This window comes from Ochlerotatus camptorhynchus, unplaced genomic scaffold (genome assembly GCF_037179485.1).
Source record: "Ochlerotatus camptorhynchus isolate MF236.1 unplaced genomic scaffold, CSIRO-AGI_Acam_v1.1 ptg000444l, whole genome shotgun sequence".
NCBI lineage: Eukaryota > Metazoa > Arthropoda > Insecta > Diptera > Culicidae > Ochlerotatus > Ochlerotatus camptorhynchus.
In genome coordinates, this window is record NW_027040930.1 from 46,746 (window position 1) to 190,924 (window position 144,179).

Genomic DNA, 144,179 nt, shown 5'->3' on the forward strand with positions numbered 1-144,179 from the left:
AGTTGTTACGCACCCCCAGATGGACGTTAGAGCAGTTCCATGAGATGCTGCATGTGCTTACCGAAGAGCTGATTGGACGACGACCGGTAGTCATCGGAGGAGACTTCAATGCTTGGGCAGTGGAGTGGGGAAGCAGATGTTCCAATGCAAGAGGGCACAGTCTGTTGGAAGCTCTGGCAAAACTGGAAGTTATGCTGGCCAACGAAAGCACCAGCAGCACTTTTCGTAGAGATGGCCGGGAATCCATTATCGACGGTACTGTCTGCAGTCCGTCGCTGGTGGCAAACATGGATTGGAGAGTGTGCGAAGGATAAATCCATAGCGAACATCAGGCGATCCGATATGGCATCGGCCAACAGAATACTGTGGCAGTACGGATGACGAGAATTTGTGACCGGAAGTGGAAGACGAAGGCTTTTGACAAGGATCTTTTCATTAAGACACTCCGTGTTTACAGGAGCCCCGTGGTTCTGAATGTGGACGAGCTGACAGAAACGTTAGTGAGAGCATGTGACACGACCATGCCGAGGAAATTTTAGCCAAATAACAGACGGCGGCCAGTTTATTGGTGGAACAAGGCACTTAGCACCTTCCGCGCTAGTTGTCTCAGAGTCAGCAGACGTGTTCAGAGAGCATGAACAGAAGCAGGCAGAGAGGAACGAAGAGTAGTGTTTCGAGCGGCCAGAGCCGCAGTTAAACGAGAGATAAAGCAGAGCAAGTTAAACTGTTTTAAGAAGCTGTGTCGAGACGCTGATGCCCGCACCCCTGTCGATACTCGCTGAAATGTGTCCAGAGAAGCTGAAAGTCATCGTGGAAGGACTTTTCCCGACCCAACGACCTGGCCACTTACACCGTACGAAGAAGGAGAGGGAGATAACATCGAAGTCACCAACGAAGAACTCGTAGCAGTGGCGAAAGGATTGAAAGTGAAGAAAGCTCCCGATCCGGATGGATTCCCCAACGTAGCGTTGAAAGTGGCGATCCAGGCGTCCCCGGACATGTTCAGGATGGTGCTGCAGGGTCACTTCCCTGACAGATGGAAGATACAGAAGCTAGTGTTGCTGCCGAAACCAGGAAATCCACCGGGGGATCCAGCATCGTATAGGTCTATATGCGCTGGATACACTCGGAAAACTCTTCGAGAGGATCATCTTAAATAGGCTGACGAAATGCACGGAGAGTGAGCCCAGATTGTCGGAGAGGCAGTTCGGTCTCCGGAAGGGGATATCGACGGTGAATGCAATTCGGACAGTGCTCAAGAGAGCCGAGAAGGCGTCTAAATAGAAGTGGAAAGGAGATCGATATTGCGCCGTGATAACGATCAACGTCAAGAATGCTTTCAACAGCGCCAGCTGGTAGGCCATCGCCGAAGCGGGTCCCTGATTACCTGTGCAGGATCCTGCGGCGTTATTTCCAAAACTGGGTTCTGGTCTACGAGACAGACATGGGACAGAGATCGATTAGGATCATAGCGGGAGTTCCACAAGGATCCATCCTTGGTCCAATGCTCTGGAACGGGATATACAACGGCGTGCTAACGTTGAAGTTACCCAAAGGTGTTGAGATCGCTGGCTTTGCGGACGACGTCGTCTTGACGGTAACAGGCGAGACGCTGGAAGAGGTGGAAGTGTTGTCAACCAAGGCGATCAACATGGTTGGTAACTGGATGCCAGTAGTGAAGCTACAGATAGTCCACCACAAAACGGAAGTGTTATTGGTCAGCAACTGTAAAGCGGTACAGCGGGCAGACGTCGGGAAGCACGCCATAGTGTCGAAGCGTGTGTTAAAATACCTTGGAGTGATGATCGATGACCGGCTAAACTTCAACAGCCACATCGAATAGGCTTCGAAGGCCATCAACGCGATAGCTAGAATCATGTCGAACAACGCTGGTCCCAGCAGTAGCAAGAGGCGTCTTCTGGTCAGTGTATCGTCGTCGATACTGAAGTGTGGAGGTCCTGCCTGGGTTCCAGCGCCGGAAACGATGCAGAACCAAAGGAAACTGAGCAGTACGTTCCGGTAAATGGCCATGCGTGTCGTGAGTGCGTACAGAACCATCTCGTCGGAAGCAGTATGCATTATCGCCGGTATGATCCCTATCGACATCACCCTGGCAGAGGACAGCGAGTGCTACAGGCGGAGAGAAGCCGGAAGAGTACGGAAAGTTGTGAGAGCGGAATCGTTGGCTAAGTGGCAATAGGAGTGGAACACGGCGGAGAACGGTAGATGGACACATCGACTAATACCGATTCTTCCACCTAACGTAGTTCCTGTCTGGCCACGTCTGCTTCAGGAAATATCTGCATCGGTTCGGACACGCAGCGTCACCCCTCTGTCCGGAGTGTGGCAGAATACGGTCGCAAAAAGCCGTGCCCGGATGTTGTACGACCAGAAGGTAACGAAACCACACTGATGCGTAATGGATGACGAGACATATGTGAAGGCGGACTTCAACCAGATTCCAGGAAACCTGTATGTGACTGCCAAGGATAAGTGTGATGTTCTCGAGAACCTCCGGACACAGAAGATGACGAAGTTCGCCAAGAAGTTCTTAATGTGGCAAGCGATTTGTACTTGTGGAAAGCGGAGTACACCTTTCGTTACCGTTACTGGTTCTGTGTATTGCATGCCCCTCAGATTGCTGTCGAGTTGTAAATAAGTTTAGTTCCTATACGTAGCTGCGAATCCTATAGTCATGACTCTAAGACGATTAACCGTTGTCTGATTTTTCTTTCAACAATATTAAACAAAAGTTCTTGTGTAACGTTTTTAAACCGAATTCATATATTTATCGCTTTAATAAATAAAATAATCTCGTCTACACACATATCACTGGTTTGTCTCACGAAAATGTTCAATACTTATCACATTTAAAGACTATAATACTTCGCAAAAATCATACTCTAATGATGTTCACCACTTTTTACTTTGTATGTGGATTTCCATATCTCGAAAAGACAAATGGTCGAATGGAACCGATAAAAGATTGCTAACGGCATCGACACGTGTGTAATCACCGTCCATGCCCAGGTCCCGAAAAAGTCCAAATGAGTTGGCCTGAAACTAGCCCTTCCCTTAACCAGGGTATTGATGAACCACATGGCCATATTGGCCACTAGCAGGAAAGTGACTATCTCTCTTCCTGGCTTTGTTCGATTCTGTTGAGCACCGCGACACTTTCGCCAAACTGCATTGAGAATGAACAGTGTTTGCATGGAGGTTTGCACCAGACTGAATACTTCCGCGATCAGTCCTTCTCGAGCACCGTAGATGCCCTGCTTTATCGAGAAGTAGCTACCGACAATGCTGAACATACCGTAGACGTAGACCCCAGTCTGTGCCAGGACCAGCAGTGTACAATCAAGACTCACGGAGCTTGCATGTTTGTCGTTGTGTTTCTTGCAGTACTTGATGTCTCGCATTTTTAGCATAGCCAGGGCTACACCGGCTGCCGTAATCGCATACAATATAGTTTCGGCTATGGTGACCTCTTGAAGGGCGAAATACTCATAACCAGGTTCGTCGTGTAGTACAAAGTACATAATCAGACAGATAATGGTTAGAACGGTGATGATGATTCCGCCAAACATTCCGCGATGAGCTCGTGAACAGTCTACTGAGAAGTGATGAGCACTTTTTGTATTAACTGCAGTGTTAACCTTCTGGGAAGTTCTTCGAGTTCGATCAATTTCGGCTATAGTTTTAACCTTTTTCCACATTTCGTAAAGAATCACAGCGCAAATAAGCGAGTATTCGATGGTACAGGGAAACAGGAATGGAGAAGCGTTCTGCACCAGAGTTCCCATAATGTTAGTCCGTTGACAGTCGATGTATTCGGTAGCATCGCTAGTGGAAGCTCGCCTGGAGCGATTCTGGAAGGCTGCATCTAGTATAAAGTTTGTATTTTCCTCACTGCTGTCGTCGCTCGTCGCGGACGCTATCGTTGAAGTTGTCGTGTTGATGGTCACTGACACTGCAGAAATTGTACTTGGTTTAGTTGAACAGAGTAGATAAGATTGGAGAACTTACCGATGCTATTGTGATGGAGCGTGTGAGATAGATGGTGAATTTCGTGCTTTGTTTCCTCTACCAAGATGTACAACCACTCGCAGAGATTCGTTGCTATCATGTGCATGAGGCCAAAGCGGGCGAACACCTTGTGGCGGGCCATATCCAACTCCGTCGTGTTCAGAAAGATAAACTGCATCTGTACAATGGACAGGATCATCCGAGCAACCGGTGTAAGAGCTATGTAGATGCTTGAGCAGCCTGGAGACGCATGTAGTTCAAAGTATTGCCCAAATTCAAGTCCTGAATAGACCATTGTCCCTATGCCGAAGGCAATCGCTCCAACCCGCAAATAGAAACTGCCAAAGTGAGGGACACGTTTCTTGGTCGGGTAGGCATTGGTTTTCTCATCTGCGAAAAAATAATTAAATTTGAAATCATGGAAAGATACCAGATATTTGCAATTTCTTACGATAGCTCTTGATCAAGGTCATGACCGCCCTTCGTCGCATGTTTGATGCGTACACGAAAATCACAAACATAATGCTTACTGTGTAGAGATACAAGTAGAACCCTTGATAAACGTCCGCTGGTATCTGAGAGGACAAAATCTCCGTTACGGGCAGTGCAATCCCAAGAATTACAATAACCTTAGCGTATAGCGCTGAAAGAGCTGTACTCAAAGCGTCACTGAAAGCAAAAGCAAAAGTCAGTTGGTAAAATAATCAATTCACTTTCCATATGTGTTACCTACTCTCCAATTCGTCGATTCTTTCGTCGAGACTCAATGGCAAGTTCACTGTGGGCGCCAACCCCATGAGGAATCTGGCTGAGTGATGCCTTGCTACCCATGTTGGACTCAGCGTCTGGTCCATGGTGTGTACTTTTGCTTTTACCAGGTAGCCAAGCCAGCGAACCTCTTCGCAGGGCAGACATAATTGCTGATGGCCTGTGTGTAGATAGGATGTCCTGCATAACTATCGAAGGCCTTCGTGGTGTGGATCCGTTGGTGTGTGTTGTTGATGTAGTCTTCGCCGTAGGTTGTGTGTTCTCAGGAATCTGGTCTAGGATTGTTGCCGATCCATGGTGGGAATACTTAACAGGCATCGTGGCAATGGTGGCAGCTTTCGGGATCAACTGACTTGATTCTCCATCTGTCTGGGGTGCGACAAGATGCTGTTGCTTATCTTTGAATGCAGATCTATCGTCAGAATCGATGTCGACTTGCTCACTGTAGGACGGAAAATTGAATGAAACCGTTAGTCAATGTTTCTACCAGTTGCTTATCGCGTGACAGCTCATCACTTTTCGTAATAACCCGATTGGCTGGCGAAAGAGGACTGATTATCGTATGCCAAAACGGTGGCGTCACACTGTGGAACCATGACTATACAAGGTATACTGTTAATACGATAAGATAGGGAATGAGAGAGAACAATACAGTATGATCTACATTAAATTGCCGTCGATCAAAATGTTCGCGAGACATCTTTGCACTCTTTGCACGTGCTTGTTATGGCGTTGTCTCGTGAAAGCGATTGGTTTCTGCAAGGTCCATGGGGATAAGACAGATTGCATTTAATTGTCAAGTGACATGTAATCTGTCAGCAACTGTGTTTATGATCATTTGCTTCATTATCTGCGTTGGAAATTTCGTCTAGTCAGAATTGCGTAAAATTAAGTTGTCAGACGTACTGGATTCAGTCTGCTTGCGTCGTATTTCGATACATTTCGGAAAACGTTCCGATACTGGAATACAGAGTTACAAAAACATTGATATGGCAACTATCGTTTGCATTGAAAAAGTTTCCCACAGACAAACACTCATAACGCATTGAATATTTTACACTGTGAAACATCATCTTTAAAACACTACCGCCATCTGTTGAGTACACTGCCATTGGCAGTACGCTCAACAGATGGCGGTAGTGTGTAAACGTCAAACGCAAGGGAATTGACTTTACGTGTCACAAGCGGCAGTACTACCAACAATCAATACGAAACTAACGATTTTAAATTGGCTCACTACTTGACTGGCCTGTTGGTCCTAAGCAAATCGATTAACGTACCCCATTCTAGTATAAATTCCAGTACTACCTTATGTTTGTTTTGATGCGCTATGAAAGTTTGACAAATGAAATGAGGGGTTCGTGGATTTTCCAATGTTTCGAGGGATGCATCGATTAGCTTGGGTCCGATGATAGTACCAGAGCTGACCTTCTAGCCATAGAGTTACCTCTATGGTACTACCAACTAAGAGAAATTTAAATTGGTCGATAAATGTGTGTGCGATGAAAAATATGATAGTGTTATGTCTGTTTGTCTGTGCTTTTTCCATATATGTTTCCAGAGTGACTCGGGATGTTTCAAGCGGTCAACCTGCCACGCTTGGTACCAAAATCAACTGCACCTCTGTAGAGAATTTCAACCAGGTTCAAAAATACATCTGAAGAGGTGCGGGTATGAATATTACACGCACACCAAACCAAATGAAAAGGGTCTACCGGGATGTGCTTCGTGGTCTTCCGCTGGTTGAACCAAAAGAGCTCCTGGAACGTTTGAAGAAGGAACACAACCTCATCGGCCAGGTGGCTCAAGGAAGGGGGACTGTCCTCAAGACACCAACCTCAAGAAGCTGAGAGACGTGAAGCACGTCCGCAACAAGCGAAGCCTACCGCAACAAGCGAGCCGACGTAACACAGTGCATGATCTGCCTTTATCACGGCCATGGAACCCGAAACTGCCACCTGATGAGCAGATATAAGAACTGTGGCGAAACCCACGCCATAGAGAAGTGCTAGACAAAGAGTGCACCAGCGAAACGATGCGCCAACTGCGACGGTGCTCATCCGATTACAGATCGTAGCTGTCCCAAGCGTGCCAAATACATTCGGATTCGACATCAAGAAACAACCTCGAACCAGCCGGGTCGGAAGGAGGTTAGAAAAGGTTCAGCTGCACCTGCGCTCTCGTTGGAGGATTTTTATGCGTTACCGAATAGCTCGGTACCTGCCGGAGCATTAAATTTTGTGGACTCACAGTCCGCAGTCAACGCTGGGATCAACCAACATAAGCATGAACGTAGTATAGATCCTCGCACCAGAGCGGGTATACAATCCATCAGCGGGCTTATCTCCCGAGATAAGCGAAGAGGTGCTCTACAGTTCTGCCCAGCTGTGGTCCATCTTTACCGACTTCTGCAATCGTTCGGACCAGGTCAAGGTCCTAGGCTACATGGTCTGCCAATATGGGGTCAACTGAGCCCCACAGAATCCGAATTGCCAATTGGACGCTCGCTCTATAAGAAGATTGAGTAAGGTAACTTCCTTGCCCGACAAAGCGTCGACTTGGGAGTTATCACCGAGACACTCCTAGTTCACATCATGATCCGGCTAGATCGCCCCAAGTCAAGCGGTGGCGGTGTGGTTGTCATCATCAAGCATGACATTCGTTATGAAATCCTACCACATCCGAAAACAAGCATTATTGAAGCAATCGGCGTAAAAATACACGCTCTTCATGGAGACATCACGCTGTTTGCCGTCTACGTACCTCGGCAATACGTAGACAACAATGCCACATCCAAACTCCTCGCGGAAGCTCTCCAAAAGCTCACCGACAACAGAATCGGCACTTTCCAGACGAACCAACGTTCCTCTCCCCAGCTGGAATAACATCAACACTGGAAGTGTTCCTGTCCGACCTGGCACCTACCACGAACTGCGTTCCGAACACTGCCCGGTAGTGTGTGAACCAGATTTCATCCCTACAACAGCGCCGGTGATGATGAGACGAGATTACCATCGGGCCAACTGGGAGGCCGCCTTCCCGCATAAACGCGAACCATCACATGACCTTACCGATAATGGTTATAAATTGTTTATAATCCCTGCTAAACTTCAACTGAAATGGTTATAGAACCTTACATGAACGTTTGTGTGATAAAGTTTTAACCTTATGTGTTATTGTTTTTTTGAAGCGGACCTTACAAATAATGGGTTGTTAAGAACCATTACCATTCCAAATTCTTGTTTTCTCCATACATTTTCGGAAAGAGAACTATATTAGAACGTTTTTACTTATGGTTTGAGAACATTAATGGTTATGGTTATGGTAGTCAGTAAGGTCCATTAATGGTTTTGTATTATCACTCAACTTTACGTGAAATATATCGTGAATTGGTAATCAGTAATTTACAGGCAACCAATTCGCGATATATTCCACATAAAGTTGATCGATGTTACAAAACCATTCATGGACCTTACTGGTTACCATAACCATTACCATTAATGTGCTTAAACCATAAGTTAAAAGATTTTAGTAAAGTTTTCTTTCCGAAAATGTATGGAGAAAACAAGTATTTGGAATGGTAATGGTTCTTAACAACCCATTATTTGTAAGGTCCACTTCCAAAAAACTATAATACTTAAGATTAAAACTTTATCATTAAACGTTCATGTAAAGTTCCATAACCATTTCAGTTGAAGTTTAGCAGGGATTATAAACAATTTATAACCATTATCGGTAAGGTCAATTTATGGTTCGCGCTTATGCGGGTTGTGGACTCACGACTTCCCGAATATATGGATCTGCCATCCACCGAAGCCATCGATAGCAAACTGGATGTATTCGAGGAAATTGTGCACATTGCAGAAGAAGCTAGCATCCGCTGGGTACCGGTGACAATTCACCATGATTGATACCAGCTTATCCAGCAACGAAACATCGTTATGCGACAATTCCAGCGAACCGGATGCCTCTTAAAAAAATAAAAAAAAACAAGTCTCCCTCCTCAACTGCCTGATTAGGGACCGAATGATGTTGATTAGGAACCAACAGTTCTCGAACAGCATGTAACAACTGAGCGGCCACTCGAGGCCGTTCAGGAAGGTGAAAAAGAGTGTCTCCACAGAAAGACGACACTGGAGGCATATCGGTGTCCCCGTCGGAGAAGGCCAACGCTATCGCCAACAAACTCATCGTAGCACACAACATCGGAACAGGCATGGTGAGTCCCCACGAAGATGTAGTGCAACGAACAATCAACCAACTTGACGAACAAGCCGACGATGGCCCCCGGCAACGATGCTATTTTCAATCTGGTTCTGAAGATGCTCTCCAGCAAAGCATTCCGATTCCTGGCTGCAATCTTTAATAGATGCTTCCAGCTAAGCTACTTCCCGACCACATGAAAGACAGGGAAAGTCACTCCTATTCCTAAACCTGGAAAGGATCCAACTGCACCATCAAGCTACAGGCCCATCATGTTGCTATCAGCAGTCAGCTAACTATTCGGACGGCTTATTTTCCAGTATCTGATGGAACACGTCGAAGAACACACGTCATCATAGCGGTGCAATTCGGCTTTCGGAAGGGGCATTCTACAGTCCATCAACTAGTCCGAGTGGAGAACACCATTCAACGGAACAAGTCACTCTCTAACAAGTCTCTTTCTAACAGGTACTCCTGGATGTGGAAAAGGCCTTTGACAACGTCTGGCACGATCGACTTGTTCATAAGCTGGTGCAGGCGAACTTCCCAAACTACCTCACGAGAATGGTAAGCAATTATTTAAAAAATCGAACGTTTCGAGTACATCTTTCAGGTGCCACTTCAGAAATCCACGCGGTTCTAGCGGGTGTGTCTCAAGGCAGCCTCCTCGGCCCCTCCTATGCAACATTTACACCTCTGACGTTCCACAACTCCCTGCTGGCTGCGACCTGGCGTTGTACGCAGATAAAAATACCATCATGATCAACGGTCGGACTCCACTACCGGTGCCGGCTTCAACAAGATGTAACGGCGTACGTATCGTACCTGAACAGCTGGAAAATCAAAGTGAACGAAACCAAGAGTTAAGCCATCCTATGCCGACATCGACCATCCCAAGCAGCACAAAGCAGTGGCAAAAAGGTGCAACAATTTGATTGTGACTGAAATAAGTCACATACAAGTTACCTCAACTGTTTTGCACCAAGTTTGCTGCTAGGGGTCACCAAAGCTACTACCTCCAGCTGACTGTTTCATTCGAATGAACATCCACCCCGTTGACTGGTCAAATGAAGTCGACTGCTTTGGCGTTACGTATCGCACCGACAAGCTAAAAAACAGGTATATTGGGTCAGTCCGCATCGTGCTCTCTTGCCGTGCGGATCTATTTGCTTTTTGCTGAAGGAAGTGTTACTACTACCTAAAGCTACAACAAATTTAAACAGCACTTTTCAGTGCTCAACCTGTAAAAAATTTTCTACCTTGTTCAACTCTTATTCCTCTTCGATCCTTGTTTGGACCCTACCCGAGGTAATCCTTCTTGGATATCGATTTGGAAAATTCCTCTTCGATCCTTCAGATTCTGCTTGGAAGTCGATTTGGATAAAAATTTACTGCCGCCATGGCGCCTAAACGCAAAAGAAAGGGGCAAACTCTTGACCCCCCTTCTGATGAAATTAATTTGAGTAATCAATTTGATTTGCTCACGGATGATGAGAATGATCCATCATCCAAGAAAAATTCTAGTAAACTTTCCCGGCTTAATGCCAAGAAGGAAAAGATTCCCCCTATTGTGATAACCACTACCGATTTCCATGCTCTTCGCATGGAACTTTTGAATTTCGTGAAAGTTAAGTTTTCACTACAAATTGGACGTCGGGGTGAATGCCGTGTATTGGCTGAAACCTTGGACGGATTTAAATGTCTTCTCAAGTATCTTACTGAGAAGAAGCACACATTTTTTACTTACGACACCAAAACTGAACGTGTGTTCAAGGTTGTCATGAAAGGACTGCCCAGTGGTGAATCCCTGGATCAGATCAAAACAGAACTGGCAAAATTACTTGGAGTTGTGCCACTCCAAGTAATCAAAATGAAAATGAAATCCCGTCCTGGCGATTCACGCAACGGGATTTCTAATGATTTTTATTTAGTTCACTTCAAGTCTAGTGAACTAAACAACCTTAAGGCCTTAGAAAAAGCTAGCCTTATGCTCCATGTCCGAGTGAAGTGGGAACACTTCAGGAAGACTGGAGGAAATTTCCAAAACCTCACCCAGTGCCGTAAGTGCCAGGGATGGGGTCACGGAACTAAAAATTGCTACATGCCAGCTAAATGCATGAATTGTGGTGATTCCTCTCACGCAAAGGACGACTGTCCTGTGAAGGAAGATCCTAAGAAATTTAAATGTTCAAATTGTGGTGAAAACCACAAATCCAATTTTTGGGAATGTAAGACTCGCAAAGCGATCCTACAATCTCGTTCTAACCGTCAGGTAAGAAACGCTCCACGTTTCCGACCAGGTACAAATTCCTCTGCTGTTAACAACGGTCAGCGAGGAACAAATTCTACATTCGTACCCGTAGGTACAAATATCTCCCCTGCTTCAAATGTTTCATCTGTACCTACTCCCCTCGCTGCTAACAATGTTCAGCGAGTTAATGGAGCTACCTATGCTGCTATTGCAGCGGGTAGAAATCAAAATACTAACCAACGTTCTAACGGAAATTTTGACAATTTTGACTTAGTAAGCATTACTGCCCCCAAAATGGAATTTTTACAGAATTCATTAATTGACATGATTTCTGATATGCTTAAATCTAACTCCATGTTTGATGCTATTCAAACTGGAGTAAAATTTGCAAATAATATTGTCATGACTTTAAAATTCAGTAATGGATTTTAAAGCATTAAATATTGTAAATTGGAATGCTCGATCTCTTAAAGATAATGAAGACGAGCTATTTAATTTTTTGAGAGTACATAACGTGCATATTGCCGTTATAACTGAAACGTTCCTTAAACCTGGCCATAAGGTTAAGAAGGACGCAAATTACTTGATTTATAGAAATGATCGTCTTGATGGACCCTGTGGTGGCGTTGCCATCATTATTCATAGACGAATCAAACATAAAATTCTTTCTTCATTTGAAACCAAAGTTTTTGAAACTTTGGGGGTTTCTGTTGAAACAAAATTTGGACAACTTACGTTTATAGCTGCCTATTTGCCATTCCAATGCGTAGGCCAGCAAAAGAACTTTCTCAAGGGTGACCTTCAGAAACTTACCCGTCATAGGTCTAAATTCTTCATTATTGGTGATTTTAATGCAAAACACCGCTCATGGAATAATGCTCAAAGCAATTCCAATGGTAATATTCTGTTTGATGATTGTTCTGCAGGTTATTACACTATTCAATATCCAAACAGCCCAACATGCTTTTCTTCTGCAAGAAATCCCTCCACTATTGATTTGGTCTTAACTGATTCATGTCAACTTTGTAGCCAATTGGTTACCCATGCTGACTTCGGTTCTGATCACCTTCCAGTAACTTTTGAAATATCCCAAGAAATAATTTCTAATCCCAACAGCTCTACTTTCAATTACCATAGAGCTAATTGGGAGCGGTATCGAACATTTATGGAATATAACTTCGATCCAAACATTCCTTTGCAAACCAAAGATGAAATTAATTATGCTCTTGAATCTCTGACTACTTCTATAGTTGAAGCAAGAGCTGCCTCAGTACCAAAATGCGAGGTTAAATTCGATTCAATTATAATAGACGATGATCTTCAGCTCTTGATCCGTCTTAAAAATGTCCGTAGGAGACAATATCAAAGAACACGCGATCCTGCCATGAAAGTTATCTGGCGGGATTTGCAAAAACAAATTAAAAAGCGACTCTCTGCCCTGAGGAACAAAACTTTTGAAAATAATATTTCTAAATTAGACCCGAGTTCCAAACCCTTTTGGAAACTCACAAAAATTTTGAAAAAACCTCAAAAGCCTATTCCAGCGCTTAAAGAAGGTGGTAAAATTTTGATCACAAATTTGGAAAAAGCTCAGAAACTTGCTAAGCAATTCGAGAGTTCCGATAATTTCAGTTTGGGTCTTACTAGTCCTATTGAGAATCAGGTTGCTCGGGATTTTCTGAATATTTTCTCTCGGGAAAATATTTTTGATGATATTTTGATTTGGACGAAGTAAGGACTATAACTAAAAATTTTTAAAATATGAAAGCTCCAGGTGATGATGGAATTTTCTATATCCTCATCAAAAAATCCCAGAGAGTACCTTGTCTTTCTTGGTAAAATTATTTAACAGATGTTTCCATTTGGCATACTTTCCTGATAAATGGAAAAATGCAAAAGTTGTTCCAATTTTGAAGCCGGATAAAAATCCAGCTGAAGCTTCTAGCTACCGTCCAATAAGTTTGCTTTCTTCAATAAGTAAACTTTTTGAAAAGATAATTTTGAATAGAATGATGCTTCACATCAATACGAACTCAATTTTTGCAGATGAGCAGTTTGGATTTCGCCATGGGCATTCAACTACTCATCAACTCTTAAGAGTTAACAATTTAATTCGTTCAAACAAATCTGAAGGCCACTCAACTGGAGTTGCTCTTCTAGACATAGAAAAAGCATTCGACAGTGTTTGGCATGAAGGTTTGATTGCTAAATTGAAAAAGTTTAATTTTCCACTTTATATTATGAAATTAGTTCAAAATTATTTAACTGACAGAACTCTTCAAGTAAATTATCAAAATTCCAAATCTAATCGACTACCTGTTAGGGCAGGAGTTCCTCAGGGTAGCATTCTTGGGCCTATATTGTATAACATTTTCACTTCGGACCTCCCTGATTTGCCTCAGGGTTGCCACAAATCTTTGTTCGCTGATGACACAGGCATTTCCGCTAAAGGAAGAAGTCTTCGTGTTATTTGCAGCAGGCCAAGTTGCCTCCCTGGTACAGTACTACCGAAGTACATAGAATTTCGAATGTTGAGACTTTAGCACAAATGTCCAACAAAATAATTAATAATTTCAGGCAAAAATCGTTGCAATCCTCAATTGCAACGATTAATTCCCTTTATACTTAGATAAGATTTAGTTTTAGTTTTTAGTTTTAAGATATCAATTGTTATACTGACATGCAGGTTAAAAAACCTGTTTAAAATACTGAATTGCCAAGACATGAACAATGTAAAAACACTTAGATATATATCATAACAATTAAGGCTGGTACGTTACTGCAGTAACTGGAGCACCTAGGTTAAAATGAAATGTAATTTATTTTGAATTTGGAACAAATAAAGAGTTAAAAAAAAAGGTATATTGGGCTACTAAAATTGTTATACCCATTGATATCCGGACGGTCCCGGCTGTTGCAACGGAACAAATTGGCAGTATATAATGTGATTATCGCTCCGGTGGTAGTCAATTGTGTTATGCCAATGTGGAGTACGTGTGCCGATACCCACAAGAAGAGTGCAAGTGGTCCAAAACCGGCTGCGAGCTGCATCGCACCGCGGGGTCAAGACAATACAGGAGCGCATCGAAGACTCGATCGATAATTTCATCGAGAGTGCTACATTCACCGAGCACACGCTTATCAGAGCGCTGGTAAACTAGGTTATCAAATATTAGGTTATCAAATCAAACGATATTCAATTATCAAAAGAAAAGTACAAATAATTCTACATGAAACACAAACATATACATCATTGATGTAAAATGAATAGAAATAAGAGGATGCAAAAGGTTTACATCTATCACTTAAAAAAAAACTAACTTGTAATACTAGCAAAAAGATATGAATAAATAAATATTAAAATAATAAAATTCAGTTACAATCAAATCTTCATGCTATACACACCAAATTTCATAAATCTAGTTCGGTACTTTTTTTTTCTGGATTCGTTCTGTAAAATACAATATTAACGTTTTGTAAAAATATTGTTTTCCCAATTTTCCACAATCAAAATTGCTGAATTTCCGTAATTTACTGAAATTCACCATAAACTGTAGTTAAAAATACTGATTAACACTGTAAATGGCTGAAATTCAGCAATACTGTAAAAATTGTGACGAATGAACTGTAAACCCAATATTTTACAAAAACAAAAGTAACTGCTGTACGAGATTTTTGTAAAAATTACTGAACATTTGTAAACTTCATAATATCAAATGCTGCCATTTCTAAGATGAGTTTTCTTCTGTGCTCCGTTGTTAAACGTAAGTACTTTACTTTTTTACTAGAAACCATTCGCTGAAAGTATAATTCTTTTTCATTACTGGGCTTTCACGTGCCATGGCTCGACATTAAGCGACCTAATGTCCTCCTCAACAGGAAAAAAACGAGTTTGTGTGCGGTGTCCTGACACTGAGTATACGGTAAGAAAAAAGTACCCAAAATTGAGTTCCTTTCACTCATCACGTGGCTTCCGTGGGGCTAGGTAAAATTAAGTTAAAGAAGAAAACTCAATTTTGAGTAATCCTGGCGTTGACCAAGTTGACAAAAAAAATAATAAAACGGAGAAGACTGGAACCGAACCATGGACGTTGAGGTTACGGGGCCCGTGTGTTGACCACTCGTCTATCAACGCTGGTGAAAATGAAATGGTTAAAGGCGCATAAAAGCAACCTCAATGAAAATAAACTTATATTTGAGTTCATTTATTATAACTCAATAGTTGAGTAAATTTTAACCAACGCCGCTTTTCTGATTCACTCAACGGCGGACCTCAAATGATAGAACCCAGCGTTGAGTTTTTTTTTAACTTAATTTTGAGTATTTTTTCTTACCGTGAGAGAGAATTTTTTTTTTGAACGGACGCACGATGAAAATACAAAAAAAAAACAAAACTAAATGTTTATGAGTCAAATTAATCTTTTCGTTTATTTAGAGAACGAAATAATGAATTAACCAATTAAAATCATTTTTTTATCATTCATTCAGGAAAATAAAGTACAGTCATTTCGGTAAATATTATACTGAACGCTATTGCAAACTTTACCGATCATTCAGCAAAATTTACAGTCCAGGTCAGCAAATTTTGACAGCTCACAAAGGAAGAAAATTTACTGAACGAATTGTAAATAATGCTAAGGCATTGAAAACAAACCCGCAACAACATTTTTTTGAAGAGCAAATGTACAGCAAAATGAAAACAAAATTTGGTATCAAATTTGTCCATTGCGTAAACTGAAATCAAATTATGATTTCAGTTTAATGTTGATATAAAAACTTAACTTCAATTTGCTGTCATTTTGATCTGGACTTTGTTTGTTTGTTTGTTGACCTAGTTTTTCTCTGGTACCTACAAGATTTACAAATCCCTGTATTTTCTATCTAAGTAAACGAGAGCACGTCACATACTAAGATTATTTCACATAGGGGAAATTGATGTAATGTCGGCCTAAATGCTGCTAATTTGGGCCCATACATAAATTCAGCAATCGACTAAATTTTCAAAAGCGACCAAAACCATTCGTACCGTCCCAATGACGCGTTCATTTAGGTAAAATTGATAAATAGCAGATTTTTAGCGATGGGCCCAATCTTAGATCCATAGGCCAACATTAGAGCAATTTCCCCTATTTCTTTAAAATTTTACCAAAATCTCGTACGTTCAGTAATATATTCGAATTGCATTCGGCTATATTGACTGGTAACCCACATAAACGCGAACCGTAACTTGAGCTTACCGAAAATGGTTAAAAATTGTTATCGGACTTTACATGAACGTGTATGTGATAAAGTTTTAACGAAGACATTATATCAAAATGACTGGCAACTTTGCCAGAATCCAAGCGACAGATACAATAGCGCTGCGTTTGAGTGAAGGTGGAAGCAACGCATAGAAAAATGAGCAAATACCGAGGGGCACGCTTTAGTCTTTCAATACTACACAGCATGCTGACCAACTATTTAAAATCTTGCCATAACTGCATTAAATACTTTAAATCCACTCTTAATTTCAATAAATACTTTGATAACTCACAAAATGTTATGTATAAATTATTTTCAATATAGTTGAATTATTTGTCATTACATAAATTATCGTTAATTATTTGTTAATTACTTTCAATACCGCTTAAAGTATTTAAATTCAAATTATTACTGTCTTCAAAGAATTTAAATTACTATGATCTATTTTAAATATCACGCACTTATATCTGGAAGGGCGCGCCCCTCGGCAAATACACAAACCTTTCTTCTGAGGATGTAATCTTTGCTATCAAATTCGTTTGAAGCATTTACCTTTTGAGCGGCAGATGACGCGATTGTACCTGTCTCATAGCGTTTGTATGAGAAAATGGAAGAGTTGCCAGTCTTCTTGATTTTTTGTCTTCGGTTTTAACCTTATGTATTATGGTTTTTTGGAAGTGAACCTTACAAATAATGGGTTGTTAAGAACAATTACCATTCAAAATTCTTTCAGATGAATTGTCATGGATACCAAAATTAATTAAGTGGAATTAAATGGAAGATAACCTTTTTTGCTGTTTTATTAAAGCATTCCGCTAACAACCCAATTTCATTACTTCATTATGATGGCTACCAAGCCTTTGGGATTTTCCTTATTAGAGAGTTGAATAGATTTTTCTCCTTTAGCTTACTTAAATCTTTGGTTTTAATTAGTTAGGTAGGTTCCGATTCAACACATTGTAGTTTCATTTATATACCTGTGATCTTGACTTTTATACCTAGGGGATGAGTACTTAAGGGGGTTAGATTTTGATAAGTTCTTTAGAGGGAATGACACTGATGAAGACTGCACATTGTAGTCGAAATACGTATCTGTCATGGATACCAAAATTAATTAAGTGGAATTAAATGGAAGATAACCTTTTTTGCTGTTTTATTAAAGCATTCCGCTAACAACCCAATTTCATTACTTCATCAAAATTCTTGTTTTCTCCATACATTAGACATTTTTCGCGCGAATCGAAGTACGCCCATGCAAACCAACAACACCATCGGGTAGGGTGAATTCTCGATGAACATTTCAAATGGTCCTATCTGCTTTGATCGATTCTCTTCATCGACTTTCTCTTTCGTTAATAACTCAGCTGCAAAACCTTTCCCTGTTGTATTTGACGTTTTGGACGCTAGATAAGAACCTCCTTTATCAAACTATGTGGTAGAATTAGCGCGAAATATGTTTGCATAGCAGTGGTTACATGCTGGTCAATGCTGCATTTGGAAGTTGAGTGTATATACAATGGTTGCAATGATGAGTTTTCACCGTTTGCTCGCCAGTTTTCAAAAAGACGTCCAAGCAAGAGTAGCAGCGTGTCACTTTCGTACCCAAGGACCCCCCCTCCCCACGCACTGGAACTAAGGCCCATCGAAAAATACTGGGCTATTATGAAGCAGGCACTAAGGAAGCAAAGAGGTCAAATCTGAGGAAGACATGAAGAAAAAGTGGGTTTCCGTACAGAAGAAGCTGCATCCAGCTGTTGTACAGAACCTAATGAGTGGAATTAAGCGTAAGGTGTCTGACGGTTATATTATTGAAGTTGAATGAAATAAATATGCCAAACGCTTACTAATGGGTTATATTTTATTGTCTGAAAGTTTGAAAAGGATTGGTCAACTAGGTAATTTTCTACAGCGTTTTTTCCGCGATGCAATTTGATGTGGGACACCCTTTAATGTACCCAACAACCAAACGTTTGTGGTCAAATGCGTCAAGTATTGAAGTGGTACATACTAATTCTCGCAATGAACGAATACCACATGACCTTGAAAATTAACCAGAAACACTTCAAATTAAGGTAAGGTAATATTTCATTTCCGCACCGCTATCATCTCCAAGAACATCTAGGGAAAAAAATCCACAGCATTGTTCTAAACTGGCTCCCAAGCTTCCAACACATCGACTGATAAAAAAGTTAAGTAAAGAGTTCATTTAAGGGCTTGTATCCTAGACAAATCGGCCAGGACACCGACAGAGCACATCAAAAACAGAGCTCTCTAATTGTTTTCGAATTTTAACCGAACTTTTTCACTGATAACGAGTTAAGACATAAATTTAATATTTCCTTTACTTTACTTTTGCTGCTACATCAAAACTATCTTTCGTAATCCTATGTCAAATCTACGGTCGTGTCGTGGATACAACTTCTTACCTTTCTTTAAAATTCATTTTAGTGAACAAACTAACACTTCTTCCTTCTCTGGCACCTGTATATAAACCGTCTAGGGTTCTGGGCTTGGAGTCACTGTCAATGGTGTTTTTATCGGTGTAATAGAAAGAATACCTTTGATATGAACATCAGATACCTCGAAAATGTCTCTGATTCGATTCGATTAAAATGACGATTACAAAAAATGACAGACAATTCATAATCACTACGTTGATTATTTTGAAGAATGTCCAGTAAAATATCTATGATTACTTTGTGTACAGTAATTAATATTACTGACTTTTCGTACAATACAGACAATTTAGAACTTTCTAACTTTCTCAGTAGTTACACATTTTGTGTTCAGTATATTACAATAAACGTTACCGTAGTTCAGTTTGTATTTAGTTAATGCTTTCACTTTTTGTATTTAGTGAATATTTTCACTAATTTGCACTGAAATTTCAGTAAAAGATTTGTTTTACGGTTCAAGTCCAGTTGAATAGAATACCGAACAACTAAATGCTGGATTAGTGTGTACACAATGTTACCAGGTTGAAGAAACAAAATTGAGCGTGACGAGTGACACTTAAGCTCTTACAGGTATTTACAACACGCTTTGATAACGTTACTTCTACCAACCTCTGATGGGTAAAATCCGGATCCGACGAAGCACCCATAAACGCGAGTTTGAAATATCACACGCGATTTCTAATACTGTAATCTTATGGTTGGTTATCACACACCGATGAGAATTATCACGCGTAAGAAATGGGATCCAATCGTCACTGAAGTCGAACAAGAACTGAACTGGTTTTTGGTGTTATTCTCACGGTGGCTTACAGACATCGTCGCGGTCGCTAGTCGGTCACAGCAGTAAGTGGCTACCGTCACGTTTGTAATCTAAATAACCTACTATGACGGCGAGAGCATTCACCACATAGTGGGGTATTTTACTATTCTAGCTGGCCAAACTTGTCAAATAAACACTCTTTTAAAGAATTATAATTAGAGTGTTTTTTTTATAGAAAATATATAAAAAAAATAAAACTTCACTGCCCTAAAACCACTCGAGAAAAATGAAAATAATTAATAAATTGAAATTTCGCCCTAAAATCCACTGTCTGCTCCTGTATCTTTGATTTTGCTTAAGATAACTTTTCATGATTCCCTACAAGTTTGTGTTTGATCCCATGACGAGAAAATTACAAAAACTTTACTTTTTTCTCCTATACTAATATTTTTACATAGGGGAAATGGATGTAATGTCGACCTAAATGCCCCTAATTTGGGCCTATACATAAATTTAACAATCGACTAAATTTACAATAGCGACCAAAAATATTCATTAGTACCGTCCCAATGACGCGTTCATCTAGATAAAATTGATAAATAGCAGATTTTTAGCGATGGGCCCAATCTTAGATCCATAGGCCAACACTAGACCCATTTTCCCTATATATTTTTTCAGTGCATTTCTGTTATAATTGATAATTCAGTTTAAACAACATTTCACATTTTGGCCTTTAGCAGCAATCATTACAGAAAGTGGTTAACGAGATGCAAATTTTCCTAAATAAGATCTACCTCCTTCTCTTGAGCATGGCCCGCTATTTTTTGACCAAATTGTATATGCAAATCTTCATGACTAAAAATTCCATGCAAAGGTTGAGTTGCATAAAAGCATTTTGGTTCATTTTTGTGTAAGATTTATCTATTTTGATTCGATATCATCATGTTACAAGATCTCTAAAGATCGCAAGTTATCGCAGCAATTTTTTTCGCTAATATCTTCTGTACATACGTGTCATTAATGTTCAATAGAAGGCATCACATAATATTACAGAATATCTTAACTGTCTTACCATGATATATTGGAATCATAGTGGAAAAAACTCTGTTATGGATGAACAATTTGAACGAAGCCGAATTTTAGCAAAATCTACTGAAATCGAGGAATAAATATTTCAAACAGATTCAGCAGCAAACAGAGCCAAGAAAACTACAACAATCACATCGAGTGGACTTGGACGATACAAAATATGCCAAATTGAATTGATACCACTACGTTCCCAACACACATTGAATGTTGAATAAGAGATTATTCAGGCAAAAACAAGCTTCTTCAGCTAAAAAATAGCTTATTCAGCTGTTGATCAACATAACATGTTTGTTGGGTTGTTTGTTTTGAATAAGAAATTAAAAGACTAAACCATTGCTCTTCTTTCCTTTGAGTATACAATGCATCAATAGGGAATCTATTTTAGTTTATTTAAAAAATCTACTTTTGGCCAGTTAGACTGAGGAAATATCTCTCTGTGCGCCGTATCGCGACATCGCCAATTTTAGACTGGCAAGACGCAGCCAGCCCGCCTTCCACCCGTATCCTCAGACATTGTGGCTCATAAATGTGCTTGAATTGCTCTTATCTCAGAAGTGATTTACGGTACCGATGCATCGTGGTAGTACCTTAAATTTACAGTACTATTAAATGTGTGAATTTTGACACAATAACATCAACAGCAGTACAATATACTGTAAAGTTATTTCATCGTCAGACGTCACATCCAAAAATACATGTTTCTCCAAATGTTTATGAATTCGGCAGAAAAGATGGCAATTATCTGATTAAGTAGAGGCTTTTCAAGTTTTGTGTAGTTTTTTTTTTTTACAACAGGCGGAAATTAGTCTTGATTCTGAAAACGGTACGTAACCCTACTGATAATCTGTTAAAAAAGACTTTTGTTCCAGAAAAGCTGCTGATGCAAGATTTAACGGTAAATAGATTCGTATTTTGATTTTTATTTTGATAAACATTGAATGATGACGAGCGGATTCGTGAAGCGGTAATTGATCGGTAAATAGAGGGTCGATATCGAATGGGCTGTCTCGTGTGCCTTATCGGTTGTAAGGCATAAATTTGGCACATTTGCTCCTATCTATCTGATGGCACGAGCAATATTGTCCAGGTTCTAGTCCATCAGATTTGGCCAATGTCAATTGAAGACAAAAGTAAGAGCAAGAAAAGTTCAATTATTACGTCGTGATAACTAATCTTATTTGTTGTTTAAATATGAAAGCAAGGAACTGATGGATTTGAAAATGTGTCAATATGATTTAAGCGAACACAAATATTGTTATTTCACATAAATGTTTACGATTTTCAGTAACAGAAGGCGCGTGAATTGTCCCGCGTGCTTCAAAGGAACAATTATCATCCACGAGTGGCGATGCTTGTCAAGTTTGCAGTTTTTATGGAAATAGCCCACGGGACTGTGTCATCATAACAAATTATCGCGATTTGATCCTCTTTCGAGCTTCAGTTCCGTAACAAGTCGTGAACCATTTTTCGTTATTATAGGTATGTGATTCTTTTGTTTGTCGAACAATTAATTCGTTATGCATTTACCGAGATGGTTTCTGTGTATCCATGTCGATTTATTTTTTATCGAATAGTGATGCAGTAATTCGAAATGCACTACCCAAATTACCCAAGTAACCACCAATCCCGTTGATAGCCCGATAAGGACTCTTTTTGCAATATAGGCTATTTGGCTTTAAAATTTTATATTAGCCTTATATCAGCAAGCAACATATTGCACTTTTTGCATAGGTTCCGGGTCATTTAACCGAATGTCATTTGGCCGGATGGGTCGTTTGGCCGAATGCCGTTTGGCCAAATGCCGAATAACAAAACTCCAAAGAACTGCTCATGTTTGAAAGAAGGAAAAAGCTCATATTTTTTTTAAAATTCTGATATGTCTTAATTTTATGACAAGCTGCTGCGTTTACTGTGCACAAAATAATAAGATCATTAAAACTCCAAAGAACTGCTCAAGGATGGCTTGAAAAATACCAATTACATAACTAAAAGCTTATCCTTAAAAAATATAATGAATCCATCGACAATTCAAAATTTCAGTTTTCTACAATATACAATTTTACAAAAAATCTCATATTTGTAATGTCAAAAACCAGAATTGGTGAAAGTAAAATAAAAGTTCACAGGGCTGTCATTTAAGAATCTATTAGTGTTCAAAAATTGGAAATCTCTTTTCAAGTATTCGGTCAAACGGCATTCGGCCAAACAGCCGGACACATTTGCAGTAGTGTGCTTGACCGTTACTTGGGTAACCCGCGCCGTAACGTGGATATTTGTTTATTTGTTATGTTTGCATCAACAGACTAGAAATAGTCCCAATGATGCGCTGTAAAAAAAGTACAGGTTATACAGACTACATATACTACAGTTTCTACAGTTACAAACGAAAATAACTAGGAAAGCATTGTCAACTTACTAAAAATTTATTGGTTCAGCAGTCGCTTCCTCGTGCCGTACCAAGTTTTGATGGCAGATACGAGCAGTGGGAGAAATTTAAAATAATGTTCAGGGACGTGGTGGACAGGTCGAATGATCCACCTCGCATTAAGCTCTACCATTTAGAGAAGGCTCTGATTGGAAACGCAACCGGCATAATTGACGCAAAAACCATCTCGGATGGCAATTATGACCGTGCATGGGAAATTTTAGCAGAAAGGTTTGAAGATAAGCGACGAATGGTTGATCATCATATTTCTGGGCTGCTGAGCTTAAAGAAGTTGGCGCATGAATGTCACTCCGAGCTAAGGGAGTTGATCGATTCATGTACGGGTCTTGTTGAAAACTTGAAATTTTTGGGTCAAGAATTTATTGGGGTCTCCGAGGTGATTGTTACACATATCCTCGCGAACGCGCTCGATAATGAAACCAAAAAGCTCTGGGAAGCTACTGTTACTCATGGGGAGTTGCCTAAATACGATGACACTGTCAATTTCTTGAAAGGTCGCATTTCCGTACTAGAAAGATGTCAAACGTTGAGTGATAGCAAAGTTAAGCAAATGGCGCGTACACCAGGAAAAGTAGGTCAAGTGTCAAGCAAGCAGTCAAATGTGAAGGTGAATGTAGTGACATCGTCTAGCAGTTGTGAATTTTGTGAAGGAAATCATCTGGCATTCAAGTGCTCAACGTTCAATGGTATGTCAGTGGAAAATCGGCTGAAGCTAGTGCGTGAAAAACAGGTGTGTTTTAATTGTTTGAGACGTGGACATCGAGGAGCTGATTGCAAATCAACGAAGTCATGCTCGAAGTGTAAGAGGAGGCATCACACCTTACTTCATGCGGAAGGCAGCTACAACCAAGGTTCCAGTGCAAGCGATCCCAAGGCACCCGATCAGCAGCAGGTATCGCAATCTTCTACAGTAGTTCAAGCAATCGACGTCAAAGCAACGCCAAAGAAAGTTTCCACCACCGTAGCTTCGAACATGGTCGAGAAGTCAGCAGCGCAGGTATTTTTGCTCACTGCCTTGGTTAACGTTCTGGATAAGCAAGGAAACCCACATTCTTGTCGAGCCCTTCTAGACAGCGGATCGCAAGTTAACTTTATTTCGGAAGCAATGCTTGAAAATTTGCAGTTGGATCGAGAAGAGGTCAATATTCCTATTACCGGAGTGAACAGTCTCCGATCCAGCGTTCGACAGAAGGTCAAGGTTCAAATACTCGCAAAGCACAGCAATTTCAAACTGGAGTTGGATTGCTTGGTTTCCCAAAAGGTTACTGGAATTCTACCAACGTTGGCAATAGACGTTGCTTCGTGGAATATCCCATCGGGGATTCAACTGGCAGATCCAGTATTTTACCGTCCAGGTCAAGTGGATTTACTGATTGGTATGGAATGGTACGACAATATGCTAAAGCCAGGACGATTGAAGTTATCTAAAGATCTACCTACACTCCAGGATTCGCAGTTTGGATGGCTAGTTGGTGGTAAATGTGCAAGTGGAGAAAGCTTTCAATGTGGAGCAAGTGTATATTCGCTTGTTACAGTTTCTTCAAGTGACTTAAGTGAGCAAGCGCAAAGATTTTGGGAAATCGAAAGTGTACCAGGTGATCAATGTGTAATGCCGGAAGCCGAACAGTGTGAACAACATTTCCTGTCTACGTTTCGTCGGAACGATGAAGGTCGATACATTGTCCAGCTTCCTCTCAAAGAATCGGCGAGTCAGCTTGGAGATTCGAGACCAATGGCCCTACGAAGATTCTACGCACTGGAGTCTAAACTGCAGAAGAACTCAGAAGTTAAGAAGCAATATGATGAATTTATGGAAGAATATGAACAACTGGGACATTGCAAGGAGATAAAGGAGAAGGATGATCCCAAAGGTCTCCAGAAATGGTATCTGCCACATCACGCCGTGCTCAAACCTTCAAGTTCTACAACCAAATGTCGCGTAGTGTTCGATGCCTCAGCTAAGATTGGTGGAATGTCCCTAAACGATGTGATGATGATTGGGCCAACAATTCAACCCGATTTGTTGACGATTATCCTGAAGTTCTGCTTGTACCGGTACGTTCTGAGCGCCGATATTGCTAAAATGTATCGACAAGTTCTGAAGGACAAATGCCATACCCCGCTTCTACGCATTTTCTACAGGAAGAATCCAACTGATCCGTTGCGGGTGTTGGAATTGCAAACCGTTACCTACGGGACAGCATCGGCCCCATTTCTGGCCATTAGAGCACTGTACCAGTTGGCGATAGATGAGGAAGATTTGCATCCCTTGACGTCGGAGTTGGTGAAGAAGATGTTCTACGTAGACAACGTATTGTTCGGTGGTAATGACATAGAGGAGGTTATGAAGCTTCAGCAAGAATTAATTTCCTTGTTGAATCGTGGTGGATTTCATCTCCACAAATGGGCAGCAAATGATGAGCGACTTTTGAAATCGATTCCTACTGAAGATCGGGACAAATTGGTTAAAATCGAGGACACGAGTGCAAATGAATTTATCAAGGCTCTTGGGCTCATGTGGGACCCAATCAAGGATGAGTTCCTGTTTCTAGCACAATCGGACTGCAACAATCAGACACCAACGAAGCGTCAAGTGCTATCAGTAATTGCAAGGCTGTTTGATCCGCTTGGACTACTTTCGCCGGTGATTGTTCTGGCAAAGGCTTTGATGCAGAAGTTGTGGAAAAATAAGCTCAAGTGGGACGACCAATTGGATGACGAACTGTTGAAGGATTGGAGGAACTTCCTCACTGCAATGCCCTTCAATGAAAAATTTCGAGTCAGCCGACAGGTGGTGTCAAACGATGCAGTGCAGATTGAAATACACGGATTTGCTGATGCTTCTAATTTAGCTTATGGGGCATGCGTGTACATCCGTTCAATGGTGCAAGATGGTACAGCCCGCATGAAGTTAGTAACAAGCAAGTCAAAGGTATGTCCTATCGCTCCCCTTTCAATCCCGAGAAAGGAATTATTGGCAGCTTTGCTCCTATATCGCCTGGTGTCAAAGGTTATCCGTGCCATGGATTTGGGAAACATTCCAGTTATTCTTTGGTCCGACAGTCAAGTGGTATTGGCCTGGCTCAACAAGCCATTAGACAAGCTGCAAGTATTTGTTAGAAACCGAGTGTCTGAGATAGTGTCAGAAAGCAGCTTTGTGTGTAATTATGTCAGCTCCTTGAATAACCCAGCGGATATCGTGTCTCGAGGTATGTCAGCAAAGGCTCTTTCTACTAACAGCCTGTGGTGGAACGGACCATCTTTTCTGCACTCGACAACGTACGAAGAAGAAATCCCTATAGGACTACAAGATGAAGAAATCCCGGAATTAAGGTCTGAAATAGTAGTCAACATAGCAACTCTTTATGAAGAGTTTCCGATACTAACGAAGTTTGAATCATTCCGCAAGAGTCAGAGAATCGTCGCCTACGTCCTTCGGTTTATCTCAAATTGTCGTTTGAAGATTGGTGAACGAAGTTCTACATTGTCTCCAACAATTCCTGAATTAAGAGAAGCAACGAAACGAATTATTCAAGCGATTCAAAGGCATCAACTACAAGATGAGATCGAACGAGTTCAAGCTGGAGAACCGTGCAAGCGAATCGGCAATCTGAATCCATTTCTGGACGATGGGATACTACGCGTAGGAGGAAGAATTCGACACAGCAACCTACCTTACGAAGCGAAACACCAATGGATCGTTCCGGACAAGCACCCTGTTACAAGAAGATTAATTGCTGCAATCCACAAGGAAAACCTGCATGCTGGCCCCAGTAGTGTAATTTCTGCCCTCAGAGAACGCTATTGGATATTAAATGCAAAGTCAACTGTACGCAAGGTCACCAGAAGTTGTATCACGTGCTTTAAATCAAACCCAAGACTGGCTGGTCAATTCATGGGAGACCTGCCTTCTTATCGAGTCAACATGGCACCTATGTTCTTGAAAGTTGGGATCGATTTTGCTGGACCAATTTACATAAAGCAAACCGCTAGGAAGGCAGTTCCAGTGAAAGGCTACATCTGTGTATTTGTCTGTATGGTAACGAAGGCAATACATCTCGAAGCAGTGGAGAACTTGTCAACCGACGCATTTTTGGCCGCACTACAGCGATTCGTCTCCAGAAGAGGAGTTCCGGAAGAGGTGTATAGTGACAATGGAACCAATTTCATGGGCGCAAAATCGGAGCTTCGTGAGCTATACCAACTCTTCAAGTCGGACATCACTGACGGAAAGCTATCAGAATATTGCCAAGTTAAGGAGATAAAATTGACCACAATACCCCCGAGCGCACCTCATTTTGGAGGGTTATGGGAGGCCAGCGTTAAAAGCGTGAAAACTGTTCTGAAGAAAGTGTATCAGTCTGCCTCCTTGACAATAATGGAATTTGCGACTTTACTTTGCCAAATCGAGGCCATTCTGAACTCGAGACCTCTTTTTGCGCACTCCCCTGACCCCAATGACCCACAAGGGTGAAGGGTGAAATAGCGAGACCTTTCAATTAGAATCGATTCCTTGCGATGAAGGCAAGAATGACAACTGTATCAAATCTGAATACTTCATCATTTCTACTGATGGAGATAGATCAAATAACTGGTCGCAGTGGTGTTATGTCCCGAACAGTGGAAAAAAAAAACTACAAGAGACGGGGTTGTACGCAATGGTGACGTAGGACTACGTGGTCTTATATAATAAATCTTATTTGTTAACTGCAGCAGGAGCTTGTATTGTGTGTAGGAATAGGAATTTGAGCGGGGTTCTCTCTGTTTATACTCTTCAGTATGACGCGCTTGACATAGATGGCCCACAGCGACTCACGAAGAGCTAGCTACTGATTCCGATCAATAGCGGTGCGGCTTCTTCCTCATTCTATGAATGGTCATATTGGCTGCAGTTCGTTGCTTGCAGGCAGCCTTTCGTTGTGTACTGGAGAACACCACCACCACCGTTTGGTGAGACCGGATCAAATTCAACTTTGAAATCTGTGTTAGGAAAATAGCATTTCCCAGGCAATCGCTGATAATTTTAATTATCATAGGAACAGTTGCACATTTGTGCAATTTTCAATAGAGACATTTTGAAAAATGATAAATTAATTTTAACAGATTCGTAGAACAATTCCTATCGATTGGCGTATTGAGAATTAAAATCCATCATCTCTGGATCAAAATCAACCCTCTTTCATGCCGTGATCGGCTTTGGTTTTTGAAATTGTATCCCCTGTGTTGCCTGCAAGAACATGGTATGTTTGATTTAAACATATCTAGATAGGCGTAACAGCTTTTGTAAATAATGACTTCTCTCGATGATTTTTAGGAATTCACGGCACGTTCACACAAACCAACATTACCGTCGGGTAGGGAAAGTCTTACCCTACCTGATGGTGATGTTGATTTGCGTGGGCGAGCCTTGACTTTCAAGACATCACCGAAAGAAGTTAATGTTTACAAAAGCTGTTATGCCCTAATTCCAGCTCTATCTTGATATGGGAACTGACATCCGATTGATGATTTTGACAAATGTCCCAAAAATACTCTTTTACAAATTTATGGTGGTCCTGAAAAGGCCCGTTTTGTCGTGATGGTTGAGTAATGCTGAGCTATTAAGGTGTTAAACACAGATGAGCTGTATGTTGTTTGAAATGAGTGTGACGCGCTTGGCATAGTTGGCCAACAGCGACTCACGAAGAGCTACTGATTCCTCTTTCTATGGATGTTCATGTGGGCTGCAGCTCACTGCTTGCAGGCAGCCTTTTGTTGTGTGCTGAAGAACAATGTTCAACGCCACGTGCCGAAAGCACTGCTGCTGCTGCTGATTTCGACGACCGGACACCACCACACACGGTAATTGGAACTGAATCCGATCAGCGGTTGAGGACAGCCTTGATAGCTAGCTGCTTGCGGGGAGCCTTTCGTTGTGTACTGGAGAACACCACCACTCACCACGCGGTGATTGAATAAACATCGTTTGGTGAGACCGGATGGAATTCAACTTTGAAATCTCGATGTTCATTTTCGATTTTCACAAAGTGTACCCCCATATAGAAATCACAGACGTAGTCCTACGTCAAAATCAAGGCATACTTTGATCCCGAATTCGACAAAATCATTTTTACGGATCTTTCGTTGGGCCATTCGGTGACCACTCAGAGTCAAAGCACCAGTTGGTATATAAAAATCACAATTTTTCTGCGTTCCATACAGTTGCAGATACAAATCAAGGCTCAATTTTTCGACGCAATTAATATTACGGATGTTCCGGAACTTCCTGAGGACCATCCGAGTGACCAGCTGATATATAAAAAAGCAATTTTACTACATTCCATATAGTTGCAGACAAAATTAAATTTATACTATGAGCTAATACGGATGTTCCGGATCTTGCGGTGGGCCATCCCATGGACACTCATAATTTAAAACCAGGTTGTATGTTGTTGTTGTTGTTGTTGTTGTTGTTGTTGTTGTTAAAATAATCTTAAACAATCTTATTCCGGTGCACAAAAAGCACATTTGAAAGGTATTATCTGAAATTTAGCTTGTAAATAACTGATTTATGATATTTTGCAGTTTTTATACACTAAAACCATAGAGGTAACTCTAAGACTAGCAGGTCCCGAAGAAACGAGCTCAACTTTTTGGCTCAGCTCTGGTACTATCTTCGGTTTCAAGCTAATCGATTCAACCCTTCGAAACATAGGAAAATCCACTAACCCCTCATTTTATCTGTCAAACTTTCATAGCAAATCAAAACAAACATAGTCTAGTACTGGACTTTATACTAGAATGGGTTACGTTGGTCAATTTGTTTGGGCTAGTCAAGTAGTGAGCCAATTTAAAATCGTTAGTCTGATTTTCTCAGAATTGAGTTGGCCAAATTTTTAGATGAAAGTGGAAGTGACAAATCATACTGTGGGGTGACCTCAAACTTTTGATTGATGACTTGAATAACTATTGTGTTGATTTAAAGCATATTCTAAAATGTTCAACCAAACTTTTACAAACGCATCTCGATGGGTATAGAACAAGCGTTCTACTATCACGTTCATTTCATTTCACTACGAACTAAATTTCAGTTAATATCTTTCAAATGAGCTATAAAAATCGAACATCGGTCATAAAATGGCAGAGATAAGAGCAAAAAACATTTGTAAAGGGTGACCCCAAACTTATGATCGGGAGTGTAACTGTGAAAACTCTAGTCAATTCCATTGCAAAACTAAAAAAGTTATTCCCATGCAAACATTGTTGTTCCTATGCCTGGTTGAATAGAAAACCGTACATATCACGTTAGGCCCTCGCCATAGAGTGTACCCCATCAGGCATAAATACGTTAGGCATACGGACGTTAGGCATACGGACGCTAGGCATAATGGACGTTAGGCATAAAGTCATTAGGCATAATGGACGTTAGGCATAATATACGTTAGGCATAATGGACGTTAGGCATATAATACCTTGCTGCTGTGCAACTCTAGAAACCTGTTTCGAGCATGGTGAACAATGCTTAAATAAGGCTAAGCGTTGAATAAGAAATGATACAAGTTAAACAAGCATAGTTTCTTTAATAAGCACAGTATGGAATCCATTATTTATCATATCATAAGTGACGTAGCTACATATTTACTTAGATCCAAGATTAGTAGCGATAGCGGTTAAGTAATCTGGCAATGAAAACTCAGCATAGTTTTGAACTACAACTTGAAATCAATCGCATCTAGAAATAAAAAAAAATCACACATTTGATGTAATATATTCTTACACACATATTACAATTGTCAAAGAAGAAAAGATTTTCCTCAAAGAACAGCTCATGAAATGAAGAAAGGTGAATTCTGTGATTTTTCATTCAATAACAAAAAACAGCTAAGGTTGAATAAAATATGATGCAAAAGAACAGCTCATGAAATGAAGAATGGTGAATTCTGTGGTTTTTCATTCAATAACAAAAAAACATACCAGCTGCTGCTATACTTTTCGATACAACGGTTCTGTTTTTGTTGTCATCAGAATGAAAACTAGCGGAAACGTCTGCTGATGATGTGATGTGAGCGATACTTCCATGAACAATGACGAGTTGCCGAAACAAACAAGGAACTGTGGCAAACGTACCATCTGTAACCCTTTGCCTGCCCAAGACGTCGCAAGTTTTCGTGAGTTCCAAAAATTAAGGCTCTTTCATTATTGTCACCGAAGTCAGCAATCATAGACGGTCCCCATTATCATCCTTCTGGAATTCAACGGGTAGATTATGCCTAACGTCCATTATGCTTAACGTCCATTATGCCTAACGTCCATTATGCCTAACGTCCTTTATGCCTATCGTACATTATGCCTAACGTCCGTATGCCTAACGACCGTATGCCTAACGTCCCTATGCCTAACGACCGTATGCCTAACGTCGTTTACCCCTCGCTATAAGTAAGTTGTTCATTTTATTTTTCACACGAAGACAATCGAATATGATACCATGGATTAAGGTAATTCCTCGAAGAGTCCCGAAATGGCCGTCATGAATGCTTATATGTCCTGTCACTTAAATTTTCTGGAACACAAATCTCGGACACTGTTGTGCAGTGTTGCAAAATCTCGACAACACGGTGATATTGACAATTCTGCTTTTGGTCACTAATTTGAACTAACAGTCACAGTCAAGGCAAACCATGTCAATTGTAAATGACAATGCTGTCAGTGACGAACATGTGTAGATTTTTATATTAACTAAATTTTTAACGAAATTAAATGACTTGAGCAACACAATTACATGGAGCCGTCAATGTGAACAAGCATCTACGTCCTGAACTGCTTGAATAACATTAGTGTGACACAGAATGTACGATATTACACTTTTTGTTACCAGGTTAATCTTTGTCATTGACGAAAAAATGAATGAGATTTTGACGAAGGTTTTTTTGAGGATCAAGTCTGCAAGTCTCAAAATCAATTGAACATTTTTGATGAAAATGAGAAAACCAACCCGACACCAACCTGACTTCTACCAAACCCCAACCAAACATTGACCCGACATTGACCCAACATAAACCCAAACTTGACCCAAGAACACGACATTGGGTCGACATCGACCTTAAATTTGGTTGGGTTTCTTCCATACTCCACTGTCGTATATCAAATGATAGTGAGTGACTCAATTGACAGTGACGATGAGCTTCGAATGAGAAAGGGGCTCTTCAAATTATGGTCATGTGTGAATTCGTTTTCACAGAATTGATTGAATGGTTGCATTGGTTCCAGTCACAATGTTGTATGTTTTGTGAGGACTCATATTTGTGCTTTTGAAATTTCGAGGTGATAATGAAATAAATCGCAAAGAAGAATTACACAGCGATTCATGTTCTGTATTCATCTAGACTATCATTTGAAAAGGGCGTAGCTCAAAAATGACCATATCGAGAAAATCGCTTCCGACTTTTGATGACCTAAAATTAATTTTATAAGCTTGACATATAGTTAATAGTGTAATCTATCATCATGCATCACTAAAAACTCAAAAAAAGTTTTTCTTTGTCGTTAAATTGAGAATAAAACATCATGCGCCCTAATAATTTCTTACATGTTATTACCCCCCGGATCTTCCATCCTTTGAACTACCAACACTGGTGATACGCCGTGCAAATACACCCTCGAGATTTTTTGTTTGTTGTTCCGCCTTGGTTCTTGTTTCGCAAATTTTGTGAGAGTGGAATTACGCCCGGAGATGTTTTGGTCTTCTTTTTGTTCGTTGTTTACACGTGAAATGTAAATCGGCATTTCAAATGAATCGGGCGTGACTAGATACTACAGAATCAGTACGTTTGGCATATTAAAACAATATAATTCGTTGTTCTGGTGCAAGGCGCAACAACAAGATGCATCATAGAGTTGAAAGTTGGAAATACGCCATGTAAGAAGAAACGTTTTGATGATTTGAAGTGATATTCTCTTCTACTTCTTCGTGTTTATCGAGTAGTTTGTGAACTGTTCTCTCCATATGTGGCAAAATATGGTTTGTTTGCATTTAAGAGTTACGCCCTTTTCAAATGTTAGTCTAGTTTTCATGCTATTCCTTATGATTTTGTAAGGTATTTCTGAGATTCCCTGCCTCCCGTGTAAGAAAACATGAGAAAATTTATTTTTAAAATATTACGTAATAAGTGCATGATCTCTAGAGCCGAAAGAGCCATGATGGACACCTTCCCGTGGATCAAAGGGCTTCAAATTTTGAAGGGGTGTTTCTGACCCCCCGAACTACCATTCTAGGGTTAAGCGTTTGAAATTCCAGGATTGATATCTTTTGAGCACAGACCCTCGCCCCAAGTAATGCTATTCGGTAGATCCGGGGGGACAGGCTAGAGGCGAGTAAATGAGCGTTTGCTGGTTAAGGATTCTACACTGAGTGGATGTAGGCATGGTTGCAAAACCTCATTTCGCATAAAAACAAGTTTTTCGAATTACTTTCGAATTTTTACTTGTAAGCTAAAGTCTGAAACGCGCAAGATTTGGTCAACTTCAAGTGTATTTATGTTAGGTAGTTGAGTGTATATACAATGGTTGCTATGATAAGTTTTCACCGTTTGCTCTCCAGTTTTCAAAATGACATCCAAGCAAGAGGAGCAGCGTGTCAAAATTTTGCTCGCGCAGCAAGAGAATCCGACCTTCTCACACGCCATGTTGGCAAAATTGCTGGATGTAGCCAAATCGACCGTGACAAACGTTTTAAAAGTGTTCGGGGAGCGTCTGTCGACCGCCAGGAAGTGAACTATAAGCGGAATCCTAACCTCTCCATTCGGGACGCCGCTGGCAAGCTCAATGTCTCCCATACTACTGTGCAGCGGACCAAGAAACGAGCCGGGTTGTCGACGTTTAAATAAGAAGGTGAAGGTGGCGAACCGAGATTACAAACAAAACACGTCGGCAAAGCAGCGGTCCCGAAAGTTTTAAACGAAAAGCTTCCGGGACAGGAGTTTTATACCGCATCAGGAAAAGGGGAAGGTAGCTGAAATTTTCAAAACCATCAAACTATCGAAGTTCCCGAAAAAATATCTCTTCTGGCAGGCCATATGCACGTGTGGTCTAAAAAGCGGCTTTTTCATTACTACGGAAACCATCAATCAAGAGATCCACCCAAGAGTGCCTGAAAAAGCGGCTGCGACCATTCCTAAAGCAACATAATAGACCTGTGCTGTTCTGGCCGGACTTGGCGAGCTGCCACTATGGGGAAAAGGCAATCGAGTCGTACGATGCGAACAACGTGGTTGTGGTACCCAAAGACTACAACTCTCCCAACAGACCAGAAGTCCACCCTATCGACCGGTATTGGGCCTTGTTCAAATTGAACTTAAAAAAAACTTATAAATCCATGGAAAACGAGTAGCAGTTTAAATCTAACTGGCGTTCGGCGGCGAATAAGGTCGATGAGACCACTGGGCAAAACTTAATGGAAGGGATTAAGCGGAAGGCATGGCAGATCGGATTTGGCAAACCAAAAATATATTAATTGAACTACCAAAAGAAAAATAAGAAGATATTTGCGATATGAATATTGACTGAAAGAAACGATTTTTTTGTCAACCAATTTTTGCGCGTTCCAGTCTTTACAAGAAGAGGTTATTTGGCACATAAAACCTGTCAATATTGATTTCTAGGATTCACAATCAACGATTTTATGATCTCTTAGTGAGTGAGTAAGTCAATGAGTTAAAAATTGATAAAATCGCTGATTGCAACTCTCAGGAAGTGAATTTGACAGGTTTTATGAGCCGAACTCATAATTTGTAACAGTGTTGAAAAAATATAAAAACAAATCAAATCTCACAAATCCTAAAGATCACGCTTGATTTTCGTAGTCAAAAATCAATATGCAAGCAATTGTGGATGATATTATAAAGCTGTGACATCGTAGTTACGAATATCAAGCTAACAAAACTCACCCACTACAATTCTAACCAAACCGTGCTGAGTTTGAGTTTCATGAGTTTTGCTTTACATCCGGACGCGACCCGAAACTATCGTTACTACTGGCAGCAGTAGCTTCGTTTCTGCCATCAGTGAAGAGTAAAGAGAGATACTTTCTCTTTCTGAGAAAACAATGTCCCACGGAATCATTTTTGTGTCGAGTCAACTTTCAGCTTCATTTTTGCATTTTGTGAATAGTCTTGCAATATCAAAGGAGCTTGTAAAATCAATATCAAGCATGACATTTTGTTCCAATATCACGCGTGATATTGAGAGCGTATGAGAGCAGAAAAATATCATTTGAATGATGATTTTGTCAACACTGCTGTGTAACTATCTACTGATTTCATAATTCTGAGAAAAAAACATTTTTTTATCTGAAATGAATAGTTGCAATCTCGGATGTGGGTACCCATAGTTCGTAAAGTTTTTAAGGTTTCCCCCATATTAAAGAAAAACACACACAAATACGCATACAACACAAACACATTGCACACATTCGCTGCTTTTATCTTCTTTGAATTGTTACCGTTGTAACCACTGGTGAGTAATCTCATGTCTCGCGATAAATGTAAATCCCTGCATTTAATTACGTTAACCAAGCTTCAATCAACAATCAAGATTCACCATAATCACATTATCACCTCTTTAAGCCATCAACGCATTGATCCGCCGGATGTTCTGACCTAAGTTTTAACTGCATAAATGTATACATTTCACTTAACTTTAAGTATTTGCTCACGGCTTCATGGAGCAAAATCAATTAGCCAAGCACTAAATGCTTGCTGCTGCTGCTGTGCACTAGCGACTGCTGTCTTGGAAAAAAATAATAATTTCAGTCTGGTTCAGCACTTTTTCTCATGCCAGCGCGCTAATTGTCCATTTATCATCTCTCTAACGAATCGGCAAATCTATCGCGCCACCTATAGGGTGTTCTGAATAGAGCATACTAACTACATGGGCATGCTGCCGTAATCCTAGGAGGATTCAAAGCAGAAGCTGCAATTACCGTGAAATATTCGTATGCAGATGAGGATGATCACCGGCGTCGACGTCGCCTTCGTCTTCATCGTCGTCATCAGCACCAAGGGCCCACGTGACGACGGTTGGATCGGCTTGATGCGTTTTACATTGCATTGGTGTTATAATTATTGAACCGACAGCATTCGACGATTCACTCGAGAAGTCCGGCGCGGTCATCGTCTGCGACGAATGTTACTTTCATACTGGGAGAGAAAGAGAAGAAGCCAGTTGTTTTATATGGAGATTGTTGATGGAGCCAGAGCAGCGGTGTTTAGTTGGATCAGATTAGGACTTGAGGTGTTTTTTTTTTGCGTTGACAGGCACTTGCAGCGGTTAAAAACTGAAGAAGTGCACACAACCAAACGGTGCGAATTTCCCGATAAGGAACTGTTATCTTCTATCGTGGTTTGGCTGTCATCGATCGATAGAACCGTGATAAAGATACCGGTAGGGGCTGGTTCTTTATGGTGTACATTAGGGTGCTTCATTTTTGAAAAAAAAAGTTTTTGCAATCTATTTAGCTACCTTCCAGTATGATTCATAACCCCAAAATATGAGACTATGCCAAAAATGGTAAGAATTATGAAGGTACAGACAAACAGACATAACTCTCGCAAGTTGTTCATCGAACAAGCATTTAACGGTCATTTTAAAAGTATCGTAGATGGTAGTACCGCCACCTGTGGCACGCATAGTCATTTCCCTTGAGTTTGACGTTTACACACTACCGCCATCTGTTCAGCGTACTACCCACCACAATGTACTCAACAGATGGCGATAATGTTTTAGCGAAGATATTTTACAGTGGGAAATATTCATTGTGTTATGTCTGTTTGTCTGGGATGAAGGTTTAGTTGTCACACAAATTGTTTGAAGTTTGCATGAAGATTTTAGCGAATTAGCATGGGATTTTTTCAGTTTCACTACTATCGCTTTTTCTTTGGCTTAAGCTGTTAGAATTCAGAATTCTGTCAAAATTGAATATAGTTGCCATGGCAACGATAAACAAGGCCTGTCATTGTTGTGTTGAAATTGGCGTCGTAGTCAAGCACATATTCTACTATCAATTTACTAGGGATTCATCAAAGTCATCGAAGGTCATTTCGCCGAATGGGTCATTTCGCCGAAGAGCAAGCCATTTTCTACGGTTTTGAACTTTTCTCAAAGCCCAGTAAATTTTGAAATCAGTCTCGAAAAAAGATTCAACCTGACAAGCTATTCAAATGTAATGCTTCCTTCTTTTAAACATGAGCAGTTCTTTTGAGTTGTACTGATTTAAAAAAATTAAACAATAGATATTTTTGGTTTATAGCAATGTTTGCTTCTTTTAAACATGACCAGTTTTTTCAAGTTGTGCTGATTCCAGAAATTTTTCAACAATCAAAATTTTTGATTTATAGAAAGGAAGGAATCCTTTAAAATTGAACTGCTCCTTTGCTCCGAGTTGTACTGATGTAGTTATTTTCTAAATAATCAATATTTATGATTTCTTCTTTTAAACATAACCAGTTCTTTCAGTTTGATTCATGATTAAAATTTGGTGAAATGACCCATTTGGCGAGATGTGCTTCGGCGAAATGTTCTTCGGCAAAACGTTCTTTGGCCAAATGAAACAGTCTGGTGCAAAACATCCAGGTTTATCGTTATCGCGATATAGTTCAGCTATCGGTATCCAGAGGCGTAGCGTGACTCGGTGACACCCGAGGCGGTTAATTTGGGTGTCACCTTCTCAGAGGCGCGCCCATCTTCAAAGTTGTGGGTGGGACAATGTGCTCCCATGGAAATTTTTGAATATTTTTGGAATATTGAGCTGGTTCTGGACACCTATGGTCAGAACATGTTCTGGTTTGTAAATGTCATGAAACTAAATGCGTCTTGAAATGAATACAACCCATCAAATGACATGAGAATTCAAAAACCAGTTAAATGTTAGTAAGAATCAGAGGACAGGACTATCTTGGCCACATCCAGTCATGTTCCGGAAAACCCCAGCCCGAGTTTCTAGCGCTAAGTAGGGACAAAATCCATCATGCGTTACCTTAAATCACATGAGAATTCATCTATCTTTTCTCATCGTATGAGCACTTTAGTCGGAATTTCTAGGAGGGTCCGATTTTGTCATTGGATGATTAATTCCGGTTGTTAACTATGTTTTCTATAAAATCGTGTGTGGGACAAAGCTTTAACTGTCCCTCCCAGGTGTTTATGTGCGTAGGACATGACCCACCTGTCCCACCCACTCCCCGCGCCTCTGCGGCGTCGAACTGTCATCTATTTTTGTTTACTGCAAAAAGCCTACTTATCATTTAAACGATGGTTTTTAAACACTCTTTTCCATTTATCAATATTTTTGAAGTCATGCGACGATAAAAGAAAGTTACCCCTCCTAATTCAGTAAATGTTAAAGATTGTGGGTAGATATAATAATAGTTTAGATTGATTTAATATTAAATATACAATGTAAAATTTGCTTAAGAGCAAAGTTTAATTTATTTTTAAGTGATTTATGATTACCGTGTCGAGATGATTAATTACTCATAAATAGGGTAAACCCATTGATCCGTATACGGACCGAGGTTTGCCTGACTGTGAGTATTAGGTTCTGCAGCGTGACGTCACAAATGAACTCAGTGTTAATAGGCTGAACCTTTTTGACAGTTGAGTGGTACTGTTTACAAGCACTTAGTCGTTTTTTCGAAAAAAAAAATTCTAAAATTTCCGAATTTTAACTTGAAAATTGTCGAGGAACAGCGCGGTGAAAAGATGTTGCTCGTGGACAATACAGAAGTGTGGTTTACATCTCACTGCAGTCTGAAAAATTATCGAGAAAATCCACCCAAGAAAAAAAACGACTAAGTCCACGTAAACAGTACCACTGAACTGTCATCAGATTGAGGTTAACCCCGACGGTGCAAAACCTAATAGACGAGTGCACGGGTGAACTTTTGTTCATCTACTGAACAAAAATTGACACAACAGCGGGGCCCTGTTTACTAAAAATGAACACATGAATAATGCTTGCGTAACATTTGGAAAAAGTGCCTATCAACTTTTGTAAACAACTTGCTAAGTCCTTTTCACCAGAACTGAAGTACGTTTACGCAAACCAGAGCGGGAAGGGGAGAATTTCCGAATGTGTTGTTAGTTTGCGTGAGCGTATTCGGTTCGCGCGAAGAGGACTTAACAAGTTTTGTGTACAAAAGTTGATAGGCCCGTTTCAAATGTTATGCGAGTATTATTCATGTGTTCATTTTTAGTAAACAGGGCCCCGCTGTTGTGTCACTTTTTGTCGACTGAGTGAACTAAAATCCATCCGTGCACTCGTCTATAGAGTTCTCCAGCTGGCGCCGGTGGTGTAGTGGTAAGCGTGACTGCTTTCTAACACCCCAATGGGTCTGGGTTCAATCCCAGCCGAGGTCAGTGGAATTTTTCTGAGGCATAAAAATTTCTGGTCACGTCTTCCTTCGGAAGGGAAGTAAAGCCGTTGGTCCCGGCCCATGTGTATTGAATGGGTGCGATATCCTACGCAGGTGTGGAAGCCAATTAAAATTACCATGCTCGAATGGCAGGGTTAATCGATAACTTTCCTTCTGTCAAATTTTAACCAAAAGTTAAAAAAATTCGACAAATGGTCCAGAGCCTTAATAAAACTCCTCCAACTGAGGTTAGATACCCTTGCCCAATGAGTACTGGTAGCCCTCACTTTGAGTAACTACATAGTTGTCAGAGCTTCAACTTCAATCATTTTTCGAAGGAAGCATTCAAGAAAGTTCTGCGAGTTTCAAGAAAATTATGGGAACTACAGTGAACTTTAGAAAAGTTCTATAAACTTTAAAGCCGTTATGCGATCTTCAGTGCAGTTTTGGGAACTTCAGTATTCAGTAATATATTCCAACTTAAGGAAAATATTGCGAACTTCAGGAAAAATATGCGAGCTTCAGGGACGTTTTGCAAACATCCAGAAAGTTCTACGTGCTTCAGGAACACTCTACGAACTTCAATGAAATTCTGTGAACCAGGTCGGAATTTTTTTAGGCATAAAATCTCTGATTACGCTCTGATTCCTTCTGAAGGGAAGTAAAACCGTTGGTCCCCGGTCCATGAGTTGATGGGTCGATGGGTAGGGTCCAGGAGCGGGAGCTGCTTTCCTGGCGTCAGTACCTCAATACGGAAAACAAGATCGATGGGAAACAGATCAAGTAAAATAAACTCCAGGGAAGTTTTGCAAACTCCTGTGAAGCTCTGCAAACTTCAAAGAGAATTTTAGGGAACTGTTCACACTTTGGGGACGCACAGTGGGTCGAAATAAATAAATTGTATATGTTATAGTAGGATATAAGATTTTGAACAAAATTATGCTGAAATAAGCTGCTAATATTTGCTAATCTGCAAGAATCACCCGCTTAAAAATAGTTTTAAAAAATTATAAATATGGATGTAAATCCTTTAAAAAAGGGATAGCGATATGCTTTGAATTGCAAAAATATGCATTTTTAAAGCACTTACAAGTTGTAGATTGAAAAAAAAAATGGAAAAATCAAACAAAAAGTTATGGTAAAAAAACGAGTTTTAAGGGGGTACTTCTGTTTGTACTTAATTTTCACCCTATAACTTCGTCCGGTTGAGAGATGGAAAATTGTCGTTTTGGACAAAATTTCTTAAAATTATATCATCTACAATGTTTCCATAGATGTTGATCAATCTTAACAAAACATAAAAAATTTATTTCAGTTACATTATAGAAGACATCGAAATGCTTTACTCAATAGTTTCGCCCGCCGCAATTGGCCACTTTTTTGATTTCGTACCACTATGGGACGTTCTGCATTTTTTCGGCATGTTTTTTTTTAACTTGAGCGAAATTCTAAACATCGGTAATGTTCTGCAAACCTTAGGGCGTTCTGCAAACTGCATATTTTTGCGAACATCCTGGAAATTGAAAGATGTACACTCCAGGAAAGTTATACGAACGTCAGTGAAGATCTCCAAATTCTAGGAAAATTGAATGAACTTCAATAAAGTTCTACGGACCCCACGAAATTCTTGCAAACTCCAAAGAAACATAGAAGTTCAACATTCTTCAAGGAAGTTCTGAAAACTTCAGGAAAATTCTACAAACTTTAAAGATGCGCTTCAAACTTCTGAGAAATTCTTCAAACTTCAAAAAACGTTCTGCAAACTTCAGGAAAATACTTCGATCTTCAGGAACATTTTGCGAGCTTCTGAGAAGTTCAATACCCGCCTGGTAAGTTCTATGTACGTCAGCCCTCTTTTCGAAAATCCTTTTCAATGTTCCAATGGAACTTCCCATCGAACCCCCTGATTCGCTTTTTCAGTGTTATTTTTCGCACCAAAGTACACCTTGATCCGTAAAAGCCCGGGTCAGACATTTTATGTTCAAAAATATGCATCTCAGAGATGCCATGGCCGATTAAATTGAATTTTTTTTAATATCATTCCGGTGAGTGGTTCCAATACCTGTTGGGTGGTACTCCCTCCCAGGCCCCTCCCTCTTCGTTATATATTTTAAAATATGCTGGCACGGGGGTGTTCTTTTTTCAATGTTAGAGAACAATCATAAGACCCCATGCCTACTTTGGAATCGGTTCCGGATATTCCAGATCATGGTTCTGAATGGTAAAATTTGATATCTCTCATAACCATATTATGCGACATATAAAATCACATCTACTCGACGAAATATGATAAATGGAATATTAAACGGCATCCATAAGCCATATGGCCATCGTAGAACCGGTTCCGGATGTTCCGGATTATGGTTCCACATGGTTAAATTTGACATCTTTCATAACCATATCAAGCGACATATCAAATCACATCTACTCGACGAAATATGACCAATGTCACTCAAAACTACAACCATAAGAGCCATATGGCCACCATAGAAACAGTTCTGGATATCCCGGATCAAGGAACCGTATGGTTAAATTTGATATATCTAATAACCATATCAAACGACATACCAAATCACATCTACTCGACGAAATATGATCAAATATGACCTCCGTAGAACTAGTTCTTGATATTCCGGATCATCGTTCCACGTAATCGAACCATCTCTCATAGCCACTTTAGAAACGGCTCTGGATATCTGGATTTTTGTTGCATATGGTCGAAATGGTTATGACAAGTGAAATATAAAATCACATGTTCCACATAACCAATAACACTCAAAAAATTATACATATGCCGTGGATACACTTGTATGGCAAACTATGAGCATGAGCATTATTTGTATAATAAATTATGAGCACATCCGTGGTTACACTTGTATAGTTGTAGGATGTACTCATAATTTATTATACAAATAATGCTCATGCTCATAGTTTGTCATACAAGTGTATCCGCGGCAATATAACCATATGGCCATAGTAAAACTAGTTTGGATATTTCTGTTTATCATACGACACATCATCAAATCATATCTACTCGACGAAATATTTATCACTACTTGTTTTTGGCCAGTTCTCAATTTAGTGTTCTTTGATCACTTTCACATTTTTTCCAACCCGAAAAATTCATAAACAGGACTGGAAATCGAACCAATGACATTCAAATGAAAAGTCATTAATCATAATGGAAAAAGTGAGGACGGCTTCAGATATAAAAAAAAAAACGTTTGGGTGCAGACAAATCCGTTTTCTATTAATTTTGATTCTAAGATTATTTGGTATCAATGGTCATTATTCAGGGGTTGGGAAGCATGTAAAATATGTATGAATGAATACCTTCACGGGGAAGGTGGTTCTACATTCTTTATACTGATATCTCTTTCAGTCAGCAAGTTTCATATACGCGATTAGAGGAAACATTCATCTACCTGATAAGACCATAAGACAAGTTTTAATCATATGGCTTTATGGTTTTCGTTTTGAGAGCCATTGGTCATTTCGTTAAATAGATGAGAAGTTGAGAAAACTTAACGTAAATTTCGAAGAGAAACTAAGGGAAAAGCATTCTGAGGACAGATCCAAGAAAATTTATAAGAAAGGTCCAAGTGAATTAATCATATTGTCGAGCAATTTTAGGACCATCTTCTACCAGCGATTTTATGCAAATTTATCGAGGTTCTGTTGCCTGCTTGCTCAGGGATTGAAGGATATCAGGGTCGTTAAACTGCTTATAACTCTCATCCACGTAAGGTCGCTCACATCAAGTAGGAACACGTGAAATGAAGGTACCCTTTCAAAGGTGTTGCTAGATTCAGACACAAATAAACCCACCAGGCTGTACCAAAGTGTGTGCTTAAAAAAACTAATACGAAGGCTTTCCAAATCAATTCGGGAACGGCGAGGCTTAATGGCTCCTTTGTGAGCCCGGAAAGAAGCGGAACAACAACAAGAAGTGGAAGTGCTATGACCTAAGGATGTGCTCTACCTAATAAAGCTATAGATGCAACTTTTCATTTTAACATTTATTTTGTGACGTCACATTGAAAAGGGTTACCTGTGGGCATACCATAGAGGTAACTCTAAGACCACTGGGTCCCGAAGAAAATCATTATTATTTTTGGCTCACTCAGTACCAGGACAACGGTCCCAAGCAGTCCCAAGCTATTTCACTCACCCCTGCATGTTCTGCATGAATCCACACACCCCTGATGTTATCTGTCAAACTTTCATAGCAAATCAAAACAAACATAGTGTAGTAATAGAATTTCAACTAGAATAGGGTACGTTAATCGTTTGCTTGGGACCAATAGGCTACTAAAGTGGTGAGCCAATTTAAAATCGTTAGTTTCGTATTGATTGTTGGGCATACTGCTTCTGGTTGATGATGTAGTTGGTGATCTGGTTGTGTTACTAATGGTGGCGGTTGACGACGGGTGGTGGAGCTGATGATGTTGTTTGCTGGCCGGTATTCATTGCGGATGGAAACTAGCTTCAGCGAGGCAATCGCCGAAAGGCCAACGACTACGATGAACTGGACAATCGGGTGGCGACGACGGTGTGATAGACGTACTGCCAGCGACGATGGTGAACTGGGCAGCGGGATGGCAACGGCGGTGCGGTGGCCGTACTGCCAGCCACGATGGTGAACTAGGCAGCGGGATGGCGACGGCGGTGCGGTTGCCGTACTGCCAGCAACGATGGTGAACTAGGCAGCGGGATGGCGACGGCGGTGCGGTTGCCGTACTGCCAGCAACGATGGTGAACTAGGCAGCGGGATGGCGACGGCGGTGCGGTTGGTATTTGTGCTCCTCACAAAGGATGCCGGCATGAACAATGCTGGGACTGTCTGGAGGTTCCACCGAGATGACTGGTGGACGTTATCGGCGGTCTGCCGATGAGTATGATACGCCGTTTGCCACTCACGCCAGTCGTCCACGTACTTCTCCTTATCCTGCCAAATAATTCCAAACAGAAAGAAAAAAGGCCCACTTCCTGGACCTTTTTCCTTATGTTCCTTTACTTGTATTCGTAGGAATCTCCTTTCTCCTTCTAATTTTTTTTAATCTAGTTTCACAAAACATTCAAAAATTACATTAGAACACTGTTCCTTTCTTCTCCACTACTGGAACTTACAATTTACACAAAAAACTACCACTAGAACAATGAAAATTCCTTTGTTCCTTTGACCACCTGCTAGCACAATGGTCACGCCACTTTCACCGAAGTCGCAAGATAATCAATTTGACTTTCGCGCGCACTTCTCCTTTCGAGAGTTGAAACTAGATAGCCTTCTGCTTTTGGAATTTTATTTCTTTTAACTGCTTTTCGGCACCACAGGGCCCATGAAATGCCGAAGTTTGACCTTTCGGCCTGGTTGGTTCATTTTTCTTCCTCATGCGCCACCTGTGATTGAGCTAAACAACTGGGCGGGGAAGTATTTCGCCCGTTCGTTCAAACTCCTTGACACTTGCAACACACACATGGAGAATCGTGAGAGTGGAACAGGCTCTCTCACTTGCTAAGCCTACACTCAAAGATAAATTAAATCATAAAAGCTTAAAAAGTATGCAGTTTCCCGCTTCATCTTATTGAGTCCGAGCCATGATTACTTCGGCTATAGTCATGCATGATTAAAATCGAAATAATCTTTCCAGTATTAAATTTTATTCTTTTTGAATACTGATATATAATCAAAAAAGATTAAAATTCATTAAAAAATTATTAAAATAGAATCTAAAATGATTAAAATTTATTCAAAAAAAGATAATCTACAATCTAATCAACCATGATTAAACTGGGATTAATATCAGATGCTTATTTTTTAATCATTCGATATGATTAAACGGAGTTTAATGTCAAATTGATTAAATTTCAAGCAAAATGGGAATAGTTCAATTTATCAGTGTACAGATGAGAGCCACTGTTCCAGGGTGTTAGTTTATTTATTTTATTTCAGGTGGGACTGTTACAGGGAGGGAGGTTTTGGACTTGTGGAGGAGCCAACAAGTAAACATTGGAACCAACGGTTACAGCTCTGCAGAAGAAGTAACAATTAAAAAAAAGCGTGCATTCGATACAAACTGTATTTTAATGAATTGAATTCCAAGGCAATTCTCAAGATAGTTCCAGGATTATTAACTCATTAATTTTCTTAAGTTAATGCTTGTGGGAATTATTTATTTAAATCAATGGTGGATTTTAAGACATTTCTTGAGATTATTCTTAAGAAAACCTGCGAAGAGTTCACATGAAATAACCAATGCATTTTGGACTCTGAAAATTTGTCAAGATACTGTTCACCAAAAATAGTTTGAAGATCCAACTGATGAAGAACTTAATTTTATTCGATATTCTGAATACAATAAAATAATGTCTTGAACATAGATTTATTACCGGATATAGAGCTTATTAGAGCTTGACCCTACCTCGCTATGGACTTGTCAGTATCGGTTCAGCTGCAAAAAAATGCTTTCTAATTGGACCGATGTTGCTCGAAGAGGAACAGATATTAGGGCAGTCTTGTGAAAAACCAAGATCGATTGATTTTTATCCTTTCAGTATTGGGCAAATTCTTATGTACAGAGTCGAATTTAAAACTGACAGTGACCAAATCAAATAGCATAGCGGAAACTCGTGGCATTTCATGCCACCAATATGGATCATCAGGCCAGCATAGTTTGTTTTTGAAACTTGCACAGCAAAAACATAATTTTGATATCACATCAAAGTGGATGCACTATAATTGTGTCAAAAATATGGTATAATATTACTCCCCAAAAAGGACAAAATTATCATTAATACAGTGCATGAACTGGAATTACGCTGCTTTTACTGCATTTGTTTATTGTTGTGGCCACAATTACTACATTGTCATGATTGAAGTGCATCCTCTTGGATGTAATATTTAAATTTATTTTTTGCTGTGTGGCTCGTTCGTTAAGAATTTTTAAATGTTAGCGGGCTGATGCCCGGTTCGTGTTGATGAGTGTTTTATGTGTGGTTTCAAATGAACTACCCATTAATCATATGGAAAAGTTAGTTTTTTTTTTCAAACACGTGTAATCAAACGTGCGTAATAACGTTTTCAAAAGTTTTTTATCCTTACTTTTTTTTAACGTTTATTTATTGTTATCCTCACGTTGATGTTTTATCGATATTGGATTAAATGATATCGGATATCGTATCGTATCGATATCTGCTCAGCCCTACATCTTACCCTATATTGTCATTTTTACACATTTTTTTTAATTACTACCAAACGTGCCACTATTTAAATGTTGTCCTGGAGTGGTACGAAGCCAACGGGGTCACTTTCGTACCCAAGGACATGAACAACCCCCCTTTAAATCTGGGGAAGACATGAAGAAAAAGTGGGTTTCCATTCAGAAGAAGCTGCAGCCAGATGTTTACGACTGAGCAATCGTGCTTCGTCAGATTTTTCTTTAAATTAAATATACCCACTACAGCTTATTTCGAGGCGGTTATATCATAGAGGTAACTCTAAGACCAGAAGGTCCCGAAGAAACTTGCTCAACTTTTTGGCTCAGCTCTGGTACTCTCTTCGGTCCCAAGCTAATCGATGCACCCCTCGAAACATAGAAAATCCACGAACCCCTCATTTTATCTGTCAAACTTTCATAGCGAATCAAAACAAACATAGTGCAGTACTAGAATTTCGTCTAGAATGGGGTACGTTAATCTATTTGCTTGGGACCAATAGGCTAGTCAAGTAGTGTGCCAATTTTAAATCGTTAGTTGCCACTGGTTGGTTATATGCTGGTTAATACGCAGCCATTCCATGGCAAAATTATACAGTGGTTCTAAGATATTCGTAAAAATTGATAGTTTTGTTCCTTATCACAAAATATTAGACCTGTATTTTTTTTATTTTGTCATTAGGATGACCATTTCCATGTTAGGGTGGTCCAAAAAATCGTTTTTGACGTAGGATTACGTCTTTCGGCAACATATTGGGGGTGCAATTTAAAAAAACCAAAGTCGACCGCATAACGAAAAGTGGTTAGGATTTGACCACTTATAACTCTGTCAATAGCGGATGGATATTAATTCTAAACAAAGCAATCGATTGGATTTTTTTTTAATATCTTTATTAAGGAGACTCACAATCGATTGGAATAACGTCTACGAATCTGCTAAAATGAACACTATCAATTTTTTAAAAGGTCACTATTGAAAATTGCACGCATGTGCGACTGTTGCTATAATAATGATAAATTATCACCGATTGATTGCGAAAGCGCTTTCCCTAACACAGATTTAAAAATCGAATTCACTCCGGTCTCACCGCGTGTTTTCCAGTACAAGACAAAAGGCTGCCCGCAAGCACGAGCTGCAGCCCACAGAGCGATCCATTCGCCGAAGAAAGAGGAAGATGTTGCACCGCTACTGATCAGATTTCAGTTGCTTGTTGTGAGATGCTGTGGGCCATATATGCCAAGTGCGTCACCGTTTCAAACAACATACAGCTCGCCAGCTTCATCTGTGTTGAACACCTCGCGCCGCCGGTATTACCTCTCACCCCAGCAGGCCTGGTTTCAATCACAGTGGGCGCCGCCGAGATGTTCTGAGGCATAACATCTCTGATCACGCCTTCCTTCGAAAGGGAGGTAAGTTGATGGGTCGATAGGTAGAGTCCAGGTGTGGGAGCTGCCTCCCTGGCGTCGGTAGCATTGGTGCTCAGCATGGAAAACAAGATTTTAAACAGGACTTAAAATTTGCATCAAAAAGCATAACCGTAAGTACCGTCCGGTATGTTCAGCTTCTGTGATTGGTGTGTTTTCCCTAATACATATTTCATTTCCGCTTCGCTATCATCTCGAAGAACATCTAGGGAAAAAAAATCCACAGCATTGTTCTAAACCGGCTCCCAAGCTTCCAACCCATCGGTCCTTTCAGGACCACAAATGACTGATAAAAAAAAGTTAACTAAAGAGTTCATGTAAGGGCTTGTATCCAAGACATATCGTCCAGGACACCGACAGAGCACATCAAAACAGAACTCTCTAATTGCTTTCGAATTTCAACCTATCGAACTTTTTCTCTGATAAAGAGTTAAGACATAAATTTAATATTTACTTTACTTTTGCTGTGACATCAAAAGTACCTTTCCTACGTGTCTGGGATACAATCTCTTACATTTTTTTTTCATTTTTGAGTTACATATACACTGGAGTCGCTTTTTACGCGGTTTTTTTTACGCGGATTTCGGAATTTACCCGGTTTTTTTTACGCGGATTATGGTTTTTTTACGCGGATTTCAGAATTTACGCGGTTTTTTTAAACGTTTTTTACGTGGTTTTTTTTACGTGGATTTTGGAATTTATGCGGTTTTTTTTTACGTGGGACGTATCACCCGCGTAAAAAGCGACTCCAGTGTATCATGTTTTGGATTTTCACTCAATACTCTTGTGCGACTAGACTATCATGCGTCGTGACTATGTTACAGTTGCTATAAATCGATGGAGACGCATATATTTGGGTTAAAATCAGCCATGAAAATGGACATTATATGCGGATTTTATCAACCTTGTTCTTAAATATATGCACAGCACTTCTTGATTGGTGGCTCAAATTGCAAACTAAATTATGTGTATTTTTGGAATTAATTTTATTTAAATATTAAAAATAGTTAAAACAACTGAATATGAACATTTCTCATTTCTTTCCAATTCAACTTAAAAGCAATTCAATGTACAAAGTGATTATTAGACTTGGTTTACGTTTTGCTTTTCATGGTCGATCTCAACCTGATCGAAAAGATCTTGGTACAGCTTTACGAAAAGTACATCAGTAAGCATTTTTTCGCTCAACTTTATCCGTCTGTCCGTAAGAACAAGACCAAGTGCTCTAAATGCACGCTCTGCTGTGCACGGAACACGGTGAGCAACTGGTGCCAATCTGTATAGTTGAAGCTCGCTATTTTTCTGCTGTTCCCAAAGCACAAGCACGTTGCACCCAGTTAAAATCCTTGGCCGGAGGGCAAGTTCCTTTAATTTCTTCTCAATGATATTAGTCTTGGAGGGAATGCTTTTTGCGCAACATAGCTTCCACGCGTCTTACATATGATGACTGTTAGTTCGGAGAATCCCTGTCCTCGTGCAATGGAGCCTCTGCCGTATGGCGAAGTTTTTCCCACAAGCTCAGAATTTGTTCAATAGCTACACATTTGTTTTCCTCGGTGAGAAATTCTGAGCCACCATAATTGATTCGTGGAAAAAAAATACACGGCAGCTAGGAAAGATCCTCTAGGGCTGTTCATGGCTGTGACTAATGCCACCGCGATATAGTTGTTAGACGATTCTTCAACTCTAAGAAGACACTAGAGCAAAATGAGATAAAGATCCCCCATTGTCGATTCATTTTGCAGGGAAAGTGTGGCAAAGTAAACTGGACTAAATGCTTCGACGAAGTTATCAATGAGAGTCCAATCTTCTGTAGTCATGATCAGCTCATTCTTTTCATACACTTGCTCAGTGATGAATGTCTTGTGTTCCAAAATGGAGCATGCGGAATTCTATCTGGTGTCGCAATCCAGTTTTGGGATTGAAACTTGACTTCGTTCGAACAACTTTCGGAAGCTAAAAAAAAAAGTTCATGCAATGCATTTTCTTTGATTTACTCACCGTTTGAGTTCGCAGTTGTTTTACCAACGTTTGAATCGTTTTCAATCTTTCCTTCAATTTCAAGGACTTTATCGCGTCGTATACACACAGTTGAAGTGTATACGCAGCACATCTTACGCTGTCCACAATGGCATTCGCAATCACATTGATGACATTTTCTTCATCGATGTTCCCTTCTAGGCTATCAGTGGTTTCATGCTGGTCCGTTTCATCGCTAAAGCTGAACTCATCATCATCAATATTGATACCGCCAAAGCGTTTCGTAGAACTTCGTACATCAGCCTTCAAAAAATTTGCCCCGTTATCCGTAGTGACCGCAGCACACGGATTACTTCGGATTTTATATTGTGTGACACATTGATATCGTACACGGCCAACGTTCTCAGGACGAATTTCCCATCGCGTAGAAAGTGGATACAGACGGCCAATACACTTCGTCCTCGCCTTTTTGCAGCATCGAGCTTTACGCAAATGGTCTGTCCTCTGAATTCATGTGTAATTTTCTTTCGAAGCGATTCCACCGTGAGCGTGACGTGATCCAGGATATTCCGACGATTGATTTTTGCGTTTTCAGTTGGACCTAGCACGTTTATAAAATCTGCTATCCGCGGCTGTTCCAACACACGGAACGAAAGGCCTCCTGAAGTTACCATCTGTGGTGACCTCCAATATCCTTCGTTCTGCCCATCTTAAAACTTCACGTCTGCTCGTGGCAAGTGTCGTCGAGTGAACCCCGATAACTTTTCCTGGCTGGTCCGAAATCTGCACGGCTCGTCGAAGGTTTCGCAAGAGAGAGAGAATGCACAATGTTCTCAAAATCTCCCGAGCATAATGCTGCACGATGGCAAAGGCGAACGAACCCTTCCATGGTACGCGCACGGGCAGTCAGTCAGAAATTATTCGGCTTCCCAATCGAGAGACGGAAAGGGAAAGAGAGAGAGAGAAAGAACTCTCACCGCTCGCATCGCACTGTAAGTGTAAGTGTAACTCGTGTCGTTTCATCCAAACCGCCTGAAGGTGTTGGTGATCGCTCGTATACCGTATGACGTGCAAAACGAGGACTGGTTGACTAGAGACTTTAAAGAGAGACAAACCGATACCAGAGTCTAGGATGAATGAGAGTCCGTGGAAAAGCATAATGGAAGTAAGAGAGCCAAAGTACTGGAATCAAGGCCGATATTTGCCTGGATTTATTTAGGCTGAAATGAAATAATCTAATGTTTATGTTTTGTTATATTTATTCAACTTTCAAGTGCCTCGCTCATCTCCCACACCATCTTGACGCAACACTGTGTTATAAAGTTTTGGTCGATGGCAACTGGTACAGCAGGAATTATCCGCATCTGAGGCTCCTCGACATTGGAACTCAGATGCGGATAATTCCTGCTGTACCAGTTGCCATCGACCAAAACTTTATAACACAGTGTTGCGTCAAGATGGTGTGGGAGATGAGCGAGGCATAGCTAGTAGCATGTCCGTGTACTCACGCTGGTGCAGGTTTTGAAGATGGCGTTTTAGGTTACTAATTTTATCCACAGTTTTTTAGTTGATTGTCATAAAACCTGCATTTTGGATGAGCTCCTTCCTCCCGCAAGAAAGCGTTAAAAATTGCGTCTATCATTTCCCGCGACAGGGATAGGGGGTCCTTTCGGATACGGATGAGTTGGCCATTTTCAAACTGTTGGAACTTATGAATCACTGGGTGAAAGTGAAAATACTATATATTATATACACTGATACAAAATCCATTGGCAAAAATACTATATTGCTGGTTTAAATTAAATACCCTCACCAATAGATTTGTGCAGAAAACAATCTCATTTAATTTTACTATTATTTCTATCAAAATTACTATGCATTTTGAGCAAGCATAGTAGTTTCGTCAGAATCATAGTAAATTGTTTTACATTCGTAGTCAACTATACTGAATTCATAGTAGATTTAACAGTAATAAGCGCGGTTATATTGATAATAAGTGTTTTCTGCAAAATAGTATTTCTAACTATGATCCTTGTTTCAGTGTAGGATTATATAGGATTGGGCGGTCTTGGATCGATATTTTTCATCCCGATTTCCGATTTTTCGTATCGATTCTTTGTCGACGAAAATATCGAAAAAAAAAATCGATTTTTCTTTCGACCTTTTAGATCTTCAAAAAAAGTAGAAGGGTCTGTGCCTAGGGGCACGAACGAAAGCTAGACGTAGGACCGCTAGTGGACGGAATAAATGTGAAAAGCATTTAGTTATTTTAATTGATCAATTATCTATTATCTTATTTTGAATTGTAGGCATACCAAATTTGTAGAAATATTTTTCAAAGAGAAAGTTTATTAAGAGAATCAATCAAAATCACTTGCACCCCTGCTTCCAAGTTTGGTTACAAGATTACAACTCTGGAGAGCATTTTGTGTGGTCGTTGGGGGCTTGTGGTTCTGAATATGGACAAACAAGCACAGATAAATTCTATTCCAACTCTTTACTGATGTAAGCTTGATGGCCCTGAAAAGGGCCGTTTTATTGAAGAGGACATCCATGGCCACTTACGCTTGGCGTGTTTAGTGTAGGTGACAGCATTACGGACCTCATTTTCCAGGAACACTTTCAGCACACCTCGTAGATCAGACCGGATATACGTTTGACACCACCACGGTGAGCCAGGCGACCGATGGCGGTTATCTCGAAGAACTTTGCGATGACGCTGGGCGCCTCCTTTACCAGACCTTTTCCTCCTTTGCCACGACCAGTCAATTGTTGCTTGTTAGGTGTGAAGGAGTGGACTAGCCACCACCTTCCTACTGCTGCTATTGCTGTTCACCACGCCGTGCGAAGCAAAAATGAGCTAATGCCATACAGCAGCGCTCCTTTATATCTTTTCAGGTTAAAGCAGAATGATGTGCATAATGGTATAAAAGCTACAAAGACTCCTCCTATTATGAGTAGTTTGCTATCAAGTAGCGACACTGGCTCTTTTCCTTTTGCGTACACGGCGAATGAGAACGACCCAAATTTGAGTTTAGTTAACTCATAATCGCCAAAAGTGCGGGAACTCAGCGATGAGTAAATTTGTCTCATGGTTTCCTGTGGAAAACCTAAAATATCTGCCAGAAAATGATGAAATTGACGAAAATTTTATTCAGTCCCAGAGTAGTACCAATAGACTGAGTGAATCCAATCTTTACTTTTCTCAAATTCGGCAATTTTTCCCTGGAAAATCCTGGGAAAACATGAGGCAAATTTACTCATCACTGAGTTCCTGCACTTTATTTCTTATTTCTGAGATAACTAAACTCAAATTTGGGTCGTTCTCCTTCGCCGTGATATCACCTTGAAAGATATCGCCGCCGATGGTTAGCGTGATTACCTCTCACCCCAGCAGGCCTGGGTCAAATCTCAGTCAGCGCCACCGGCATGTTCTAAGGCATAACATCTCTGATCACGCCTATCTTCGGGAAGTAAAGCCGTTGGTCCTTGGTTGAGTTGATGGGTCATTGGTAGGGTCCAGGTGTGGGAGCTGCCTCCCTGACGTCGGGCATTGGAGCTCAGTACGGAAAACAAATCTCGCGTCACTTTTCAATAGGTCCTATCTACATGGAGAGATTCTCTCCATCGGCACTCTCTTTCGTAAATAACTCGGCTTCACAAATGTTTCCTGCCGTCTTCGTCGAATTAGATGCTAGATTGTTGCTTCTTCCATCGAAAATATCCGGCCGTGGCGATTCAAAGTTGATCAAGGTTGATCAAAATTATTTGTATCCCTGCTTCCAGTTTGATCACATGAGCATTTTGTGTGGTCGTTGGTTTTGAATATGGACAAACAGGAATATGAATTCTATTCCTACTCTTTACTGTAATAAGCTTGGTGGCCCTGAAAAGAGCCGTTTTGTTGCCAAAGTTGGTGATGATTTAACCTCCGAAACCAAACAAAGTGTGTCTCTGTCACTTCAAAACGTAGTTGACATTCATGGCCGCTTGCGCTTGGCGTGTTTAGTGTAGGTGACAGCATCACGGACCTCATTTTTCAGGAACACCTTCAGCACACCTTGTAAATCAGACCGGAGATACGTCAGACGACGGATGGTAGTTATCTCGAAAAATTTACGTTTGGTTATATTACGCAATTAATCATTTTGTCAAGCTTCTGCATTCATGTTCCATCAGATGTCACAGCTGTTGTTTGCGGTGACATCTATCGGAAACTTCACACAATCTGTTTTCTTATAATTGTTCACAGAGGACACTGCAGTGCAAAACATGTCTGTTACCTCTATATATGCATTTACTTTAACATTTGAAGTCCCTCCTTTTTTACACATTCTGCACACAAAATAGCTCACCCCTCACAGAATCTCCGGCCGAATTTTATGTATGGGGCGGGGCATAAAGTATCTTTTGAGCAGAATATGTAAAAAAGGAGGTACTTCAAATGTTAAAGTAAATGCAGATATAGAGGTACCAGACATGTTTTGTAGTGTCAGGTACTCTATTATGTAATCTGTGAAAGGGAAATCACAAAACGAGTGTCAAAAAAATACATGCCATGTTGAGAGATTGAGGTCGGGAGAGCAAATTTTCTCTCTCAAATTTGAGTGTTTTGGCTCTCTGGGAGCTGGTAGTAAATCAGGTAAAACTGTATGGGGAAAAATCATTTTTATTTAATTGTAGCTTGTTTAACAATAATTTCCGGGAAAAAATTGAACTACAAAGTCCCTGATTAATTTCTTTAGGTTGTCGTTCACTTTTTTTGACCTGATTATGCACCGAACCAAATTATCCCACTTCTCTCAATTTTAATATGGGGATTTTTATCACTTCCTACCAGCGGAACAGCGCCATCTCTGTGGAAAATGTTCGAACAAAATGATTAATTCCATCCTCCCTATTCGCACGCGCCCGAGGATCGGAGGCGAATGCCACTTCGACTTGTTTCGTCTACTTTCTACTCTCTGACGACTGTGCTGGGGAAGCAGCATATGCATGTAGGTAATTGGTGGATTTCTTAGTTAATTCGACGCTTTTGGACAATGCAGGACATTTACCAGTTTTTCAATAGTTTCTTGTTGAAAATCAACATTCAGAAGCATTGTTATCGATGCGTAGCCATATTTATGATCGATTGGTGATAAAATTATTGAAATTGTACCAGGGGCAGCTGAGTTATTAACGTTCAAAATCTTTCTTAATTTGTTACATGTTCCATTTTCGGTTTTCACAAAGTGTACCCTCATATAGAAATCAAAGACGTAGTTCTACGTCAAAAAATCAAAAGATCGATCTACCAAAGAACGATTCTTTGGTACCGATTTAATCAGGGGATCGATTCTAGAGCCAAATATAAGATCGATCTTTCTGTAAAGATCGTCCAATCCTAGATCAATAAACAAGAAACGACTATAGAGATTGCTGACGTTTATCGTACGCACACTACGTCATGTATACGTATACACAAAATGTTTTCATCAGGAAAAAAAAAACTTCTTAGCGGAACATTTTCCCGATGAAAACAAATCACTGACACTATCATACTTTAGCAATCTCTATTATCGGATAAGGGAAAGTTTTCCCTACACGATATGGTGTTGATTTGCGTAACCTTTTGAGAACGATTTGTCTACAAATGCTAAAGGGCCCTTTTCTATTGTTAATCCAGAATTTCTCTGGTGTTCTGATGAGAGGGTCAAGGCCGGCGCACAATGGATACGTTTTCAGGTTTTTTTTTATAGCTAGCTCATGAATTATCTGTCAAAAAACTACAAGGGACAGCCCTATGGGGTTGTACGCAATTGTGGCGCAGGACTACGTGGGGTTATATAATAAGAGTTATTTGTTAACTGCAGCAGGAGCTTGTGTATTGTGTAGTAATAGGAATTTGAGTGGGGTTCTCTCTGTCTATACTCTTTAGTATAACGTGCTTGACATAGATGGCCCACAGCGACTCACGAAGAGCTACTGATTCCGATCAATTGCAGGCAGCCTTTAGCTATTTACTGGAGAACGCCACCACTCACCACGGGGTAATTGAAAAAACACCGTTTGGTGAGACCAGATGGAATTCAACTTTGAAATCTGTGTTAGGGAAATCGCTTTTCGCAGGCAATCGGTGATAATTTTAATTATCATAGCAACAGTTGTACATTGGTTCAATTTTCAATAGTGAAATATTGAAAAATGATAAAGTCTTAATTTTAACAAATTCGTAGAAAAAATTCCTATCGATTGGGGTAGAAAAAAATCCTATCCATCATCTCTAGATCAAAATCAGACCACTTTCAAGCCGCGACCGACTTTGGTTTTTGAAATTGCACCCCCAATGTTGCCTTCAAGAACATGGTATGTTAGATTTAAACAGATCTAGATAGAGCTGGAATTAGGCGTAACACCTTTTTCTTCTTCTTCCTTTGGTTTGTTTTTTCCGTCGATCTTGTTTTCCGTGCTGAGCACCAATGCTACGACGTGCCAGGAAGGCAGCTCCCACACCTGGACCCTACCTATCGACCCATCAACTCATGAACCGGGGACCAACGGCTTTACTTCCCATCCGAAGGAAGGCGTGATCAGAGATGTTATGCCTCAGAACTTCCCGGCGGCGCCGACTGGGATTGAACTCAGGCCTGCTGGGGTGAGAGGTAATCACGCTTTCCACTACACCACAGGCGCCGTTTCGTAACACCTTTTGTAAACAATGACTTCTCTCGATGATTTTTAGGAATTCACGGCACGTCCACACAAACCAACATTGCTGTCGGGTGAAGAAGTCTTATCCCATCTGATTTTGATGTTGATTTGCGTGGGCGAGCCTTGGCTTTCAAGACATCATTGAAAGAAGTCATGGTTTACAAAAGCTGTTACGCCCTAATTCCGGCACTATCTTGATATGGGAACTGACATCCGATTGATGACCTTGACAAATGTCCAAACAGAACTTTTTTACAAATTTATGGTGGTCCTGAAAAGGACCGTTTTGTTGTGATGGTTGAGTAATGCTGAGCTATTAAGGTGTTAAACACATATGAGGCTGGTGAGCTGTATGTTGTTTGGAATGGGGGTGACGCGCTTGGCATAGATGGCCCACAGCGACTCACGAAGAGCTACTGATTCCGATCAATAGCGGTGTGGCTTCTTCCTCCTTCTATGGATGCCCAGGTGGGCTGCAGCTCGCTGCTTGCAAGCAGCCTTTCGTTGTGTACTGGAGAACAATGTTCAACGCCACGCGCCGAAAGCACTGCTGATGATGCCGACGACCGGACACCACCACACACGGTGATTGGAACTGAATCCGATCAGCGGTAGAGGACAGCCTTGATAGCTAGCTGCTTGCGGGGAGCCTTTCGTTGTGTACTGGAGTACACCACTACTCACCACACGCGACGATTGAAACCGTTTGGTGAAACCGGATGGAATTCAAGTTTGAAATCTGTATTAGGGAAATCGGTTGTCGTAGGCAACCGGTGATAATTTTAATTATCATAGCAACAGTTGCACATTCGTGCCATTTTCAATAGTGACATTTTGAAAAATGATTAAGTTTTACATTTAATAGATGCGTAGAAATATTTCTGATCGAATGGTGATAAAATTATTGAAATTGGTCCAGGGGCAGCTGAGTTATTAACGTTCAAAATCTTTCATAATTTTGTTACATGTTCCATTTTCGGTTTTCACAAAGTGTACCCCCATATAGAAATCACAGACGTAGTCCTACGTCAAAACCCGAAAACGTATGCATTGTGCGCCGGCCTTCAGTCCTCCACGCACAGAATGACACTTGCTTATGGGATTTTCACATAGGAGTAAAGAGGTACAGTATCGCAAGTCTGCTCTAAACTATTCTATGAGGGAATTAAGAATAAACATAGGCGCAACTGTGAGAGGTGGTTTCAGCTGTGCTAGCTTGCACTACCGTGAGAACGCTCCATTTCAAATTTTAATGTTTTTAACATTCATACCATTTTGATAGACTGAAAATCTATTCCATCTGCAATATAATTAAAGATATCAAAACTAGAATCGAATTCTGATCGATTGGAAGTTGTTCCATCATAATCGGTCAAGAAACAATTAAAAGGGAGCAATGTCCAATTTTCTAAATGGAACATGTTGGGTACGCAAAGAATAAAGGTTTTACTGAAGAGTTGGGGGTTAAAATATACCCAAATCTATATCTAGGGTATCAAACATTCTGTTTATGTGACAAACCATTTTTTTCCTCCTGTTTGTATGTGACTTTCCCAGAGTGCTCTCCTACGGATTATCAACAACAAATTTCATATGGAATAAGTTTTGTCTTCTACGGATATATATACTATAATTACAATCAATAAAAAATCCCTTCGAGACGGTAGGTCAGACAGCCATGCTTGACATACACAGTTTTGGTCACGAACTGCTCATTTGCAAATAACTTTGCACAAAGCTGACAAAACATAGTTCTTTTTGAAGCAGTAGATATAATAGAGTTTAAGCTTGTTATAAATTCGTAAAAAGGTAGATTTTAATTCTAGTAATAAACGGTATAGGCCAGAGAACTACTTTGGCATAAGCGCCCATTTTGGGCCAGAAAAGCAGAAAACATAAAATAAATCCATGATTTCGGCGTTAACAGGTAAATTATGCGTTTGGTACGATACTTTAGTTAATAAGTTACCAAACGAAGTCAATAAGAACGCGTGATATGAGTGTTTGGACCCGTTATTCTCAAAAAAAAAAAAAAAAAGCAGGGGCTCGACCGAATCAATTTTTATCTTTTTCCGATAGGCCGAAGTAAATTAATTGGCGTTTCAATGGCGTTTCAATGTGTTAGACCGAGTTTGGCGTCCAGCCATCAGTCATAATAATATTCCGTTTGGTGCTAAACTACGCAAGATTAAGAAAGACTAAGTGCGGGTTATGCTTAATAGGCCGGAAATGGGGTAGTTAACCCTATGTTTTAGCGTTGCAAAAATGAAGTGAGAAATGCTCGTTGCACATCTTGGACTTGAAATTTAAAAAAATCATTGGTGTTGATTCAAATGTTAAGATTTACCTACTCTTTGCATATCTATAGTAAACTATGATCCTAATCTATAAATTACTTTAAAGATAAACACATTTCCACAACAGAGTGAAAAGTTATTAACAAATGAGCAGTTGGTGTGTACAACTGTGCATGCCAAGCATGCAGACAGCAATGAAGGGAAAATTACTTACCGGCTAAGATTCAATTACCTGAAGGTCACCGAATTCTTCTTATAATTTTTACTGCTGCTGCTGGCGCCGCAGGCACCGCCAAAGCTGTTGTTGTTGCCACCGATGCCGTTGCTGTTGCTCATGTTTACCTCAGGGCAGGTTTTTGTCGACTAATTGGTGTTCACACTATATCACTTGCTTCCTTTTCAAGTTGATCTGCCAGCTATAGCAGGTCAACAAATGACTGGTAGTTCTCGGCAGTAGGGACCGAACTTGATCGAAAGAGATTTTTTTTTTCGTCCTCCTGAGTACTTTATACTCCAACTATAACAAGAGCTGTATACAGTTCCACTTGACTACACAACCGGTTAGATATGATACCGTTCATCGCCGAAGCTGCTCAGTTCTACATTGAGCAGATGAGAGGTGACATTGCTGATATCGAGCACCGAACAGCCTTCATTGTAATAAAATATATCACTAAATTAGGACGAGCTGATAGATTGTCGTGTACGGAAAAATACTGATGTACGATTTGCGTATTGTAATCGAAGAAGAAATTGTATATTTGGGTTGGTGTAGCAGGCATAAGTTTGAATTTAATTTGTAGTCTGTATAGTTTGCATCTATGAACAAGTAGAGGGAATCTTTCTTGCTTTCTTCATATTCCTTAGCAGTTGCGTGCAAATTGGAATATTAAATATGACTGCTCTAAGGTTATGATTCTTTCATGTATAAAATTTACTTTAACTCATTGCACAGTGGTCCCAAAGCTGCAGTTAGGAGGAATACATTATTTGCCCTCAAACAATTAGAGCATCCACGCCAACTGACGATTCGATTTTATTTCACCCTTTTCGAATTCCATGAAAGTTCACATAATTGTTCACTCTCGCCCAATTTTTCAAAATGGCGTGTTCATAGCACGAAAACGGCTCATCTAATCAAAATGATGTCTGAGACAAAGTTGTTGGAAACTAGATTGTGTTTTGAAAAATACGCACTGAAAAAAATTACATATTTTCGTCAAAAAAATGAAAATTTTAAGACTTAGATTTTAAGACTTATGTTTATTTGAAAGCCTATCAAAATGCTAACTTTTCAATTACAATTTACAATTTGAACTTTTTTTTCACGTTATATAGGGTACATGACCCTAGCATGGGTCTAACATGCCACCCACAATGATGAACTTCAACATAATCCAACAAATAATTGACCTGCAGGCTCATCATTTCCGTAACAATTGGTTACGATAAACAGTTGCCAATCATGAAAACATTTCAGGAACATGTATTTAATATCGGCCTACTGTCCAACAATTTTTCAGTGTGTATTTTTTTAAAAAAAGGCAATCTAATTTCCTACAACTTTTTGTCTCAGACGTCATTTCGATTAGTAGAGCTGTTTCGTCCTATGTGCTATGATATATTGAAAAATATTGAATTGAAAAACTGCGAATAATTATGCAAGTTTCATGGAATTCTGAGACGTAATATCTGAAATTCGTCATTTGGAGAGGGTTGCTCATTAGTTTTATGTAAGTAATGTCTTCTGGAAAGTTAGTCCACTTGTTTCAACCAATCTTTTAAAGTGAGTGAATTGAGGGTTGTCCCTAAGGTTAGTGAAATAGGTAAAATATAATTTTATTTAAATTATAAGGCTAATGAGATCTAAATATATATTTTTTAGTTATTGATAATAAACCGTCACAATGTTCAACAACGTTGTAGAGCAATTTATTCGGAATAACTTTGGTGAAAAAGTAATTAAATTTTATGTTAATGGTTCACGTTTTGTATTGCTTTTTTAAATTTTAATAAACAACTTAGGGTGACTCTCAAAATATCGGTTCTGTTAAATTGACTTTTCATAAATTTTATTGGAAAGCTGTAAATGATTAATAAAACATACGTCCTTTTCATTATTGCTCTTCAACTTAGTTGAAAATTTTGCCGGTCCATCTCGAATAACTAAAAAACTGATCTCTGGTTCTCACTAGCATCAGGCTTGATGGAGCCTCACTCGCGAGTTTGAAATGAGCCGAGCGTTGCATTTTTCTGAGGAGTAGAATGCCTACTGCCTAATCATTCCGCTGAGGTTCAGAGCTTGTGAGCAAAGTGGGATAAAATGTGAGTGAGGTTTGCTGCCATTCATGTTCATGTTTTCTATCACACGCTCTTACTCTCACTCTGGGTGAACTCTGAGCTTCTTGCGTCGAACAAAAAAGTCATCCGGAGTCTCGAAAAGCGCACCTCACGTCAAATCATCCTTTCGCAGAAGTTCACTCTCCCTCTCTCTCGAGGAGTTTTTGTTTAATTCTTCCATATTCCTGTCGCCACTCACTCGAGGTGAGGGCTGGCTAAACTCGCAGGACAAGAGTGTTTTAAAACTTCCAGTGAGTTTGAGGAGTTTCAGCCAGCCTGACTAGCATTCGGCATACGGCATGAGCAAGGTTTCCAGTAGTAGTAGGAAATTCAAGTCCAAAACATTTTAGAGTAATCAAAGTGTCACCAAAAAAAACTATTAAAACACAGCTAAAGTCGTTAAATCCAACAATGCTAAAAATGTCATGATGACTCAATCAACGCCAATATGAACGTACATGTTGCAAAATGGTCTAAGACCCGTCATAGAAGCTTTTATCCCGTTAACGCCCAAGTCGTTTTTGACCTCCGGACAATTAAGACTTGCACGGTGACGTCACTACCTGAATAAAGAAAAAAAAACTTGCGTACAAACATTGACCGCAGCGGATGTCAAAATTTTTTCACCGCTTTGCCTCCGGCTAAACAAATACGGACGATTTTAATTTATCCAGTGATTCGCGAAGTATTTCGAGAAAAATGACAAAGAAGTGCGTAGTGCCGGGTTGTAAAGCCACGCATTTAACCATAAATTCGCGTTTTTTTTTCGATTTCCATGCTTGAAACCCCGATTACCAAAAGCTCTGATCGAAGAACGTTTGAGGTGCTGGATTTCTGTTCTGAAATTTCGAAAATTATTCAACCCGAAAGACAAATATATTTGTAATTTGCATTTTGTGTCAGGTATGCTATAAATGAAGAAATTACAATAGCCGCTGAAACTTAAATCATTCCTTGATTCAACTTAGGTGCTGCTGCAAACCTCACCGATAGTTCCAATGTGGACTGGGTACCACCATTGAACCTGCCTCTGCATAAATTACAAGCCATCAACAACTCCACTCAAAAGACCAAGGATAAAAGCACCTCAGAGTCCAGTGTTTGTGATGCGACAATCTTATCAGAAAGTTCTACTTCCAGAACTAGGTTAGATGTGATTTCTGCATGATCAGAAAGCGGTTCAGTGTCAAGCGTTGTTGATTGTGCTATGGTCGATCCTGTCCAAGAGAATTGACGTAACGGTCAGGTTTCCAATGTAAGAGACATGAAACGACCGTATGCAGAATGTAAATCCTTTCCCTTATTTATTGTAATTGTAATTTCTTTGGTTGTCACCCCTCGAAACATAGGAAAATCCACAAACCCCTCATTTTATCTGTCAAACTTTCATAGCTAATCAAAACAAACATTGTGTAGTAGTAGAATTTCAACTAGAATGGGGTACGTTAATCGTTTGCTTGGGACCAATAGGCTAGTCAAGTAGTGAGCCAATTTAAAATTGATAGTTTCGTATTGATTGTTGGTTCTACAATATCTGCTCAGTGGTACGCGCAGCTCACCACAGCAAAACACATTTTTTGCTGCATCGTAGATAGAGTCGGCCCCTCGATAAAATCAGAGCCCAATCATTATTTGGAATTCATAGGGACAGATAACAGTGCCAAACGGTTTGTGACGAGACAACCTTGAACTGCGTACAGCGCAAATCAAAACACGGAGCGGTGTCAACATTCATTTCTTTATTTAACGTCGGTCTCTGTTCCGCAATCTAGTGCCAATCACCGACGGACATCGATTGCCATCCATTGACGACAATAGAATGTGCAGGAAGGCAGCTTCCACACCTGCGTAGGATATCGCACTCATTCATCAACACACATGGGCCGGGAACAACGGCTTTACTTCCCTTCCGAAGGAAGACGTGAACAGAGATTTTTATGCCTCAGAAAAATCCCACCGACCTGGGCTAGGATTGAACCCAGACCCATTGGGGTGAGAAAGTAGTCACGCTTACCACTACACCACCGCCGCCGGCACAGAGCGGTGTCATCACTCATCGTCATCATTCAACTTCGGCAACTTTCGTTTGCGTGTGCATTTGCCGGCGTTGACAAATACCTTCATACGTTATAAAATAGGAAAGTAATCATTATTCCAACGTAATTTTTGAATAGAATATAGACGGCATATTTTATTACGTTTGTTCCCCAGTAACAATTTTGGGTTTATGAGGGTTCTGTAGGCTTTAGGATGCTATAAAACCTCGATAAAACCTGCAATGTTACTTGGGTTTAGCAATGATTTCTATACGTTGCATAATTCTTTAGGGAGAGACAACCCCAATAAAAATGTTATGGTTATTTTGCTTGACGACGTGTTCGAGGTATCATCCAAACCATTTGTTAAAAAGTTAGACTATTTGGGTTATCGTTCGTTTATGGTATTTGTTTATTAGGGAATGTGTATTCCATATTTACCTCTATGCTTATAAAGATTATTTTGAGCAATAGCTTGGCAAATCATCAATTACTATTAGAGAATTGCATCTTACTGATACCGGAGGATTATGACAGTATCATAATCCAGAACAACCGGAACCGATTCTAAGGTAGGCATGTGGTCTTATGATTGTTCTCTATCATTTACAGGAATTCCATAGAAAAAATATGTTCACGGAATGATAAGAGAGATCGTATATCTCAAAATGATCGTACACCCTACACGATTTTTTTTAAACATGGTGAATAGACGTATTTTTTTTATCGTGGCTGGTGATTGAACAGATGTTTATTGATTTATTGATATAATTTTGGTCTTTATTGGGGGAGCCTGTATGAAGTAAGATTTATTGTAGTAAAACGCTCAATTTTCAACTTTTTAGCTAGTGGACGAATTTTGGTAAAATTAGTGGCAGATGAATGATCTTTATTACGACTAAAAATGAGCAACATTTCAAGATGTTATGTTCATTTTATTTCAAGAAAATAAGGTTTTCAAGAAAAAGGCGTTTTCCTTAACTTGCTCTAACTTTTTATAAACGCAACCAAATCTGCCCAATACTGAGCCAATAATTGATAAATGTAAGCTGAGTCAGCTGCCAAAAATTCAGAGACGTATATTTTCAACTTGTGCTTTTAGAGCCCTTTTTTCTAAAATTTAAATACTGTAGTACGATCAATTTTGAGATACACGGTACATGGTAGAGATTGAAAAAAAACTACAAGGGACAGCCTTATTGTTTGTACGCAAAAAATTGGAATTGAGTCAGGGCTCCTAAAATGGCTTGAATCATATTTAACTAACCGCCAACAAATAATTAAATTCAACGGAAAGAAATCGAGTCCAATTCAAGTCACTTCAGGCGTCCCCCAAGGCTCTCATTTGGGACCTCTTCTTTTTATTCTATACGTAAACGACATATCTTACATTCTCAAAAAACTTAAATTGCTTATTTATGCCGACGACATGAAGCTCTTTTTGGAAATAAGAAATGAAGAAGACATCAATATATTCCGGAATTAAATACACATATTCTACATATGGTGCAAAAAAAGTCTACTAGAATTGAATGTAAAAAAATGTAACTTAATATCATTTAGCTGAAAAAGAACAACGTCAAATATTTCAATTGCACTAGGAAATCAAAATGTAGAAAAATGTGAAAGAGTTAGGGATTTAGGAATTATCTTAGACTCTAAACTAACTTTCATAGACCATTACAACACAATTATTCACAGGGCAAATAACATGCTAGGCTTTATCAAGCGCTTTTGCTATAACTTTCAGGACCCATACACAATTAAAACACTATATATCGCCTATGTGAGGTCAATACTGGAATATTGCAGCATTGTATGGTCTCCTTTTTCAATCACGCACGAAGAAAGATTAGAATCCGTACAAAAACAATTTCTATTATACGCTCTTCGTAAATTAGGTTGGACATCATTGCCTCTTCCATCATATGAAGCACGCTGCATGCTTATAAACATATAAACATTAAAAGAGCGTCGTGAATATGCTATGGTTTCATTTGTAAACGATATCGTTTCGCAACGCATTGACTCCACAGAACTTTTATCAAAATTAAATTTCCATGCACCTACTCGGCAACTCCGAAATCGAAATTTATTTGCCATAAAACATCATCGCACAAATTATGCAAAATAAGGGCCATTAAACCGCATGATGGCCTCTTACAATCAATACTGCGAAACCATTGACTTTGCAATGTCTCGGCATAAACTCATAAAAAATAGGAAAGCTGACACTGCTTAATTTTTATTAAAGACAAAATTACACTTTTAACCTTTTGTCCAAAGTTGACGAAATAAATAAATAAATTTAAGAAAACAAAACTGTAATCTAATAGGTACTAGTCTACGTTGGTTGACGAAATAAATAAATAAATAACGCAATGGTGAGGTAGGACTACGCAATAAATCTTATTTGTTAACTGCAGCAGGAGCTTGTGTTTTGGGTAGGAATAGGAATTTGAGCAGGGTTCTCTCTGTTTATACTCTTTAGTATGACGCGCTCGACATAGATGGTCCACAGCGACTCACGAAGAGCTACTGATTCCGATCAATAGCGGTGCGGCTTCTTCCTCATTCTATGGATCCTGGTGTGGGCTGCAGCTCGCTGCTTGCAGGCAGCCTTTCGTTGTGTACTGGAGAACGCCACTACGCACCACGCGGTGATTGAATAAACACCGTTTGGTGAGACCGGATGGAATTCAACTTTGAAATCTGTGTTAAGGAAATCGCTTTTTGCAGGCAATCGGTGGTAATTTTAGCTATCAAAGCAACAGTTGCACATTCGTGCAATTTTCAATAGTAACACTTTGAAAAATGATAAAGTCTTAAATGAAACAGATGTGTAGAAAAATATCTGATCGATTGGTAATAAAATTATTGAAATTGATCCAGGGGCAGCTGAGGTATTAACATTCAAAATCTTCCATAATTGTGTTACATGGTCCATTTTCGGTTTTCACAGAGTGTACCTCCACATAGAAATCACAGACGTAGTCCTACGTCAAAACAACGCCGTGCCATCACATTTTTAAATATATAACAAACAGGGAGAGGTCTTGGGGGGACCACCACTCAACAGATGTAAAAGCCACTTACTGGAATGATGTTAAAAAAATTCAAATTTAATCGGCCATGGGTTGATACAATATGTAATGTTCTATTTTATTGTCTAAGAATACATGTTGGTGATAATAAAGCAATGTTTATTATTAAAATAGCATAGAACACATTAGGCTTCTGTGGTAGTTCCAGCAAGTTTGATTTTTTCCAGCAAACAGCAATTGCAAACTAATAATTCCTAGTAGGGAGATTAAAATGAACAATTGATAATTTAAACGGTGAAATTATATGAATGTAAATTATTTAAAAGATAAAATGAACATTGGTTGAAAGGCCTGTGCGTTGAATTGATTGATATTTGAATGAATAAGCACTTCAAATCAATAATTGTTCAATTTACCGAATGCTTATAAAGAAAGGAATGGGTAGGAATATGTTGACGTAATACTCGCTTTAATGATAGCCGAGAACACCTCTGCACTTCCACAAGAAATCACTGGTTGGTAAACGTTATGCTTAATTGATGTCCTAACGATTCAATATCGCGAAGCAGCTTGGGTTTGAACCCACGGTTTTCTGAACAACACGTCTTTCCTTAAACTCAAATATTACAACTCAACCCAGCCCTACAATCGAATTGCGTTACACTTTACATCATATAATGAAAGAGAGTCGATTTAAAGTAAAACTCTATAATGTGAAGGAGCTTGGGATTGAACACATATTCAGTAAGCAAAATCGGTCGCCACTAGACCACCGAGCTCCTTATTTCACAAAACCATTACGACCAAGTTCCTGTTCAACGTTACTGCGATAACAATTACTCTTGAAAAGTTAAGTTAAAGTTAAATTAAAGTTAAATTAAAGTTAAGTTAAAGTTAAGTTAAAGTTAAGTTAAAGTTAAGTTAAAGTTAAGTTAAAGTTAAGTTAAAGTTAAGTTAAAGTTAAGTTAAAGTTAAGTTAAAGTTAAGTTAAAGTTAAGTTAAAGTTAAGTTAAAGTTAAGTTAAAGTTAAGTTAAAGTTAAGTTAAAGTTAAGTTAAAGTTAAGTTAAAGTTAAGTTAAAGTTAAGTTAAAGTTAAGTTAAAGTTAAGTTAAAGTTAAGTTAAAGTTAAGTTAAAGTTAAGTTAAAGTTAAGTTAAAGTTAAGTTAAAGTTAAGTTAAAGTTAAGTTAAAGTTAAGTTAAAGTTAAGTTAAAGTTAAGTTAAAGTTAAGTTAAAGTTAAGTTAAAGTTAAGTTAAAGTTAAGTTAAAGTTAAGTTAAAGTTAAGTTAAAGTTAAGTTAAAGTTAAGTTAAAGTTAAGTTAAAGTTAAGTTAAAGTTAAGTTAAAGTTAAGTTAAAGTTAAGTTAAAGTTAAGTTAAAGTTAAGTTAAAGTTAAGTTAAAGTTAAGTTAAAGTTAAGTTAAAGTTAAGTTAAAGTTAAGTTAAAGTTAAGTTAAAGTTAAGTTAAAGTTAAGTTAAAGTTAAGTTAAAGTTAAGTTAAAGTTAAGTTAAAGTTAAGTTAAAGTTAAGTTAAAGTTAAGTTAAAGTTAAGTTAAAGTTAAGTTAAAGTTAAGTTAAAGTTAAGTTAAAGTTAAGTTAAAGTTAAGTTAAAGTTAAGTTAAAGTTAAGTTAAAGTTAAGTTAAAGTTAAGTTAAAGTTAAGTTAAAGTTAAGTTAAAGTTAAGTTAAAGTTAAGTTAAAGTTAAGTTAAAGTTAAGTTAAAGTTAAGTTAAAGTTAAAGTTAAGTTAAAGTTAAGTTAAAGTTAAGTTAAAGTTAAGTTAAAGTTAAGTTAAAGTTAAGTTAAAGTTAAGTTAAAGTTAAGTTAAAGTTAAGTTAAAGTTAAGTTAAAGTTAAGTTAAAGTTAAGTTAAAGTTAAGTTAAAGTTAAGTTAAAGTTAAGTTAAAGTTAAGTTAAAGTTAAGTTAAAGTTAAGTTAAAGTTAAGTTAAAGTTAAGTTAAAGTTAAGTTAAAGTTAAGTTAAAGTTAAGTTAAAGTTAAGTTAAAGTTAAGTTAAAGTTAAGTTAAAGTTAAGTTAAAGTTAAGTAGAAGTTATGTTAAAGTTAAGTTAAAATAAAGTTAAAGTTCAATTAAATATTATTTTATATTCTGTTTATACTCACGAGTGCGTGTGTGTGCGTGTGTATGCGTGCGTTTTTGTGTCTGTGTACCTATTATAAATCACTACAATCAGCATTAGTTTACCAAAAACTATCCCTGCTGCTGCAAACCTTTCCCCACATCCAACATCCCAGTGATTTCTCGTGGAAGCGCAGAGGATTTCTCGGTTTCCTTCACAGCGAGTATCACGTCAACACATTCCTTCCCATTCCCTATTGGACCTGCATTCGGACACGGCCGGCGCTGGTATTGCCAAATATTAGATCTTCAGTTTTTACACATTGAGGATGAATGTTAGTCCCAAACATCATCTGTTGGTTCTCTGTGTAATTGCAGCTGATCTGGTAATAACAGAGTAGCAACCGTGGGCGGTCAATAATGCTAATGCTAATGCTAATGCTACTATGATAACAATTATTCTTGAAAAGGATTTCCGATCAACGCGTCTTTCCTAAAACTCGTATATCATTTCTTTTAAGTACTCGTTTCTGATACCGAATTTCAATACGCTTTATCTCATTTATTGAATAAATCTGATTCACACTAAAATTCTATAATGTGAAGGAGCTTGAGATTGAACCCACATTTTTCTGCTCAATAGGCAAAATCGGTCGCCACTAGACCACCGAGCTCCTTATATCACAAACAATTACGATCACGTTTCCGTTCAACTTGCTGTTACTAGATTTCGCTCCCGGCGGTGACCGGGCAGGATCGTGGTTTTCCGGCGGGGTATTTCGGGGTCATTCACGGACACTAGTAGGCACTCAAGTTCACCAAGGAGTAACAAAACTTCCATTCGTACTTTACATAAAACTTTATTTAATTTGAAAACGATCTTTATTTCTTGGTGGTTGGAACTTTACTAACTACTTTTAATTCCCTTACATTGTCTTTTTAACCTACATTTCACCTGAAAACTTGCATAAAATATTTGCAGTGCAGTACTAGAACTGCCCGCTCTGCCTGCTTTTATTGGCAACAATCAGTTTGAGAACTGTCACATGTCTTAAACAGACGATCTTCTATTCAGTAAGCAAAAGTGGTAGCCATCAAGCTAGCTGAGCTCCTCAATTAATTTTTGAGACATTATTTGGAGATTGAATTAAATTCAAACAAATAACTGGAAAGAATCTCATCCGAAAGATCTGTAATTAGCCAGCCTCCTAATGTTTAATAAGCCTAAAATCAATCGCTCTTCCAAGTTTACCACTTAAAAAGTATGTATTAGACTGATGCAAAATTGAAATTTTCGCTCCACGGTGCTCAAACGGTTCCAAATCAGGTCCTGTTTAGCCTCCCAATATTTGAAGTCAACCTTCACCATTCACTCAGCTTTTAAAAATGATTGCTGTGCATGTAGGAATTTTCTCAGCTACAGCTTTACTTAATACCACTTCTCGAACAAATGTAAGGAACAAAAGTTATTAATCATTCATGTCACTGATGTCTTATGATTGAACTCAATTAACTGTGTTACTACTATGTTACACTGCAGAATACAGTGTTGCCCGAAACTCAACTGCTTGATCATGCCATAACATTATCAATCTCTTAAACAATTAATAGCTATTCACTTTTATGTTTGACTGAAAAATAATCTTCTGCAAAGTTGTAGCTGAAAATTTTCCATAAGAATAGCTATAGAACATTTTAAAGTGCAATATGGTATGATCAAAAAGTATGGTTTTCCCATAGTAATTTCCATATAAAGTTCAAATGGTTTGTGCCAAGGTAATTTCTTACCAAATGATCAGGACCTGATCTGGAACCTATTGAGCAGTGTAGAGCGAAATGTCCGGTTTTTTTAGGTTTTTATTTTTAGGTCCAGTCTAAAAAAATTTCGGGTTGGAAAATTCCTCGACTTCCCTGGGTATAGAGTATGATTGTACTTGCCACACAATATACTAATGCAAAAATGGTACAGGCATCGAAATCTCTCAATTAATAACTGTGGAAATGCATCTAGAATACTATGTTGAGAGCACACAATAAGCTTGAAATACGAATAAGAAGAAAGAAGAGGATTGCAAGCTTGTATACAGCATTGCCATGTTAAAAATTCCATATATGGTAGGGGAACTGAGGGTAAAATGAACACCTTAAGCAATATGGTGATTTTTTCTTTTATAAACCAATAACTTATTGAACGTATGGCATAAAGTAAAGCTTCTATACATATTCTAAACATTAGGCAATGGCAATGTATCAATAACATCAAACTTACGTTATAATTCCTGTATTTTCTCCAACTCCCAAAAGAAGGCTGGATTTTAAACATGCGGGTAAAATGAACATACAGTTGGGGTTATTTGAACCAGTCCAGGGGGTAAAATGAACAATGTGTCCACTGTTCATTTTACCCCCTCGTGAACTTTTCATTTTATCCCCAATACATCAATTGTTTTCAATCGCTTATTTAAAACATATTATTATTATAGAAAATACTTACAATCTCCCTTAAATTCTTAGCTATTCCTAAGAGTATTGGGGGTAAAATGAACAGTTCACCATGGGGGTAGAATGAACAGTGTGCACATTGTTCATTTTACCCCCTGGACTTGTTTAAATTACCCCAACTGTATGTTCATTTTACCCCCAGTGCCTGTTTAAATGTTTTCCCATTGTATGTTCATTTTACCCATACATTTTTGAATGCCAAATTAACGATACTAATGGATAGAATTTATAGGATGTTGATATTTCACCTCTAAAAAGCTTTTATATTGCAAGTGTAAATTAGTATCACAGTCAAAACCGTGTGGTGTATTTGTTTTTATTTACATTTCTTCACATTTAACAGCTTCTGATGATTCCAGGATGTTTTGAACAGCTTAAAATACTCTTCGAATAGATTGGTTGTAGATTTGAAACTTAATTGACCTATTTTTGAAGCGATTACCCACCTGTTCATTTTACCCCACCTGTTAATTTTACACCCAGTTTCCCTAATACTTCTAAGCGTTAAGTTAGTATAAAATGGATTAATTCTTTCGTTCGTACAAAGCACTTTACACTTTGTTTGTATAGCGATCCTTTTAGCTTTAAGTCAATTACGAGAGTTGAGATTTAGCGTAGCCTTTGAACTCTTAAAATGCGTGTCACTTTAGCAAGCCAACTGAAAATTCCATACTTTGGATTTGGGATCAATTTGACATCAAAGTAACAGGCTAACGCTTAAGATATGAACAAACTTGTAGTTCAATTTTATTTCTAAACTTCGCCAAATTCCACCAACCTAATAATGCACTATCATGCAATGATTTATTGATTGATCGGCCGAACGGTAACCAAAAGAGCTAACAACAATGTCACGATAATTTGTTTATCACATCTGCCGCGGTAGGTAAGTGTGTTTCATCACGAGGCGTCACTTCGCACCAACCTGTACAAATGTTGATTTGAAGGTATGTCTGATAAATACACAAATATACGTTACAAAAACGGCGATCGTGCCGCGCGAAGATTCACGAAATAAAAACACACTTCATACGTACTACGATTTGTGTTTTAGGGCTTTATGACCACGACGACGGCGAGGATGACGGTGACCGAAAAGTGACTGGAACGTGTTTCAGTCGAGACGACCGGCGAGGCACTACTATAAGCTGGTAATCGTGGTGGCTTGAAACGCGCTTCGAGGCGGTGTGTATTGCTGAAAAAGAGCTGTTGAAAAGTTTAATAGAGGACGTGCGGAACGGATGTAAGGTGACGACGGACGTGGAGGTAGGTACGACACGTTGAAGGCGGTCCACAACAGCCCAATGTTTGTAGATAAATCGGAGATAAACGGTCGTAGTGCTAGTTGAGAATGAAACTTTAAATGTCGAGCTCGGCTCAATAGAGATAAATCAGTCTCGCATCGAGCAATTAGGATTGAATATGCAAATCCCTTGATTTTAGTTTGAGATTGATTAATTATGATCTAGAACCAGTTGTTCATAGAAAGAGAGATCCGAGTTAGGATCTCTTGATTGGAAATAAATTCGGTATTGTTTTGTTTGAATAACAAACAGTCATGTGTTTTAACATTTTGAACAGGTCCTGTCATCCCTGTTGTATCATATTATTATTTCTTCTGGTAAAGTTCTAGAACACTTTCTGAGTGCTTGATAAACTGTATAATTCAGTTTTGATTTCACGATTGCACTTTAGTATAAATGATATGATCAGATGAATGAGATTTGTGAATGCAAATGAAGTGGCGTGTATTTACGACTTGTTAGACAAACGAAAGGCTGATGGTGATTATTCAGTGACACGCGTTCGCGTGATCGATTGGTTTGTTTCGCTTGCGCTTGACATATCTCAGTAATCCTACAATGTATGATAGATCGAACGTCTAGACCTTGTGACGACAAGGCTTGTATTTGCTGCTCAGCCGACCTAGATTTGATGCTAGTATTGAAGTCCTTTTACACTGATCTTCATAGGTTGGATTGATAATCTACTAAATAATGGTTTCAATTTCCGGAAACAAACAGCTCTGTGCTGGATGATTTGTATTTGACATGGCATGACAGGAAAATGGTTTAAGTAATAACAAAAACGAACGCTCTTATTGAATTATATGTACGGTACACACTTATTAACACCCGCTTTATGGTTAACGTGATTTATGGACAGCCATTTTTACTTTTTTTCAAGTATGCCACGTACACCCCTGTGCTTCTAAACCACTCATATTTGATTGAGACCTCCCGATAGCCACAATTGCACAGCGGCTAGTCATAAAACAGACTATATTTGAGGTGACGGGTTCGATTCTTGGTCCAGTCGAGGATCTTTTCAACATAATAGGGTTGATGCATATATTATGTCACGCTCTAAGGGGGGAGAGGGGTCTAAGATTTTGTGACAAGCAATGCATTAGGTATAGGAAAAACGTCACGATAGGGGGGGGGGGGTAGGAGGTATTTTTTGCTCGATTTAGCGTGACATAATTAATGTATGGGCCCATAGCTGTAAAATTAAGTCAGCAACACCAAGATGAGAGCATGCATTAGTTTTCAGTTACGATACAATAAGCAAGAAGCAAGAAGAATGATGATTAATGGAAATTTGTATCAAAAAGGGCTAAACAGGTGTTAATCCTTGAGAATATTTTATGTCTTGTGATGTCTTAGAAGTTGTCCGTTATCGACTCTGATCTACAAGCGGCTTTACTAGAAAAACCAGCCCTACAGCTCCCTTGAAGACTTTTTTGTGCACCAAACTCAGGTTGAATTTATCCGATAGATGTAGGGGTAAGAGGGGCATAGTGAACAGGTTGGGCATAGTGAGCATCTCGTGCACCAGCCTGGACTTCCGGCCGTTCGGAACAAATTGGTCGGTGGTAGGATCAATATCATAATGATATTGGACCTACTACCAGTTGATTTGTCCAGGGCCAAAGTGCGGGATGCTCCTTATGCCCCACCTGCTCACTATGTTCCTCTTACCCCTACCTACAAAGCAATTGTAGATAAGTGTAAATCAGCAGGCATAACATTTGATAACGGCACAAAAGCATTTGTAAACAAACTTTCTAAAGCCCTTTACACGCGAACCAAAGTACGACCACGCAAACAAACAACATCATCGGATAGGGGCAACTATCACCTTTCCGAAAGTGGTATTGGTTTGCGTGGGCGTACTTTGCACGGTTAGAAAAAAGTACCCAAAATTAAGTTCTTTTCACTCATCTCGGCACTATAGTGCAGGAACCCAAAAGTAGGTAAAGCGGGTCAAAGTAATTTTCATTTAATGTGTGCAGTTTGTATGGAATTTTCCACTGGCTTTTTAACCAAAAGTAAATTAGTTGTACCCAACAGTAGGTAAATATGATTATACTTATCGTTGGGTTCCTACACTTTGCTACTCCTGTTGGGTGGTTTTGCTACTCCGTTTTTGACAACATTAGTAGGACAAAAGGAGACAAACTAGTCAAAAGTAGGTAAAAGTGAAATGACCGTTGGGTTACTTTTTTCTTACCGTGTTGTTCGCTTGTAAAGGGCCTTAGAAAGTTTGTTTACAAATGCTTTTGTGCCGTAATCAAATGTTATGCCTGATATCATGGCTAGTAAAAAAGAGCTACGATGGAGGAAATTAGTTCGATGTAATGAACGAATCAAGGTAATGAACGGTGTAATATAAACTCTTATAAAAAGATAGCGCAATAGATCTTGGGACAACTAATGGATTAGTAGAGTTCTGGATCAACAATAGAAAAGGGCCCATCAGTATTTGTAAACAAACTGTTCCAAAGCCCATTCCTCACAAATCGAAGGCCGCCCACACAAACCAACACCATCATCGTGTAGGTAGAAGTTTCCCCTATCAGATGATGGTGTTGTTTTGCGTGGGTGGTCTTCGCTTTGGTAGTATAGGGCTTTGGAACGGTTTGTTTACAAATGCTGATGGGCCCTTTTCTATTGTTGATCCAGAGTTGTCATTTACCGGGTGTTTATCAAAACATCAAAAACGTTTCTTCTTACATGGCGTATTTCCAACTTTCAACTCTATGATGCATCTGGTTGTTCCGCCTTGCACCAAAACCACGAATTTTATTGTTTTAATATGCCAAACGTACTGATTCCGTAGTATCTAGTCACGCCTGATTCATTTGAAATGCATCCGATTGATATTTCATGTGTAAATAACGAACAAAAAGAAGACCAAAAATCTCCGGGCGTAATTCCTCTCTCACAATATTTGTGAACGAAAAACCAAGGCGGAGCAACTAATAAAAAATCCTGAGGGTGTATTTCCACGGCGTATCACCAGTGTTGGCAGTTCAAAGGATGGAAGATCCGGGGGTAACAACATGTGAGTTTTTAGTGATGTATGATGATAGATTACACTATTATCTATACAGGATGAAAGGAAATTCCGGTCAGTGTTTTTTAGGCAATTGTAGTATCAAATGGGTTAATCGCATACATGTCTGCATATTTTTCTTTTAGAGTGTGTTCAAATGTCAACACGGCATGCAAGTTTGTTTTGAATTTTCATTCGTTTGATACTCGTGATAATCGTGGACGCGAAAAAGGAACTCGTGATAAGCCTGTTTTTGAAACGGTACAAGGAAACCGGTTTTGTGGAAAATCCCTCCCAGACCAGGCCGAAAACGCAGTGTCAGGACTCCGGAAGTTATCAAACGAGTGAGAGAGTGAATTCTGCGGAATCCTTGTAAGTCTGGGCGTAAGATGGCCAAAGAACTCGGAATGTCGCAGGCAACGATCAGGAGTTCTGTGCATGGCGGGTGCATGGTTTGACCGGAAAGCAAAAGATAGTTAGAGTCGAAAGGTGTTGGAAACTGCTCAAACGGCACGGTGATTGCGAAATTCTGTTTACGGATGAGAAAATGTTCCTGCTACAGGATCACCACAACCAGCAACCTGATATTCCTCGTGACAAACTGGCTGTTCAAAGGTTCCAGAATGTTTCCAGGGTGATGGTTTGGGGATGTTTTTCAAAAACATTGAAAGTTCCATTGCTATTCATTGAACCTGGTGTTAAAATCAGCAGTAAATATTACATCGATAATGTTTTGAAGAACCACTTGCTTCCATTCGTCCAAAAACATTATAAGAATGCACCATACTGCTTCCAACAAGACTCTGCACCGTCCCATCAGGCAAAAGTTACACAGGCTCGGTGTGAGGCCAATTTCCCGGATTTCATTTCATCGAAAGAGTGGCCTGCCTCCTCACCCGATTTGAATTGACTTCTTTTCATGGGGCTACATAATAGGCGAACTTGGAAATACCAAGGGACTAATCCTGGAAACTTTTAAGCAACGTTTGGTGAAAATATGGGACGAAATGCCTCAAGATATCGTGCACGCCAGCTGTAACGATTTTCAAAAACGGATGCGGCTCGTAATTAAAGGAAAGGGAGAAAGATTTGAATTGGACGAAACATTAAATACACTGAAAATTAAATTTCACATCATCTTCTCATTTTTATGACCATATACTTTTTTGACAGGAATTACCTTTCACCCTGTATGTTAAGCTTATAAAATCATCCAGAAAATGGAAAGTCGTGAAATAGGATTAAATTTTAGGTCATCAAAATTCGGAAGCGATTTTCTCGATATGGTCATTTTGGAATTACGCCCTTTTCAAATGTTAGTCTAGATGTGATGTTTCAGCAAAGTGTCTTGGAATTATAAATGGCACCAGCCATCTGTTTTGTGATTAATTCTCCTAGAAGTAAGATCTGGTGAAGATCGTTACAATGATATCATTCTATCCAGCAGGAAACTTTTCACAAAATTTGATAAAATTATGATTTTTGTAGTGTGTCAAAGTAGTGTATCAATAGCGTAGCTTCCGGTTCTGATGTTCATTTTTAACGTTGAGAGTTACGTAATTTTCCATACTTTATTTTATAAAACCTTTTTAAATACATTATATGTGAAATCTGACCTCGGATTTGGATTCCTCGGAAAATTTTAGCACGATTTGCTTTTTTCCTGCCATTCAGCATCAGCAATCTGCACTCAATTGGTTATGGTTGCAAACAAGTTGAATTGGGTTGCTCTTAATTTTTAATTGTATCCATTTTTCATCAAACATGAAGTACAGAATTGATTGCAAATCAGGCAATTGAAATGCATACTAAAGCTACTGAGATCAGGAAAAAATTTCTAAAAGTATTGTAAGAGGTGTACAAAAAGTGCTTAAAACCTGTTTTGCCACTCTGTCCAAAATTTATAAGCGACTCAAATCTTAGATCATAAAAGTACCTAAGAGAATAGATTTTAATATGTTATATATGTTTATGAAGCTAGCTTCTTAAGAAGTACTTTAACTAATCAAGTTTGTAGGGTAACTGATGATGGTTGGACCTATTTAGGCCGGTTTCACACGACGTCAACATTCTTGTCGTATTTTTTTTTATGAATTCAACATATAATTATGAAAAATGCCTGATTAGGTGAAAGATCTACCTTTCTTGTTTCTAATAATAACATAAAAAGTTAAATATTATGAACAAATGATTTTATAAAACGTTTTTATTCAGCAAAGAATTATGATGTTGGTTGGACCTATACTGATCTTGGTTGGACCTAAAAAATGATGATGGTTGGACCTATTTTTGCAAATGCTAGTTTAGCCCATATTTGTTCAAAAACTTTGTTTAGAGCTTATTGGTATCATAAAAAAACGCTTTTTATGCAGTTTTTAAGAATTTGCTATTTAAAAAAAATCATGAAATTTGAGTTTAACTTCGTTTTTAAAAAAAGTTCACTTTCCACGCATTAGCTATTCATCATGGCTCATTTTCTCGGAAATCATTGACCCGATTTGGAAATTTTTTTAACGTCAAACTATAGGTATTGTGGTCTTATTGAAAGCTGTCGAATATTTTTGAAACCAGTCAATTGGTTCCGGAGATATGGCCGGAACAAGTTCCAGGGTATATGGATCATGGACCTAATTTTGATATGGAAGGAATAAAACCTATCATGCGACACTTCACATTGCTTCCAAATTCGATAACAAGATCAATAACAGAATTGAGTGCCTTGGACCACATTGGCCACTTCCGGGCATGCTCTGGGTGCCTTCGGGGAATGTAGGGGCTTAAAATGACAGAATATCAGATCTTAATTCCGGTTTTATAGTTCTTTTTCTCCTAAACATTCTTTTTTCGGAAATAAATTTCAGTTAGCAATTTTTAGTTTATTAACATTTTTTTCAAGTTAACTCACACTTACAAGGTGTATGAGAAGTATTTAAAGTAAATTCATATTAACAGATTCTTTCGGCGCTTTCGTGGTAGTTCGGAAATCGGTGGTTATCCTTTCAGCTAACCTGACGATGGAATTCCTCCTTTAAATTTACGCCCAACTAGTGATGCAAGGTCTTTAGCAGCTTCCAAGATCTTTTTGGTCGTCTTGGGACTGTCAGAAGCAGCACACATACAAACCCAATCCGCTAGCTGGTTCTCCAAATCAACACTCAACACTATTTCCCTTCCATATTTCTTGCCGTGGCTTCCCTTAATTTTTGCGTGAAGTGTCGTTTTCGGAATATTGTACCTTTTCTGTGCCTGATCCGCGGTAAGTGATTTATTTCTTACTAAAAGAACAGCCTCTTGAAGATTTTCGACCGTATAACTCTTTTCTTTAGCCATTTTTTTTCAATCGAAGAAACTAATCACTCGGCCAAAACGAAATCGAATTTCAAATCAGCTGCGCATGAAGGTTGTAGACAAACCGAAGCGCACCTAGCGGCCGTCTTAGGAAACACATAGGTCCAACCATCATCATGCGTAGGTCCAACCATGATCATATTTATCTATTCGAATTTCGTCAATTATTCAAACATTTTAGTGAAACCAATGGATAAATGGCGTACTAACGTGTTGTTTACACCTTAAAGCAGTATTTTACTGCATGAAAATAAAAATAAATGTAAAAAATATTCCTTTTTTGTATGTTTAAAAGTAAGGCATGATGACGAGCTAATGCGTGGAAAGTGAACTGTTTTGAAAACACATTGAAACTCAATTGTTTTGAAGTTTTTTCAATACACAGTTTTTTATGATATAGCAAAGTGATCTTTGAAAAAAAAAATTAGCGAAGATTGACTGAACTAGCGATTGAAAAAATAGGTCTAACCATCATCAGTTTTAGGATAGGTCCAACCAGAATCAATTAAAGGGTGATACGGTCAAAATTTGGTCAAGGGAAAACGCGTGTAAATCGGTGAAATCGTTTATTTAAAAAATCAAATTAAATTTCTTTTTCAAGTTCAATTAGTATAAAATTCAGGAAAAATATTCAGTTAGGCTTCCGCTTTTCCAAACCCGAATTGCCGGGCCTTACGCTTGACCCCTGCCATCAGATTTTGTACAGGCACCTTGTCCACCTTCTTCGCCGCAGAAAGCCAGTTTGCCTTGAACTGCTGCTCGCCCTTAGCAGTTTTTTTGGTCTTCTTTAGGTTCCGCTTGACAATAGCCCAGTATTTCTCAATTGGGCGGAGCTCTGGCGTGTTGGGAGGGTTCTTGTCCTTGGGAACCACCTGCACGTTGTTGGCGGCGTACCACTCCATGGCCTTTTAATCGTAATGGCAAGATGCCAAATCCGGCCAAAACAGTACGGAACAACCGTGTTTCTTCAGGAAAGGCAGCAGACGTTTATTCAAACACTCTTTCACGTAAATTTCTTGGTTGACAGTCCCGGAAGCTATGAAAATGCTGCTTTTCAAGCCACAGGTACAGATGGCTTGCCAAACCAGATATTTCTTTGCGAACTTTGACAGTTTCATGTGCTTGAAAACATCTGCTACCTTTCCCCTTCCTTTTGCCGTATAAAACTCCTGTCCCGGAAGCTGCTTGTAGTCGGCTTTGACGTAGGTTTCGTCGTCCATTACCACGCAGTCAAACTTCGTCAGCATCGTCGTGTACAGCCTCCGGGATCGCGCTTTGGCCGTCGTATTTTGTTTATCATCGCGATTTGGAGTCACTACCTTCTTGTAAGTCGATAGTCCGGCTCGTTTTTTGGCTCCATGCACGGTTGTAGACGATACACCCAGCTTATTTGCGGCATCTCGGAGAGAGAGGTTAGGGTTTCGCTTGAAACTACCGGCAACTCTCTTTGTCGTCTCAGCGGCTTCCGGTTTTCGATTTCCCCCCGATCCAGACTTCCTGGCTGTCGACAAACGTTCCCCAAACACTTTAATTACATTTGTAACGGTTGATTTGGCAACTTTTAGCGATTTTGCCAACCTTGCGTGCGAGTAGCTCGGATTTTCGCGATGCGCGAGCAAAATTTTGATACGCTGCTCTTCTTGCTTGGACGGCATTTTGACAACTGAAGAGTGAATTCCAAAATCAAAATAGGAGCAACATTCTACACACACACACCTTCAAAATGAGGGGTGTTCAGGTTTTTTAAATGCAAAATTGAAAGAAATACGTTAAGTTGATATTGACCAAATTTTGACCGTATCACCCTTTACCCTATTACTCCAAGCGTGAAGTTAACGATTCACATAGATGCTTATCATCAGATATCAGACTTAAAGTGGTAATTTTATACGATAGATGAGGAGATGAAAGTATAGATTTGATAGTTCCGTTAGAGTAGAAAGCTAGCAAAAGTCAATTTTGATGAAGGCACGAATCGGGTTGATCATCTCCTTAACCAAACTACCCTGTTGCGAAGGGATGGTGAGTGGTATCTCCTCCCACCACCACTGGCAAAAGAGTTGATCGCCGATTTGCTCACGTACCTTCGATGTGCGGAAACAGTTATATCGATTGTTTCACACTCAAATCGTCCTCTGACGTAAGCATCTAAGGCTTGTGAGCGATAAAATCTGGGCACCCCTAAACACATGCATCTCCTGAAGTGTCTCATGAACGAGTGAAATATTTCGCAGAGTGGTGGACGTATGTCTGTTCTTTCTGAAAATGCAACCTTTGTTTACATTAGAACAGCTGAGTCGAAAATGGCGTCGAATGAAGAGTAAGTCCGAAAAGCAATTGTGTGCGGCCGCAATGAAAATCCGGAGATCCCGCCGGGACCACGGTGAAGCGACTACTTCGAGGGGGCTGTGCTCATGCACTTCTTATGAGAGTGCTAGCTGGCGTTGCTAGATCACTGCTCATCTCTCCTTTCCAAGTATCTTCCTCTGGACACATTTCATCGATGGAATTCTCCACGTTAAGGACAGGCATCTCCCTTCGCACTGTTATCCACCGTGTTTCACTCCTATTGCCACTTTGCCAAGACTCCGCTTTCACCACTTTCCTTACTCTACCAGCTTCTCTTGGACTGCAGCACTCGCTGTCCTCAGCCGGGTGATACTGATTGGGATCATTCCGGCGATAGCGCATACTGCTTCCGATGAGATGATTCTGTATGCATTCACGACTCGCATGGCCATGAACCAAAACGTACTGCTCAGTTTCCTTTGGTTCTGCTTTTCCAGTGCTGCAAACTAGGCTGGACCTCCATTCTAGGTATTGTGTTGATGGCCTTCGAAGCATTCTCACAGACATACTCGACGTGGCTGGTGAAGTTTAGCCGGTCATCGATCATCCCTCCCAGGTATTTCAACACGCGCTTCGAGAATGGAGCCTTGTGGAGCTGTGATCCAAATCGATCTATGTCCCATGTCTGTCTCGTTGACCAGAACCAGGTTCTGGAAGTAGCTCCTCAAAATCCTGCACAGGTAGTCAAAGACCCTCATTCTAAGCAGCGCTGTTCTGTTGAACGCATTCTTGACGTCGATCGTTATCGCAATCGTCGATCGTCGATCGCAATATCGATTTCCTCTTCGCTTCTGTTTGGACGCTTTCTCGGCTCTCTCGACCATTGCCCGAATTGCATCCACCGTTGATCTCCCTTTTCGAAAACCGAACTGTCTCTCCGACAATCCAAAACAAAAGCTGATAGGGCTGATTAAGTTGAAGCATTGTCCCTTTCAATTGACGATGTTGTTTATCTCCGTTAAATTAGAGAATTTATTTAGAGGATAAATAAATCTCTTGAAAATTGAAAGTCAATCAAAATTTTTATGTACAATTCAATGAAATGTGTAATGTGCTTGTTTATTTTCTAATAGTTAATGTTGTTGACAATGAAGCAATGTTTTTATTACAATTGCAAAAAAAGAAAGAAACAGGTTTTACCGTGGCAAAACTGATTTTTACAGCAAACAGCAATTCAAAACTAATAATTCCTAGTAGGAGAATATTAAATTAATGTAAATGAATTAAAATGTGAAAGGTACATTGGATGAAAGACCTGTACGTTGAATTAATTGATATTTGAATGAAAAAGCACTTAAAATCGTGAATTCTTAAAGCCCCCTGATTACGTGGTTATTGAAATATATACACTAACTAACTTAGATAAAATGTAAAATATATTGTATGGCTTTTGAGATCTCAGACTTCATGGATATTCGAAATATACGCGTGGCATACATTCAAATGCAAATATTTTAATAAAACTAACTTCCAGTCGTCAGCAAATGTTGTTTCTTATTGTTTAAGCGACAAGGCCTGAAATTACGAGCTGAATCGAGTTTAATGAACCAATTCTATGGTCGAACGAGTGAAGGGGTGTCATTTCTCATCCATTTGGACCAATAATCCAATATTAACTTTGAACCTAACGCACCGGCTTGTGTTACAACGAAATGAGCTGAAACATTCAGAGAGTGGTTTTCTCACCTAACGGCGCAATTCTGGGGGATTCCCAGTAGAAAATTAGTTTTTGTTTTGTTTTGAGCCGGTCTAAATAGACAAGCCACATGGACTGCTGATTTGGATTTATTTAGTTGGTGAAATGGATGTAATTTTGGCCTAAATGCTCCTAATTTGGGCCCATACTTAAATTCAGCAATCGACTAAATTATCAATAGCACCCAAAAATATCCATTAGAACCGTCCCAATGACGCGTTCATCTAGATAAAATTGATAAATAGCAGGTTTTTAGATGCATAGGCCAACATTAGAGACATTTACTCTACTTTAGATATCTATATTATACTATAGTCCGACTACTACAGTACCTTCCCATTTATGGCGACACCTTTATTTTCGTTTCTTTACTTGCTAAAAAATGTATCGAATACTTAATTTAGTTGACTTAACTTGAATGCTCTTTATGGATCTAATATTGCCAAGAAATACTCCCTGTGTGCATGTGACTTTAAATTGTGTGTATTGTTCTAACTGCATTAGACTGCGATCGATACTAACTATCACTTTCCAGCAGTGCGGGGACTGCCCTAAGCCCGGCGACGTTACACCTTGAGGCAAATGCTTGTGTATAATTTACAACACTTTGTTTGAACAGTACCGATCAAGCGTCTGTCTGGTTCAACCCAACCAATAACCGAGCTGCATCACGGCAATAGCAGCGGCGGCGGCGGCGGCGCCGTTGCAGTTCGGCGTCGCATGATGCAAAGGCGCACACGCAACTTATGGGAAAATTATCTGCCACTTAGTGAGGGTTGTTGTCAATTTGCCCGGTGGCACTTATTCGTTTATTATAGACTGCGTCGTACCTTATCGGGATTCGATCGAATCGTCACGTGTGTGGTTTGGGATTTTTTTTTCCATGCTGACATTCAAACCTCTCATAAATGTCAAGATTATAATAAATTAATGATTGATGCCGGGTGTATCCACCACCGGGCCACGGGGGGAAGCGAAAAAATGAGACATTAAGAACCAAATGCAGACGCAAGTATTAATTATGGAAACATAAATGAGTTTTAAATAAATTTATTAAAATGACCTGTTTCATCGTATTGTGGGTTGCGATGGAAGGAAATCAGATAATATGCTAACTGGCTTAAACATAAGCATAATTCAGAGGTAAACGGCTCTCGGTGGAGCACAGCGATGCAACCATCGAAGTCACCAATGTCGATGTGGCAGCGTGAGGCGTTTTATTCAGTAGAGTAATATTCATGACTCATAAACTGGCTTGGGAGACGGCGGGAAAAGAAGAAATCAGCTCAAGTGCATATGATTGCGAATGTTATTTACGGTGCGAGAAATTGCCATGAATAAGAGCGAGCGCGGGATTATGCTTTCAAGCAATGCCCGAGTTCACGGTGCAAAGGTTGAACTTTTTTTTCCACCAGCCTATAATATTAGGGTGAATCAAATTATTGGAAACAACGTCCCTTGTACTTCGTACTGGTATAATAAAATCTCGAGTGCTATCCGCGGAAAATATGGTTGCTTGATAACCCGCATTAACGCGAACCATAACATGACCTTACCGAAAATGGTTGTTTATAATCCCTACTAAACTTTAACTCAAATGGTTATGGAACTTTACATGAACATTTGTGTGATAATGTATTACGGTTTTCTGGAAGTGGACCTTACAAATAATTTCCATTCAAAATAGTTGTTTTCTCCATACATTTTCGGAAAGAGAACTGTATAGGCCATTTTAATGCACCACCAACGTAGAGTGCGCCACGCTGGTTCAAGAGAAAACGCCAACCAGACCGAATGTTTACATCAGAATAAGGATTTTTCACAACGCAAATTACAGCCTTTTTTCATTGAACATCTTGCCAATTTCCATCGGTAATTGTCTTATTTTACGATTTTCCACAGATCTGAACTGATTTTCACCTAAACTATTCACACATAAGTGATCCGGAAGATCATAACCACTAAGGCACTATTCTAATTTTCCATTTTATTCAACAAAAATATTCCTAAACACCAGCAGGATCCTATCAAAAACGAAACAGAATTAAATTTTTCAACTGTAGATCAAATTTTGGAGCATCTCAGATGAATCAATTTATCATGAAAAGTGAAAAAGTGTTCTGATTCCTATGTCTCACGGCAAAAATTTTTGCTCACAACACTCTTTTTGACGTTCTCCTATTCACCACCAGAGGTTGAATCGATCACTTAGTTTCTATTAAAAAGGCGTATTAGAACCTTTTTACTTATGGCTTGAGAACTTTAATGGTAATGGTTATGGTAGTCAGTAAGGTCCATGTATAGTTTTGAATTATAGGTCAACTTTATGTGGAATATATAGTGAATTGCAACCAATTCGCGATATATTCCATATAAAGTTGATCGATAATTCAAAACCATCCATGGACCTTACTTACTACCATAACCATTGCCATTAAAGTTCTCAAACCATAGGTAAAAAGGTTCTAATATAGTTCTCTCTCCAAAAATGTATGGAGAAAACAACTATTTTGAAGGGTAATGGTTCTTAACAACCCATAATTTGAAAGGTCCACCTCCAGAAAACCGTAATACATTATCACACAAATGTTCATGTAAAGTTCCATAACCATTTCAGTTAAAGTTTAGTAGGGATTATAAACAACCATTTTCGGTAAGGTCAAAGTGATGCGATGCCAGTGCTGCAGTAGATAATTGAATTTTTAATGCATCGGACACGCCAGAACTAATTGTTACTTCTGCATGTCTATTGATTTACTAGTTATTGTAAAAGGTAACATACAGTTCAGCTCGTGTCTGTAGTTCACCATACTACTCTACGGGAAAACTTACCTTACAGAACAAAATTTTCAGCTATTTGGAACAATATTAATCATTTGATCCACCCTAGTATAATATCCATTGCTTCATGGTTTTGTCGAAGTGACTTGTTTATTCTTTTGCATGTAGATACCTACTTCTTTTTGTTTATGCTCCACCGAATGAGCACCAACGTACATAGGTAAACAAGTATGTTGGCGGGAGAGGAATAATTAATAATGAAAATACGGTTGGTTTTATTGCATAATTGATGGCAATCGAACCGATCCCTTGGGGCTATGGAAAGTTATGAATCACTGCGAACTGACTCGGCTGTCTGGTCTGAGAGGAAAGGGCAGATCGTTCCCATCAGTTAAAAATGGTGCACTGATCTTAACTGCATTATCGTTTGCTTTGATCTCGTTCCATTGGACTGTAACCTTAATTAAGAATTTAATTTTGAGTAACACTCCAATTGTAATTAATTACTATCAGGTACAAAGCAAAGTACACCGAAAACATCATCATTGTTAATCACTTAATATTTGTACAAGCTCAATAGCATAAACTTTACAGAGCCTAGTTATCATTTGCGTTATACATTATTAATGCCTTAAATCTAGAGATAAAGGAATTGAAACGAATACTTCTCCTCGAGGTTAAAGGATGACAATTTTATGGATGGGGAAAGAGAGAAGGAGATTTGAAATATGATTTATGATACAAAAAATTCACTATTTCTAAAACATGTACTTAAATCCTATTCAACGTTATATCAGGTCAGTAATTATACAATTATGACAAAAACAAATATACAAAAAAAGAAATACACACACACACACACAAAATACAAACTAAACACGAGGTTAATCAAACTATAATCTTAGGTTAATACTCTTAAAGAAACATACAGCTTTCCCCCGAAGAGCGCGAGTAATACGTACCGCGTAAATCGAATTCGCGTAAATGGAGTACACGTAACGTATGGGATTTTACCTAATAGGGATCAACATAGAATATCTCGCGATCCTGGACATAAGAAGGTTACTATCTTGGGCAAAGTTGTTCAGTGGATCAAGACCTAAAGGTTGGCGGACAGAAATTTGGAATTTTCTCTCCACGCGGCGCTAGTGTGCATGAATTAATGATGCCCTTGTTTTTGTGATATCTTGAAATCCTTGCCATCTAGGAAGTGGCTTTTTTCGGTTAAGTTGTTCAGTGGATCAAGACCTTATCATTGGTGGACAAAAGTTCGAAATTTTCTCACTACGCGGCGCTAGTGTACATGAATTTGTGATATCTTTGTTTGTGTGATATCTTGAAATCCTTGCCATCTAGGAAGTTGCTTTCTTCGGCAAAGTTGTTCAGTGGATCAAGACCAATATGGATGGAATATGGATATTTTTGGAATCGAGATAACATCTAAAACCCGTTAAGCGATTTCCGACGCCATTTTGAAATCCAAGATGGCGGCTTCCAATTTCAGAAAAAAGTGGGAAATACTGCCAAATACCTTCAATATGGGTATTTTCGGAATCGGGATGACGTCTAGAGACCGAAAATCTACGTCCAGCGCCATCTTGAAATCAAAGATGGTGGCTTCCAATTTTAGAAAAGTGGGAAATACTTTGACTATATGTTTAGTATTACTTCTGCGTGAAGTCAACGATTTACATAGTTGAAGACAGTGATGTGCTTGAACGCGTTCATACTTTGTTCAGCATCTTTAACCGAACCGAAAGCTTACACTTGAACACCCTCCGTTCGGTTTTCGTTTTGTAAACATAACCGAACTATGCGTTGAACGAGTGCAAACGGACCGAGCGAATGGGCGAAACGAACCCTTCGTGTGTACGTAGAAAACGCTTCGTGTAGTTTTTTTCGTAGCCAAAACTTACGAACGGTGCGTGCAACTTTTCGAACGGCGTTGATGTACGGTGTACGGCACAGAAAAAATTAAACTCCAGTCCAGACGTCTGGATGCCTTCCTTCAAATAACAACTGAAGTGCGCCTCACCATCCCTCTCCAAAGGGGGAGTTTGGTAAAGAGAGATGAAAAAACCGATTTGTACCTTCCTTAAAAGTTGTCCTAGCTCGCTATCTACTATCTATATGCAATTTTCACACTGCCGTACTCTAACGGAACTATCAACTCTAGACTTTCATCCCCTCCACCTATCGTATAAAAATTACCACTTTAGTCTGTTATTTGAAATTAGCATCTTCAACTATGGGAAATACTGCTAAATACCCTTCAATATGGATATTTTCGGAATCGGGATGACGTCTAGCGACTCAAAATCGATGTCCAGCACCAAAATGGCATCGGACATCGATTTTCGGCATCTACATGTTCCGAAAATATCCATATAATAGGGGATTTGATAGTTTTTCTGAAGTCAATGGCCACCATATTGGATTCAAAAATGGCGTCAGACCTCGATTTTCGGGATGTACGCGTAGTATTTGTTCCGAAAATACCAAAATTTGATAGCTTTTCTGAATATGAGAGCCGCCATCTTGGATTACAAAATGGTGTCTGACATTTATTTTCGGGATGTACACGTCGAACCCGTTCCATAAATACCCATGTTATAGGGTATATGACAGTTTTTCAGAATCCGAGAGCCACCATGACGTCGGACAAAATGACAAAATGACGTCGGACATCGATTTCCGGCCATCAAATGAGTAATATATTCACTTTATCAGCTTCATTTTGCAGCTACAAGTAGAAAGTTGATTAATATTTGCAAAGAAGTGACACAAGCGTTTATTGGCTGATGTTATTCAGTGCGACTGACAAATTGAATAATGGTTTTGAAAAAGTTGAGTAAACGCTCTCCAATGCTATTTTTTCTAGCTTCTGCTTGTAGCTGTATCTGCAGCCTTTTTTCAGCTACTTTACAGCACAACGTGGGAAAATTTGGCTTATAAAGCTGAAAATGTTAGTTGGGTAGAAGCGTCGGTGTGTCGAAATCTCGGTGGCATTCTTACAAGCGGGCTGCAGTTTAGAACGTCTTCTAGGAAGGTGGATACGTCGGCCAGGTTCTGAGGCCATATCACCACCGAGACACCTCGTTGGCACTCTGGAGCGTACTGCAAGCCATTACGCAATAGTGTGAGATCTTTCTGAACCCGATCACCGCACCGCCATTGCCACAACGCCATCTTGTGGCGTGATCTGGTCCAGCACGTGCCACACGGTGTCTGTGAAGGCATTCTACGACATGTATTCCCCGATTCCGAGAGTGAGACAGTCGATAGACTGGTCTATCCCGGACCACTTGTCCAGTGGCATCGCCTCTCTCTCTCTCCCTTTTGGAGGAATAAAACGCTAAGCATGTAAAACGTTTCAGGGTAGTTGGCATTTCTTTAAACGGAGCATTCCCAACAAACAATTCAGAGTCACAAATAAGCATATATATTGAATATATCAGTGCTAACATTTGAAAACGGCGCAAAAGCCATTTGTAAACAAATGGTTTGTGGGCCCTTTACTCGCTACCCGAAGAACGCCCACGCAAACCAACAGCATCGTCAGGAAGGGGAAAATTTCCCCTACCCGATGTTGCTGTTGTGTCGCGTGGGTGTACTTCAAGTAGTGAGTAAAGGGCCCACAAACCATTTGTTTACAAATGGCTTTTGTGCCGTTTTCAAATGTTAGCACTGATATGCTGTATTACAGTGTACAATGCTGATTAAAACGAGTTGTCGAATTATGTACTGAAAAAAGCTCATTGAGAACGATAGATGCACATTTATTCCACTGTTTGCTCTGATCTGATTAATTTTCTTAATAAAAGCTGTACAAACTTTGACTGTCTTCCCAATTTAACGCCAGAAGTTTGATCTAATAACAAACTGAATAAGTGGAATTTGCACATACATTGACGCTTTAATTCTACTGTTTTCAATTGATTTAATAACATACATTATTAGACGTCTAATACATGTTTTCTAGCTCTTCTTAGATTTCATTGCATTGCTTTACAATACTGCTGAATAAAGGTGGATACAGTTAGCATAATAGCTTCAATACCACTATGCGTCCATGTTTCAATCGCATGTCTTGTAAATGCTTTATAAACGACGTATTAGATTCATCATTCCATAACTCTGGTTCAGTCTTACAACAAAACGAAATCAGTAGAGTAGTGGTTACCGTTTCCGCTTTCCAAGTAGAAGGTCGTGAGTTCAATTCCAAGCTCAACATTTTATTTTATTTCTGTTCTACGTATAATTAATTTAAATAGTAATCATTGATCACATGACTCACGACAATGAATGCATTGATCTAGTTTAAAAAAATAACTGAGCATCCTTTCCTTGGAATTGGAGAGGTGAAGGTGTAACATTGGTCTTATGTAAAACAACGATGAATAAATTAATAATTCCCGATCAATAAATTGCGATCGGGAGTGCTGATAGGTATTCGCTTTCAATCAAGCTTTTATTGATTATTGAGCTACCCTTATGATGAACTCTAGGACAGCTCAGATGACAGGGCAAGCGGCTGGTGATCGGAAGGGACATGGTTCGATTACTATGCAACGACATGTAATATCTGTGTGATGCGTGCCACGTCAGAAATAATGAAAACAATCACTACTAAAGAATAACAACCATGCATTTTGTTGTCTCGCCGTCCCTCTTATTTTCGGGTTAATTTTCCAACAGCTGAATAATCGTTTAATAAACTAAACGTATAATAATGTCTTATTAAACGTTACTTCACATGAGAATCAAGCGTATACAGAGCATCACTGTTTTAATTACGGGGAAGACAGTGATGTCTAATAAACGCTGAATAATCGAAAATAAGCTCTGTTACAACTCAAGTCAAAATAACAGCTTCTCGACATACCTTATACAACATCAATAGTTCAATGTGTTGTGGTTGAATGAATTCTCCAGATTTGTGTGAACAAGGCCTGAACAGAAGTTATTATTAAAAAAAATACAAGTATTATTAATCATGCAGTTGAATAAAATCGTCAAGAAGTCGTTTCTTCAATAGACGATTGTTTGTTGGGTTCCAAGATCTTTCTATTGATTTCTTTATTCGTACCCACAAAGGGGTATCCAGGCCTCGCTCTTTATAGTTCTCTTGAGGTTTCCTTTCATCTTGGTTATGGCTATTGGTTGGTTTTCTGTCTGACAGCAGAGATTATCTATCGACAAGAGTACTAAAGAGCTCCTGCACAGGTGAGTGATAAGTGTGAACAAAGTACGTAAAAGTGTTTACAGAATAAGCGACCCAGCGCTCAGTATAATTCCGTACTCCAAAAGATCCTTCAGTTTCATTGCTGCCTGAGGCTGGTTCGCCTCCAACGGATCCTTCAGAGCAGCCGGGTATGATTTCATCATTCCGAAAAACATTTTTTATAGCATACGAATGGCCGCAATCCTTCACACATTTTTTGGTCTCTGAGACACATTTTAAAGCGAACAATTATGCGAATTTTCATGGAATTCTAAGAGGCAAACTTCAAAATCTGTTTATTTTTTCACCATTTGACCTGGAACTATAGTGTTCCTAAAAAAATCAGTCTCAGTATCGAGTCTACCTGAAAATCTACTGAGCTTTAGCTGTAATTGATGCAATACATGTATAGTCGAAGCTTTTCCAAATCATACCCATGGTTTGATCACTCATTAAATTCATTGTTGAATGGCACGAGTCTTGCTAGAGCCAGTTATGGCTTTTATCTTGCTTCGTATTATCAGACAAAATTGAAATTGGATTGCCGGCAATTCTAATCAAATTGACCATCCATCCCAGACGGTTTGTTTGTTTACAGTTTTGTTATGTCTGACCCAAACTGACGCATATTTTCAGTGTCACTGACGCCAAGTGCCAAGTGTCGCGTGGCTTATTTATCACTAAGTGTTGAGTAAGGAGCAGAGGCATCGTTATCTGACATATTGTTTCCGAGCAATAAAATTATGTTACCGGGTCTAGGTATACTCAAACCTGTTAGCTGCATTATTTTTTTTTGTATCATTCATGTGAGAAAAACCAAATTGACTACAAACAAAAGGTTATAAAATGCATTTTGCACTGAAATTGTTGAAATAAAAACATCACTGATAATTTCATCTAAATGACGGAATAAATTTTTATGGCTTTACAGCTGCTTTGATCCGTAGGTCAAACAGGTCGTTATGGTGTGCTTTTTTTGTGTGAATGTGTTAGTTTCATTTGAAGTATATTGATACCACACTGATGCGGAGATAAATTCTCGACAACTGAATAAAATTTTACAATAAATACATTGCATAACTAATTAGACCAAAAATGTGTAGCAAATTATGACACTCCATCGATGTCCGTATCCGACGTCATGCACTGCACTATTCCCAGTTAAGGCAGAACGCGGTATTTAATATCCTTTAACAATTCCCAAAAGGTAGGATGTGCTTAGCGTAGAATAATCTTACTTCCATTCAGAGCAGCCTATGCCGACATTCAATCAAACCGATGACGAATAGAGTATTTTACCACATTGTACTTGGATGCAGCACGTTGGCAGGTGTTGAAAAGCATGTACGCATTCTCTTGTTTCAAGAGATTGATTGATAATATTAGTGTCTGACTGCCAGTCACACATTGATGATCGCGTTCCGGATGCGATTGAGACTGTTCCTATAATAGTTAACACCTTCTTGGACCCCGTTGCACGTCTAAATCTATATCATTACATCCGTTACCGAGGGCGACAGATTATGGCGTTTCTCGCTCTCCGAAAGCCGTTTGATTTATGTTGTGGCAAAATGCGGTAGGTAGTGTTTTGTAGGTTGTTAGTTAATCATTCAGTGACTGGATCTAGTCGATTCTAAATTGAGCAAATCTGTCCAATTAAATGCAGTGGGCACATAATTATCTACCACATAACTCTATCGATTGCTGTATGCTGCCTTTGCTAAACGTTTAAATTGAAATGAACATAATTCAACGGTCTTATGTTGGAGGGTTAAGGGGCAGTATAATCTAACATTGTGATGATGGCGGCGTGTCTTATTGGATAGACGATTTCACATGCTAGGGTGGGTCAACATTACAACCCCATGCACCAATTTTTTTCTCAGAAGTTAAAACGATTTGCGGTCTTAGACAAAGTTGTTCTGCATAGTATTTACAATCTAAATCTGAGGTTTGGTTAAAATTGAGCAATTTCTACATGCCAATGAATAGTTTCGTGTCCTTATGGGGCTAAGAATACACAGCGAAAGGTATTGTAATACAATAAGTAATATTTTTGAAGATGCGGTCGTAAGCCTTGAATTTTTTTTTGGCAGTCAGAGTGGGAAAACTCCACAAAGGGGAGGTGGACCTACCGCTTGATACCTTCCGTATCAAGCTGGGTCAACAGGAGCCACGGGGAAGTAAACTTCCGCCTGACACAGTTCCTGTCAGGCCATGGCTGCTTTAGGAATTACTTGCATAGGTTCGGCCATGCAAGTACTCCCACCTGCCCCGCGTGTGCTGGCGTCGAAGAGACGGCCATGCCTGTCCACGCTTCGAGCCAGTATCAAGCGTTATGCTCGCGATATGCGGAGCGGATACCAGTCCGGATAACATCGTCCCTAGGATGTGTGGTACCACCGAGAACTGGAGCGCGGTGGTGACTGCGGTCACCCACATAGTTTCGGAACTAGAACGACAGTGGCGTGCCGAGCAGCAGTTGCCTACTGCCCGACTAGATCGATAGAGTATTGCTAGAGAAGCGCCATAGCGCTATAGCGGCCCCTCCCACGAAGTAATGCCTTCGGGCGGTTCCGGGGAGGTCAAGGGCCAAGCGCACAGGGTAAGGTTTAGTGGGTCGGAAGTGAAATTCTCCCATCCCCACACCCTGAGTTCTTTCTCAGGTGTCTGTGAGTAGATTCCACCCTGTATAAAAAAAAATACTAACGTGCTAGATTACTTAAGATCTGATGGGTTGATCTCAGACAGGTGTCTCTGAAACTTTCCAGGATAAAAACTCTCCGTTCTTCTAATGTCTGAATTCCAGCCAGGAGGTAGATCTCAGAATTTCTAGTTCGCGGGGGACTGTTTAGGATCATCCTAAGGATCTTGATCTGGATCCTTTGGAGTTTGAGGTGATGGCATTTGGCGCGCAACTCTCCCAGATTGGCATACCGTACTCGATTACAGGAAGGATGAATAGTTAGTAGACAGCAAGCTTATTTTTCTGGGACAGGGTAGACTTCCTGTTGATGAGTGGATACAGGGATCTTATCAGGATGTTACACTTGATTTTCGTTTTATCAACGTGCTCCCTGAAAATCTGCTTGCTGTCTAGTGTTAAGGCGAGGTAGACTAGCTCTTTCGATCATTCCCCCACAGTGCCGTTCAGGAAGATCTTATTAAAGGGCGAACATGAAATTATTGCGACACATTCAACAGGGCATAACTTTTTTACCATTGGGTAAAAATCAACCAAATTTTGCACACTTTCTCATTGATGTGTATTGTGTACATGCTGTCAAACTCGAAGTCGTGTTTTTCGATTCAACGAAAATGGAGGTGAACCAACGCGAGTTGAGAGAACAAATTCTTTCCAAACACCTGAAATTTCCTGACCTGTCGCACCGGCAGTTGGGAAAAATGTTGAACATTCACCATTCAACCGTCTCCAGAGTGTTGAAGCGGTTCCAGGAGCGGTTGACGTTGGACCACGGCAAAGGAGCTGGAAGAAAACCAGGGACCGGAGAACAAAAAGACGGAGGGAAAGGTGAAGCGGATGATTAAAGCAAATCCCAACATCTCAAGCCGTGATTTGGCTAAAAAGATCGGCATGTCGCAGAGCTACGTCCAGAATGCAAAGAAGAGAGCTGGACTACATACATACAAGGTACAGAACTTCCCAAACCGCGATGAGCGGCAACAATCGACGGCTAAAACTCGGGCACGGAAGCTCTACGAGAAGATGCTGACAAAATATGGCTGCTGTGTGATGGACGACGAAACGTATATAAAAGCCGATTTTAAGCAAATTCCGGGGTTGGAGTTTTTCACCGGCAAGAGCAAGTTCGATGTGGACGACAAATTTAAGAAGAAGAAAATGTCGAAGTTCGCCTCCAAATATCTCATTTGGCAGGCCATCTGCTCTTGCGGACTGAGGAGTGAGCCTTTCGTGACAAAGGGCACAGTAAATGGCGAGATCTACAAATCTGAGTGCCTCGAGAAGCGCCTTTTGCCGTTCTTGCAGCAGCACGACGAAGCTCCGCTATTTTGGCCAGATTTGGCATCATGCCACTATTCTAAAAGTGTCCTGGAGTGGTATGAGGCCAATTCTGTCCATTTTGTTCAAAAGGACATGAATCCGCCGAACTGTCCGGAGCTGCACCCGGTGGAGCAGTACTGGGCAATAATGAAGCGGGAACTTCGGAAGAGCAAGAAGACAGTCAAAGACGAGAAGGACATGTTAAGAAAATGGAAAAAAAACTGAGAAACTGGTACCGGATGACACTGTAAAGGCTTTGATGGAGGGCATCAAGCGAAAATGCGTTCAATTTTACACTCAAGGCTCCATCGATTAACTTTTCTTTTGATTTTTGAAGTAAATATATGTATAAAACTACCCTAAAATTTTGGTTTGTGTCTAAACATTATAAGAAAATTGGCATGACATTTTCGGTGTCGCAATAATTTCGTGTTCGCCCTTTATTCTCCGAGGGAACAAGTCTGGAAGATTTAGAGAGTGGAAAGTTGATGACCTGGGTCTTTGCCGCGTTGATACGGATCTTCCAGCTGTTGAAATATTCAGACAGGACGTCCAGGCATCTCTGATGTTTGGCAGTCAGAGCTCCGATGACCCTACCCTTGTAGACGATGGATGTGTCATCTGCGAACAGAGACATCGATCCACCATCAGGGACTTTAGCAGACTTCCAACACGAGGAGAAGTAGCCAAGTCGGAGGCACAGATTAAAAATCAGTGCCAGATGGTTGTAGAATGTGGAACTCAAGTGTTTGAGTTCCAGATTCAGGATGTTGTCAATACCTGGAACCTTCATGTTTTTAGACGATTTGATATAGGCCAACAGTTCGTCAGCCGTAATCTCGGATTCCTCGGGGAAAATATTAGGAATCTGATGGAGTTGGTTGCGTTTACAGCAACCTCAGCTTCGTGAGGACTGACGATGTTTTGTCCGAGATTATGGGAGCTGACGAACTGTTGACCTATCGCGGCAGCCTTCTCTTCAGGAGTTATCAGATGAACCACTAGGTCGCCGGGACTATCCAGAGGGGTCAGGTGTGGAATGGGTCTTGGCTTATTTTTAAGGATTTTTGTTAGTTTCCTAAAGGGTTTTGCACAATCTGGGAGAGAGTGGATCCTGTTAGCAAAGTTCTGATATCTGAGGTCCACCATCCTAGCTTGGATGGTTTTTGTGAGGCGATTACAGTGGGTCTTCAAGACAGGCAAGCCAGAACGCTGGTGTTGTCTTCGAATGGAGTTACGGAGTCTGTCTGGATACTGGAAGACCACGGAGGCGCTCATCTGAAAGCCTATATATACATATAAAAAAAAATTGACAGCTTGCCTTTGGGGCCTCCCTTAGCTCAGTTGGTTAAGGTGCAGCTACAAAGCAAGACCATCCTGGAGATGGCTGGGTTCGATTCTCGGTCAGGTCTAGGAATTTTGCGGGTTGTAAAATTTCTCGACTTCCCTGGGAATAGAGTATAATAGTACTTGCCAGACAATAATACCATAGAGGTCTAAGACTAGTAGGTCCTGAAGAAACGTGCTCAACTTTTTGGCTCAGCTCTGGTACTATCTTCGGTTCTAAGCTAATCAATTCACCCCTCGAAACATAGGAAAATCCACTAACCCCTCATTTTATCTGTCAAACTTTCATAGCGAATCAAAACAAACATAGTGTAGTACTAGAATTTTGACTAGAATGCGGTACGTTAATCGATTTGCTTGGGACCAATAGACTAGTCAAGTAGTGAGCCAATTTAAAATCGTTTGTTTCGTATTGATCGTTGATAATACTAATGCAAAAATGGCACGACATCGAAAGCTCTCAACTAACAACTGTGGAAGTGCTCTAAGAGCAACCGTCATGGTGCGATGTTAGGCGCTGTGTTGCAGCGCATTACCATACACGCCGGCAAAAGAACGTAAGAATTCCATAAGAAACACTTATGAATTTTAGCCACAAGAAAGCAGTATGAATTTCTTTGATTTGCCTTATGAAAAATAATGTTGACAAAAAAATAATCAATCGGAGCAGACTGGAACCGAACCATGGAGCTTACGGGGCCCGTGTGCTGACCACTCGTCTTTCAACGCGCAACGGGAAGATGAAATGATAAAAGGCGTAATAGAGCTACCTCATGTTACCCGAAAATCATTCATAAGTCACGCTTTTGAAATTCATATGTGTTGTTCATAAGTCGAACCTTATGAAATTTTTAAGTCTATTTACATCAGTGTACCTTCACACCGCACAGTGGTGCCAAGGGTATCAAACCACGCGCTTTTTTATTTACGCAGAAATGGTTGATTAAAGGTACTAGGTGTCTTCTGAGAAGTTTCTTGGGTTACAACACTCCTTCTTATGGTAAAAGAAAATTAAAGATTAATCCACCTAAAAGTGAGATGCAAAATTAATTTTTTTTTTAACATAATAAGATACAAAATAATTGCGTTCGGCACAGCTGTAGGATTTTTTTAAATTCTTTATTAAAGAGATTTTTAGCCTTAGGCTAGTTCATCTCTATTCAGCTCTAGGAAACATTACTGTGAACAATTTTGCTGAAGACTATAACTTTCTAGCTCTTATAACTTCTGATATATAAAGGTTTTTTTGTGGAGACATCGTTAAAATCAGTTTTGTATCTGTAACTTTTTCTACAATATTTCTACATGTCTGGCATGTTCTATAAAGATGTTAGAAATATCAAATTACATATCTTTTCAGAAGACTGCAAATTGCTACCATCAATATTTGAAAAGTTATTTACATTTTTTGGTTGAAAATTACCCAACTTCCAATACCAATAGCTTCTAAACGGGCAAAAACGAGCAGGCCATTCATTGAGCAATTGAAAGTACAAGAAAATGCAATTAAACTGGTGAAGAAACCAGACCGCCCCCACTTGACCCTTAACCAAAATACTTGCATTAAAACTTGTCACTTTTCAGAATTTGAAATGCCGATTTTGTGAAACCACGGGACTGTTATCGAGTAGGTGTGAAAAGAGGCATACAAATGGATAACCAAGCAACCTGGGTTATTTCTAGTGACTAAAAAAATGACTCGGGATCAAAACGTCAAACGAAATTAACTACGAAAGGTTCGAAAGCTACGGAATAGAAACGGCTCGTAAACTAGTCGATCTATATCCATGGTACTATCTTCCCGTGTCTGTTCATAAAGTGTTCATACACGGGGCGAAAGTGATTTCTTCGTTTCTAATACCCATTGGGCAACTGTCTGAAGAGACCCAGCAAAGCAGAAACAACGATACCAAGCAATACAGAATCTACCACATGAGAAAGTTTTCCAGAGAAGCTACGAATACAGATCTTCTTCACCGTCTTCTGGAATCCTCCGATCCGTTAATTTCCAACATGAAGGAACTACCGAAAAACACAAGTGATGTGTGCTCCGGGGATGCTTTGCAACTTTTGGCCATCAAAGATGACAACGGCGAGAACAGGAAACTGCAAGCGCTCTTTGAGATTCGCACAATTTGAATTGGAACGTAATGAACATTAATCATGAATGATTTTGGTATTGTTTATTGACAAAATCGAAAAATATTTAAAGTACATAAGCGATTCAGTCAAGGGTCATTTGGGGGTGGTCTGGTTTTGATCCCGAGTCATTTTGTTAGTCATTAACCCAGGTTGCTTGGTTATCCATTTGTATGCCTCTTTTCACACCTACTCGATAGCAGTCAAGTGGTTTCACAAAATCGGCATTTCAAATTCGGAAAAGTGACAAGTTTTAATGCAAGTATTTTAGTTAAGGGTCAAGTGGGGCGGTCTGGTTTCTTCACCATTTTATTGCATTTTCTTGAACTTTCAATTGCTCAAAGAATGGCCTGCTCGTTTTTGCCCGTTTAGGAGCTATTGGTATTGGAAGTTGGGTAATTTTCAACCAAAAAATGTAAATAACTTTTCAAATATTGATGATAACAATCTTCTAAAAAGATATGTAATTTGATATTTCTAACATCTTTGTAGAACATGCCAGACATGTAGAAATATTGTAGAAAAAGTTACAGATACAAAACTGATTTTAACGATGTCTCCACAAAAAAACCTTTATATCTCAGCAGTTATAAGAGCTAGAAAGTTATAGTTTTCAGCAAAATTGTTCACAGTAATGTTCTCTACAGCTTTGCCAAACACAATTATTTTGTATCTTATTGTATTGAATAAATTAATTTTGCATCTCACTTTAAAGTGGATTAATTTTTAATTTTCTGTTACCATAAGAAGGAGTGTTGTAACCCGAGAAACTTCTCAGAAGACACCTAGTACCTTTAATCAACCATTTCAGTGTAAATAAAAAAGCGCGTGTTTTGATACCCTTGGAACCACTGAGCACCGTACCGGTCGCTTCCAAACACGCTGCCAAAATAAGATCGAGGCTTTCGGGAAGCATCGTGTGTTCAAATTTAGCAGCGCGATAGGAGGATAGGAGCGCGAGAGAAGGTTGCTATTTGACGAAATGTCAAATGCTCGCTGTTGTCGGTTTGTTGTTGTTGTTGTCTATTTTTGTGCGGATGAGTTTTTAATTCACATGTAGGGTTTTTGAGCTAATTTCCGTCCTATTAAGCACAAGCCGCGCTTTACCTCTCTTTTCTGAACGAGTTTAAACAAAAAATGGAATATTTCTGTCAAAGATGGCTTCTAAATTTATTCACCTTTCCATACGTACCGTTAGATTTGATAAAGAGTCACAAATTGTTGAGATATTGTTTAAAATCTAATACTGCTTCTTGATTCTAAATTCGTTCTACGGGTTTCAATTCCGTCCTAACGCATTGAAACGCCATTAGATTTTTTTCGTCCTACGGATAAACGTAGAAAAAGGGGATTCGCTAGGAGCGCTTCTTTTGTTTTGAGAACAATGAGCGTAAATATTCATACAATGCGCTCTAACAGGGTTTATGTTGTAGCTAATGAACTAGCGTATCGGAACAAACCTATTATTGATTTGTGCACGGTGAAATCATTGATATTATTGATCTTTTCTGATCGATAGAACGGAAATGGGCGATTACGACGAAGTAGCGCTCTACCCTAGGTATTTTTCAACTGTTTTCAAGATGGCGTAGTGTAGAGTTAAAGTTAAGTTAAGTTAAAGTTAAGTTAAAGTTAAGTTAAAGTTAAGTTAAAGTTAAGTTAAAGTTAAGTTAAAGTTAAGTTAAAGTTAAGTTAAAGTTAAGTTAAAGTTAAGTTAAAGTTAAGTTAAAGTTAAGTTAAAGTTAAGTTAAAGTTAAGTTAAAGTTAAGTTAAAGTTAAGTTAAAGTTAAGTTAAAGTTAAGTTAAAGTTAAGTTAAAGTTAAGTTAAAGTTAAGTTAAAGTTAAGTTAAAGTTAAGTTAAAGTTAAGTTAAAGTTAAGTTAAAGTTAAGTTAAAGTTAAGTTAAAGTTAAGTTAAAGTTAAGTTAAAGTTAAGTTAAAGTTAAGTTAAAGTTAAGTTAAAGTTAAGTTAAAGTTAAGTTAAAGTTAAGTTAAAGTTAAGTTAAAGTTAAGTTAAAGTTAAGTTAAAGTTAAGTTAAAGTTAAGTTAAAGTTAAGTTAAAGTTAAGTTAAAGTTAAGTTAAAGTTAAGTTAAAGTTAAGTTAAAGTTAAGTTAAAGTTAAGTTAAAGTTAAGTTAAAGTTAAGTTAAAGTTAAGTTAAAGTTAAGTTAAAGTTAAGTTAAAGTTAAGTTAAAGTTAAGTTAAAGTTAAGTTAAAGTTAAGTTAAAGTTAAGTTAAAGTTAAGTTAAAGTTAAGTTAAAGTTAAGTTAAAGTTAAGTTAAAGTTAAGTTAAAGTTAAGTTAAAGTTAAGTTAAAGTTAAGTTAAAGTTAAGTTAAAGTTAAGTTAAAGTTAAGTTAAAGTTAAGTTAAAGTTAAGTTAAAGTTAAGTTAAAGTTAAGTTAAAGTTAAGTTAAAGTTAAGTTAAAGTTAAGTTAAAGTTAAGTTAAAGTTAAGTTAAAGTTAAGTTAAAGTTAAGTTAAAGTTAAGTTAAAGTTAAGTTAAAGTTAAGTTAAAGTTAAAGTTAAGTTAAATTAGTTGATAATAAATGTTTAGTAAACATTAATTAAATTATTAAATTATTAATAATTAATCATTAAAGATAAAATTAAGCTTAAATTTAATCAAAGTTTAGTTGTAGTTAATATTATGTAAAAGTTATGATAAAGTGAAATTAAAATGAAGTTAAATTAAACTTAAAGTTATGTTCAGTTAAAGTTCTGTTAAATAAGTTAATTAGTAAAAGTTTAGTAAAAATTAAGTTATTGTTTTATTAAAGATAAAATCAAGTTAAATTAGAAGTTTTGTTACAGTTAAGTAAAAGTTTAAGCACAGACAAACAGACAAAACCATTCAATATTTAAAACATCGTCGCTAAAACACTATCACCATCTGTTGAGTGTACTATGATGGGTAGTACGCTGAACAGATGGCGGTAGTGTGTAAACGTCAAACCCAACATTGAATATGTGCGCCACAGGTGGCGGTACTAGCAACTAAAAACATTCAAATGGACCTTTAAATGCGTGTTCGATGAACAAATTTCCAGAGTTATGTCTGTTTGTCTGTGGTTAAAGATATGTTCATGTTAAGTAAAAGTTATGATAAAATAAAATTAAAATTGTGTTAAAATAAGTTAAAATTAAAGTTTTGTTAAGTCGATAATATAAATTTTAGATAAAGTTAAGTTGAAGATATGTTAACGTTAAGTTATGTTGAAGTTATTTCCAGAGAACCTCAGGGAAACCTTTTGGAGGTTCATACATCTTTTTGGATTTTTTAAAAGTTTTTGGTTGTTCTTGGAATTCTTTGAAACTTTAGATTTCTTGGAAGTTCTTCTTAAGTTAAAAATAAGTTAAAATTAAGTTTTATTTAAGTTAACCTTTAGTTCATGTTATGTTTAGTTAAAGTTACAGCTAAGTTAATTAGTTAAAGTTAAAATCTACAAGTGTTAAAATTAAGTCAACGTTCAGTTAAAGTTATGGGAAAGTTTTAGTAAGGATAAAGTTTAGTTAAAGTTAAGCTAATGATATTTATATTGATAAAATCAAGTTAAGTAAAAATAAATCCTAAGTCAAGATAAAGTTTAGTGAAGGTTTAGTTAAACTTAAGTTAAAGATATAGTAAAAATTTCTTAAAATTAAGATAAAGTTATGTGAAACTTAAGATAAAGTTTAGTTTAATTTATGTTGAATCTATTTCAGTAATTTTCAGTTCAAGGAACTTGGAAGTTGTTGAGCGCTTTTAGAATTTATTGAATGTTATTGGAACTTTTTGGAAGTTTTTGGAACTTCTTGAAAATTCTGAGGGTGTCAAGAAATGTATTGATACTTTTTTTGAAAGTTCTTAATATGTTAAAATTAAGTCAATGTTAAGTTAATATTATGTTAAAGTTCAGTTAAAGTTAAGTTGATGTTTGGCTAAAGACTATATTCATCAATTGCGTCTATATTGTGGATTCAATCCCATTTTTAGGATTATTCCTATATTTTTTAGTGCGCAAACTTGAATTTATCAAACCAAAAAGAACATTTTAAGAGGTTGAATTTACAAATTGGTCGAATTTCACGTGCTCTAACGAAAACACCGGACAATTCGATTACTATGATCCAGCCGCATCACTGCAACGTCATATTTCCAATCGTATCGGCGATGGACTTCTATTGATAGGCTGAGATCCTCATCTGTCAACTGCGTACTGAATTATTTTTAAACTTTGGGCTTTACAATGTTTGTTTCACCTATTTATTGTGTTGTGCATGGTTTGGAAAATATATAAAGTTCTTATGCCAGTCTGAGCAAGGGAGTGGTAAAGCAAACTTATTCAATCTGTATTTCCCCGGTCCTTTAATTAAGACGATGTAGTCAGTCATGAGGTACTCAAAATAAATGAATAAATATCATATGGAAATTGATTATCTTGTTTTTCATGTAAACTCCAGTGTATTACGACGGGGATAAATTAAACAAAATTGTCAGAAGTCAGATTGAGTTTTTATTTTAAACGATACATGTACTACGCAGTAGCACATCATATAAACTTAGCCTAATAATCACATATTTTTATGGTATATTTCTACGAACTACTAACGGTGTAATCTAGAAATCAATTTTGTTCATATCTAACTTTGTAGGTATTTTTCCAGACCTCAAAGAGACAGATAGTCGAATGGAATCGATAGAATATTGCCAGCGGCATCGAAATGTGCGTAATGATTGTCCAAGCCCAGATGCCGTAAAACGCCATCAACGTTGGTCTGAAGCTTGCATTAGTTTTGATCAGCGTGTTAATGATCCAGATGGCCATGTTGGCAATAAGCAGGAATGTGATGGTCTCCCTTCCCGGTTTGGTGCGATTCTGTTTGGCACCCTTGCATCGCCGCCACCAGGCATTCATGACAAACAAGGTTTGCAGGGTTGTTTGTATCAGCGAAATCATCTCCGCCACTAATGAGTAAATCGAAGCATGTTCTGTAATGCCGATCGAGAAGAAAGTTCCGATCATGCTAAACATGCAGTAGATGTAGATACCGATCTGGGCAAGGACTAGTAGTGTGCAGTCCAAACGGATTCCACCATCACCTTTCTTCTGCGAAAACTTGAGGTCACGCATTTGGATCATGGCCCACACAACAGCAAATGCGGTTATCGTGTAGATAATTATTTCGCTAATTGTAACCTCGATGGTTGCCATCCGCTGAAAGTACATTTCCTTGTGGAGTACAAAGTACATTATCAGCACTATGATGGTTAGTACGATGACCAAAATCCCTCCGAACATCCCACGTTGAGCATTGGAGCAGTCAATGGACAGTAGATGGGCACTTTTTCCGGTGAGGCTTTTCCGGGAGCTTTTACGCGAGCCATTTCTGCCCCGTTCGGTTTCCCGCAGTTTCTTCCACATTTCAAACAGAATGACAGCGCAAATCAGCGAGTACTCAATGGTGCAAGGAAACAGGAATGGGGACGCGTTCTGTACCAATGACCCCATTATGTTGGTCCGAAGGCATTCGATACCGGCCAGCGATGCGCTGGCACCGTCACGCTTGCTCAAGTGGTGCTGCACATAATGGGTGGCGTTTAGCTGGATTAGCTTCGCTTTTAGTCCATTGTCTGCGAAAGAAAATGGTGCGAATCAATTCTGTTAGTTCTGGACACTGGATATCTACAGTCAATCCATGACGTTATAGATGGATTGTTATAGCAATAAACCTGTCAATTCTTGGCAATATTCAATACTTGAAACAATGAGTAAAATTTGAAATAAAATATTTCTCAGTGCTTCCGGTAAAAGGCACATTGAATCGCAAATCTTACCTGTCATTGCTGCTGCTTCACCACTTTTCGCATGGATGGCTATCCCCTCGTGTGCGATGTGGGCAATCTCGTGCTTGGCCTCTTCGATTATCACGTACAGCCACTCGCACAGGTTGGTGGCCAGCATATGCATCAGGCCAAAGCGGGAAATGAATTTGTGCCGGTTCATGTGAAACTGTGGTACGCTGCTGAAGAACAGAAACTGCATCTGTACAATGCATAGTGCCATTCGAGCGGCCGGAATTAATGCAATTAGAACATTTTGACATCTTTCATCGCCTGCGTCGATAAAGAGAAGGAGAATTTATAACATATGCGGTATAACTTTATGGCCATCCATGGACGGCTCCAATCGAGACTATGGCCATAACAGCCAATTTTACGCGTTCCGTAAGCACACAGCAAGCGTGCTCCTCCCGAGGGGAAATCGAATTGAATTCGTACTGAAATTGGATTTGTTCGGCGTCTAGTTGGATGACGTTCGACTTACGTTTCAACTCAAAGTACTGGCCAAGCTCAAGACCAGAGTAGACCATGCTTCCGATTCCGAAGGCAATTGCTCCAACCCGGAGGTAGAATGAACCGAATCGGGCCTCTTTCGGTTTCAACATTTCTGGTATACCACCAGGTTCATCTGGAAAGCAAACAAATTAACCGTGTTAAATGACGTTATCCGTCACGAAGGATGTTTGACGATTTTTAGTATGATTGCAACTGATAAACGGCACATAAAGTGAGCGTGCGTCTTTTGAAAACCTTATTGCCGTTCCAGGGAAAATAATTCGGCGCAACTGACAGCCACAGCATGCTATCAAAGCTGATAATCTAACGCCAAATGCTAGTTCTTCTCTGAACTGAAAATATCTAATCTGAACAGTTTAATTACTGAATAGCTGCAATTGCAGCACGAGAGTTTGTATTGCCATGACGTTCGGTGTTGCCGAAATGGAGCACAAAAAAATGGCACAAGTCTCGTGCTATCAAAATTGACAACGGCTATCAAACTTCGAGCGATAACCGGGCTGAGGAGAAGTGTCTGATGACCCACACAGTGAACGATAGCAAAAAAGAGTTTACAGAGATGTACTTACGGTATTGCCTCAAGATGTAGTTCAGCTTGGCATTGTGCTGGAAGCGTATAACGTAGAGGTATATTGTAAAAAGAACACTGATCAAGTACAGATACAGGTAGAATCCTTGGTAGAAGTGTTGAGGAGCCTTTTCGGACACGACATCCGTTATGGGAAAGGCGATTCCGAGCACTATGATCAGTTTGGCGTACAAAGCAGACAAGGCGATACTGAACTGGTTACTGAAAAGATAGATTTTGAAATCCTTCATTAGAATTTTTTATGAGAAATATTTTGCTTCTATTATTTTTTTCCTGCAAACTGTGAGAGTTTTTCCTCGCGACTCGACTTATACGTTCAAAACCAAGATTCGCATTCAGCACTGGAGAAGGCCAAGTTTTTTTTACGTTCTTTATTCATTTTCAAATAATTAATTCATTTCAATACAGTTGACGTACACTCCGACGTTTTGTGTTGTTGCCTGCACCTAGAGAATCTCTCACAATTTTTGCAATGCATGCTTTTGTGCCCAAATTCCCCACATTTGAAACATCTCAACACATTAATCGCATCGATCAAACCTTACATTTACTTTTTTCGCACATAACAAACATTTATGCGTATCGACATCAACTTCAATTACAACACTAAAATTGTTATAAGTGAAGCGTGGATTTTCAAACATGTTAACTACTTCTACATCATTTATAGCGATGTCTTCATTTTGAATTTTTAAGAAATCAGTGAAGACATCGGAGGAATACTTATTGCTCATGCCCACTATTATCAATTTTAGCATCGAAGTGGGAACAACAGCACTATATTTTTCACCCAGATTACTTTCAATACCATTTTTCACATCATTTAGATTAGCTCCTGTTGCACACTCAACAATAATAGAGCCATCTTTACCATTCCTAAAATTCTTCGCAAGCTTTTTTAGACTCTTTTGCTTTAATTACAATGACTGGACGAGTCTTACGATTACTCTGTTTGTTACTGTTACTAATATTTTTACTTTTACTAGCACGACGATGTATTTTTACGACATTCGCAAAACTCGCATTTTCTTGAAAAACATCATCATCATTATCACTATTACTAATTATTAATTTACGTTTTTTGCGTCTGGTATTTTGTTCCGATTCCAACTGGATCGTCCTAGATACACTGCGCTGCTCATTTGTAACAGCTAATTGTTTTTCCGCAGTAATTAAAAAAAAAAAGAGTTTTTCATATGGTCCAATTTCTCACAAATTAATTTTTCAATACCATTTACATTTCGGCTAATGTTATTTGGTTGAGTTATTTGGTCTATGCTTGCCATAAATTGGTTCTAGCTTGAAAAATATGTTACTTAGCACAAAATTGTCGCCTCCATTATACAGCTTAAATGTCGCTTATGTTGCTTAAATTAAGCAATGTTAAAGCTAAAAAAAATCTCGAAATCTCGTTTTCGAGTTTTTTTATTTATTTAAAGGGGGGATGTTTCTCAGAGTCTAAAACTATGTTAATCATCGATCGAGTTTCCACTTGCTGCAATTACAGCCGCCACACGCTTCCGGAATGCACGGCAGGTTCTAATAATGTAGGGTGGATCCATTTCTCTCCAGGTACGGGTCAATGTTTGTCTGAGGCTTGCTGTACTCGGTTGGTATTTAGAACAGGCCTTGGCCTTCATGACGCGCCATATTGAGTAATCCAGCGGATTAAGATCGGGGCTGGATGGCGGCCACATATGCTTCGTCCAGAACGGAAGATGTTCCTGCAACGACTTCTGAGTGCGGTTCGAGGTGTGGCACGGAGCCCAATCTTGTTGAAATCCAACATTTGGCTTCGGACCGTACTGTTCTTTGATCCACGGAAGAACATACTTACTTAAAATCCCGATGTATACCTCCGTGTTGACCTTGTCGCCTTCTGGAATGAACAACGGGTCAATTTTTTTGCTATCGGAACCAATCCAAACACCATAACGCTAGCAGGATGCTTAGTCAGATACACGTTCTTGTGCTCGTCGGCCACGTCTTTTACCGGAAGAGAACTAATATACCGGTCGATTCTGGAATTTGATACGGGATCGACGGTAAACATGCTCTCGTCGGTGAACAGGATTACCGGATTTTTTCGCTTAAGAAAGGTCAAGATTTTCTTGCATCGTTCGACTCGTAGCTCCCGGATGCGGTTGGTAATCATGTGAGTTTTTTTCAGTGCCCTCGACTTCGCCCCGAAATATTCCTTTACGATCTTCCGTGCCGTAAAGTCACTGATCCCGTGTTCCTTTGCCATTTTCCTTATTGAACGCACTGGATTCACCCGAATCTTCATTTTGATAGCAGCGATAACCCTCGGAACCCGAGCTGACCTCGGACGACCTGTGGCCACCTTCGCGGATAGTTGTCCTTTCTTTTCTCGGTCTAATACCCTTTTGACGGTCCACCGGGACACTCTCACGGCGAATGAAATGTCTTTTTGCGACATTTGCGCGTGGGACAAATCACGAATACGCTGCCACGTCGTCATGGTGCAACTGTCAAACTAAGTAAATCATTTTTTTTTATACACAGCCTACTACGGTATGAGCTATTCGTCTTGACACCAGTCCCGAAGCGACATTTCTGGATCAACAATAGAAAAAGGCTCATCAGCAAACCGTTCCAAAGCCCTTTACTCACAAAGCGAAGGCCACCCATGCAAACCAACACTATCATCGGATAGGGGAAACTTCTACCTACACGATGATGGTGTTGATTTGTGTGGGCGGCCTTCGATTTGTGAGGAATGGGCTTTGGAACGGTTTGTTTACAAATGCTTATGGGCCCTTTTCTATTGTTGATCCAGATTTCTTCATACACATTTTGACAGTTCCTTATGGGGTTTTGCGTTGGATTGAGAGAATAAGAAAAAGTCCGCCATGTTTCACACATAGACTGACAGTTATATATGAGATTTCTCCATAGGAGTAAAGAGTTACAGAGCTCTCGTCAATGCCAATAGGTTACGTGCATGCAAAGAAAACCAAGGCATTGTATGCACAGATGAAACGGGAACCTTATTTGTACGATGGTGCAAACATTATCACGCATACGGTAATATCATAGAGGTAACTCTAAGACCACTGGGTCCCGAAGAAAATCATTATTATTTTTGGCTCACTCAGTACCAGAACAACGGTCCCAAGCAGTCCCAAGCTATTTCACTCACCCCTGCATGTTCTGCATGAATCCACACACCCCTGATGTTATCTGTCAAACTTTCATAGCGAATCAAAACAAACATAGTGTAGTAATAGAATTTCAACTAGAATAGGGTACGTTAATCGTTTGCTTGGGACCAATAGGCTACTAAAGTGGTGAGCCAATTTAAAATCGTTAGTTTCGTATTGATTGTTGGTAATATGTAGTATTCTTTCTACTTCAAGTAAGCTGCATTTAGTTTTAATTTTTTTAAATTAAAGAAAATATGAGTTATGATGAAAAACGTGTTTTTGGGGGTCCGTCCTCAAACAACGCTCTCTATCTCGATTTGGGTGAAATTTACGACTTTAATGTATTCAGCAAAGTTGTTTGTAACCATTTTTGCTACAACTTTGCTGAAGACGTCATCCATTTATCTCGACATTGTGAACAAATAAATTTTTCATTTCACTTTAAGGAGGATTAATCACAAAACCCAGACCTTCAAAAGATGAAACACACAACTTTGCTGAAGACGTCATTACTCTAAATCCACTCTCCATGGTGCTATTAATTAAGAGCGTCAAAATGGACTTTTCAACCACTGTGCCACCGTGTGTTACTGTTGACGTCTGTATGCAGCGCGCACAGCACACTTGATCGTCGCGTTTATTTATGGTCTGATAAGTGTGACCAAGAAGAGAAAATCGAAACTCACACGCGCCGCCTACAAAGTACTCTCCCAAATTCTATGCCGCCGTCTGTCACCATTTGCAAGAGAGTTCGAGGGGCAATACCAGGCGGGATTCATGGGTGCCCGCGCTACCACGGACCAAATTTTCGCGATTCGGCAGGTTCTGCAGAAATGCTGCGAATACAACGTGCCCACATATCATTTGTTCATCGATTTCAAATCCGCATACGACACAATCGATCGAGATCAGCTATGGCAGATTATGCACGAGTACGGATTTCCGCACAAACTGACGCGATTGGTCAGTATCGGGGACACTCTCGAGTCCCTTTGAATCTCGAAGGGGGTTACGGCAAGGTGATGGACTTTCGTGTCTGCTGTTCAACATCGCGTTAGAAGGTGTGATCAGAAGAGCTGGGATAGACACGAGTGGCACGATATTCAGGAAGTCCATCCAGCTCCTTGGCTTCGCCGATGACATTGACATTATGGCACGGAATTTTGAGATGATGGCGGAAACGTTCATCACACTGAAGGCTGAAGCTAGACTGATTGGACTTGCCATCAACGCATCAAAGACAAAAAACATGAAAGGAAGAGATTCTAGGGAAGACAATGTTAGCCTCCCACCCCGAGTTCAGATTGACGGTGACGAAAACGAGGTGGTCGATGAGTTCGTGTATTTGGGCTCACTGGTGACCGCCGAAAATGATACCAGCAGAGAAATTCAAAGACGCATTATGGACTCCGGAGGACGCTCCGGTCGAATAAAATTCACCGCCGCACGAAGTTGACTGTCTACAAGACGCTGATTAGACTGGTGGTCCTCTATGGCCACGAGACCTGGACTATGCTCGTGGAGGACCAACGCGCCCTTGGTGTTTTCGAACGGAAGGTGTTGCGTACTATCTACGGTGGAGTGTAGGTGGATGACGGAACGTGGAGGAGGCGAATGAACCACGAATTGCACATTGCACAAATTGGGCGACTACGGTGGGCTGGGCACGTCGTAAGAATGTCGCACGACGAGCCAGTGAAAATGGTTCTAGAAAGCGACCCAACAGGAACAAGAAGAAGAGGCGCGCAGCGGGCAAGGTGGATCGACCAAGTAGAAGGTGACCTACGGACCCTTCGCAGACTACGAGGTTGGCGAACTGTGGCCATGGATCGAGTAGAGTGGAGACGACTTCTTCGGACAGCAGAGGACAACAAGGCCTTAGCCTGATTGGTAAGGTAAGTATGTGCAGCATGCAGAAAACAATCAATCCACGCGGCGATCAAGTGTGCTGTGCGCGCTGCATGCATACGTCAACAGTAACACACGGTGGGGTTGAATTAATGTTTTATGCAACGATTAATAAACTATCCAACATGATGTGTTTAGAACAAAATTGCAACAAAGCTAAACGAAATAGAAAGATGGTGTCAAAGTGAGAGTTGTAGATCGCTTTAAGAGGTATATTTTGGTTAGACAAAAAATTACACTTTATTACGTATCTTTTGACATAATGAGGGAGAACACGTAGAAAAACACCAATCTTAGACTTGTTTATCTCTTAACTGTAGCTTAATGCAGCTTACTTGAAGTAGAAAGGACACTATTAAGAAGGATTTTTTTAGGTGGTCCGATGGATGCGTTTAATTTTGTGCTAAAGCATATTTTTCGAGTTAGAGCTAATTTATGGCAAGCATAGACCAAAACAGAAAATGTTCAATAGCTCTGTAATCTTTGAGATTGATCATATGCGTAGAACTCAGTGTTCACTCGGCTGTCGACCAGCGTTGCCAGATATACCGATTTATCTGTATTTATACCGATTTCCGAGCTAGATACCGATATGCAGATAAGGTTCCTCAGAATCATTCCGTATCGAGCGCTGAGTCGGTTAACACGGTCCCGGTCTCTCACACGACATAAAGTATTAGTTGTGATTTTTTTTCCACCCGCGTGGTTTTTTCGCATCACAGTGCAGTGTCCAGGTGATAAGCGCGCGTGTCTCGGAAGCACCGAAATTCGGCGAGCCCGTTTATTTCGAGTGTCCATCTCTACCCATCCCGGTGAAAGATCACCATCATCACGACGTCTCCATTGTATCGCAGTTATCGACGTCTCCATTGTATCGCCACCTGCAGCTGCAAGCAAGCAGTAGCAAACGGCATAAGTATAGTAGAATAGTTTTTTCGATTGCCTTGCTATTGTATAGCAAAGTTGCCTTGTGGCAGTGTGCTCTCCCTAATAGGGTGGGGCATTTTTGCAATTAGTAAAAAGTTATTTTTGTTTTTGTATATAATTTTTTTTTTTTTTTTTTTGATAATATTTTTTTTTTGTATGGTTGCATGGCAACGAAATATTAACAACTAGTAGTTAAGTAAATTAATTGGTGAAAGTTATTCTTAAGTTTTTTTTTTTTTTTTTTCATTTTTAAGCGGTTGTGCACCGCTTTTGCGCAACACTTATGGCGTCTTCGGATGCCTACGTTGCGCGAACCAGATACTACCAACCGTCTTCGAAAGGACCATGGGTTGTCTTTTTTCGGCCCAAAAATAAACCTTTGAAAACTCTCGACATTACGAGAGATTTGCTGCGGAAGTATCCGGGAATCTTGGTACACAAGGAAAGATTCAACAAACTGCGGGTAGAAGCACCGACTTATGATGTGGCAAATAAAATTGCTGAACACGAGCTTTTTAGTGTTGAGTATAACATCTACATCCCTTCTCGAGATGTGGAGATAGAAGGCGTGGTCTCCGACGCGAGTCTGACTGTCGAGGACTTGAAACATGCCTCGGGAACTTTTAAAAACTCGACATTCGCTACCGCGCTAGTGAAGATACTGGATGTAAGGCAACTGCATTCAGCATCTTTGCTAGACGGTAAAAAAGTTTATCGGCATTCAGACTCGTTTCGCGTGACTTTCGCAGGTTCGGTTCTGCCAAACTTTGTTAAAATTGATGGTGCTTTTTTTCCGGTGCGGCTGTTTGTACAGAGGGTATACAATTGTACCAACTGCAAAAGGCTGGGACACTCGGCCAGCCATTGCGGCAACAAAACTCGTTGTGGCAAATGTGGTGAAAACCACAAAGAGGATTCTTGCCACAAAGAATCAGTAAAATGCGCTTATTGTGGCGAGAATCCTCACCCTTTGCAGGAGTGCCCGTTGTACAAGCAGCACTCCGATAAAGTGCAGCGTTCAATCTCTGGACGCTCCAAGCAGACATATGCTCAAATGGTGAAGGCTGCATCAGCCGTCCAAGATGCAAACCAATTTTCGATTTTGTCCGCTGAAGAATCGGACTCTGACTCATCCGATGAAGGTGATTCTACGGTGGTACACGCACCTTCAAAAATGGACGGATCCTCAAAAAGAAAATGCCCCTCCCCGAAAGTGCGCCGTAAGAAAACAAAAGTCACCTCCAGAAGATTGGCAAATTCCCAGGGTAATGGGGATGAAAAAACAAAACCGAAGGCTCCTGCTGAACCAATCCCTGGATGCAGCAGGAATTTTCCACCATTGCCCAAAAAAGATAAGAAAAATAATAAAGCTGCTCCTCAAACTTCTCAAAAGAAATCCAAGTTCGAACGAGGTTTGCTAGCTTTTTCGGACATTGTGGAATTCATATTAAATATGTTCAACATACAAGACCCTCTTAGAAGCTTAGTTTCTGCCTTGCTTCCAACGTTAGAATCATATCTTAAGCAATTGACTGTTTCATGGCCCCTCCTTGCATCAATCATATCTTTCGATGGATAATTCGTCGAACGAGGTTGAAGATATGATCACGGTGCTACAGTGGAACTGCCGTAGTCTAGTGCCTAAACTAGACTCGTTCAAATTTTTACTTCACAATTCTGATTGTGATATATTTGCTCTCTGTGAAACATGGCTTTCTTCCGATAAAGAACTCAACTTCCACGATTTTAACATTATACGCCTGGATAGAGACGATTCTTATGGAGGAGTACTTTTAGGGATCAAAAAGTGCTACCCTTTCTACAAAATTTCCCTTCCTGCTCTATCCGGCGTCGAAATCGTTGCTTGCCAAATAAATGTGAAGAACAAAGATCTTTGCATAGCTTCAGTATACGTTCCACCAAGAACCTCCATTAGCCGTAGTCAACTCTGGAATCTAGTTTCGATTCTTCCATCCCCAGTATTAATTCTGGGTGATATGAACTCCCATGGTACTGGGTGGGGCGATCTATATGACGACAATAGAGCGGCTATTTTTTACGATTTATGTGACGATTTCAATTTGACTATTTTGAACACTGGTGAAGCGACACGTATAGCAAAACCTCCGGCTCGAGAAAGCCGACTCGACCTATCTTTGTGTTCAAGATCGCTATCATTGGATTGTCAGTGGAAGGTTATCAATGATCCCCATGGTAGCGATCATTTGCCAATCATCATTTCAATAAAGTGTGGCCCTCACTCTGCAGAACCATCTCGGGTTCCATTTGATCTTACAAGGAGCATCGACTGGCAGAAATATGCAACGGCGGTGACAATCGGTGTCGAATCAATAGATGCGCTTCCACCATTGGAAGAATATCGATTCCTAGCCGATTTGATTTACAAAAGCTCACTGGAAGCACAAAAAAGAAAAGTTCCAAGTGCACCCTTTAAAAGGAGACCAGCCACACCTGGTTGGGACGAAGAATGCACAAAATTGTATGTAGAAAAATCTGATGCTTTCAAAGCTTTTCGTAGACACAAAACCTCCACTTACTTCGAGGAATATTCAAAGCTTGAGACAAAGCTGAAACAATTAATCAAAGCAAAAAAACGCGGTTATTGGCGCAATTTCGTCGAGGGACTCTCACGAGAAACCTCCATGAACACCTTGTGGAGGGTGGCTCGCAACATGCGTAACCGCTCATCTTTCAATGAGAGTGAAGAATACTCCAACCGATGGATATTCGATTTCGCTAAAAAGGTCTTTCCGGACTCAGTTCCAGCACAAAATATTCTTCGAGAAGCGTCTCCTAGCGGCGGCTCTCTGGATAGACCATTCTCAATGCTGGATTTCTCTATGGCTCTTCTCTCATCGAACAACTCCTCACCGGGAAGCGATATGATTAAATTCAATCTTCTGAAAAATCTCCCAGATATCGCTAAAAGACGCTTGCTAGATTTATTCAATTCCTTGCTAGAAAACAACATTGTACCGCCTGAATGGAAACAGGTCAAAGTAATAGCCATTAAAAAACCTGGCAAACCAGCGTCTGACCATAACTCATACCGTCCGATTGCTATGCTTTCGTGCATTAGGAAATTGTTGGAGAAAATGATCCTTCGGAGACTCGATCACTGGGTCGAATCAAATAACTTGCTATCAAATACACAGTTTGGGTTCCGCAAGAGCAAAGGAACAAACGATTGTCTAGCGCTGCTTTCCACAGATATTCAACTGGCCTTTGCGCACAAGGAGCAATTGGCTTCAGTATTCTTGGACATTAAGGGGGCTTTTGATTCAGTTTCCATTGAAATTCTGTCAGACAATCTGCACAGATGTGGACTTTCTGGAATTTTAAATATTTTCTTGTACAATTTGTTGTCAGAAAAGCAAATGAACTTTTCTCTTGGACAACTGACAACTTCCAGAATTAGTTACATGGGCCTGCCCCAAGGCTCATGTCTCAGCCCTCTTCTTTATAACTTTTATGTCAAAGATATCGACAACTGTTTGGCAGAACAATGCACGCTAAGACAACTTGCAGATGACGGTGTGGTTTCCGTAAGAGGTCCACATGCCGTGGACTTGCAAGGACCATTGCAAAATTCCTTAGATAACTTGTCTTCTTGGGCTATGAATCTAGGGATCGAATTCTCGCCGCAGAAAACTGAACTGGTAGTGTTTACTCGAAAGCGGTACCCAGCCCAAATGCAGCTTAATCTTTTGGGCAGAAACATTACCCAATCATTGTCTTTCAAGTACCTTGGGGTCTGGTTTGATTTAAAGTGCACTTGGAATACCCATATTACGTATTTGAAGCAAAAATGTCAGCAGAGGATCAACTTTCTCCGTTCAATTTGCGGCACATGGTGGGGTGCTCATCCGGGAGACCTCATAACGCTTTATAAAACAACTATTCTCTCTGTTCTAGAGTACGGCTCTTTCTGCTTTCTCTCGGCAAGAAAAAGTCACCTAATAAAATTGGAACGAATTCAATATCGTTGTCTGCGTATTGCTCTAGGCTGTATGCACTCAACGCATAACATGAGTCTCGAGGTTCTGGCAGGAGTAACACCCCTCCAGAACCGTTTCTGGGAGCTCTCTCTCAGAATACTAATCAAATGCGGAGTGACGAACACACTTATAATTGCTAATTTTGAAGAAATTCTTGGGCTGAACACACAATCTCGATTTATGAGAATCTACCACCACTACATATCATCAGATATGTGTCTTCCTTGTTATACTCCAGACCGTGTTCACTTCACCAATCGCAGTTCCTCAATTGAATATGATCTGACCATGAAACAAGCAACTCATGGGATTCCCGATCAACTTCGACCTATTATTATTCCGCGTATTTTTACTGAAAAGTACCAACAAGTCAATTGCATGAAAAGATATTTTACAGACGGGTCCCGTCTCAATGGATCCACTGGCTTCGGTGTCTTCAATGAAAACTCTAGCGCCTTCCGCAAACTTCAGGAACCTTGTTCCGTTTTTGTTGCTGAGCTGGCAGCAATCAACTTCGCATTGGGGATGATTTCCAATATGCCCACAGACCATTACTTCATCTTCTCGGATAGTCTCAGTTCGATTGAGGCTATTCGGTCGATGAAACAAGGTAGGCACTCATCTTATTTCCTTTCAAAGGTAAGGGAGCAGATGTGTGTGCTGGTCGAAAGATCATATATGATTACCTTTGTATGGGTCCCCTCACATTGCTCAATCCCAGGCAATGAGAAGGCGGACTCTCTCGCAAAGGTGGGCGCGCAGGAAGGCGAATTGTATGACAGGCAAATTTCACACGATGAATTTTACCATTTAGTGCGTCAGAGTACCTTTTCGAGTTGGCAAACCGATTGGGACACTGGAAATCTTGGACGGTGGTTACATTCAATTATTCCTAATGTTCCTTCGAGAGCGTGGTTTAAAGGCTTGGGCTTAAGTCGTGACTTTATTCGCGTGATGAGTAGACTTATGTCCAACCACTACTCGCTAGATGCTCATCTCAATAGAATAAACCTCGTGGACAGCAACATCTGTCGGTGTGGAAACGGTTACGATGACATCGAACACGCAGTTTGGCAATGTACGGATAATGACGCCGCCAGAGAGCGACTTTTGAATACCCTCGAGGCCCAAGGAAGACAACCCTATGTTCCTATCAGAGACGTGTTGGCAACCCGTGATCTCTGCTATATGCAGTCCGTTTATGTTTTTCTTCAAATGTCTAGTATAAGAATTTAATTCCTTTTGTCTTTTGTCTCTCTTTATTAGTTTTTGTTTGTCTTGTCCCCCCGTCTCGATGAGTCTCATCGTCGCCCACTGGTCACCCACCATAGCCGGTCAAACTCCGGACGAAGCTAGAACAGCACTACCGTTCATACTGGCGACAACGCTCTGATGAGACAACGAAACCCTACCCCAAGTTCCTCCCCTGATCCTATCCTTCGAAAATGTACCCTTCTAACCTCGAGTAAGCCGCGAGTAATCGGCCCAACTCCTACTAGACATAGAATTAAGTGAATTTTGTTACACACAGTGAACAATGAATTATCGGCTCCGTAAAGCTAACGCGATTGAGCCTTCCAAATAAACGAACTAGATAAAAAAAAAAAGGTTCCTCAGAATACATTCACATTCCTGGAACTTGGCTGCTATTTATTGAAACGCAAGCTGCTTTTCTTCTTATCAAAAAGTATCTTATAAACTAAAAAGTCTGAACTGAATGCGGCATGGTTGACGTCCAAGTTCATTTTACGTTCTTTATTCATTTTCAAATTATTTGTTGACGTAAACTCCGACGTTTTGTGTTGTTGCTTTTGTGTCCAAATTCTCCACATTTGAAACATCTCCTACACATTAATCGCGGGAACTATCGAGCACCGATCACATTTATACGTATCGACATCGACTTCAATTACAACACTAAGCTTGTTATAAGTGAAGCGTGGATTTTCAAACATGTTCACTACTTTTACTTAGTAGTGAATAAAGACATCGGAGGAAAACTGATTGCTCATGCCCACTATTTTCAATCTTGGCACCGAAGTGAGAACAATAGCACTATATTTTTCACCCAGATTGTTTTCAATACCATTTTCACATCATTTAGATTAGCTCCTGTTGCACACTCTACAATAATAGAGGTTTTATACCAATTTATACCGATTTTTTTTTAAATAATCAAAATGATTATTACCTGCCGCGCTATAATTTCGAAGAAAATTATTGTGAGAGACTTGTATCATTTTGGATATCTCAAATTGTTTGAGCCTTTAAAATTATGAAAAAAAAAATCATCTTTAAAAATGTCTTATGGATACTCTTTCGATTAATGTTTCAATGTTCTCACCGTTTTAGGCTACCCATGAATCGATAAACAGTCGATGGCTCTTTCTGGTAATTTCGGGTGAATCGAGAAATACTTTTTAAACATTATTAAACTTCCTGAATTTTCTTGCAACTTTCCCCAGGAATGTGTCTTTCATCTTCTCCCGCCAGTTTATTTTTCAACTTTCCCGGAACTTCAGGGATGCTTCCAGATTTTGATTGCGAATCCACACTAGCTGCAGGAACTTTTAAGAAGTTCTGAAACTTCAGAAATGTCCAGACTTTTGAGTAAGTTTCTATAAATTAAAGAACGTTTCAATAACTTCTGTTAAAATTCTAAACCCGGAAATTTTAGGAAAGTCCAGCGAACTCCAGTGAACTTAAGGCAACATCATAAATATTTTGGATGCTTCATAAGTCCAAAGAACTTCTGGAAAATTTAATGGTTTTCAGGACAGCTCCATTAGTTTCAGGAGAGAAGTTTAGAAAGCTCCGAGAACATCAGGACAGATCTATAAATTTCAAGGAAATCGCTGAAATTTCAAAGGAGTTCAGAGAAACTCAGGCAATTTCCGAAAACTTCAGCAATGTTCCGAGGGGCTCATGCAAATTTAAGAAACGTAAGGCAAGTTACACGAACATTAACACATTGTGAGAAAATTTTATGGGAAGTTCCGTGCTTATTAATGGCAGTGTCGATAACTTTTAAAAATTAGAAAAATCGCGAAGATCAGAGAACTTCAATGCTGATGTAACAATAAATTCAAGAAAATTGTGCGCTTAAGAAATTTCGCAATCTTCCTTTTAACTTAATCAGCCCTATTAACTTAAAGAAAATTACAAGAACTTTTAAGGAATTCCGAGGAAATATGGAATATTCCTAAGTACATTTCAGGAATGTTGCAAAAATTGGAAAATTTTCTGGATCATTAGAACATCCCCCAAGAGCTCTTTCTTCCGGAATTATGTCCTTGTTTCTTTCGACTGCTCCGTAAGCACGCTGGCTTCCGACTTTCTCCAGATTTTTTCCCCATGTACCATAGGAAGTTTTTGCCAGCGTCTCTAGGAAGTTTCTTCCGTCTTCTTCAGGAAGTTCAATTAAACTTCTCCCAGAAATTTCTTTCGTCTAGTTTGGAATTTTGTCCAGTTGTTTTTTATTGTTTGACTTCTATTGGAAGGTTTTTTTGAGCTTCTTCTGGCTTTCCCTGGAAATGGCTACTTCTGGAATTTACTTCCGATTTCTGAAACTTTTCTGCCTTCCATTTAAATGTGAAATCCGATTTTTTTTCTGAAAGCTTCTTTAAATTTTCACCAGAAGTTTCTCAATTTATGTCTTGGAAGTTTCACGGTTGTTTTTCCGACTTCTCTAAGAACTTTCCTCAAATTTCCTCCAGGAGAGCTTCTTCCTTTTTTCTTTGAATGTTGTTTTCAGCTTCCTCCAGAAGCTAATTCAAACATTCCCCGGAGTTTTCTTCCGGAACTTTCCGATCATAGTCCAAAAGTTAAAATTTTCGCTTTCAAAAACGGCAAAGATATTAAATCAATTAAAATAGTAAATACCGATAAATACCTATTTTTTAAAACCTTTGATACCGATAAGCTTTAAAACATTCTGGCAACGCTGCTGTCGACAGAAGCAGATCACTCTCGATGTGTGTCACGCGATCGTCTGTTTACTCGGCAGCAACCATTGTGCGGTATTCCTCATTGTTCTTCATCAGCAGTTCTTTTGGCCGATGCCTCGTCGACTTTGGAAAGCAACCGTTTCGTGATGAGTGTGTGAGTAATGACCACGTTTTGTGATCATTGCTGCAATGAACGCGCTCCCAAGAAACATTTCAAGTTTTATCGAGGTTTCATAGCATTCTACAAGCTTAAATCATGCTCTACAGAAACCTTATAAAACCAGAAATGATACTTGGGCTCTGCCCCTCGTTGGCGATACTGCCATACAAAGAAACTACTGGAAGCGGCTCCCGTTCTGATGGAGGAGGCTTTTTGGATAGCGGAAGATAAAGTGTTTATTGTGTTGTACCTTTTGATGATAGTTTTAAGATGTTTTGTAAATTGAACAAGAATCCTCGGCTCAGTAAAGTTAATTCGACTGAGCCTTATCAAATAAATGAATAATTTAACAAAAAATATGCGCAGAACAATTTGTTTCGGCAAATCTTCTATCACCCATTAAAATATTTGCCCTAAGGAAGCGAGTGGTTCAAAATAACGATTTTGCTTCACCTAGCTCAATCGATTCTTAATCAGATCGTTCTCCCTTTCAAGTTTATATGGGAATTACTATGTGAAAAGTGTACTTTTTGTTTTCAATGTCCTCGCCTGTCGACATAATGATTTACGCAAAAGATTGCTACCTGGTATTCATCAACTACAACTTTGCTGAAGATCACTTTTTTTAAAATAAACTTCATGTTAATAACTGATTTTGATAATTTGATTGATTTAGAAGCCGATAATTTTTTGATAGGATTTATAGACAGCTTTAAGGACAACACTGCACAGACTGACAGTGTTTTGAAATTAAAATTTTGTGAATCAGCTTTTGGTATGAGGGTCAAAGATTTACCGAACTTTCAGTTGTTAAAAGTTCGGTAAAAAATTACCGAAGTCGGTAATAATTATGAAATGCGCAAGTAAAAATTCCCCATTAGATATTGTCACGCCCGGTTGTATTGGTGCGATATGTGGGAGCGTGTTATTGAAAAACTGAGGAAAATACATAACAAATCAATGTCAAACTCATTTTGACAGATCTAATTTCAAACATTTTTTAGGTCAGTCAGAGGAAAATAATAAACAACTTAACACGACGATGCACCTGCTAGTATGCGTGCGTTAAACGTCACTAAGGGCCCATGCATTAATTATGTCACGCTAAATCGAGCAAAAAATTACCCCCTCCCCCCTATCGTGACGTTTTTCCTATACCTAATGCATTGCTTGTCACAAAATCTTAGAAGCCCCCCCCCTCCCCCCTTAGAGCGTGACATAATATATGCATCAACCCTAATCTCTATTGTCGTTTTCGTTTTTGCGGTGTAGCTACACCGGTGCTACCCCGCCGAACACCGAATTTTTTTAGGGTGTAGCTCTCGGTGGCACCTTTGCTTACAAACAAATGATGATGAGCTGTCAATAACTAGCGCTTATTGCTGCTTACACTACACCGGTGTAGTGAAAACGACATATGAAAACATGAAGGTAGGACTTCAAAATCAAATCGACCAACTATTGCTGTGTTGGTACTTACTGCGCCACCGCCCGGTTTTTATCCCGCATCTCCTTGTACTCAGGCGATTCATGCTTAGTATCATCCTTCTTATTCAGCGACAGCTTGCTACCGTGATGCTGCAGGAATTCGATCAGATTTTTCTTCTGCACACTAAAGGAAGCCCTAGAAAAGCCGCCAAAGAACGAGGGCCGTCGAGAGCCGCTGTCTTGTGGATGGTCGTCCCCGAATAAGCTGTTTCCCGTGGGACGTCGACAATCGGGCCGTGAAGCAAAGCTGACATTCGGTGTAAGTTTGGGCGACTGTTGGATCGTTGGGGTCAGTTCCATCGTTGCGGGTGATTTCGCTTCGATAATATGAATCGCTGGACACACGGTGGATTCACTGTAAGAAATGAGGAATGGAAAATGTGATGACTAATTATTTAGGGGTGAGTTAGTTTCGGTAATGTAAATCGCCGGACACATGGGAAATTCACTGTGAGAAATGAGGAATGGAAAATGAGATGACTAATTATAAGCTGTTACGTAGTTTCGGTGAGCCGCATAATTTCTATTTCACTTTCCAGTGAAGAGAAGGAACTGGATATGTCTGTAGCTTCGCTACCATTTATTTGAATTTTTGGAGTGATCATCCGTATGGTTTGTGATTGCTGGGCAACTTGATCGAAGTACTTTTCGTAACTGGTCGGTTTGAAGTCACACTCAGAGTAATATTTCTCTGAATCGGGCATGTGTGAATTGATAATGCTAATAACTTGGGGCCCTCGGATAGTCTAGTTAGACACAGTAAATCAAACTTTGTAGGCAGTGGGTTCGATAACCGGTCCGGTCGAGGATTTTTTCGTGTGGGAAATTTTTTGATTTGACCAAGAATGTACGTATGCATCTTAAGCTCTTAATCAACAACTGAGGAAGAGCTGGTTCTAGTTGGGACGTTATAGCCAATGAAGAAGAAAAAGAGTCAATCTGATTTGTTGCTAAAATTGATGATATGAGTAAATTGTTGACCGATTCTATAATATATTAATTGGCACTCAAGAACATTTGCAAACATTAGCGAGTTTTCTTCATATTTGGATGTTTGAGTATTATATTTGGAAAACGTGTCACCCTGGGTCAGTATCTAAAAAAAAAGATGTTTATTTTCTTCAGAGATCAATTATGTTTGGAATCGTTTGGATAGATTAATTTATTCACATGTTATCTAACTTTGACAGATCCGTATGGCTTGACATTATAAAAAAAATGGCTTGTTAATTAATAGTGATGCATGTTGACTTAAACTGGTATCTTTGATATTTTTTGATAATTTTCAAAATTTTCATGTGTTTTGACTTTTTTGAAATGAAATATAAATTGATAATCATAAAAGGGGAAATGGCTCTAATGTTGACCTATTTATCTAAGATTGGGACCATCGCTAAAAATTATCAATTTTATCTAGATGAACCCGTCATTGGGAGAGTACTAATTGATGCTATTGAAAATTTAGTCGATTGCTGAATTTGTGTATGGACCCAAATTAGGGGCATATAGGACGACATTACATCCATTTCCCCTATCAAATATTTTATTTTTAAAGAAACGCCCTGTCTTAAATTGGGTTATTTTAATATGTCTTCATTCTGACGCAAATTTAACCTTTTGGAAAATTGATCACTGCATAAGTAAATTTATATAAAAAGACCATTGACCAACTAATGGTATTAAAATAAGTTGCTTTAAGGAATCGGCTAATGGTTTTCGTAACATTAATACGATGAAATCATCCATAAACCTTTGAAAAATGCTCCTTTACTGCGTAGCTACTCTGATTTACTGGCATCCGTCTAAGATAAGCTTCTATATGAGCTCTAAAGAAAAAAAGCGTCTAAAAGAAATTCTTAATTTCTTCTTTCTCTATTTCGTAATATTTTAAATACTTGGAATACAGCGTACGGTAAGTGGGGGTGACATTGGTTCAAACAATCAAAAATATTCGTGCCCTACCCTACAACATTCATATGTTAACAAGGGAACCATTTTTAATTATATTTATCAATGATATATTTACGACTTTCATGGAAATGGTGGATTGAAGATAATATCTCATTTTACTAAAGTTAAATAAAAAAATAGACCGATGTAAAACTTTATGGGTCATGGGTCAAAACATAAACTATCTATGACACTTAACTTTACAGTACTATTTGAATAAAACAACTGGTTAATGTTATCTCCAATTTACTCCAGGAGTTCAAGCAACATATTCTAGCCACTTCCACGCTAATGACAACAGTCCTTGCAGTTTAATAATCGTTTGATTGAATGAGTACAAGGTTAGCTATTGAACGTAAAAAAAAGTGTGCAGTAAAATATAATTTTTGATGAAAAAAATCATAAAAACAATCATTAGAGTCCCTTGATAAAACAGTGTCAAGTTTCACCCCGGTGATCAATTTGTCCCCAGATTACAGTACTTTATTTTCTATGATTTCCATATCACCATCTTGAACTGGTAAAATCCACTTCGTTAACTGATTGCAGTAAGAAGAACTTCGATATTTCCGAAAAAAAATGCTTAAATTGGAAGTGTAAACAAATACTGGAGAGTATGGATTGTTTTCGGTATGAAGCAGTACTTTGCGATTAAGAGGCTAAGATAATCTATCTTGTCTTTTATTATATTTTGACTTCTACCTTCAATTCGTTTAATTGGTTCAACCGAATTTCAATGTTTCAATCTATGGTCCGCACACCACCATAAATTGAAACAACATGGATACACTTAGTTTTTGATATTTATTTTGGAAACATTATTTTAAAATTATGTTATCTCACCAACTCGATATTGTAGGGACCATCGAGATATAGAAAATAACGAGTTGTTGAACAAAAATCCCATAGGAAAAAACCCTATCAGCAGCCATGACATATTTTTTTGCCTTTTTCGCACACAAAGGTGTACCGAAAGGCTATAATATCACTTGATAAACACGTTTTGACAGAGGTCTGGACTGACATACCAATACTCAGCTTGACGAGATTAGAAAATGCCTCTATGTGTGTATGTGTATATATGTTCGCTCGATTTTCTTGGCGATTGATGAATCGGCTTGTATGTTTCAGGCTCCCATAAAACCATAGAGGTAACCCTAAGACTAGTAGGTCCCGAAGAAATGTGCTCAGCTTTTTGGCTCACTCTGGTGGCCCCAAGCTAATCGATACACCCCTCGAAACATAGGAAAATCCACGAACCCCTCATTTTATCTGTCAAACTTTCATAGCGAATCAAAACAAATATAGTGTAGTACTGGAATTTTTACTAGAATGGGGTACGTTAATCGATTTGCTTGGGACCAATAGGCTAGTCAAGTAGTAAGTCAATTTAAAATCGTTAGTTTACACCGGTTTATAAAACGCTATTGAAGTGTATCCCGATCGGACAATTGACTCCGGTCAGTGTTCACTTGGCTGTCGACAGAAGCAGGCCACTCTCGTTGTGTGTCACGCGATCGTCTGTTTACTCGGCAGCAGCCATTGGGTGGTCCTCCTCATTGTTCTTCATCAGCAGTTTTTGGAAAGCAACCATTTCGTGATGAGTGTGCGAGTGCTGACCACGTTTTGCGTCCATTGCCGCAATGGAAGCGCTTTGCCCCCCGTTGGCAATACTGCCATACAATGAAATCACTGAAAGCGGCTTCCGTTCTGATGGAGCAGGCTTATTGGATAGCGGAAGATAAAGTATTTATTGTGTTGTACCTTTTAAGTGCATAGTTTTAAGATGTATTTTATAGTGAACAAGAATCCTCGGCTCTGTAAAGTTAATTCGATTGAGCCTTATCAAATAAATTAATAAACAAAAAAATTAAATTCCGCTATAAAACTTTGTTATTGTCCCACTTTTCTTGGAGATGGCTGAACCGAATCGAGTACAACTGGTTCGTTTGCAATAGTTGGAAAATCATCCTAAAAATCTCATTCATTGAGCCTACATGAGAGAATAAGCTCGCGTGCGAATCTGGCAAACAAATCTCACGCTTAAGATTCTCATGCATTTTCACGCACTCACACTCACATTAAAAAAAAAACATTCCAGCTTAAACTCATAAAAACCATTTAATTTATAACATGCTCAGTTGACTCAGCATATCTAAGTTGATCGGTATAGGTAGGTATAGGCTGGTTTTGAGCAGTTCTACACAAACTGACGAATCAATTGCATGAAACTTCGCATAATTGTTCACTAGGGGGAAATTAGTAATCCTATACAATTATACAGGGTTGCTTCCACTCACTTGCTATAAAAAATATTTTTTCGGAATTATGAAATCATTAGATATTATAATGATAATATGTACTTGTAAGTTACAAGAAAAGGTTGTAAACTATATGCTCGACACATAAAACCTGTAATTATTGCTTTCATTGCGTCACAATCAGCAATTTTTGTGATTCGTCATAAATTCGCTGACTGTGACGCACTTAAAGCTAAATTGACAGGTTTTATGTGTCAAATACATACTTTCCAATCTCTTCTTGTCTATGACAAGTACAGAATATCATTAAGCATCCAATGATTCGATAATCTCGAAAAACATTTTCTGTAGCGAAATGAGTGGAAGTAACCCTGATCCTATATACAGAGATTCGCGGAAATATTATTAGACAATTTGGCAACGTGATTCGTTTTGTTTACTCAAGCTGCCAACACTTGCCACGGAGCAAAATGTTCCAGTTTTGTGCGTGACTTTATCGTCGTCAACTGTATGAGCACAGACAAACAGGCATTACTCTCACACTCACATTCATAGCAAATAATGTTTTAGTTGGGAATGTGCTTGCATTTGTCATAGTGGCGCCACTGAAGCATTAAGCAAGCCACCACATTTCGAACTTATCAGTGATGCCAGTTATTTTTCACGTCTAGTTAGTAGATGTCAGCTCTTGAAAATGATAAGTCGTCAAGGCATCCCACTAGACACTTACCACATCTGACGAATATAGAAAAAAAAAGTTGTAGAATATTACATCAAAACTGCTGCACATTAGTCATTCCGTTCCTAATATTACGTTGTACGATGTACACAGAATTCGAGAACAAATCATGTTGATGACTGTAAAATTCTATCAACTTTTACCAGTTATTGATGTTCAATACTTCACCATGAATATCATTGATTGATACATATTCAATTTTTTTTCTGTGTACACATTTAAGTGATGAGCGGTGGTAGAATTCATTTCATCCCGATTCCGATAGTTTTCAACCCAATAAGAAATCTTATTAATATTTTCTAATAAGAATGCTCGTTTGGCTCACATTTTGACAGTTCTTGCTGCTCGATTGGCTCAAGATGGCTGCTCAAGATGGCTGCGAATCTCTATAGGATTGCTAGGGGAAATGAAACAAGTTTGTGTCGGAATTAGGCGGCGTCCATAAATTAAGTAACGCTTATAGGGGTAGGGGGTCACTTCTATCGTGACGAATTGTTGCATAGGGGAGGGCTGAGTAAGGCTTTGCGTTACGTAACAAAGAGACAAAATAGAATAGGATAGAAGATTTTTTGTTTTTTGCTGTGTAAAGTTTGAATATCAACGTCAAAAACATTTCAGCACATCAAATTGTTTGCATAATGAATGTGTTTTAATTTTCTATCTTGAATTTCTTTACTTTCGTAAAACTTTTGCATTTAACCGCATTTAACTCAATTTAAGTAATATAACAATATATAGTGTAAAAACGCAAATTTTGGGTATTTTATTTCTCCGTGCAGCTGTCACAAGGCCGTCGTTTGTAGAGTCAATGTTGCCAGATTGTTTTAAAGCTTATCGGTATCAAAGGTTTTAACAAATCGGTATATATCGGTATTTACTATTCTAATTAACTTTATATTTTTGCCGTTTTTGAAGGCGAAATTTTTAACTTTTGGACTATGATCAGATTTTTTTAGAAGAAAACTCCGGGAAATGTTTGAATTAGCTTCTAAAGGAAGCTGAAAAATATACAGAGAAAGAACAAAAAAGCTCTCCTTGACGAAGTTTGAGGAAAGTTCTTAGATAAGTCGGAAAAAAAAACATCTGGGGAACTTCCAAGACAAGAAATGAAGCGAAAATTTAAAGAACCTATCGGAAAAAAAACAATGGTTTGTCATATCCAAAGGAAGCCACCAAAATTTTGGAAATCGAAGTAAGGTAGGTAGCCATTTCCAGGGGAAGCCAGAAGAAGCTAGGAAAAACCTTCCAATAGAAGTCGAAAAAACCCATGGTTTATGGAAAAACTTCCAGAAGAAGACAAAATAAACTTTCTGGAGAAGACGGAAGAAACTTCCTGTAGACGCTGGCAAAAACTTCCTAAGGTAGATTGGAAGAAACTTCTGGAGAAAGTCGGAAGCCAGAGCGCTTACGGAACAGTCGAAATAAACAAGGACACAATTCCGGAAGAAAGAGAATTCTGGGGGATGTTCTAATGATCCAACAAATGTTCCTGAAGTTTTCGAAATATTTCTAAAATGCACTTAGGAATATTACCTAATTCCACGGCATTCTAAAAAGTTCTTGTAATTTTCCTGAAGTAAATGGGGCTGTTTTGAAGTTCTCTGATCATCCAAGCACTCCAAGTACTAGGAACTTCCCTGATTATAATGAGGCTACCAGAATATCTCTAATCATCTTTGAATGTCTCTGGACTTTCTTGAAGGTTACGAGATTTCTTAAGTGCTCTCACTTCACTTCTTGAATTTATTGTAACATTAGCATTAAACTTCTCTTTTAAATTTTAACTGCCAATAAAAGGCATGGAACTTCCCATAATATGTTCTCACAATGTTCTAATGTTCATGTAACTTTCCTTACGTTTCCTTAATTTGCATGAGCCCCTCGGAACATTGCTGAAGTTTTCGGAAATTGCCTGAGTTTCTCGGAACTCCTTTCAAATTTCAACGATTTCCTGGAAATTAATCGACCGATTGTTTCGAGTCATGGGTAGCCAAAAACGGTGAGGAAATGGAAACATTATTCGAAAGAGTATCAAGCATAAGACATTTTTAAAGATGATTTTATTTTAATTCTGAAGGCTCAACAAATTTTAGATATTCAAAAAGATACAAATCATTCACAATAATTTCCTTCAAAATTCGAGCGCGTATTCTGAGGAACCTTATCTGTATATTGGTATCTAGTTCGGAAATCGGTATAAGTACCGATAAATCGGTATATCTGGCAACGCTGTGTAGAGTACTGTTTGTTTGCCTATTTCCGATTCGGAGTTTGAATGTTCAATAGAGATTTTCACGTCCGGTTGTATTGGTGCGATATGTGAGGGTGTTTAGTGAATATCCGAGGAAAATACATTACAAATCTATGTCAAACTCATTTTGACAGATCTACTTTCATACATTTTTTAGGTTAGCCAGAGGAAAATAATAAACAACTTTACACGGCGTTCCTCCCGCTAGTGTGCGAGCGTTAAATGTCACTAATCTCTATACGCATCGCGCTAGTGCTGGTTGTTTTCCATGCGATCGTTAAAGTGTTAGAAAATGGATCGAAACCAGCTTTTCCAGCAATTATTTGGTAGCAACAGCCTACCCATCCAAAACAAAAGAGCAGACACAAGAAGAAGCTGTGGCGCAATGGAATGAGCTTCAAAAACAGGATCCCAAAGAGTTTACATCAGGCGTAATATTTGATAACGGAACAAAAGCATTTGTAAACAAATTTTCTAAGACCTTTTACACGTTAACCAAAGTACGCCCACGCAAACCAATTTCGGAAAGGTGAGAGTTGCCCCTATCCGATGATGTTGTTGGTTTGCGTGAGCGTACTTCGGTTCGCGTGTAAAGGGCCTTAAAAGTTTGTTTACAAAAGCTTTTGTGCCGTTATCAAATGTTACGGTTGACATCGTCGATTTCAGTCAAGATTTCAGAACTCGACAAGAGAAGCATGCTGCAGTTCTGGGCAAAAGTTGGCACGAGCAAACAAACCCTAGAGGACTCCTCAGTGTCAGCAGTGATTGGAGACAGTGCCAAAGCCACTGAAAGTGCAGAAAACTCTCATGTACTCGAAAATCCGGTGAAACACCCAACCGAGCGCGCGCCGGCACAGGAGCAATTGAAAAATAATTTATCGCGAATCTGTGACGAGATTGCAAGAAAATTTGTTAATTTATTATGTTACTTGTATAGATAGAAATGGCATCGTTTCAGATAAAGCTAAGGGATCGTGAAGACAAGGGTTTGCTTTCTGCAGAGGATACGGCTTGCTTGAAGAAACTTCTTTCGGATGAATGCTAGTCCCAAGCAACGTCTATTGGTTCTCTGTGTAATTACAGCTGATCTGGGAATAACAGAGTTGTATCTTCGGGCGGTCAATCACGCTCATGCACATGCTTAAAGATTAACAATCTTAAAGAATCAAAAGGAACTTTGATTCACTCGCTTCAACGCTTTTGACGAGAATGCCGAGAAAAAATCTGAAATACACAATAACATAATTCTGGGGCTAATAGGTTTTTTTGTCAAAATTTCAATTTATGAAAAAAATGTGAAGAAGTGTCAAGTTTCCGAGAGTTGAAAGAAAATATTAAACAAATTTCTATGATTTTTCTGGTTTAAAATTTGATGAAATCCTTGGCATTGAAAAAAAAAATTAAAAACCATGAAATAGTTTCAAGATCTGGGACTTGAATACACTTTCTTATACCTAGACACATTTTCATAATTCTAGAAATCTATTGAACTTACTTTATAAAAATTCCCTGATAATTCCAGGACTTTCCAGTTTTTTTTAAAATTCCTTTTATTTCCGGGTTTTTAAGGTTTTTGTATTTTCGAAAATTTTAAACTAATTTGTATCATTTGCCAACATCAACTGAATGTGAGTGAACGGGATTTTCTATCCGAAAATATTTGCAACAATAATTATTCGCAAATTTCCACCAAAAGTAACTTTTAAAAAGCTAATTTTTAAGCATTTTTGATTAATTCCGGGAAATCCCTTTTTTGATTCCCGATTCCCTGGAGTGGACTCCCGGGAAATTTTAAAACCCTACTCTCAACTTAGTGTTGTTTAAGCACTTCCACAGTTGTTAATTGAGAAATTTCTAAGCCAGTGCCATTTTTGCATTAGTAAATATTATGGTGGGAAAAACAAACGCTGCCCGGAAGTTAAGAAAATTTTCAACCCGAAAAATTCGTAGACCGGACCGGGAATTGAACGCAACCGCCTCCAGCATGGTCTTGCTGTATAGTTGCGCCCTTACCGACTGAATTATTCATCAATATGGTATATGCTATGAAGACTCAATCATATCGGTTACATACATAATGGGAAGAATACTGCATATTTGCTGACTATGATTAGCTTTTTCCATTTAAGGTAAATTTTATCAATTACCGGTAATTTATCGGTATTTAATTTCTCAATACCGAAAAACCGGATTTCGGTAAACATACCCGGTAATAACAAGCCTAGCAACTTGAAGTCCCATATCTTGTACATGAGCACTTCCACAGATATAGGGGAAATGAATGTAATGTCGGCCTAAATGCCCCTAATTTGGGCCCATACATAATTTCAGCAATCGACTAAATTTTCAATAGCGACCAAAAATATCAATTAGTACCGTCCCAATGACGCGTTCACCTAGATACAACTGATAAATAGCAGATTTTTAGCGATGGGCTCAATCTTAGATCCATAGGCCAACATTAGAGCCATTTCCCCTATGCGATATTTCTTAGCAAATACACTCCATCTCAACAACTGGCATCAATACCTTCAACTGGCAGACCACGACAGTGTAGCTTAAACTTCCTCTCAAAATCTATATCACTGAATGTTTACTGCGTCAATACGCAACTTCAGCGGCACAAATCTTCAGGTTCGAAGAATGTAAACAGCTCATATTTCAATCCATTTTTGGATGCAGAGAAGCAAATATGAAATGAGGGTTTTAGCCCTGACCATTTCCTGATTAGCGATACGTTTGTGCTCGAGGGCTAATGAAGTGAGGTGAGCTTTGTATCTTTTGCGGGTTATGTCCTTGATAGCTTCAAGTGTCTTCCTTTATTGAAATGTTTACAACATTTTTTGAACATTTTACAAAAGGTCCAATGTAGTTTGATCGAATCTCTCAAACGGCCCCGTAAGACATTTCCGGCTATTAATTGCTGTTTGTCAATTAGAAGATATTCATCCTTATTCCTATTTACGACGCATCGGATAAGTCACACAGATCAACACAAGTTGGTATGGCGTATCCGATGCGTCGTAAATGTAAATAAGAGTAATTATCTAGCACCCTACCCGAGTAGAAAAAACATCTCAATCATTCAAAATTATGATCTTGACACCGAAAAATTGATTAACACGACATAGGAAGTAACAAATCAAGGAATAATATCAGAAAATTGTGCCCGCAATATCGTTCCAATACCAAATTTAGCAATTATACTGTCACATCAATAACAACATAATAAAATTTAGGTCTTTCTTTGGTATGTAAATATAAGAATTTGATTTTAAACTGATGTTTGGCATGATATTTTTTATATTATTTCTTTATATTTTACCGCTTCTGTCAAGCTAATCCATATACGTTTTGATGTCAATAGTAAAGTTTCTACCCGGGTACACAACAGATATGTCAGGAAAATTTTCTGTGGGCAATTTAAGAGAATCGATCCATGCACCGTAAGGTTGCCATTCACCACTCGCCTAATCATTATTTCAGTAAATTAGTATAACGAAAATCAATATTATTATAAAACATCAAATGCTATTGAATTTGCTAGTTTTTAGACCAATAATGATAATAGTGAGCGATGAAGGGAGATCGAGTGGTGAATGGTGACCTTAGACGCATTTTCATTACTGCATGATATGTTCATTCTCACACGATTCGTCTATTTCTGGTGTTCCAAAGCTTGCGTACTAATTGTTAGTCAATACCATTACTCCTATAGTTGGTTATCATCTAATTATCCTTTGGCACAGTGTAACGTTCCAGCTAGGGGTACTGCACAGAAAGTGAAAAAAGACGGTAGACTTAAGAGTTGCATACAACTGATAGTCTTAATTTGGCAAACACGTTTTATGAAAAACAAAGCACTACACAAATAAAACAGAACTTATCACCAGCGACGTAATGCAAATAAAAACCAAACCGCACCTGGTCGACTCCTCAGTAAGCGTGTTGAGCCGCTCACGATCCGCCTTTTTATGAATCGCATCCTCTGCAGCTGCCGAAGGAATCCACTCAAAATCTCCAGCCATTGATCAAATTGATCACTATAACTCGCTATTAATTTATCTTCCAATTTCAACAACAGAAAAAAAAAAATACAACCAGTGGCTTTTTTAACTCGCGATCCACTTCTCTTAAGATTCTGGCGTTCACTGAGCCCTCCCGGGTGATGAGGTGATAAAGCCATACCACACAGACTTGCGTTGTGTCAATGCCCGTGCTGTGCTGTTGACGAAAAGCGTGCATGAATCCACCTGCGGGGAGATCCAATGTTTCTTATGAACGGTATGAATTCATATTTCGGACACCTTCATTTTATTGTATATTGTAATGCCTGTATACCTACATGATATAAACGTTAAAATTATATCACACTTGTTCCTGTAGAGTCACCCCTCGGATTTACAACCATTTTTTATGATTATAGGTATTTCAAGATATAATTATAAAATGTCCGAAATATAAAGGTGTCAGAAATATGAATCAGAACGCTATATAGATTGTTAAAGAGCTGCCATGACCAAATATGCCGATACTTTCAAGCAAAATGTAGAATGGTAAATAATCAAAATATTGGTCAAATAATGCAACCAATTCTCACCTATCTCAGTTTATTGTGGTCTAGGCAGCAAATAGCAAAAATGAAGCAGCAATGTAAACGACGAAATGATAATTAAAATGAGGATTGTAAATATTTATCAGCATGATGGGGGATCGTTTCGGCGATAAGGAGGATGGAGATACTTAATGTCTAAGAAAATAATCCATCTATGATGTAATATGTCCTTTCTTTCACGTTCAAATTGCAACGATAGTCTGTCTAGAATATGACTCATGGATTACACTGTTGATACCACAGCAGTCGCAATAGGAGAATTTCCTAACTTGGTTTGTAAAGTTATGCAACCAATTAGTATCAAAATGGTCAGGACATTTCATACATAAGTTTGAGAGAAAAAAAAACATCAAAATCACGGTTCGTTGCTTAAGTTTAGGAAAGATAAAAATGAAATGCATCCAAGCGTCATCGTGTCACATTCGTAAAATTTTCACACCATCGATTTCCTCTTTTAGCACTTAATCCACTGACACGCATTAGCATTGTCGTATTCATTCAAAACAAGCTCATATGGCTCATAACTAGATTGTAATCTATTGCAACCAGTTTACAGGGCTGATAATGGAGAACTGTGAATATTGTGGTTTAGTCTAGAGTGGCTGTAGTAAATAGAGTGACGACATCTCATCCATTACGGTGATAGAGGAAATGCTTAACCAAGCCTGAGCGTCTGTTCACCATGGAGGTGTGACTCAAAACGGCGTCTGTTCTCCATGTTAGGAGCGGCTGATCACCGTCCTAGTGCCAGCGTGGGACTCTAAACAGAGCTGTGCATGATGGTCCCCCGGCAAGACATGGGGTTGATACCGAAGAAAGAAATACGGATCGGAACAATTGGCACAGACCTACGCGACGAAATAAGCACTACGATTGGAAACTCGGAACATGGAACTGCAAATCGCTCGGCTAAACGGGCTGCGACAGGTTAATCTATGACGAACTTCAACCACGCAACTTCGAAGTCGTAGCACTGCATGAACTTTACTGGAAGGGACAAACGGTATGGAAAAGCGGGCATCGAGTGGTTACTTTCTACCAGAGCTGTGGCACCACCAACGAGCTGGGAGCCGGCCAACGATGTGTAAACGAATGGTAGTCCGTAGTACTATCTCTCCCCGCAAAGCCATTTGGAGATCACCTGACCAACACCCAGAAAACCAAATCGATCACGTTCTAATCGACGGGAAATTCTTCTCCGACATTATCAACGTCTACACGTACTGCAGTTCGAACATAGATTTGGACCACTACTTAGTTGCAGTATGCAGGTGCTCAAAACTCTCGACGGTGCATAACACCCGTTGAAGTTGAACGCCGCGACTCAACATCGAGCAATTACGGAACACCGGAGTTGCCCAGGATTACGCGCAGCAGCTAGACGCTGCACTACCCACGGAAGAGCTGCTTGGCGTAGCTACTGTTGAAGATGGCTGGAGGGACATCCGTTCCACTGTTGATTGTACTGCTGCAGCGGCACTAGGTACTGTGATTCCAGACCTAAGAAATGACTGCGAATGCAAACTGTTAGTAGAGGAGAAGAATGCAGCACGGGCGAGAATTCTGCAACACCACACGAGATTGAATGTGGAGCGATACAGACAAGCGCGGAACTGACAAAACTCGGTTTTCCGAAGGAAGAAGCGTCGACAGAAAGACCGAGCTCGCGAGGAAATGGAAAATCTGTACCGCATAAACAACACACGGAACAGACCTTGGAGTATGCACAGAAGACGACAGGCTACCGGCTTAAGATCTTCAAGAAGTTGAGGAGGAGATCGGTCGGCTGAAGAACAACAAAGCAACTGGTTTAGATCAACTACCAAGTGAACTATTGAAATAAGGTGATAAAGCACTGGCTAGAGCGCTGCACTGGATAATTGCCAAGATTTGGGAGGAGGAAATATTACCGGAGGAGTGGATGGAAGGAGTCGTATGCCCAAATCTACAAGAACGGCGACAAGTTGGATTGCTGCAGCTACCGCGCGATCACACTGCTGAGGTACTCTCCCAAATTCTATACTGCCGCCTGTCGCCATTTGCTAGAGAGTTCGTGGGGCAATAACAGGTGTGATTAATCGGTGGACTAAATTTTCGACGATTCGGCAGGTTCTACAGAAATGCCGCGAATACAACGATTTCAAAACTGCATACGACACAATCGATAAAGATCAACTATGGTAGATTCTGTCCGAGTACGGATTTCCAGATAAAATAACGCCATTGGTCAAGCCGACGATGGATCGAGTGATGTGCGTGGTTCGAATATCGGGGACAGTCTCGAGCCCCTTTGAATCTCGAAGGGGGTTACGGCAAGGTGATGGATTTTCGTGTCTGCTTTTCAACATCGCATTAGAAGGTGTGATCAGAAGAGCTGGGATAGACATGAGTGGCACGATCTTCAGGAAGTCCATCCAGTTTCTTGGCTTCGCCGATACCATCGACATCATGGCACGGAACTTTGAGACGATGTCGGAAACGTACATCAGACTGAAGGCTGAAGGTAGGCGGATCGGACTTGCCATCATCAAAGACAAAATACATGAAAGGAAGAGGTTCTAGGGAAGACAATGTTAGCCTCCCACCCCGAGTTCAGATTGACGGTGAAGAAATCGAGGTAGTCGATGAGTTCGTGTATTTGAGCTTACTGGTGACCGCCAAAAATGATACCAGCAGAGAAATTCAAAGACACATTATGGCAGGGAATCGTGCCTAGTTTGGACTCCGGAGGACCCTCCGGTCGAATAAAATTCGCTGCCTCACGAACTTGACTATCTACAAGACGCTGATTAGACTGGAGGTCCTCTACGGCCACGAGACCTGTACTACGCTCATGGAGGACCAACGCGTCCTTGATGTTTTCGAATTGAAGGTTTTGCGTACGTGGAGGAGGCGAATGAACCACGAATTAAACCAGCTGCTGGGAGAACGAATTAAACCAGCTGAATGGATATAAAATTATAGGAAGAAGAATTCACGGAATTTCACTTTTTGTTATCAGGTTACCTCAATCTTTGTCATGTCGAAAAAACGAAGAAAAAAAAAGTTTATATGAGAGTTCCAGTGATGATGTCAAAAATAATTTTGACAATATCGTGTGAAATGTTTCAACGATTATGACAAAGGTCAGCACTGCATGTTGTCACTCTACTAATACAGGCACTCAATTTTATAGCGAATTTGTTTATTATCGGGGTTGGAACCAGTTTCAACCCAGTGCGAAACCGATTTTTTTTTTCAGTGCGAACCTCAACCTGATGTAGGTTTAAAAAACAAACAATCAAACTGACTTTTGTCAGAAAACAAACAGACCAAATGTTGATACCCGATCCAGGTTGGAACTGAATAATAAACAAATTCGCTATTAGTCATAGAGCTTTTTGACGTTTAATCGGCGCACACTAGCTCGAACGAGTGCGAGCAAGAGGGAAACAGATTAGTGGGAAAAGATTAGTGGGAAAACAAACCATGCATTCATCCATGTGTGCTAGATAGAGAAAGACGATTAAACTTCGAAAAGGTCTATTGGCAAATCAAAGTTGGTACTCGTGGAGAATAGAAGAACTATAAAAGTGATGATGGTTTCAAAATTTTCCACGGGGAAGTATACGAGTGCAATCTTAAAATGCTTTTATTTTGCAAATGGAACATTTTATTTAAATCTGGTTGGTGCTATGTTAGTAGAAAACTTAAGGACTACTCAATAGACAAATAATATAGAAAAATTCATTTCTTTTCAGATTTTTAGGTGTACACATAGATTTGAGCTTTTCTACCACTGTAGCAGCAACCAGATTTAAATAAAATGTTCCATTTGCAAAATAAAAGCATTTTAAGATTGCACTCGTATACTTCCCCGTGGAAAATTTTGAAACCATCATCACTTTTATAGTTCTTCTATTCTCCACGAGCGCCAACTTTGATTTGCCAATAGCAGCACTCGTCTCTCCCCCGTAAGTTTTGACGGTTTTGGGTAGTTTGTTTTGGCTCCCAGGGGCAGAACTCAGAACAGATATCTGCGAGGTCAGAGAATCTCATTTAAACAATAACATCTTTTCGAATGGTCGGCGCCGGTGGTGTAGTGGTAAGCGTGACTGCTTTCTAACACCCCAATGGGTCTGGGTTCAATCCCAGCTGAGGTCGGTGGGATTTTTCTGAGGCATAAAAATCTCTGGTCATGTCTTCCTTCGGGAGGGAAGTAAAGCCGTTGGTCCCGGCCCAATATGTGTTTGAATGGGTGCGATATCCTACGCAGGTGTGGAAGCTGCCTTCCTGCACATTCGATTGCCGTCAATGGATGGCAATCGATGTCCGTCGGTGATTGGCACTAGATTGCGGAACAGAGACCGACGTTAAATAAAGGAATGAAGATCTTTTCGAATGGGACAGCAGCTCGCAGTATTTTTCGACGGACATAGCAAAAGTTGCTATGATAGATTTTCTCTTTGTATCACCATGGCACATTCGCAAACCTAGAACACAGTCGGGTAGCGGATAATTTCCCCTACCTGTTAATTTTGTTGGTTCGCGTTGGCGGACTCCAGTTCGCGACAAAATGGCCTTACAAGGTGTGTTTACAAAATGGAGTTGAGCCCTTTTCAATTATTGGTCTTGATATAGTTATTGAACTTAAGCTGGTTGTCGATCATCACCTTCACGTAGTCCAGCACGCGTTTCGAGGCTATGGCATGCTCCCTGATGATGATTTCTGCCTGTTGCACCGGTTTGGAACTACTTACTAATAGCACTTCCCATTTGTGATGGATAAACATCTGCAAATGTCCACACACAATATTAAAGTCGCTGAAAGTCTTTTATAACATAAAAATATCACATGCTAATTTTATTGTACCGTGTTATTATTACTGTGTGGTTATTTTTCCACAATATTTATTTGGTACGCTTATTGGTTTGTTTTTCTCAATAGAATTATTCACATCTTGAATTTTTCACCAATCTATTTTCCTTCACTTCTAATATCCTTTTATTCTCCACCGCTTCATGTGCCGCAAGATCCGCCCATTGTTCTGCAGGCTGCTTTAGTTACGACCAGGCATGGAAAATCATTTGCATTCATTTCGTGCATTCATTTAAATTCATTTGCCACTAACTTTTTTCATCAACAGAATTCCGCAAAATGATGTGTAGAACTTTTGTATGTTTTGCTATTACCTACATCTTTTGTAAACAGCTCAAATCCGTATCTTTTATGCATAACGAACCAGAGCGAGCAGAAGCCACTACTGTTTTTCAGTGAATGTGTTTTACATTCACTGAAAAACAGTAACAAGTTCTGCCTGCTCTAATTCGTGATGCATAAGAGATAAAGACTTGAGTTATGGGTTGTAGCTAATAACAAATCCTACTAAAGCTTTAAACAACATTTTGCGGAATGCTGTTGATGAAAAAAGTTAGAGGCAAATGAATATAAATGAATGCATGAAATGAAAGTAAATGATTTTCCATGCCTGGTTCCGACTGTTGGGCTTCGATCTCCGGGGTCACCACGCCCATTTTTATCACTAACTCATGATGTACCTTGATTACTTCCTTGTTCTGATTGTTGCTGTCCAAAGCATTTACAGTCACTACACTACCGTACATACTGCTCTGTTTTTTTCCTTTCGACGTAGGACTACGTCTTTCTGTACTATACTGGGGGTCACATTACGAAATTGAATATGAAACAAATTTGAAACAAAAATGGGAGGTGTTTTCAAACGCATATTTCTCAATACCATCAATGGAAAATATGTCATGCAATATGTCGTTCGACGGAGACACTATTCAACAATTTTTGGGTGTATAGTACAAATAGTGAAAATAGTTAAACAATTAAGAAATTTAACGAATAAAATAGGAATATTTCGCGAACTAATCAGAAGAGCGGACGGAATACGGTTTCTGTATTCGGTTTCCCCATCGGGATCCGTATTCGGTTTCCCCATCGGGATGCGTATTCGGTTTCCCCATCGGGATCCGTCTACGGAATCCTCATCGGGATCCGTATTCGGTTTCCCCATCGGGATACGTATTTAGCTTCCCCATCGGGATGCGTTTACGGAATCCTCATCGGGATCCTTATTCGGAATCCCCATCGGGTTCTTTCTACAGAATCCCCATCGGGATCCTTCTACAGAATCCCCATCGGGACCCGTATTCGGTTTCCCAATCGGATTCCGTATTCGGTTTCCCCATCGGGACCCGTATTCGGTTTCCCCATCGGGATCCGTCTTCGGAATCTGTATTCGGTCTCCCCATCGGGACCTTATTCGGTTTTCCCATCGGGATCCGTATTCGGTTTCCCCATCGGGATCCGTATTCAGTTTCCCCATTGGGATCCATTTACGGAATCTCCATCGGGATCCGTATTTGGTTTCGCCATCGGGACCTATATTTGGTTTCGCCATCGGGATCCGTATTCGGTTTCCCCATCGGGATCCGTCTACGGAATCCCCATCGGGATCCGTATTCGGTTTCCCCATTGGGATCCATATTCGGTTTCCCCATCGGGATCCGTATTCAGTTTCCCCATTGGGATCCGTCTACGGAATCTCCATCGGGATCCGTATTTGGTTTCCCCATCGGGACCTATATTTGGTTTCGCCATCGGGATCCGTATTTGGTTTCCCCATCGGGATCCGTCTACGGAATCCCCATCGGGATACGTATTTAGCTTCCCCATTGGGATCCGTATTCAGTTTCCCCATCGGGATCCGTATTCGGTTTCCCCATCGGGATCCGTCTACGGAATCTCCATCGGGATCCGTATTCGGTTTCCCCATCGGGATCCGTATTCGGTTTCCCCATCGGGATCCGTTTACGGAATCCCCATCGGGATCCGTATTCGGAATCCCCATAGGTATCCTTCTACAGAATCCCCATCGGGATCCGTATTTGGTTTCCCCATCGGGATCCGTATTCGGTTTACCCATCGGGATCCGTCTACGGAATCTCCATCGGGATCCGCTCTTAGTAGTGAAAAATGCTCATCTTAACGAGCTTATCGCGGACCTGGCGTCTCTGGGCGTTAAAGCCGAATTCAAGTTGGGCAGAGTCGACACCAAGGGGAGTATGGCTTGGTCGTCGCCCGCCTGAGGTCTTCCAAGGTGGAATTATTCACCCACGATATATCCCGGTGAGATACCATTCAAGGTCGTCATCAGGGGCCTACCGAACTTCGACCCGAAGTTTATCGAAGCTGAAATCAGGGACCGGTACAAGTTGGCCCCAAGTGCCGTCTATCGGATGACAAGGAGGGACGAGAATGTGAAGTCGTATCCGGATTGCCTTTTCCTGGTACACTTCCAGAAAGCCATCCGCCCCATCAATTCCATCATCGTCCGCCGTCACATCGCGATGTGACTCAGTGCCAACGGTGTCTGAACTTCGGATACGGCACCCGCAACTGCAACATTAAATCACGCCGAATGTGCTGCGGATGAAGCTGTGGCGTCCAAATGCGCTTACTGTGGTGGTGCTCACCAAGGATCCGGCAAGCAGTGCCCTAAACGCAAGGATTTCAAGCGCATCCGAAAAAACAGGCGTCCACCAAAAATCAACCAGGACGAAGGAAGGATAAGGCCCCGGCTTTCAGAGAGGAGAACTCTCCGCCTCTTCAGGTACAAGTGAATTCACGGGTGCAATCCCCTCCCCCCCCCCTCAAGAAACGTCTGGATCTTCTGCTGGACAAAGCTCTCCATCGTCCCTTGGATTCTGGAGACCACCAACAGCTCAAACAAATAATCCCGATCTGTTCTCAGCGGATGAACTGACGAAGATTTCCATTATCATGACCAGTGCTCTTCGTAAGTGCCTCAGAGCAAAACAGATTTAGCTTGCCGACTTCCTCCGCAAGCAGAGCATCAACGAGGGTCTTCCAACCGAGACCCCCCTAAGGTCCGGTGACAGCTTCTGGTTCCCTGACCACAAAGGGAATCAAGTTCTGCACTCTGCCCCACATCCTCACTTCTATCATCGAGGCCCTTAGTATGGAGGAACTGGAAACCAACTGGAAACGTCCGGTTTATCGCTGTTTACTGCCCACGCCAGTGTACCACAAGCAATGGACTAGGAATCCAATTCAAGAAGGACCTGACCGCCATCACCCGTACTAGCTCCCAATTCATCGTTGGGGGCGACCTGAATGCCCGCCATGAAGCTTGGTGGAACTACCAGCGAAACCGGAACGGATGTCTATTGTTCGACCACGCACAACATGGCCTGTACACTGTGCAGTTTCCGGACGAACATTATTATTATTTAACTTTATTAGGGAGGCTTCCGGACGAACAAATTTTCATCTCTCCGACGGGAAATCCCTCCACCCTGAACTTTTTCCTGTCGAACATCGGATAATCCAAGCCAGAAACGCACAACGATCTCAGCTCCGACCACCAACGGTGGTGACTGAAGTCGGTGTCAACGTGATTCCTGCTAGAAGCTGTAAAGGCTACTACCATGTCAATTGGGTCCGAACGGACGAATGGTGGACAGTAACATCGAAGAAAATGCAGAAAATTGGATTTGACAACCAAACATAAATTCTTCCAGGGGGTGAGCATTAGACTGATGCAAATTTTGACATTTTCGCTCCATAGTGCTCAAAAGGTTCCAAATCGGGTCCTGATTAGTCTCCCAAAATTTGAACTCAATTGAAAAGAAACTGACTTGGCACAAACCATTTGAAGTTTATATCGAAATTACTATGGGAAATCCAAACTTTTTGTTCACTGAGCATATGTGTTTAGGGCTGCAAATCAAATGTAATGAATCTCAGTGATGACTAAACCGATTTGAGAGAAACTTGTTCCAATTTGTGTGTTTTGTATTTCCATAGAGCCCTACTTTATTTTATCCCGACCTAATTTTTTTTTGCGGATATATGAACAAACATCCTGATTAATCCACCTTCCGGTGACAACTGTCTTTCTCGTGTAATATTAAATAATTTTATTTCATATTCCGGAACCCACCCGCAGCATGCCTGAGTGTTGAGTAAGTTGTGTATAACCTAATATTGAGTAATTTGAAGCTGATGAACTCAGCTCAGAAATAGGTACATTGTAAGCGAACTAAAACCACTCAAAGCCTTTTATCTCAAAATTAACTTAACCTCAAGGTTTCGTACATTTTGCCCTTTCTGATGGTTGTGTTAGTTTGCATGGGCGAGCTACTCGCAGTTTCGACAATTTGATGTTTGAAGTCATTGCTTGCAAAAACAGTTTATGACTATTTGACAAGCTGTTCTAGAACTAATTTTCCTTCAAGTTGCCAACTAATTTTCTTATTTATTCATTCCCTCAAACCCAGACATGCTTTGGATACCCCTGGGAAACTGATACTGAGTGTCTAACATTGGCAACACTCGGGCATGTTATAGGTGCCCCTGCGATTGTGATCAGAATATGAAATGAAGCTATTTAATATTTATTACACGAAAAAGGCTCTTGTCACCGGTAGTTGGATTTTTTTTCGTATCTGTAGAGCCTTTTTACAACTGCGTCCATTACTTATGAATATTGTTGTCTGACCCATTTTATTTTGGTGCTAGTCACATATCCTCTCACAATTAAGGTGTGATAGACATTTGTTGACATTGCACGCTGTCCCAATCAGGCACAACTCATCTTATAAAATCTAATACCATTTTAAGATTGCTTTGCCAAACTTCCCTTTTCCAAATATTGACATTCTTTGATTGAACAGTGCTCCACAGCTGCAGAGTAGGGGAATTTACGTATTCTCGTCAATCTAAGCAGCGTCCGAACTTCTATTAGCGATTTCTCAGCGTCACACACATACATGACATTTGAACTGCGTGTTAACCAGCTGTTCTATTATCGGCAACTCAAAATCAGCCGTATTTTGTAGTGTGTATATTTCAATTAAAGAAAAATATGGCATAACAGGATTGCACAGTCGTAAAAATGTAATCAGATTGAAGCTGAAAAGGTAAGGAATCGGCTTAATACATTCAGCGAAGAGTTTTGATGGGAAAATACAGTGAAATTAACGTTTCAATTTCGGTTGCCGAAAACAGTCAATGGGTGCCGAAGCCATAATTTACCCTATATGTTCAGTAGTTTCGTTTTCAAATTGACGAAACCAACATTCACTAGACGGTATTTTTCCTTTTTTATTTTTTCTAAGTGATATCTGCTAGGACAGTGACCAGTCATCAGACCAGTGATTACCCGAAGATCTCTTTTACTAAGATTAAGCAAAATTCGGGCTTTTGCTGTACTTGGTCATATAAATCTTTTCGCCTGTCTGGATACATCTGAGGCGTTCCAGTTGGATTCTATTATGGACGTTTCCCAACTTTTTAGTTCCATTCTTATAGTACACTCAGGGACTCCACAAAATGGTTTCGGACCGATGATGTTCGATTCAGAAGCTCGTCTTGCTAGACTGTCGGCATTTTCATTTCCTTCAATGCCACAATGGCCGGACACCCAGTATAATATGACTTTGTTAATTTCGGCCAATTGTTTAAAGGAAAGAATACATTCCCACACTAGCTTCGATCCACATGTGAACGCCATAAGCGCATTAAGAGCAGCTTGGCTATCCGAGAATATACAGATCTTGGCAAACCTGTATTTTCTTGTTAGACAGATGTTTACACATTCTATGATTGCTTGTATGTTTGGCTGGACGTATGTTTGGCCCACCAGACTCGCATGTATGGCAGCTTGGTTCAACCACTTTGAAGGGAACATCGTAGTTTGTCTTTCTATTGTTTTTACAGCTGAATTTAACTTGACATCCTTAAGGATCTTTAGATGTCCTACCAAGTCACCATCTATTTTGACGACTAAGGGATTATGTCACGCAAATTTGGCCCATTTCCAACCCCCCTCCCCCCTTTGTCACATTTTTTGTATGAACCTTAATTTTGTTTGTATGGCTCGTCACAGTTTTCAAAACTCCCCTCCTCCCTAAATGTGTGTCATAATTAATGGACGACCCCTAAACTGAAAGCACTTTTTGCTGCCTGTAATTTAACAAATTGGTGTAAGGGCAAATTATTGAGAACGACATCCAAAGCATCTGATGATGTGCTTCTCATTGCTCCTGTCATTGATATACAAGCAAGTCTTTGTATTTTTCTTAACTTCTTTAGAGTGGCTATTTAATTTGTTCTGGGCCACCATATCAGTGAAGCATAGGTAGTTTTTGGTCGAACTATGGCCGAATATATCCAGTGTACCATATTCGATCGTAGTCCCCACGTTTCCCCCACAGCTTACTACAGACCCATAGCGCATTTGTAGCCTTAGTGATAACCTTGTCAAGACGAGAGTTCCAGTTCAGTTTCCAAAGTAACACCTAGGTATTCATCCG

General features: G+C 39.6%; 2 protein-coding genes across 5 annotated transcripts; both read right to left on the reverse strand.

The window, feature by feature from the left end:
* Window positions 1-2,784: 2,784 nt before the first annotated feature.
* Window positions 2,785-59,847, reverse strand: LOC135711928 (proton channel OtopLc-like). 4 transcript variants are annotated; one of them, XM_065234902.1, is made up of 6 exons: window positions 59,470-59,541; window positions 36,199-36,415; window positions 4,763-5,239; window positions 4,481-4,698; window positions 4,030-4,419; window positions 2,785-3,973 (listed from the first exon to the last, which is right to left on the reverse strand). In XM_065234902.1, exons 2-6 carry the CDS (start codon window positions 36,387-36,389, stop codon window positions 2,904-2,906), a joined length of 2,346 nt encoding a protein of 781 aa, XP_065090974.1. In that variant the 5' UTR covers window positions 36,390-36,415; window positions 59,470-59,541; the 3' UTR covers window positions 2,785-2,903. The 4 variants fall into 4 exon arrangements, with proteins under 4 accessions (XP_065090974.1, XP_065090973.1, XP_065090975.1 ...); XM_065234901.1 differs by having other exon boundaries at window positions 59,452-59,510; XM_065234903.1 differs by lacking the exon at window positions 36,199-36,415 and having other exon boundaries at window positions 59,470-59,847.
* A 43,134-nt stretch (window positions 59,848-102,981) lies between these two features.
* LOC135711929 (proton channel OtopLc-like) lies at window positions 102,982-132,276 on the reverse strand. The gene is made up of 6 exons (XM_065234905.1): window positions 132,140-132,276; window positions 121,007-121,369; window positions 105,379-105,599; window positions 104,778-104,921; window positions 104,288-104,566; window positions 102,982-104,083 (listed from the first exon to the last, which is right to left on the reverse strand). Exons 1-6 carry the CDS (start codon window positions 132,241-132,243, stop codon window positions 103,077-103,079), a joined length of 2,118 nt encoding a protein of 705 aa, XP_065090977.1. The 5' UTR covers window positions 132,244-132,276; the 3' UTR covers window positions 102,982-103,076.
* Between the last annotated feature and the right edge of the window lie 11,903 nt (window positions 132,277-144,179).

What these genes read in the sequence shown, in the direction of transcription:
- LOC135711928 (XM_065234902.1), bottom strand. Translation starts at nt 36,389, where the DNA reads ATGACCGCGCCGGACTTCTCGAGTGAATCGTCGAATGCTGTCGGTTCA. An exon ending in CTGCATACGAATATTTCACG is followed by an intron (nt 5,240 to 36,198) that starts GTAATTGCAGCT and finishes TCCGTCCTACAG; the next exon opens with TGAGCAAGTCGACATCGATT. An exon ending in GCTCCATCACAATAGCATCG is followed by an intron (nt 3,974 to 4,029) that starts GTAAGTTCTCCA and finishes CAATTTCTGCAG; the next exon opens with TGTCAGTGACCATCAACACG.
- LOC135711929 (XM_065234905.1), bottom strand. Translation starts at nt 132,243, where the DNA reads ATGGCTGGAGATTTTGAGTGGATTCCTTCGGCAGCTGCAGAGGATGCG. An exon ending in CTTACTGAGGAGTCGACCAG is followed by an intron (nt 121,370 to 132,139) that starts GTGCGGTTTGGT and finishes CATTTCTTACAG; the next exon opens with TGAATCCACCGTGTGTCCAG. An exon ending in CCAGTACTTTGAGTTGAAAC is followed by an intron (nt 104,567 to 104,777) that starts GTAAGTCGAACG and finishes TTATCGACGCAG; the next exon opens with GCGATGAAAGATGTCAAAAT.